The sequence below is a fragment of the Emydura macquarii genome, unplaced genomic scaffold (genome assembly GCF_026122565.2).
Source record: "Emydura macquarii macquarii isolate MOO-44397 ecotype Brisbane River unplaced genomic scaffold, CSIRO-AGI_Emac_v2 contig_2594, whole genome shotgun sequence".
NCBI classification, from domain to species: domain Eukaryota; kingdom Metazoa; phylum Chordata; order Testudines; family Chelidae; genus Emydura; species Emydura macquarii.
Genome location: NW_027132731.1, coordinates 318,420 through 453,250, shown reverse-complemented (window position 1 = coordinate 453,250; position 134,831 = coordinate 318,420). Strand labels below are relative to the sequence as shown.

Sequence of the window (134,831 nt, the reverse complement as noted above, 5' to 3'; positions counted from 1 at the left end):
GCCCCGGCTGAGCTGTGGGACTCTCTGTGACAACTGATTCCTGGGCATTAAATCCGGGGGTAGGGAAGGGCCACAGAAGGGCTGCAGGAAATGCCTTGCAGGAGCGACCGGCAGAGACTGGACGTGTGCGGCGTGTCAGAGCCGGGGGTGGCTGAGAACAGCGCAGCAGCGCCTGCGTGGGGAGAACGCACCAGGCGCGGGAGAGCTCCCGTCTAGCGCACAAAGGCCGGACACGGGACGGCTGGACGTCGAAGGCAGACATGGCCCAGCTGGGAAAGGCCCAGACTGGTCCCAGCGAGGGCCACTGGCCACTGGGCTGAGCTCCCGAGGGCTGGGCTGGACTCTCCAGCGCGGATCCAGGCTGGGGCCTCTCTGGAAGATGCTTCCCCCAGTGCAAGTTGCGGGGTCGTCCCCGGGGTAACTGGGGAGTCTCTGGCCTGGCCCGTGCAGGAAGCCAGACTAGCCGGTGGAATGGCCCCTGCCGGCTCAAACACAGAGTCTGTTAATGATTTACTGACTGGTCACAGCCTGCCTGTTACCGCCAAACCAGATCCGCTTTGTCCGCAGGTTCCTGGCAAATGGCGTGTGCGGGGAGGGGTGATTAGCAGACGGGCTCAGGGGAACAGGCACACGCAGGGTGCAAAGAGCGGCCCAGGAGCTGTTCTAGGGGTTATAAGCCACCCGCTGCCCTGCCCGGCTCTCCAGGCCCCTCCACCCACCAGGGCATTATCAGGTAGCTATCCTGGGCACGAACGGGTCACACACACACACCCCACATCAGGCCAGCCTCTCCCAAGGAAACCGGGCATTCACAGTATCCCAGCCACGGCCCAGCTGCAGGGCTCTGTGCTATGGGGCCAGGGGTTGGGCTGGGGGCTCTGGGAAGGGCTGTCAGCTCCAGCCAGAGGCCCGTGGGTTGGGTTCCCGGTTGGGCTGCATGGCCTGGGCCTGGGAACCATCTGGGGCAGACGCTAGAGCCAGGGGTCGAGCTGCCCTACGCCAGGGTGGATTTGCCCCATTGCACGGCACAGACCCCAACCAGAGCCGGGCCCGTTGCGCCAGGTGCTGCACAGACACGCTGAGATGGTCCCTGCCCTGAAGAGCTCCCAGTGCAAACAGCCGAAGGCAGGATCAGTCTCCACGTTACCTGCGAACCGGGCTAGGAGAGGGGCAGGGACTGGCCCAGGGCACCCAGGGAGCCAGCAGCAGAGTTGGGAATTGAACCCAGGAGTCCGGGCTCCCACAGCACAAGAAGATGAAGCCCCAGTTTCTCGGCAGGTTCCCAGCCAGGCAGGGCCCAGGGGCGATGGATGGGCAGAGATAAGAAGGGGGCAGTCGAGGGGCAGAGGGCGCAGAGCGGTTCCCCCAGGCAGGCGGCGCGGAGAGATGGCCGGGGTCACACAGAAGAAAGCAGACCCGGCCGGAGGAGGCTGGAGCCCAGAGGCCCCGGTGAGGGGCTGACAGAGCAGGGAGCCGGGAGGCGGAGGCGCAGGCGGGGATACTCACAGAGCAGGTGCAGGAAGGCGAGGCGGCTGGTGCTGGTGCTGACCCGGCTGGAGGCGTCGCACGACCAGGCCCGGTGTCACTGCGGGCGACGCTGGCTGGGGGAGGGGCGGTTATCCCGGCTCAGCGCCAGGCACTCGCCCAGCCAAGGGGCTGCCCGGCCTCAGCCAGCGGAGGGCGCCGGTGCCGGGGTCACGCAGACGAGAGCTACGGGGTCAGTGACCTCCCCCGGGCAGGGGCTGCGCACCCCACCTCGGGCAGGGCCAGCTCCTCTGCGGGCACACGGGGGGGTAGCGGGGGCAGGGCCCTCCCCCCTCCGGCAGCTGGCACGAGGAGTCCAGCCACCCTCGCACCATCTCAGGATCTGCACAGGGACGTGCTAGAGCCTTCACCCCCTTTGCCCCCCAAAGGCGGCTGGGCCAGGTGCAGAGACTCAACTTCCTCCTGCGGCCACTGCCTCAGGAACAGGCCCCATGGGCTGAGTCAGGGATGGGGCGGCCTGGCCCCCCCAGAGCTCCCAGGGTCCCCGTCAGCCCCAGCAGCAGGGCTCCCTCTGCCCCCAGTTACCGGGGGGGGGAGAAAATACAAACAGCCCCGCGCGCCCCTGGAAATCGAGACACAAACTGATCCCAGCCCCTGGCTTCCCACCAGCGACGGGCACCGGCTCCATGGGGCACTGGGGGGGCTGCCCCCAGATCCCTGCCCCACAACCCCCATCCATCTCCTGATCCCAAACGCACCCCACTGGGGACCGGGGAGCAGCACTAGGGCGTGCGAGGGTCTTTGCACCGATCGCACTGCAAGATGGACACTGGTGTGGGGTGGGGCAGGGTGTGCTAGAGAGAAACCGCCCCCCCAGAGGGGACATCGGCCGATAGAGACCTGGGGGCCCAGAGTCTGTGGGGAGGGGGGGACCCCGCAGCCAAATACAGAACCTTGATCTCAACCTCGGTGGTCCCGATCCTGACCCCAGGCTAGGACGCACGGATGGGGCTGTGGGAGTGTCCCAGAGAGGGAGAAGGGGAGAATCTGCCCCCCCCCCCCGCCCCATATCCCAGCATCCCCGAGCAACTGTCACAGACGCACGGACTGCACACAAGGGGGGAGGGGCTGTGGTTCAAACCCGGCTCAGACAACCACCTAGCCCCCTTCTCACCCCCCCCCCCCCCAACATGGACCCTTCTCCCCTGCCCTGAGCAACCCTCCCCCCACTGCTCCCCAACACCAGAAGTTTCCCTCCCCCAGCAACAGGGGCAAACCCCCCCCCCCCCCCGCAGCCCGTCCCACCCCAGGCAGAGCCGCCAGTGCCAGCTCCCCGGGGGCAGCACGTCCCAGCCCTGCCATGGAGACGCCTCCCCAGGCAGGTTAATCTCACTGGGGATGGCAGGGCAGGGACAGGGGGCAGAGATGCCGGGATGGGGGGAGGCACCAAGGGGGCCTGGTGAGGCTAGGGGGGAAGGGGGCGCTGGGGTGGGAGGTCACTGAGACACCAGGATGGGGTGGGGGCACCAGGGACACTGGGGGCACCGGGAACGTGGGGGGAACTGGGCCCCACAGCCTGACTCCTGTGAGCCCAGAGTGGGGTCGATGCAGGGAGCAGGAGGGGGAGCTCCCCCCACATCACACACAGCCCCTCCCCAGCGTGTGCCCCTAGCCCCAGGGAATCTCAGGGTCTCTGGCCCAGCCCTGGGCGCTTTGCTGCGGCTGCTAGTGAGGGGCCGGGTCGCACTCAGGGGCCAGGAACTGAGCTGAGACCCGGCAAATTCATTTCACCCAGGGCCCCTGAATGGGCATCGGCAGGAACGACAGGTTCTGGTGGGTGCTGGGAAGCCCAGGGATCCCCCCACGCCCAGAGTGGCTCAACCCAACCCGCTGGCACAGATGGCACTGCCAGGGAGAGCCGGGGCCAGGAAGGGCAGTGGCAGGATGGGGGGGGCAGAGCCCCACATCTCTGGGGGGCACCATCTCCCAGGGAGCCAGGAGTGCCAGGACACCCTGTACTGGGCAGTGTCTGTGTTTGGGGGCAGGTTCCCCCCATGTCCTAGGTGGGCTCATCCCCCAGGGGAGACGCCCAGAGCCCCATCGCTGAGGCAGAGATAGGGTGTGGGGGGGGGGGGGCTGGCCCAGGGTCAGCGCAGCTCCCGGGGTGACACTTACCGTAGACGCGCAGACCCACTGTGATGATGCTGGAAGAACCATCGTTCAGATCCACCTGCACCGTGTAGTTCCCGGTGTCGCTGAGCGTTAACCCCGCGATGTTCAGGGCGCAGCCGGGCCCCGCTGTCTCCCGCCCCGTGTGGGCCGGGCCGTTCTGTGCGGGGGTGGTTGGGATGTAAGTGAAAATCCGTCTGTTCTCATCAGTTATGATCGCGGATCGGAACCACTTGCAGAGCAACACGTTCTGTGCAGGCGGCTGCAGGACAGGCTGACGTCCCCGCCCACCGCGGCGCTCTGCGGGGTGATGAGGATGGGCTGGGCCGGCGCCGGCTGGAGGCAGGAGCTCAGGACGGAGGCTGCGGGGGAAGCAGAGGCCGGAGCCTGGGGGGTCAGTGGGTCTGGGGGGACACGACCAGCGACCGCCCTGCCAGGGGAGACCCACCAGCCGTGGGGCACGGAGCAGACCTGGGCTGGTCCAGACCCGGCCCCCCAGAGCTCAGCACCGACTGGGGGGACCTGCCCGGCCCTGGAAACGGGACCCCCAGGCTGGGTCTGCGCCAGGGACACGGAGGCAGCGACGCCGCGATGGCGACAGCATCGTCCTGCAAGGGAGCCCAGCAGGTGCGTGCAGCGGGTCTGGGCGCGTCCGTGCCGGGTGCGGGTCTCGGGGCCCAGCTCCGGCTGTCGCTGCCCCATCGCAGAGCGGGGCGGGGGGAGGGGGCAGGTGCTGCCGATGGCTCCGTGGAGATGGGGGCCAGGCAGACGGGGCACCCCTGGGGGCGGGGCAGGCTCCCTGGGGGCGCAGGGGACCCACCCTGGAGCTAACACCCCGAGGGGTGACCCCGCTCTCTGCCCCACAGCTGCCGGGCCCCCCGCCCCACCCGACTCTCACCTGCCAGCACCAGCCCCACCCAGGGGCCGCCCCACGCGGGGGGGTCCCAGCTCCCGGGCAGGCGCCCCATGGCCCTTCCCCGCCCGGGGGTCGCTATGCGGTGCCTTGCACAAAGACCGGCGGGGGGCCGGCCGGACGCCTGGGTTCTCTCGGGAGCGACTGTGCCAGCGGCCGGGTCTGAGCCGCGGGGCGGGCGGGGCGGGGACTAGACAGCTCCGGTCCCGCCCCCTCCCTCCCCGCCCGGGGCTGGGCTAACTCCGAGCCGGCCGCCCTCGGGCTGGGATCCCTCCCCCGGCCCCTGGGAGCGACCTAGCACCTAAGGGGGGGGGGGCGTTCGAGCAGGGGCAGCTGGGAGCCGGGGGGCCGGGCCCGGGGTACGTGGAGGTCTCGGGGTCCCCTGGGCTGTGGCTGGGCCGGGCACCGGCAGCAGCGCCAACACGCCGGTCCGGCCGGCAGCTCGGCACACTCAGCCCGGCCGTGCCGGCACCGGGGCAGCGCGCAGGGACACACTGGCGGACTGGGGGCGGACAGATTTGGTGCCCGTCTCTGTTTCTGGCACTTCCGATGCCAGATGAGGAAACCTGCGACCCCGCAGCACCGCCGCAAAACTCTCCCTGCTTCTGAATGACTTTGTCATTTGTGCTTTGTTCTCTGTTTAGTTAGTTGACCTGTTCTTCACAATCCTGCTTCTCTTTCCCAATTCTGTTTTTACAGCCACTTGCCACCATTTCAACTCCTTTCGATTTTCCTCAACACAGTTCATGCACACACACGTCACTTGCAGTAATCTGCCTTTAACTCGGGGTCACACTGTTTTCATTCCCACATGGGAGTTTCATTTTACACACACATTCACCTCCTGCACCACATCCCTGCTCCACTTACCGCTACAGCAAAGATTTCACTCTGCTCTTCTCTGCCCCAGGACTAGCTGCCCCAAGACGCTCACAGTTCAGTTCCTGGAAATGTTCTCTCTGCCTCCCGCCCTGAGATGACACCCTGACACACACTCACACATACTGACACACACTGACACATATTGACACATTCACGCATATTCACATACACACACTGACACACACTGACATACTGACACACACTCACACACACTGACACATACTTACACACACTCACACATACTGACACACACACACACTCACACATACTGACTCAATCTGGGGCTAGCTGAAATCCACCATTTCTATTCTGTTCTCTATTTTGACAGTCTCTGTAATCTCCCACACCATTTCACTGTCCAATCACCCTCCTGGCCAGGCGGGCGGAGTACTGCCCTGCTGCTGTATTGCTGTTCATGAAGCGTGGAGTACGATCCCCAGACAGGCCATTTTATATTTCCTTCGTTTGCAAGTTTTCCGTCACTGGGTGATATGCTCCCGTTCATGTATCGCGCCCGTCCCCAGCAGGCCGACCTAGTCTGTTCTTACCATGAGTGTGTTCCCTGGTATTACTTTATCCCATTCGTTAGCCTCCTTCGTCCAAGTTTCAGTTTTGCTACTACACCAAGAACGAGGTTTTCTTCTATTTTCAAACCTTTATAATTGTATCCAAATACACAACCGAGAACCAAGATCGATCAGACGTGTCTTCAAAACCAGCTGTGTAAAGCTATGATCCAGCGTTATCAACATCTTCTTTCCTCTAATGACCTGTACAGTGATAGCAAACTTCCCTGTTTCCACTGATATGCCAGATACGTTACGCCAAGAACACCCAGACATTTATCTAAATACAACAATGACACAACTAGAACTTCTCAAGAACCACAGCAAGTACACTGTGAAGCAGACAGATCTCCGTCCGAGCAGTAACTCCACTTCTTGCCTGACACACACCTAGGGTGAGTGTTTGCAGTGTAAATAACTAACCTACGGCGCAGTGACATGCAGCGCACAGTGAGCAGACAGGGAAAGGAGGACGTGCTGAGACTAATCAGAACGACATCCTAAACGGAGCAAACTTCAAAGGTGTGACACTGGTCCATGGACTCAGCTCCCCTGGAGCACCCAGAACGTTGGAGCAGGAGCTGCTGGTTTAGCCGTTGGGATGCCGCTGCCTTTAAGAACCAGCCCTGGGAAGCCGGTGCTGAGTCTCCCTGAGACACAGACACATGAGAGCAGAAATAAAACAGCCCCTCAGCCCCCCACCCCACCCCATGTTTGCAAAGGGGGCAGGTCACAGGAAGCTCATCCCAGCGGGTCACTGTGACCCCCTCTCTGGGCTGGGGTTTTGCCTCTGCCATGGGCTGGCAGCGCCTTGCCCTGGGCTAACCCCGGCTCATTACCCCCCCTCCCTGATTTTGGTCCTCAGCCCCTCCCCTACTCCCGCCTCCATCGGCTTCACCCCCCAGGCCAGTAAAATTCTGTCCCTGGATTAGATCCTGCCCGTCCCCGCCTCCAGTGTGCGCCCTTTGCCCCTTTGAGCCCCTCTAAACAGCGGGAAACGGAGTCTGACTCCCTATGCGCACGCTCAGCACAGCCCGAATCACCACATCTGTCTGCCCACACTTTGTGGTGCAACACCGGCAGCTCGGCACACTCAGCCCGGCTGTGCTGGCACCGGGGGCAGCTCGCAGGGACACACTCGCCCGGCCGGGTCTGTGCAGCGCCGGGCACAGCGGCCCCGATCCGGGCTGGGGTCTCTCGGTCTCCGTGACACGCGTGTCCGGGCTGGGAACTGGCACTCCCGGGCCCAGGCAATGCCAGAGGCTGCCCCGGCCCAGACTGGCTGGGATGGTTCACAGGCGGGCACGGAGCTGTCAGGGGGGAGAGGTCCTGTGCGGGGGTGGGGGAGGGGGTTCAGTATCTCCCCTCCCCCGCCAGCTGTGGGCCCTGGGGTTTGTTTCCAGGGAAACAGGGGGGGTTTCCTCCCATTATGATTCCCTGCGCTGCCCCCCACCCCCACGTGTGTCATCACTGCCCAGATCTCACCTCTCCGAACAGAATCCAGCCCAACCCCGGGTGCCCCCAGTTCCCTCCACCCCCAGCCCCTTGGTGCCCCCTGCCCGCTCCCGCGCCCCTTGCCCTCTGTCCCCCCAAGCCACACAGCCGGCGCCATCAAGGGCAGGTCCCAGCCTGGGATCCCTCGGGAGGTTATCCCAGCTGCTCTTCTGCCCCGGGGAGGGGGGACAGGGAAGGCCCTGGGCAGGGCGAGGGACTCAGATCCACCCCCCAGAGAGCACAGCTGAGCCCTGGCCTGGGAACCCCCGAACCTGCTGCTGCTATGGGGCACAAGGAGCTCACAGCCCCACAGCGCCACCCAGGGGCCAGCGGGGGATGAGCATGAAGGGGGGTAGCAGCACCCAGGGCCTGGGAGTCCTGCTGTGCCCCTCCTGCCTCATCCGGAGGGGGGGACCCCGACTCCTGGGGTCAGGGTCCCCACCTCACCCCAGAGCTGGCCCTGTGTCCCCCAGCGCAGCTCCTGGGGAACTGGGTCTCCTGGGACTCCTGTATCTCTCCTGGCCCTGGGAGGGGAGAAGGGTCTAGCGGTTAGAGCAGTGGCAGGTGAAAAAGTTAAGAATCTAAAAGAAATAAAATAGTTGTAGGTATAGAAAAGTAATATTTTTGCTATATGCATATATTAACTTAGAAAGTTACTTAATCAGCTTCAAGCCTAAGAGATGCTTTAAAAAGAAAAGAACAGGGGGGGCTAATAGATAAAGAAGAAGTTGAAGGCCAAACAGACATCAAGTGCCTGGATACAGATAAAGGGCAAACCACAAGATCTAGAAACCAGCGTCTACCCCCTTCCTGCTTTTGCTAAGGCTATGTGCCAACCTAAGTTAATTAACGGGCCCAGTAGTCGGGAGTTGTCTTCCTTGAAAGGAAAAACCCCTGATTAAACAATCCCGTTAGAAAAAGGTCAAAAAGGCACCTGAAACGACGCATGCGTAATGAGGTGTTAGAATATTATCGCACACCCTGCATAGAAAATTGGTTCATTAGCATGAACATGGAATGACGTTTGTATGAAAAAGGCAATGTATGTAGTAGGCGGTCGTGAAAGGTGTAAACCTTTTAGTACCCAGCCAATGGGGAACGAAGGGAGGGATTCTTTCGGCCGGGATAGGAAATATATACTGCTGAATAAGAAAGGAGGGGCGCGCTCCTTTCGGAATAGATTTTTGTTCTGGAGTTGTGCCCAGCTTTGCAAACCTGTTAAAGAAATAAAAGTAGTTTGTTTTTACTCTTTACCCGCTTATATCCGATGTTCTTTATTAAACCTTTTTAGTCAAAGGTATTTTTTACATAGGTCTGGGGCCAGGACTCCTGGGTTCTATCCCGGCTCTCGGTGTCAGTTCCCCTCGCTGGGGGTGCCCGGCTGGCAGGACGGCTCTGGAATGGGGAAGCCCTGGGGCACTGCAGGCTCTGGGCGTCGGCCCAGCAGTAACCGCTCTGCACTAATCCTTCCTGCTCGGTTCCCGGCAGAGCCGTCAGGGTGACAGGACGATGGGTGCCCCCCGCTGGGCCCAACCGCAGCCAATGGGCACCGGGCTGGCACCGGGATGGCAGCCGCTGGGGTATAAAGGCTGCGGCAGCCCCCAGACAGCGCTGCCCAAATGGAGCAACTCCCGCGTCTCTTCCTGCTGCTGCTGTCTGTAGGCATGGCCGCCAGCTGGCCCCACGTGCCAGGTGAGAAGGGATGGGGGGCCCTGTATAGCCAACCTCCAGGCCGCGCCCCACCCCAGAGCCAGCTGCATCTCAGCACCGGCGAGGGATCCTTGTGTGAGCAGCCCCTGTGCCCAGCCCAGAGGGGCCGCGTCTCAGCGCTGGTAGCGTTTAGCTTCCTTTCTCCTGTGGGTGCAGGTGGGGGACCCGGCGCGGAGGGGGAGCCGAGCCCAGCCCGCGGGCAGGGGACCGGAGCAGGCATCTGCGAGTGCCCAGGTCAGTGTCCCGGCCAGCCGGGGTGAAGGGGCGGGAGGTGCCGTACACCCCCCGCACCCGGTGACGTCTCCTGTCATTTCAGGCCGGTCGGGGTCACGGCGCCAGCTCGGAGGAGACCTCGGGGCCGGGGCCAGACACAATGGGCTGTGCCCCTGCAACGGTGTCGCCCCCCACGGGCAGAGCAGGGGTGAAAGCAGCTCCCAGCATCTGGGGGGCAGGGCCGGGGGCGGGGCCAGAGATTCGGGGCTAGGGGTGACAGGGGCAGAGAACCGGCTTCAGGGAACGGGGGGAGGGGACAGAGGCTGGGGTCTGGTCACAGGGTGCAAGGATGGGGTTGGGACAGGGGCTGGTCAGGGACTGGGGCTGGGGCTGAGGGAGAGACGGGGCCTGGTAGCGGGGTGCAGAGAAGAGGGTGGGGACGGGTGCAGGGATCAGGGGCTGGCACAGAGGGGGAGGGGGCAGGGATGGGGTCTGGCACTGAGGGGGTCTGGGCTCTAGCGGGGGGTACGAGACACTCCTGCTAACACCCCCCGTCTCTCCCGCAGGGCGTCACCCCCAGGGCAGGGGCCGAGGGCACCAGCAGCACAGGCGCAGACAGCAGCGGTGCCGTGAGTTCCCGACCCGGTGCCGGCAGCAGGGCCTGCCGAAGGGGCTGCTGCTGCCCCTCTAGCTGCCCTGCCCAGGGCCCGTGGGCTGCTGAGCGGAGCCAGCGGGGGCGTCTCGCCGTCGCCCCCTCAATAAAACGCCGGTCGAGGGGATGTTCCCATCTTGTGTCCGTGTGCGGCTCCTTCAACATCACCTCTGACCACACTGGCAGGGGCAAAACCGCCCACTGACGCCTCCCTCTGGGGGCTGCCCTAAACCCCCACCCCTGCTTCCAACAGCACGTGGGGGGCGGGGGAACAGCTGTCACTCACCCCTGGGAGCGTTAACCCTGAAGCCTAGTGATGCCAGCAGATGGGCCTTCCCCACCCACAGGTACCCAGACCTGGCCAGTGGTGGCTGGGGGAAGGGCTGCCCCCATGCGGGTGGGGGAGGAGGGCTGGGAGCACAGCTCCGAGACACCCCAGCTGGTCGCTGCTGTAACTGCTAATTAGCTGCTCACAAAGTCTCTCCGCGCTGGGATCTTGAGAACTAATAAACCCTCTGACCCCCCCGCGGGCTGGGAATCGCCTCTGCCTGCAAGGCGGGTGCCTGGCCCCACTGGGGGCATGGACGAGCTTCCCAGGGGCCCATCCAGCGGGACCCACAGGGGGGTTCAGGCAGAGCAGGGCCCCCGAGGTGGCAGACTGACGCACTAGAGTCCTGGCGGCTGTGCCCCGAGTTGCTCCAGACCCTGTGCCCGGGGCCCGTCACATGTGGCAGCAGAGGGGGGCTGGAGGCACCCGTGGGCGAGCGCATCGGGCAGGCAGTGCTGCGGGAGCAGTGGGGGGCGTTAGCGGGAATGGCGGGAGATGCGGTGCCAGCGTCTCCGTAGGAAGCACATTGTGCAGCTGAGCAGAGGTTTGCGCATGGGGAGCTCACCGGGCGCAGCTGATTGCCCAGCTGGAGGAGAGCGACCGGGCTCGGGCCGGACCCCACCCAGACGGGGCTTCCAGGGGCTGGGAGCAGCGAGCGGCCGGCAGGGTCCTCAGGACGCACGTCCCCAGCCAGGAGGGGAGCTCAGCCAAGCTGTCCCGGGCGTGCGAGGGCTGCAGATGGACCCAGCAATGACAGAGCGAGAGCCGCAGAGACGCAAAGGCAGCGTGGGAGGAAGGAGAAGGAGAAGCAGAGGCGGCAGGACCTGGAGCTGGCTGAGAGCAGAGGCGGGGCCGTGGGCAGCGGGAGAGACCCCGGGGGCAGCTCCGCAGGGCACAGAGACGCTAACTTGCTGCCCCGTTGGAGGGGGAGGGACACAGGTGCTACCTCACGGCCTGCCAGAAGGTTGTAACCTGCCCCAGGGGCCCTGCAGATCGGCTGCGGCACCTGACCCCCTCCTGGGGCAAGAGCCATCGGGCTGTTCAGACAGACAGACGGACGGACGGGTGGGCCGCGGCTAGGAGCGGGTCGAGGAGGCTCTGCTGCTCCGGTCTGAGCTGACCCCCGAGGCCTCCCGGGAGAGATTCCGGGCCGGGCGAAAGCCCCCGGGGGTGACCTGCCTGGGCCCCGCCCCTGCTAGGAGATCCCAGCCGCCAATGGGGCACTGGAGCCGGGCTGTTCGCGGGGAGGGCGGAATCGAACCGGTGGGGCTGGAGCAGCTGTTCGACACCTGCCCCGGCCTGGAGCTGTGGCTGGGGACAAGAAGCTCAGGCTGTGCGGAGCAGGGCAGCTGGCAGGGGAGTTCGTGGGCAGCCGGGCGGGACGTGGCCTGGGCCAAAGGGGAACGGCCCAAACTGGGGATGACAAAGGGGAGCCTCCAAGGTGGCCCCCAGACGGGAGATGGGCCCTAGGAAACCTTCCCCCAGATGGACAGCGAGTGCTGGGACAGACGGACTGGCCCCCAGAGACCAACGAGACGGATGGTGCCATTGCTGGTGCAGGGGAACAAGTGGGCGCGATGCCCAAAGCTCTGGGAGAAGAGAGGGGTTCATTGGGGGGGGCTTCCCTGGAGGAGGAGCCGGCTGCCCAGGGGGGCGGTGGCAGCATCACAGGGACCCAGGGGGGAGGAGGCGCCAGACCCGATGAAGGGGGGACAGGCCGCACCCTCATCCCCAGCAGCCGAATTCCAGGCTGATCGGCAGAGGGGCCCCTCCTGAGAGAAGCTGCGGGAACTTGCTGTCACGGGGCTGGAAACCCCTGGGCACACTGCAGGGAAAGATCCCTGGGGAGAAGGGCTCCTGTCCGGGAATGGGCTCCCCCGGGAGGTAGAACCGTGTGGGATCAGGATACAGCTGGGACCCCCAGAAGTGCCACCGCAGGCTATTGTACCTGGCCCCCGATGTCCCTCTCTGGGGGCACCAGGGGACCCAGCGCCCCAGGCAGAGGCTGCAGATCTGTTACTGGCCGGGATCTCTGATGCGGGCCGGCTGCACGGCCGCTCCTGTGACCTGCTGGGGGGGGGGGCAGGCCCAGGACAAGGGTAAAGCAGCCCTGGGGACCCAGCACAGAGGAACTTTTCCAGAAGCTGGCGATGGACATGGTGGGGCCTGTCAGCAAAGGCCCCGGTGGGGAAGAAATACATCCCGGTGGGGGTAGATTTTGCTACTCGCTACCCCGGGCCGTGGCTCTGTCCCCTACAGAGGCCGACACCGGGGCAGGTCCCTGCTGAGCATTTCCCAGGAGCTCCTCACAGACCAGGCTCCAATTCCATGCCAGCCCTGCTCAGTGCCGGGGGGAGACGTGTGGGTCCGGCCCACCTGAGCTTCGGCCTGTCATCCTCATCCTGTGGGTGGGTGAGGAGGTTTAACGGACCCTGAAGTTGATGCTGAAGGACTTTTATGGCCAGCGCCCCAGGACTGGGACAAGTACCTGCCCCCCTGCTGGTCACATACCGGGAGGTGCCCCAGGAATGCACGGGGCTCTGCCCCTTCCAGTCGCTGTGCGGGAGGAGTGTAGCCTGATTTTGGGTGTTTAGTGATTTGAATGGGGTTATCGGCTTGCCAATTGCTCTGATCAGAAGATAATGAAGTTCTTGTCCCGGAACCAGGGCCCAGGAGAGTTTTATAGGGACCCCGGGTGCAGGACAGGACGGTTCATGGTGCTGGCCAAATTTGGATAATTTTATCAGCTTTTATTAAGCTAACGTAAAATGATAGAGAAATGCCTGGTTAAAAGGAAATGAATAATCAGCTGGGTAATGGATCAATTCCAGTCTAAGTGCAGTGACTCATGGGATATATATAGAGCTATAGGGTGCTTTGGGTGAATGCACTCACACCCTCCCTGCTGTGCGGGTGAGAGAGATGTCAAGTTCCTCCACTCCTGAGTCGAGGGTGCAGAGCCGGGCACTGCTCGTGGGCTACGTGCTGTAAGGCTGGACTAACACAGCACCTAATGCTGAGTGTAAACGGAAGATTCAGGGTCCGGGTCCCAGCTGGGCGGTGGGGGCACGGACCCAGTACTGGCAGACAGGAGGTGCTGGGCTGGTCTCTCCCCGCCCGGCTCCGTGGGGCTGTGTGTGGCAGAGCTCGCCAGGGCAGCTATTTGCACCCGGAGCCAGGCCTAGCAACGTCTGCACGAGCACCGGGGCAGAAACCGAGGGGGAAAAGCCCCAGTGTGGGGTGTCGTGTTTGTGAGTGTGGGCACAGGAGGGGGATATATCTCAGGGCACCTGGCATCCCTCTCCGAGGAGAGCAGCTGCCAGCGTGTTTGTCTGCTGAAGGGAGCGTCAGAGCCAGGCCGGCCGTGGGTCGGGCAGACAGGCTGTGGGGCGCTGAGCCTGCAGGAGCTGCCAGGGCCTTGTTTGGGGCGGCCGGGCTCTGGGAGGCGCGTGCCCATTTTATTCTCCATGTAACCCATCGTCCCATGAACTGCAGCGGCTCCTTCTCCCCGCACTGGTCTCTGTGCAATGAACGCAGCCTGTTTGCTCTGATCGAATGGCCGGGGAGGGGGGAAGGGGAGGAGTGAGCAATGCTTGTCAGGGGGGGCACTGTTAAGCTGGGGGTCCCGGACCTTGGGGGGCAGCGGAACTGAGGATTCAGCCTGGAGTTGAGGGGCAGGTTGTGCCACCCGTGGGGGGCGCCAGGTGCTGACCCGTGGCAGGGGCAGACAAGGCTCCCTCACGCCAAGCAGCTGGTCTGCGCCCCCTCAGCCCAGGTGAGTTTGAACCTGGCCCGGGCAGGGTCACCCCCACCCCAGGGGTCAGGCCGCCCTGCAGGCTGCGCCGTGGCTGCACAGCAGGGGCTCCGGGGGTGCTCTGGGGGGCGGTGCGAAGCGGCCGGACCACGGGAGACCCCAGCGTGATGCCAGGGCCAGCAGGGCCCATGGGACCCGGGTGCAAGTGTCTGCCTTGGGACCGTGTCAAGCTGGGCACTCGCTGCCGCCCCCTCCTGGTGAGCTGGGGACGGCCCAGCTGAGCCCAGCCTGATTCACATCCCTGTCCTGGGGCTGCAGCAGGACCCGTCTCCATCCGGGGGGCGTGGAGTGTGTGCCGTGAGCCTGGACCCACAGGTAGGGCAGCCCCACAGGGCCCCTCCTGTCAGAGACCGTCTCCCCCCGCCCCCCACCGCACCCGCCCACTTCCCCTTCAGCTGCTAGAGAACAGGGTGTGCGTGTGCCCGCGTGTGCGCAGCCTGTGGTTCTGTGTGTGTGACTCTGCCGTGTCCTGGGGGGTGTCAGGCCGCTGGGGCTCACACTCCTGCCCAGCCCCCACCCTCCACCCCTCCCATCGCTGCTGGGCACCGTCAGCGCCTTCCCCCGGTTATTGCTGAACCGATTGCAGCATTTCCTGCCCGTTCTCTGCACCATCCGCAGCTGGGAACGGGGGTGGGGAAGGGGGGCAGAGCTGGGGGTTGAGCCATTGGTTGGATGTTCCCAAGTCACCAGAAGCCAAAGTGTTCCTGGCGTGGCGCGGTTGTCAGTAGGGGCCAGAATTAGCAGCCAGCGCCAAGGACAGGGCAGCTCTGGGCTCTCCCACACAAGCGGCTTGGGCTCTCTGCAGACTCAGGCTGCGTTGGTCACACCTGGGTCACGGTTTCAGGGGTTACTGTGAGGCTTCCCAGCATGCACCAGGCTCCTCCTAGCGCGCCACTGGCTCTGCACCTGGGACCTTCCCAGCATGCACCGGGCTGTCCTGGGCCTGACTTGGCTTGCTGTTCACTCCCCCACAGCTCCTGGCACAGCCTGGGGGACTTAAACCCTGCTGAGTGCGAGCTCCCGGCACAGACGGGCAGACACAGGCTCTGGCATGTTCCGAGCGGCCCAGCTGAGTTTCATTGCTGGCAGGAAACACAGCTCGGGGGGACCCAACCCACCTGGTTTCTCATGCCTCCTCCTGGGGCCAGCCTTAGTCAGTGGCACAGAGCGCAGGAGCGTGTGCATGGAATTCGCAGATGATAGAGAGTTGGCTGGATGGGGGCAGCATCACTGTGTGAGCCACGCCCAGGAGCTGTGCAAACGAATCCGATGTAGACGCCTTCGTTTATTGCATTAGTGAGATAGATGAGAGCTAGAGAGAGATTTCCCCTTTGCTGTTCTGACAACAGGCAGGGCTGGGCAGGCGGCAGACGTGGGCTCCAGCCTGGTAGTTTCTTGAAGTGAGTGAAACTCGGTCCTGAAACTGGTGCTATTGAAGCTAACCATGCCTTGATGAATTCTGTGTGTGCGAGTGAGGAATGGATGCGCAGGGCATAAAAAGACACCAACCGAAACTGCTCTGACAACCGGAAGGGGAGTGAAGACCCCGCCTGGCACCCTGCCCTGCCAGCCGAAGAACGCCTGTCAACGCCCCTGCCGTGCAGCACAGACAGCAGAGAACAGGCCGGCTTGCAATTCGCTGGGGATTCACAGCGATGCTGACCCCAGGGCAGCAAGACACAGCCAGGCCCAGAGACTCCCACGAGAGCCAGCGGCAAGTGTCACAGCTGGGAAAAACATGGACACTTCGGGTCTCGTTCTGCAATTGTCATATCGGAGCATCAGATCCGCCACCGACCGAGCCCGGCTCCCTCCTCGTGCCCGGCCCAGTTGGCCACTGGCTGCTGGAGCAGGGCAGAGAAAGACTGGGCATGCACGGCAGCTGGCAGAACTGTCTGCGTGTGTGTGGGAATGTGTCGGCTCTGGGCTGTGCTGACACCTACAATGAAGGCGGCGTGTTGCCTTGGCCCCTGAATAAGATCCGGCTGGGCTTTTCCTTTTCCAAGTGTAACAAGTGCCGAGGGGGATGGGCCCATTCGCCAGGAGGGTCTGGCTGCCCTGCCAGGCGGGAGGGAGGGACCCGGGATGCAGTCGATAGTGCAGGTACCAGGCCGTGCGCGGAGGGGCTACACATGAGAATTTCCCTGCAGGCTGGGGGCTCGGCCACGGGCAGCGACAGGGGGACAGTGACGGAGTGAGCAGCGCCATCGCAGGATAACTGAGCCCCCGTGGGACGCGGCTGTGAACACAGCAGCCCGAGGAGGCGTCAGGCCAGGAATTTCTGCACCGCGGGGAGGATTGATGCCACGTGACCCGGCCTGGTCAGCCGCGGTTGGATGCCTGCCGCCGTCGGCTGCCCTTGCTCCAGAAGGAGGAATTCAGTGGGGTGGTGCAGAGGGGATGCCGGGATGGCCGGGGATGGCGGGTCTGTCCTGTGACAGCAGCCTGGGGGCTGGCCCGTTTGGCGAGCAGGGCGCAGATCAGTCGCTGTAACGCCACGCGGGTAACTCAGGGAGGGACGAGCTATCCCAGCGAGAGGCTGATGATGGCACAAAGCCAGGCTAGACATTAGTGGGTCCCTGACCATCCGCAGGTGAGGTTCTGGGGCAGGTTCCCGGCAGATGTTTGGGGGGGTGGAGGGGGAGAAGGGACAGGATTTAACTAGTGTTAAGAGTGAGCTGGACACACTGCCGGGGCCGCTTGTGACGGGGCTGGCCTGGGGTCTGCGCTGGCACCACATGGGGTCTCCCCAGGAGCCCGGCTGGCTGGTTCCTGTTCACATGCCCAGGGTCTAGCTGGTCGCCACGTATGGGGCGGAATCCTTCCCCCCGTCAGACTGGCTGGGACCGTGGGGGATTTTCCCTCCCTCCAGCGTGGGGCGCGGGGCACGGGCAGGGTTATCTGGTGTCTCTCACTTACGCATCCCCCGGCCATCGCAGGGCCTGGGCACTGGTGCCCCTGGGTCCCTCCGTTCTCTGCCCGGGGCAGGCTGGGCTCCTGGGGCCGCTGCGCTTTGCTCTGAGTTCGGGGCTGGCTGGGCCGGGGGACACGGTTCTCACACTAACGAGCTGCTCCCGCCCGGCCCGGCTGGCTCTGAATGCAGGAGATCCCGGCTCGCCCCATCTCCTGCGTCCCGAGGCCCCGCGGCTGCGCTGCCCCCCCAGGTCGGGCACACGGCCCGGCTGTGCTGCCTCCTGCGCACACGCTGCAGCCGCTCTGGGTTCAGCCAGGAGCCACCTGGGGAGAGACCGCGGGGGGGTCGCGGCACCACCCTCCCCCCCGCGGGATCCCGGCACAAGGGGGCTGGATATTGAGGGGCTGATTCTGCCCTAACCCCTCCCCCACCCCGCTCGGGGCGCCGCTGTCACTGGCCCGCGCGTTCACCCTGGAGCCTAGTGACGGCAGCGGGGTCACGGCGCGGGGGGCCAGGCGAGCTCAGTGGGGGCGGGGCCAAGCTCGCACGTGGCCGCTCCGTCCGTGGGGGGGGAAGGGCGGGGGCGGGCCCAGAGGAGGCGGGGCCGGGTGCAGCGCGGGGGCAGGGTTCGACGCGGTTACCCCGGTAACGGGCGTGGCGCCACCAGCGCCGCCGCTGATAGGCTGGCGCGCGTCACGTGCCCGCCCGGTCTGGGGCCGGTGAGAGGCGGAAGCGGGAGGCCGGTTCGGGTCCGGAGCCGGAGCCACAGGTGGGAGCGCGGGGGGCGGGGATGGGCCGGGAAGGACCCCGCGTGCCGGGGGTGGGGGCGGGGCGTCCCGGCCTGGTGCGATAGGTGCCCCCCCCGCGCGTGTCCCCCCCGATACAGAGACACACACACACACACACAGTGATACATACACACAGACACCCAGAGATACACAACACACAGACATACAGACACTAGAGACACACACACAGTGATACACACACACTCAGACAGAGACACAGACACACACAAATACACACAGACAGACAGACAGACAGAGACACAGACAGACACACACACACAGAATGACACACACACACAGATAGACACTAGAGACACACACACAGTGATACACACACACAGACACCCAGAGATACACAGACACACACACACACAGATACACACACACACACAGACACTGAGATACACAGACACACACACACAGTGATACACACACACTCAGACAGAGACACAGACACACACAGACAGACACACACAAATACACACAGACAGACACACAGAGACACAGACAGACACACACACAGAGTGACACACAGACGTGAGGTGCCGGTCCCCTGGGCGGTGGCTGTGGACGGGGGGTGGAGGTCAGATCCCGCCAGATCCGGAGCTGGCCGGGAACCGGGGTCCTTCCCAAGATGTCCCCGGCCCCTGCAACCGTCCGTCAGGAGATCCCCACCCCACGCTGGGCCGGGGGTCAGCAGCATCTCCCCATGCTGCCCATGGGCAAACTGAGGCACGGGGGGAGCGACTTGCCCCAGGTCAGCCGGCAGCATGGCGGGGATAGAACCCAGGCGTCTGGGCTGATTCAGGTCTATGGTGGTCCCGTTCCACACTTACCCGCGTTCGGGGCCAGGCGGGGCCAGCTGTGGCGCTAGGTCTCGCTGATCCGGATCCGTCCCCAGCGGGATTCTAGGAGTGCCCGTCTGCACCGCCGGCGGCTAACGCTGGAATTCAGACGCGTGGACGAGTCACTTCGTGGTCACCGGACGGCAGCTGGCCTTGCCTGGGTGATGCTCAGCGTCAAGCTTTGCCGTGTCTGCCTGCCCGAGACTGTCCCCCAAAAGTCGCAGGGAGGTTGCGACTTTGAAACTATGCTGCGCCCTCCGGCGTTTCCCGCAGAGTGTGCGCTCTGGTGTCACGGTGAGCAAAGGTGGCAGCTTGGCACCGTTTGTAGCTCACACGGGACTCAGAGCTCCTTCCTCTTTTGTCTGAGAAGCTCAGTCCAACCCCAGAATCCGGCTGGCATCTCGCTGAGCCCAAAGCACTCGCGTTTCTCACAGCCTCCCTCGCCCTTCGGGAGGCAGGATGGTCCAATGAACAGGGCCCTAGTCCAGGACATGGGAGACCCAGGTTCAGTAGCCTGCTGCCACAGACTTCCTGCCCTACCTGATCACAGGGCCCCGTCCGGCCTTACCATCTGTGAGCGACTTAGTGGAGTCAGAGAGCTGAGATTGTCAGTCACGTCCATGTCCTGCATCTCGGCCCTGCTGAGGGTTCAACTCAGGTGCGTCCTGTCGGAGACGGGTTTAGCTCAGTGTAACCCAGCTGTCGTCGGGTAAATGAAACACGTCTCAAAGGCTTTTCCACAGATCACTTAATCTGGTGTTGTCATTTACCCGCCGGGGTGCTGTCACGGGCCAGGTGATGACAGCCTCATTCAATCTCACCTGTGCGGATGAAGAAGGGGGAGGGGGATGGGGGTGTTATATCACAACAATCGTATCAGGCCATGAAGTTCACGAATGAATTTGGCGTCTCTTACAGGGACCTTTGAAAGGGCTTGATCCAAACGTTAGAGCATCACTTCCCTTACGTTGTTGCATTCAGAAGCGTGGGTGGGTGTTAAAACCACCCATGACATCTTGCAGCGTGGACAGTCTTGTTGATTTTCATTCCTGCAGAAGGCCCTGTCTATGCTGTCATGACAGTGGATGCTATTTTCCGAGGTGCTTTGACATCAGTCAGAGGATCTTTCATCTTCCAGCCAGTTATTTCAGCTAACATTTGCCTTGGGAGGGCGTCAGTGTCCTCGACTCCAGATGTTCCCACCTGAGTTTCCGACCTTCCAACTTTGGCCAGATTATCAGCTCCCTCACTCTCACATAGACCAGTGTGTGAAGGAATCCACTGAAAAGTCCGTTTATCACCTCGCTTTCCCAGCCTCTCAGCTGCCTTACTGTTGACAGCATTCCGGTTCTTTCTAAAGGAACCGAGTGTCACCACCTGCGAGTAAACAGACAAAACAACATCAGTGTCTGTTTCTGCGCTGTTCGATTTTGTTTCAGGGCCTTGGGAATTCCCGTCTGCCTTACAATTGGTGCGGAGAGATCCCCAATGAATGCTCTTTCTGGTGTTCTCTCTGTTAGACCACTGGATGAGGACACCGTGATGAGGACACCATGTCCCATGAGCCATCCGTGTCCACGTGTATCTATTTGCCTTGTGACTGATGCTGCTGGATGGTCTTTTCTGCGATTTTCCTTAGCGTGGCCAAGTCCACGTGTTCCTTTGAGCTCAGTTCCAAAAGAGAGAAAGATTTACTCAAGTAAATCAGTTGAGGTGGAAAAATAACTGGGCACATGCACTGTCCCCTCCTAACGTCACCAGATGCTCCTGTTTTCTTGGTAGGCTTTACATGCCTTTAAAATAAGATGATCATTTCAGCCTTCACTTGGGTTTCCCATTCCTGAGCAGACCTGAGCACTGATGACGCTCAGGTAGGGAGTGAGACGATTTCCAGAGTGAATTAGCTGTTCTTTTCTACGATTCTCGAGAGGTTGAACATCAGAGTCTTGTTCACAAATTGCCGTTGAAGAGGATCTTACAGCCTCCGCTATCATGTGAACTATGGATGACTGCACAAATTCCATCTTGGCAGGGTTACTGGAGCCGCCTGTGACCAGAGCAGAGAGGCATATTCAAGTATTGGGCAAACTGTCCTGCAGTATGTTGAACCCCAACTGGTGTCAGCGATACTTTGGAGAAGATTTGGTCTCGTCTTTGATTTGGCTGTCATCTTTCTGACCAAACCTTAGTTCTGGGTCCAAGCTCATTCCAAGATATACTGGGTTCCTCCCAACACCAACATGTTCTCCATCCAGTGTCCATTTCAATCTGCCATTGGACCTCTTACGGTTTTGCTGGATTCAGCTGAAATGTATGTTCCTTTGCTCATCTGGTTACAATTTCCAAGTCCTCGTTCAGTTCGTTCTCCAGTACGTCTATTTCCGACCCACAGCACAAAGCGTGACCCTGCCTGCACACATGCACACGTTTCAAGAAGCCTGGTGGTCCAAAGGAGTACAGCAGGAAAAGAGGATTTAAAATTGAACCCGAAGGAACTCCTGCGCTGAGGGCCCTCGTCTTTGGAAAAGTGCCATTTCGTCGTATCGTAATTTTCCTATGCTGTAGGAAATCCCTTATCCCGAGGGGCGTTTGCCACAGAGCCCGTCTCCCTGAGCTTCTCTAAGACTCTGTCATGTGCCGCACTGGGATCCAGAAAACCTCCTGTTGGTGATGGTGGTGGCTGGTATTGAAATCCATCAACAATGGGTGGCTGAAGGCCTGTAATGGAGCGCGAGGCCTGTCTGCCATTTGCGCAGCTTCCAGCTGCCCTCCTCTGGAAGCTGCCTGGATTGCTCCATGTTCCCACTATCCAGAGAGGCGGCTGGCTGAGGATACAGGCTGGTAGCTGCTTGGGGAAGAGGGATCCACACCAGCCTTAAGAAGAACAAGAGTCACTGATTAGGGACCTTCCCTTTTATCCGCGGTTCGTTTATGAAGTCCAACAACCTGGCCATAGCCTTCTTCCCAAAGTGCTTTACCGTATCGCCAGAGGTGGGGTCCAGCCCACGGATTTGCTTGCTTTGAGCTTCTCTAGTCCATCTTCCAGCTCACGTGTGAGAAAAGTCTTTCTAAAGCCAAGGTGCTCGGTGAAATCTGTGTGCATGTTTTTAAATTCTCTTTGTCTTTCTTCCTGGAGGCTCCGTCTTGTGTGATTTGCAGCGGCTCTGTCCTTGTCTTCGTTAGCCCGCTAGTCTGGGTACGATATTGGCAGCAGATTCACAGACTGTGTGTCGCCTCTTGCCTTGAAACTTCCATTTGTCTGGATATTGGTGTTCTTCAGATTGCAAGCTTTGGTCTGTTTCTCAATTCACTGCAGTGTCATCCATAAATCTTTTCCCAAGTCTCTTCCCAATGCCTCAGGCCTTCAGTCAGCTGTTTTCGTGGCAACCTCTTTTGAAACTTTGTTCCATTTCCATCAGGTCTCTTCGTCTCTAAGGGTCCGCTCAACGTCCAGTCGAACCGGATTGTTTTCTTTATTAAGATTTTTCCATGCCAGTATCATTCCACTGTGGGATCTTCCTCTTGCGTTGCTCCTTTTCGCTGATTTCTGCACAGCAGATTCAAAAACCTTCATAGGTGTTTAAGAAATAATATTCTCGTGTGTCTGTGAATGGGACCAGGCAGCTTTATGAAAACTGATGAAGCAAGAGCTCACTATCTCCCTGTTCTAACAAGTGCATCCAATGTTGCATGTGCAGCTCCTGGGTGTGGTGCTGCTCCGCAGTGGGACCATGTGACACGTAAGTCATGCGGCCATCATTCAAGGCCACAAAAGCGTTGTCCTCTTGCAGCGGTCCAGCTGAATCAGTTGTTCTGTTCCCTCAAACTTCATTTGGCGTTGAAATCTCCACAAGAGAATCTTTTTGACTGCAGTTCCCCAGTGCTCTGACACAAGATTCTCTTGGCCAGTTAGCCTGTCCTCCGGATGACAGATGTTCACCTCCTGGACATCCACCTCTCTTTTGTATTTGAGTGTCTCCCTACCAACAAACATCAAACCTCCACCAGCTCTCCCCTTGCTGTCGTTTCTCCAGCAGCTAAAACCTGCCAGAGCTATGAGTTGTTTCTTGACTAGCAGCAACATGGGTGTTTGTCTTCCTGCAAAAACTTTTCCAGCTTCCCTGACGTGGCTCCGGATGCCCACTGAATTCAAAGGCGCAATGCTGAAGGTGTCAGCAGCATATTTGTTGACCCCTCCCTGCCCCAGAGACCTCACGAGGTGACACGTCGGTTTCTCTGTATGCAGTAGCACCACGTTTCCGAACGCTCTTCTGCAGCTTCCCGGTGGGTAGAGCAGGGTGTGCTCTCCCTTACTGCTCAGCAGCATGGTCCCTTCCACTCCCCGTCTGCGCTGGCATGGGCCGGTCAAAGCCACCCACGCGCCTGGCAAAGAAGGTGCCGTGTTCCTTGAAATCAGCTGCCCAGGACACGAGGTTTCTTCTTCCCAGCTTCTTGCAACACTGTCTCCCTGCACAGGTCTCGTGCCACCCCCGTCCGTGTAAGACACGCTGGGCAACAGCGTTTGTGTAAGACTCGCTCGGCCACTGGTGGCTTATCTTGGCTCAGCGACTGAATTCCACAGGCTGTTCCCACCAGCCCCGCTGCAGCGTGCTGCTCCGCCAGCCGTGCCAACCCCACGTGCCGTCCATCAGCACGCTCAGCTGTCAGCAGACATGATTGTGTTGCCCTCTCGGAGGGCTCTGTCCTTGTCCGTCATGCTGCCATAGAGTCGTTTGACTCGTCCGCGTGCTCTTTGGCCAGTGGGAGATAACAGTTAATGGAATCACACAAGAGCTGCACATGGCTGTCTCAGGGCTGGATCACCCCCTGCGCTGCTGCGGGAAGGTCGGGAGGAGCTTTGTATGCAGAAATCTCTGTGCAGGTGCCGGTCGCGCAGCTAATGTAGCAGTGTGTGTAAGAGCGATGGCTGTGTCTGTGCTGGAGGTTGATTGGATCTGCCTCTTGGCTGTTGTGTTTAGTGTAAGGACAAATACCTTGAGTCCTGTGCAGGAGGAGTCAGATCACTTCTAGTCAGCACGGACGGCATGGGCTGAACCATGTGCAATACCTTCCACTTCCAGCTACTCGGGCAACAAAACTTCCTCCCTTCGAAGGGCCTGTGGCAGAGCTTCGCAGAGCTTCATTTCCTGTCGCTTTCTTCATTTTAGATTCTTTTTATCTAGCACTAAAATTCTTCTTTCTGGGGCTGCGTGGGGTGGTTCTGCCACGTGTCTCCTGTCCCTCGAGGTGCTCTGGTGTTGTGTGGGGCGGTACAGCCAGGTCTGGTGGGTGTCTTGTGAACGTCTAGGATCAGGCGCAGGAACGGAAAGGGAGAGGTAAAGCGGCGGCTGGGTGAGTCCCCCGGGCTGGCTGGCTCTCCGGTGTGTCTCTCTCTCGTGGCTCAGGCCTGGGGGAGCAGGATGGACACTGCGCTGGTGTGGACAGGAGAGTCCATGTGTGCGCAGATGCTGCATTTAACAATGGTGTGCGCACAGGGGTGTGTACCAGCTGGTAACCCGGGATAATGTACGGGCATAGAGGGGAAAGGGGCATGACATGCTGGGTGATGTCATGGGGGAGTGGGGCAGAGATGTGGGGCATGGGCCTCTCTTGATGATGGACTGGGGGATAGGGTTCTACCTTCTCTGGTTGGTGCGTTGCTGGGGGGTGACCCCTTCCTGCCTCCCCAGGGGGAGCAGGGTCCCTTTGTTGCCCCAATGATCTTTGCTCCATGGTCACAGATGGCCACGCTGGGCACAAATGCACCTGGCCATGCGATGTTTCTCTGCCCCTGGGTCTGGGATCCTGGGGTGGCGGGCAGGACAAAACCCCCCAGCCAGGACTCGTCCAAGGTCCCATCCTCCTCCCCCCCCCGAGCTGGGTTGTGGGGTGGGGGCTGCCCTGCGGGCGAGCGGCACAATGAGCGCTGTGTGCACTGAGCCGTCCTGGTACCGACGGCTCCTGGCTCCCCGCGCGGGCCTCTGTCCCGGGAATCACAAGGCCGACAGCCGTTCATGGGGCCCCCCCGCCCCCGTGGGCAGCCTTGGGGAACGCAGCAGCCGTCAACAACACGCGCTGGTATCTCGGCCCTGTGGGGGGCAGGCTGTGGGGCTGGCCAAGGTAGTGTGTGGGGCGCAGGCACCGATTGCTGGAAACATCTAGGAACCCTGCCCCTTTGACACCCCCCTTCCTGGGGGACTGGCCGTTAGATAGAAAGACTTGAGCCCCAGTCCCCCCTGCCCCAGTCCCTGCTCCCAGCTGTTTGTGCACATTCCTGCCCCCAGAGCACAGCCCCGGGCACCCGTCCAGCCCCCCAGCTCATCAACCCTGTCAGCGCTGGCATCAGAGCAGCCCAGAGGGGGGACCCCTTCCCACCCGGGCAACGCATCCCGTGTACCGGATGGGATGTGCCCATGGCTCTGACCCACAGGTGGGGGCTGATCCTGGGCTGGCCGGGCTGGCCGTGGGGCTGTGTCCAGAGGTCAGTGCCCTGCAGTAGCCCCGGCTGTTGTTTGCTCTGACTAGGCCCCAGGGACCCTTGGGCGAGGCGCAGTTTGGCAGACACCCCAGCCCCTCCTGGAGGGGGGGTCCGGGGAGCCGCGCTGACGGAGGCTCCCAGCCGTGGGGACGCCGGCTGTGGGTGAAAGGGCCCAGGGCTGGGGCGGTGAGATGGGGGCCTGGCTGTGAGTCTTCCCTAGATGGGGAAAGGGTGGGAGCAGCCCCCACACTAACCACCAGACCCCACCCCTCTCCCAGAGCCGAGAGAACCCAGGAGTCCAGGCTCCCAGCTCCCCCCCTCCCCCCCCAGTGACTAGATGCCCCTCCCCAGGGTGGAGCCTGCTGGGCTATAAACAGCTGCAGGGAGCCGGCTCTGCGTGGCCCAGCCAGGGGAGCAGGTAGCCCAGGGCAGGGCTGAAGGGGCATCCAGCAAGGGGTGAGTAGAGGGGCGGCTGTGGTGGGGCGCTGGGACCCCAGCTGCGGTGCTGGGGTGAGTATGGGGGGCACCTTTGATGGGGTTCTTGGGGGATCAGTATAGGGGGAGACCTGGTGGGGGGTGAATACCTGGGGGGTTAAGGACAGGGGGCACTGGGAGGGGTGATGGGGGTGTCCTTACTGCCCCCAGCTAACCCCGTCTCCCCGCAGGCCCCGCGCCATGGACTCCCGGCCCCTGTTCCAGGCCCTGCACGCGCTGGCCGAGGACAACGCGGCCTTCTTCCGGCAGAGCGCCACGGAGACGGGGCACCGGTTCGTGGCAGCCTTCACGGCCATCCGGGAGCATGCCCGCTGCCTGGAGCCGGTGCTGCGCCACTTCGCCAGCGTCTGCCACATCTTCGACCTGGACGAGGCCACGCCGGCCAATGGCTACCGCAGCCTGGCGCAGACGGCGCGCTGCTGCCTGGCCCACGTGCTGCACAAGAGCCGCTACGTGGCCGCCAACCGCCGCAGCATCTTCTTCCGCACGGGCCACAACGTGGCGGAGCTGGAGGCCTACTGCGCCGCCCTGGCCCAGCTACGCGCCCTGCTCTACCTGGCGCAGCGCCTGCTCACCCACAACCGGCCCGGCTGCCTCTTCCACCACGAGGAGCGCGGCCTGACGGAGCAGGTGCTGCACGAGTACTGCACCCTGCACAAGGGCTGCTTCTACGGCCGCTGCCTGGGCTTCCAGGTCAGGGGCAGGGCCGGGGGCTGGGGTTGGGGGCAGCAGGGGGCAGAAAGGGTGGGGCTGGGGGGTCCAGGGGAGGGACGGGATTGGGGGCAGCAGAGGGTGGAAGGGGGAGCTAGGGGAGGGACGAGGGGGTTGGGGGCAGCAGGGGGCAGAAAGGGTGGGGCTGGAGGGCCCAGGGGAGGGATATGGGGAGCAGGGGGTAGCAGGGGGGCTGGGGGAGGGACGAGGGGGTTGGGGGCAGCAGGGAGCAGAAGAAAACGCATCCAAGTATGTGGCAGCCACTCAGGATTTCTGCCCTGCCCCCCTGACTTGTGCCCCTCACTCTGGCCCCCCATGCGGGGGCTGGGCCGGGCAGACCCAGGCAGGGGCGTCCCTCTGAGCCTCCCACCCTGGCTGGGTGCAGAGCGGTGACCGCTGCCCTTTGCCCTGCAGTTCGCCCCATCCATCCGGCCCTTCCTGCAGACCATCGCCATCGGCCTGGTCTCCTTCGGGGAGAACTACCGACGCCACGTCTCCAGCCTCAGTGAGTGGGGGCTCCCAGCATGCTCTGCTGCAGGGGGGAGGGGGCTGCTCCCAGCATGCACTGCTTGGGGGGGGGCCTGCTACCCACAATGCACTGCTTTGCCTGCTGGGGGCTTATGGTGCCCGACTGGGCCCCTTGCTGGCTGCCCATGGTGCCTTTCTGTGGGGGGAAGGCCGTGGGAGCACTGCCAGGGGGCCAGGTGGGGCGGTGGGACACCCACAGGTGGCCCAACCCCTGCCCTCCCGTCTCCCCAGGCATGGCGGCCGGCTCACTGTTCACCTCGGGGAAATTCGCCATCGACCCGGAGCTGCGGGGAGCCGAGTTCGAGAGAATCACGCAGAACCTGGACGTGCATTTCTGGAAGAGCTTCTGGAACCTCACAGAGACAGAGCTGCTGGCTGTGAGTGCGGGGAGGGGCAGTGCCCGGCATGGGGCGCCGTGGGGCTGGGGTGGTGCCCAGCCCAGGAAGCCGTGGGGCTGGAGTGGTGCTTGGCACGGGGCGCTGTGGGGCTGAAGCAGTGCCCGGCACGGGGAGCTGTGGGGCTGGGGCAGGGGTGGGGCGCGGGATAGGAGCCGCTTGGGGCCCCACTCACCTTCTGCCCCCCGCGCAGTCCGTGGCCAGCATGGCGTCCACGCCGGTGCGGGTGAGCCGGGCGCTGACCGTGCCCCCCGAGCCCTTCGAGCTGCCGCTGGCTGCTGACCCCTCGCTGACCATCACCATCACCCCCCCCGTGGCGCACACGGGGCCCGGGCCCATCCACATGCGCCTCATCTCCCACGAGCTGCGTGAGGGGCAGGTGAGGGGCTGGGCGAGGGGGTGGGGGCTGGCAGGTGGGGGGTAACAGGCTCTGGGCAAAGGGGAGCGTGAGCAGAGCCAGGTGGGGCTGGGGCTGGGGGAGGGTCCTGGGGGCTCCAGGCAGGGTTCCAAGAACTGGGTGGGGGAGGGAACTGAGCGTATGTGGGGTGGGGTCCGGGGCAGGGCGTGCATGGGGGGATGGACAAGGGGTGCTAGGTGGGGGGGGGGAACCGAGTGGGGCAGGGTGAGCGCGGGGGGATGTGCTAGGGGCGCTGGCAGGGCAGGGCGCCGAGGGGGGCTGGCGGGGAGCACAGGTGGGGCAGGGCAGGGCGCTGGGAGGGGCCGGGGGGGGCGCCGGCACTCACCCCCCGCTCTGCACAGGACAGCGAGGCGCTGAGCGCGCTGACCCGGGCCGAGGGCTCGCTGGGGCTGGAGCTGTGGCGTAAAGCCGCGCCCGCGCCGCCCTCGCCCCTGCTGCTGGTTCACTTCCACGGCGGCGGCTTCGTGGCGCAGACGTCCAAGTCCCACGAGCCCTACCTGCGGGGCTGGGCGCAGGAGCTGGGCGCCCCCCTGCTCTCCGTCGACTACGCCCTGGCGCCCGAGGCCCCCTTCCCCCGCGCCCTGGAGGAGTGCTTCTTCGCCTACTGCTGGGCCCTGCGCAACTGCCGCCTGCTGGGTGAGACGGGCCGGGGGGGCCCAACACCCCCCCGCTGGGTGGGACGGGATGGGGGGCCGCCCCCCCACTGGGTGGGACGAAGAGGCTGGGCTGGGCTCCGTGGGGCAATGGTCTCACGTCACAGGGAGGCAGGTCTCGGTTCGAAGCTGGGGGCGAGCAGGGGACTGGTGACGTTGGGGGGGGGAATCTCCGTCCGTGGGGGTGTCGAGGCCCGGCTGGGATGGTTTGGTCGGGCAGGTCCTGCTCCGAGCAGGGGTTGGCCTGGGTGACCCCCGGGCCCCTCTCGCAGTCTGTGCCCCGCACGCGCTGGAGGGTGAGGGTCGTGCGCAGGGCTCCCGGCCCTGCATTCCCTGGTGCCTGGCCAGAGCCCCCCTCACCCTCCCGCTCCCCCCGTCTCCCCGGCAGGCTCCACGGCGCAGCGGGTCTGCCTGGCGGGGGACAGCGCCGGCGGGAATCTCTGCCTCACCGTGTCCATGCGGGCGGCCGCCTTCGGCATCCGGCTCCCCGACGGCGTCATGGCGGCGTATCCCGTCACCCTGGTGCGGGCCGCGGCCTCGCCCTCCCGCCTGCTGACCCTGCTGGACCCCCTGCTGCCCCTCAGCGTCCTCTGCAAGTGCCTCAGCGCCTACGCAGGTACGGCTGGGGAGATGGGGGCAGGCGTGGGAGGTAGGCTCCTCAGGGGGGCCAGGATGCGAGATGGGGCCAAGAGCAGGGAGCTGGTGAGTGTGGGGGCAGGAGTGAGCAGGGACCCCGGCGATGTAACCCCTGCCCCCCGGCACAGAGCCGGCAGAGGGTGAGAAGGGAGGGGGCCGGGTATGGGGGGGACCCCGGTGCTCTGTAACCCCTGCCCCCCAGGCACGGAGCCGGCGGAGGACGAGCCCCTGGGGCTGGAGAAGCTGAGCCCCGTCAACATGATGCGGCGGGACACAGCACTGCTCTTGCGGGAGCTGCGGCACAGCGCCTCGGCCTGGCTGGGGGCACTGCTGGACAGCGCAGGGCGCAGCAACGGGGCCGGCGCAGGTAGGAGCCAGGCGGGACCCCCCACCCCTGCCCCCCACTGATCCCTCTCACCTGCCCCTTCTCTCGGCAGGGCGTGCCTGCTGCTACTGCCCCCCGCCCTCACTAACCCGCCCCCAGTTGGGCTGCCCCACCACCCCTAACCGCATGGGTAACCCGGGGCTTGGGGGAGCTTCCTGGGAGTTCTCGCCCATGGCGCCACCCCTCGGCATCGGGGGAGCCAGACAGAGCCTGGCACCGCCTGGCACCTCGGTGTGCGGTGACCCAGCCACGGAGCACAACCCTGCACCAGCTGCAGGAGTCCCAGCAGGGGAAGGGTGAGGGCGGTTGGGGGTCCCGCAGGCTCTCACGTCCGCCCTGGCTCACAGAGGCCGTGCGGAAGAGCGTCTCGGAGGCAGCGCTGGACAACAACTCACCTGTCGAATCCAGGAGCTCCCGCAAGAGCCAGACCTGCCAGGACCTGTTGTGTGGGGTGTCGGCCCCCCTGGCCCCAGCGCCCGGCCCCAGCCCCTCGGGCAGCCCCCAGGCCAGCTTCTTCCTGAGCGGGGAGCCGCCAGAGGCGGCGCCCTCCGGGGACGAGGGACTGGAGTATCCTGATGGCTTTGAGCCGCTGCGCTCAGACCAGCCGCCCGCCAACCTCATCCTGGAGGCCTCGCCTGTCGTCAAGAATCCCTTCATGTCGCCCCTGCTGGCCCCGGACAGCATGCTGCGCGGGCTGCCGCCGGTCCATATCGTGGTGAGAGCCCGGGCCACATTGGTCCGTATTGCTGGGAGAGCCCCCAGGGGCATGGGCCATAGACTCTGAGATCCCGGGGGAGGGGACATTGGTCTGTATAGCTGGGAGAGCCCCAGAGGTCTGGGTGCTGTGGAAGCCCCCCCTGACCCCATCCCCCTTGCAGGCCTGCGCTCTGGACCCCATGCTGGACGATGCGGTGATGTTCGCCCGGCGGCTGCGGGAGCTGGGCCAGCCGGTGACGCTGCGGATCGTGCAGGACCTGCCACACGGCTTCCTGAGCCTGTCCGGGCTGTGCCGCGAGACCCGCCAGGCCACCGCTCTCTGCACCCGCATCATCCGTGAGATCCTGCTGCCCTCAGCGCCCGCGCCGCCCGCCGCACCAGCCTCGCCCCGCAAGCACCGCAAGCTGGAGAGGAGGCCGGCCCCCGGGGCCGCCTCGGGCCGGGAGAGCATGGCCACGGGCCAGCAGAGCGGGGTTTTGGGCCTAGCCCCAACCACAGCTACCTTGGAGCCTAGCCCCACACCCAGCCAGGAGCGTGGGGCCCCCCTCGACAGCCCCCGCAGGCAGGAAGCCGGGCCCCGGGCCAGCCCAACGGGCAGGGAGGTGGGGGCCTGAGCCCCCTGGCTGGGTGGGGAGTTGCTGAGAGACCTTTGGTGCTTTTCTCTCTGGCTCTGTCACCAGGGGAAGGGGAGGGGCCCAATCCTGAGAGCCTGGGGGTGCCCCTATAGCAGGCTGGGGGCACCCCCCCCCGACACCTGTGTACTGGTTTGTAGTGGTTTACACAAGGGGGGGACGTTTGCTGCTGTCTGTGCCCCCAGCTCTTCACCTTCAGGGGGTCCAGCCTCACTCCATAGCCCAGCCCCTCCTGCTGGGCGCCCACACACCAGCGGTGCTCTGGAGGGGAGCCCCTCTCGCAGCCCCCCCACATAACTCCAGGGGCTGGGCAGAGGAACAGCTGCCAGCCCATAGTGCCACTCCAAACCACTGCCCCCACTGCTGTGAACCAAATGTAGGGTTTGGGGGCTCCCCCTTCCTGGGGGGCTCCAGGGCCCCCCCCCACGTTCAGTTTTGTAAATAAAAGGCGGTTTGATACGGAGCCAGTGGCAGAGTCTGTCCCCCTGCCCCAGTGCGTGGCCAGTGCCCCTGCCCCATTCCCTGCCCCCCGAGCCAGCCAGCCAGCCCCCCGCCCCAGCACTGGATGGGGGAGGTGCCCCCTTTCCTTTGCCCTGGAGTCACCTGGGGCAGGTACAGGGGGGCTGAGCAGCTGGCCTCCCCCGGTCCCCTACCTCTGGCTCCCCCCGCACCAGGAGGGGGAAGGGCCATTTCTGCCCCCCAAGCCCACGGGGGTGAGGGCGAAGGGGCTCAAGGGGGGTTGCGGGGCTCAAGTGGCTGTTGGGGTACAGGCGGGTGAGAGCGGGGGGGTAGCTGGGGTTGGGGGATGGGGAGCCATGGGCTGGGGTAAAGGGGGGGCTGGTACAGGGGCACAGTCTGGCCCTGGGGGGTGGGGGGGGCTCTATGAGGCGCACAGCGCGGGCTAGGGAGGGGGGGTGAGGAGTATTATGGGATGGGGTTTATTTCCGGGCAGGCGGTGGGACTATTTCCCCTCCCTGCGGAGGGATACTCTCCCCTCTCAGCCCTCGCGCGAAGCCCCCTGTCCCAGCGGCGGCGGGTCGCTCCGCGGAGGGATCCCGCGGGAAGACGCCCCGGCCAGCCGCAGACGGGCCAAGATGGCGGTGGTAGCGCGGCGCGGGGCGGCCGGGCGGGGCTGGTGAGCGGCGCGCGGAGCCCGCAGCCCCCGGGCGGGGCGAGGCCAAGGCAGCACCGGAGCCGGCCCAGGTGAGGGCGGGCCCGTGGACGGGGGAGCGGTGTTTACGCAAAGTGCGTAGCGTCGCCAGGGGAGAAGCGTCCTACGCTATGTCAAGCGCGTAAATCTCATTCGAGAATAGCTCGCTAGGACAGGCGCTACGCAGATAGCGCATGTGAGCGATGGTTGTACGCAAACGGCGTAAGGGCGGTAGGGCCGCGGCCGCCAGGCGGCGCCACGTGACCACCTGACAGGCGCGTAAAGCGTCCAGGCTCGCTGCGCAAACGGTGGAGCAGAGCGCGCAGGGCTGGAAGAGTGGCCGCCTCCGAGCGTGGTCAGGTGACTACGCACATGGCGTAAAGAGGGGTCGGGAATAGGCTGGGGGCTCAGAGTGATACCAGAGCTTCGAACGCAGAACCTGCTCCTCTGCCCCCCCCCACCTAGCCCCATCCCCCACCCCCACCCCCACAATTACCCGGCCCCTCCCCCGCATAGCCCCCTAACACTCCCTCCCCATCCCCATCATTACCCGGCCCCTCCCCCACCTAACCCCATAACACCCCATCCTCTCTTCACCCTCCCAGCCCCATACCAGCCCTCCCCCACCCCTACTCCCCAGGCCAGCCCTACACGTGCCCAGCTGTGCCCACCCCCGCCTGACCCCTGGTCTCTGCCCAGGATGGCCCCGGCCTGCGAGCGCCTGCACTTCCGCTTCCCCAGCTACGGGGACGGGGTGCTGCAGCGCATGGACCAGCTGCGGGAGCAGCGGCGCTTCTGCGACGTGACGGTGCAGGTGAACGAGCTGCGGGTGCCCGGGCACCGCGTGGTCTTCGCCGCCTGCTCCCCCTTCCTGCGCGACCAGTTCCTGCTCAGCGACTCGCCGGAGGTGTCCGTCTCGCTCTTCCAGAGCCCCGAGATCGGCCGCCAGCTGCTGCTCTCCTGCTACACCGGCTGCCTCGAGGTGCCCGTGCCCGAGCTGGTCAACTACCTGACGGCCGCCTCCTTCCTGCAGATGGGCCACGTGGTGGAGCGCTGCACCCAGGCCGTCTCCCGCTACCTGGTGCCCAAGGCTGAGGGGACGCGGGATGTGGGGGAGCAGGCGGGCTGCACAGAGCAGGAGAAGGGGGCCCCCCTGAGTCCCGCGCCCCCAGGGAAGCAGGCCGTGGCAGAGGCAGCCGGGGATTTCCTGGCGTGTGGCTCCCGTGGCCCCTCGTCCCCTGAGATCTCCCTGCCCCTCATCAACTCGGCCGTGGAGATCACCCGCAGCTATCTGCAGGGCTACTATGATGATGAGGTGGCGCCGGGGGGGCCCTTTCCCTGCCCCCCACCCATTGCCCAGCCAGGGGGGCTGTGGCGGGGCTTCCCCCTGCGCCGGCGCCACGGCCTGGAGCCTGCGCGGAAGGACAGGCCGGCGCTGGCGGGGCCAGGGAGGAAGGCGGTGGAGCTGGAGCGGCCGTACCGCTGCCCGCGCTGCGACTGCCTTTTTCACCAGCTGGGCGGCTTCGTCAGCCACGTGCGCGAGCACAAGCTCTTCCTCTGCCTGCGCTGCGGCAAGGTCTTCTCCCAGAAGAGCAACCTGACGCGCCACCTCCGCGTGCACACCGGCTTCAAGCCCTTCCAATGCCACGTGTGCCGGAAGTGCTTCACGCAGAACGCCACGCTGCAGGACCACCTCAACCTGCACAGCGGCCTCAAGCCGCACAAGTGCAACTACTGCGAGGTGCACTTCACGCACAAGCCGGGCCTGCGGCGCCACCTCAAGGAGATGCACGGCAAGAGCACGGTGGAGAACAGCCACGAGGAGATCGAGGCCGTCACCGTGGACTTCGACTGAGCGGGGGCGCCGCGGGCCGAGCCTCCCCCTCCCCCCAGGGGCTGTGGGGGCTGTGGTGACCTCTGGAAGGGTCATGGACCCACAGACTGGACCACGGCTTCCCATGCAAGGGGCATCAGCCCTGGGGAGCCCATGAACTGGGCCACAGCTTCCCCTGGGAGGAGTCACGGACTGAGCCATGGCCTTCCCCCAGGAGTAGGTGCACCACGGACTAAGCCATTCACTCCTGGAGAGGGGAGCAGACATAATGAGCCAAACCATTCCCTCATGAAGGGGAAGGTGGGTTCCTTAGGGGAGGAGAGGACTGGACCATTCTCTGCTGAGGGGTGACCCCCTCACCCCAGCCCCTCTGTCTTGGGGAAGTTAGTGTTAGGACCCCTAAATTCTCTGGGATTCAAAAGACAGGTTAGGGGTGCAGACTCCAGGGACCCCAGATCATAACTAGAGAGCAATGCTGGGGGAGGGGGGACTAGGGAGTTAGAGTAGGGGGCTGGGAGCCAGGACGCCTGGGTTCGCTGCTGGTTGTGAGGGGGGAGGGAGCAGCCCCATGCTGAATCCCTCTTGTAACCGTGTTGTGTTTATTCACCCCCGTGGGAGCAGAGCTGGGGACTCCCGGGCCTGGCTGACCCAGCACTGGGGCCGCAGCCCCTGCAGGAGGGTCACGACTCCTCGTGGTGCTGCAAACTTTCCTATAAAGTTTTGCCTTTTCACAGCAGCTCCTTGTGTTTGTGTTGGGGGGGTTGCTCGGGCGGGGGGGGGGAGGTGCTAGGACCTGTCCTCAATGTGGGGCAGGCTTGAGGGGCACTGGTAGAGCTGGGGAGAGGGGGAAACCAAGGCCTGACCCCTCTTGGTGCTGCTGCCTCAGGGCCAGCTGGCCTGGGAACTGCCCCCACAGGCTGCTGCGGCCTCTCCCCTGGGTACAGAGCCAGCTTCTTCCTCACCAGGACACCCCCAGCCACAGACTAACCCCCCCCCCCACACACACACACACAGCCCCGGGGGGGCAGGAAGAGAAAATCCTCATCTCGGCCATTTCACGGGCAGCGCTGTGGGGACCCCTCACCCGGCGCTGAGACACAGCCCCTCTGTTATAAATCATCACTGCCCCCCGAACACACAGACGAGGGACAGACCTCTGGCTGTTCTCTTTATTCACCACCCCGGGGAGTGGGAACGTGGGGGGGGTCATCCCCCTTAAATACAGGAGTTAACTGAACACACGCAGGAACCCAGCATCAAACATGCCCCTTTCGACTCCCAGGCACCATCAGCGCCTTAGAGCTGGGGGGTCCCTGATCCCCTCAGTGCTCTGGGGCAGCCCCCAGGTGGGGCTGCTGTGGAAGGGGTTCAGACGAACACAGACACAGGCCCTGGTTCATGGGAGGCGGGTCTGGCTGCCCCATCCAAGGGCGAATCCTCGCCCTGCCAATCCAGCTCCATGTAGCTGCTGCGACCCTGTCCACTGGAATCAGCCCATGTTGTCCAAGTCGCAGGTCTCGTGGCCCGTCCTGGTGATGCCCGCGCTGGCCGGGTCGCAGATCCCATGGCCCAGCCCCACGGTGCCCACGCTGGCTCACAGCGACATGCTGGTCAGGTTGTCGTGGCTCAGCAGGCCTTTACGGGAGCTGCTGGCACCGTGGCTGTTGCTGCAATAGTCCTGGAGGTTGTGGCGCAGGGTGACGAGGGCCGAGCCCAGGCAGGCGCGATTGGGGGCCTGGGTGCCGCCAGGCAGCTGGAAGAGCAGGGTGGCGACGCCCGCCATGCCATCGTCAGTGGGCTCCAGCGTGATGGGCCCCACCCGGAAGCTGGAGTAGGAGTAGCCCAGCAGGTGGGAGAGGAAGGGCTCTGAGCGCCGGAAGTGGGCTGAGTAGGGTGCCTCGTGGTAGGGCTTGAGGCGGCTGGGCATGGCCTGGGGGGTTGCTAGCGGGGGGTGCTTGTGGGGGCGGGCGGGCAGGAAGACCAGCTCGGCGGTGTGGGGCCCGGCCTCCGGCTCGAAGTGGACCGTGACCTTGGCGAAGGGGCGGCTGGCCATCTTGGTCATCTCCTGCAGCTGGCGGTGCTGCTCGTGCCGCAGGTCCAGGAACTGCTTCACCTTCCAGAGCAGCACGCAGACGGAGAGGAAGAGGAAGAAGCAGGAGAAGAAGACGGAGAAGAAGACGAAGAGGTCGATGTGGGCCTGGTCCTGCCGGAAGAAGAGCAGCCCCTGCGACTCGCTGCCGTTGGGCCCGGCCCCCAGCAGCAGCAGGTAGAAGCGGCTGGACTTGAGGGCGTGCAGCTCGTGCGGGTAGGTCACCACCACGCGGTCCCGCACGCCCCGCACCGCCAGCACGGCTTGCGGCGCCCGCACTGTGATGTAGGTGATGAGGCCGCGCGGGCGCTCCTCCCGCAGCCGGGGCAGGGCCGTGCCATTGGCCCGCGGGCCAGCGCCCCCCTCCTCGGCCCCGCCCTGTGCCGGCGGCAGCACCCGCACGGCGTGCACGCCCGTGGCCCGGTCCACGTCCACGGCGAAGGTGTCGTAGGCGGTGGAGATGAAGAGGTCGACGGCGCCGAAGGTGACGTCCACGGTGATGCGGATGTCGACGTTGGTGAACTTGGGCTGCACGGCGAAGAGCACGGTGCGGCCGTGCGGCAGGTGCCGCAGGGTGGGCTGGTGGAAGCAGTTGTTCTGGGAGGTGGGGTCGAAGCAGAACTCATGCTCCACCGAGATCAGCCGGTAGCACTGGTGGCCCCCCACCGGCATCCCGTGGAACGAGTCCTGGCACTTAGCGCACTGGGGGGAGGGGATAGGGTCAGTGAGAGCAGCGCCCCCAGGCAGCTCAGCCCCTCACCCAATAGCCCCGCCCCCACCTGGTACTTGCAGCACCCCTGACTGGCCCCACCCACACCTGGTATTTGTAGCAGTGCTGGCTGGCCCCGCCCCCGCCCCGGCCCCGCCCCCACCTGGAGCTTGTAGCAGTCCTTCTTGTCCGCCTGGGCACTGTTCTGACAGGGCCCCGTCTCCGTGTTGTTCTGGCAGGGGCAGCCCGTCCCGTCCAGCTCGTTACACGTGTCTGCATGGCCGTTACACTGGCACCTGGGGGGAGGGGGCGGGGAGGTCAGGGGGGCAGGAACGACTGGCCCAAGCGGGGCGCGATGTCCAGCTCCGGGCGCCCCAGGCTGGCGGGGAGGGGGACAAACCGGAGGCCCAGCGGAGCGAAGGACGGCTGCGGAGCCGAGGGGCCGGGCGCAGTGGGAGGTGGGCAGGGCCGTGGGGCGGAGGGGAGCCAGGGAGCGCAGCGCCGTACCGGGTGCACCTGCCGTCCAGCAGGAAGTAGCCGTGCAGGCAGCTCTCGCACTTCTCCCCAAAGCTGTTGTTCTGGCAGCTCACGCAGACGGCCACGTCCTCGGCCGGCCCCTCCGCCGCCCAGCCGGGGATCTGCAGAGACAGGGGTGAGACGGGGAGACCCGGACCCCTCCCCCAGCTCACTCCCCCCCCGCCCAGCTGGGGATCTGCATTGACGGAGACCCGACCCCCTCCCGCAGCCCAGCCGGGGATCTGCGGAGATGGGGGTGAGACCCCCCTCCCCCAGCTCAGCCCAGCTGGGGATCTGCGGGGAGATGGGGGGGATGAGACAGGGGTGAGACAAGGGAGTGGGGCGGGCTCACCAGGGCGGGCTCCAGCGGGAAGCGGGCCGGGTCGCGCCGCGCGGCCTCGAGCTGCTCGCGGGAGATGCAGACGTCGCTGTTCCCGTGGCAGAAGGCGCGGCAGGGCCGGCAGGGCCCCCCGTTCAGCGCCGAGCCCACGAAGAGTGGCTGGCACTTCTCGCAGTGCGCCCCCTGCAGGGAGGGGGCAGCTGAGCCTGGGGCACCAGAGACCCCCCCCCCAATACCCCTGACCCCCAGAACCCCACCCCTCACAGGGAGACCCCAGGGCACCCGAAGCCCCCCCGCCTCCCACGATCTAATGCCAGACACCCCCGCTGCCAGCTGGGACCCCCACCCCACTCCCCCCGGCGTGGGTGTTGGCGAAGGCTGCGGCCCGGCCCCTCACCATGGTGTTGTTGAAGCAGCGCAGGCAGCGGTCGGGCGCCCCCACGCCGGCGCAGTTGCTGTGCCTGTTGCAGAGACACTCGGCCGAGCAGTTCTCGCCCACGTAGCCGAAGTGGCAGCGGCAGAGGTTGGGCTCCACGCACGTCCCGTTCACGCAGCCCTGCTCGCACACCGGCCGGCACAGCCCCGTGGCGCTGCGGGGGGCGGGAGACGGTCACGCGCCCGGGGCATCCTCAGCCCTGGCCTCACGGGCCGCGGTGCCAGCAGGCCCTGCAGGTGCAACCCCTCACCCCCCATCGCGCTGGGGCAAGGGCTGCTGGTGCCCCCGGCTCTGAACCCCCCCCCACCCCAGGTAGGGTCTGAGCCATGCCCCCTGCCCCCCCGCTCACTTGTGCAGGGTGTAGCCGCTCTTGCAGGCGCACTCGAAGCCGCGCGGCCGGTCGTGGCAGGTCTGCGTCTCGTTGCAGTCGTGGTGCCCGTTCAGACACTCGTTCTCCGGGGGGCACGACAGGAAGGACCAGGTGGCCCCTGCCCCACACGACTGCGCCAGCCCTGGGGACAGCGGCATTGTGGGTAACCCCACCCACACCCCACCCCTGGGGACAGCGGCATTGTGGGTAAATCCCCCACCCCACTCCTGGGGACAGCAGCATTGTGGGTAAATCCCTGCATGCCAGCACCAGGGACCCCCCCCAGCCCTGGGGACCCATCCCTCCACACCACCTCGGAGACACCAGTACTGCAGGTCCAGCCCCCGGCCCCCCACATGGAGCAAAGCACCCTGGGTAAGGGGAGGCAAGGCTCTTGCAGGGAGATAGGAATTGTGGGAAGGGCCCTAGGAGCTACTGCACCATGGGTAACAGTCCTGACCCCCTGGAGCAAGGCATCATGGGTAAATCCCCCCAGGGCAGCACAGCATCATGGGTAAGAGCCCCCTGGTACCTACCGTGCCGGGGCCCGTCCAGCCCCCCCTCCAGGCAGCGCCCATCGCCGTTCTCGCCGGGGCGGCCGCACCAGCCACAGCGGGGCAGGCGGGTGCAGAGGGCGCATTGCTGGGCACGGGCGCAGGGCGGGGTGCAGCTCTCGGCCCCGCTCAGCACCCGCCCACACAGCCCCGCCAGGCACCGCATGGGCAGGTAGGTGGGGCTCATACACTGCAGGGGAGAGGGGAGGGTTACTGCTGCCCTTCCCCTGGGGGGCCCCCCACTCCCCACAGGGCCCCCCTCACCGCCAGCACAGCCCCTCCTCCCCCGGGGGCCCCCCTCCTCCACAGGGCCCCCCCTCACCACCAGCACAGCCCCCTGCCCCCCTCACATGGGGATATCCCCCCAGCCCCCAGTACCTGGTGCAGGCTGAGGCTCCAGACGCAATGCTGCCAGCCCCCATCGGCCCCCTTGGAGCCCAGGCAGTCGTGGCAGGAGCTGTGGTTGTGGCAGGGCGTGGGGCAGGCCAGGGGGGGCGAGGACTCCACAGGCATGGGCGAGACGTTGAGCAGCGAGTGGCTGAAGCACGTCCAGTCGTAGGTGGGCTGCACGCTCAGGATGCGCCGCGTCTCGCCTGGGGGGCGGTGGGGCACTCAGATCCCGGGTGATCCCCGGCATCTCCCCACCCCGTACCCGCCCCGTGCCCACCCCAGTCCCCCGCCCCGCTGGCCCGTACCGGTGCGTTTGAACTGGCGCGTCCACATGCACTTGCCGGAGGCGGTGCAGGCGGGGCAGTCGGACGCCTCGCAGGAGATCTCGGAGCAGTTGCTGGCCACGAAGATCTCGCGCTGGTTGATGCGGCAGTCGTTCTCCGACGTGCAGCTCCCGGCGCTGCCGATGCAGGCGCCCTCGGGGCAGTTGGTGCACCATTTGCACTGCGGGGGTGCCTGGGGGCGGGGGTGTGTCAGGGGTTGGCCTGCAGTGCCCCACTGAACCCCCACAGCCTTCCCCACAGCACCTGCCCCACTGCGCCCCCTCAGCCGGAACCCTGTCCCCCTCCCCACAGCACCCGGCCCACCTGGCGCCCCACACCCGCCCCGCGTCACTCACCGCGGTGCCCAGCCCGTGGGCCATGGCGCGGGGATGCTGGGCCAGACACTCGCTGCAGGTCCGCAGGCGCCGGCACTCGTCCGCCGAGCGGGGCGTGGGGAAGCAGGCGGCCGCCCCGGGTGGGCAGCCCAGCCTACGGAGAAGACCAAGACATGGGTACCGCAGCCCTGCCCCCACTGCTGGCTAGCACCCCCTGGACCCGTCTCGGCCACGCCCCTGGCCAGCAGAGCCCACCTCCCTCCCTGCCTGGTGCCTCGTGTGACGGGGGATTTTCTGTAATATTCTTAGGACCCCCGTGTGTGCCTCAGTTTCCCTCACTGCAGAGAGCAGGGACCGGGCTGGCGGGACGGGTGCAAGGGGCTGCCAAGGGAGCCGCGCTGTCAGCCGCAGACGGACGCTGAGCAGGGGCGCTGCAGCCTGGCCGACCCGAACGGACACAGCTGGTGCTGCTGGGACCTGCCCCCAGACTCGGCTCTCGCAGGGGCTGATCTGACTCCGGCGGCACCCTCGGGGGCAGAGGGGCTCTGGTGCTGCCAGCCCAGGCCTGGGGGCTGTGGGCTGCCCCTTCGCCAACCGGGATCGCATAGAGACCTCACCTGTAACCCTGCCCGTCCTCTGCCAAGGGCCACACCCCCTCCAGCACAGCCACGCCCCTACCACCCACGGTACTAATGGCCACGCCCCCTTCTGGTTTGGCCACACCCCTGCTTCCTACCATACTAGTGGCCACGCTCCCTCCTCTTCCACCCACAACAGCCACGCCCTCAATCCCCTGTAGCCACGCCCCCACCGATGGCCACGCCCCCAACTCCCTGCCCCGCCCTGCTACCTGGCAGCAGCATCACTGGAGAGGCAGCTGCCGTGGCACCAGGTGCAGCTGGCGCTGGCGCGGGAGTGGTTGCAGGCGTCGGGCTCAGGGAAGATGAGGCAGGGGTCGGAGGGCACCGTCAGCGCGGCCATGCGCCCCAGCGCCACCCCGCTGAACCCCCCCGAGACGTAGATCCGGCCCCCGACCGCGGCCACCGCGTGGGCCACCGACTCGTTCATGGGCCCGCCCACCACTGCCGGGTCTGGAGGAAAGGGAGGGGGTTGGCAAAGGATCATGGGTAATTCTGCTAACCCTGGCTGGGGCGGGGGGGGGGGAGGGGAATCAGCAAAGGATCCTGGGTAACCCTGGCTGGGGGGTAGGCACGGGGAAGGAATTTCCGGGGAGCAACTGGAAGTGCGAAAATCTCCCCCCCTGCCCGTGCAAAGGGGGTCCCCATCCCCCCATACCCGTGCAGTGGGGGTCCCTCCCCACAGCCCCCCATACCCATGCGAAGCAGGTCCCCAGCACCCCCCAGCCCCCCGTACCCATGCAGTGGGGGTCCCTGCCCCCAGCCCCCCGTACCCGTGAGGTTGGGCAGGATCCAGGTGTTGCAGCTGAGCTGGTAGAAGAGCAGCTGGTTGCTGAAGTCGTGAGTCTCGGTGCGGCCCCCCAGCACCACCATGGTGTCGCGCAGCACGGCCGCCGCGTGGAAGAAGTGAGCCAGCGGCTGGGGGACGACACGGGCTCAGAGCGACGAAGGGTCAAACCCCCCAAACCCATCCCATTGCCAATGCACACCCAAGCCCCCCACCTCCCCGCTGCCCCCCCCGGCCCCCCACCTTGCGGCCCTGGGTGGGGGCCAGCAGGCTCCAGGTCAGGTTGGGGCAGTAGAGGCTGTAGAGCTCGGGGGAGGCCGACACCGTCTCCACGTGGAATCGCTGCCCCCCGAAGACGTAGATGGCGTCTGTGCCCTCGTGGTAGACGGCCGAGTGCCCGTACAGACCTGCGGGAGGGCAGCAGTGAGGGGGGACGGCCCCCAAACAACAGACCTGGGGACAGTGAGGGGGGGCAGCTACTGAACCCCTCACCCCCAGCCTGTCCCCTCCCCTGCCCTGCCTGCCAGCTCCTGGGGTCCACGCTGGGGCATGATGGAGGGCAGATGGAGGAGGAAACTGGAAGGGTCGTACCTGGGGGGGTCATACTTGCAGGGGGGGTCCTGGCCGACTGCTCCCCCAACAGTGCTTGCTCTCCAGGCTGGGGGCCCCGGGGGGGATCGTACCTGTGGGGGGGGTCCCGGCCGGCTGCCCCACCCGCCAGCGCTCGCTCTCCACGTCGTACTCCAGCAGCTGCTTGTTGAAGCCGCTCTCCGGGGAGTAGCCGCCGATGAGCAGCAGGGAGGCGCCGCGCCGGGGGGTCAGCGTGTGCCCCGCCACGGCCGGGAGCAGGGCGTCCTGGGGGGCAGAGCAGAGCTCAGAGCGGGTGGGGCCGAGGTCACAGGTAGCCCAGCCGCGGCGAGCAGGGGCCGAGGGTCCCGGGGCCGAGCTGGGGATCGGGGTTACCTGCTCCTGTCTCCACTGCAGCGTGGTGAGATTGAGCACCCAGCAGTCGCTGGCGACGCCGCCGGCCGCCAGCCCCCCCAACACCACCATGGCCTGGCGGGACGGCACGTAGGCTGCCGCGTGGAAATAGCGGGGGCTGGGCCCCGGCCCCCCGTCCTCCGTCCCCGCCAGCATCTGGGTCCAGCGGCGCTCAGGGATGGAGTACCTGGGCAGAGAGCCCCCCAGTGAGAGAGCGCCCCCTGGGAGCCAAGGCCCAGAGACCCCGGCCCCACTCCCGGCCCGGATCCAGGAGCCCAGAGACCCACGGCCCCACCCCTGTGGAAGGGGGTCCCAGCGAGGGCGGAGGCTCCCTGCTCACCTGTAGACATTGCCCAGCAGCCCCTGGCGCAGCGAGAGGCCCCCGAACATCCAGAGCGTCGCCTCCGGCCCCTCCACCAGCGTGTGGCCCAGGCGGTGCAGGAACCGGCTGGCCGTGTCCTGGGACAGACACACAGACACGGGGTCAGGGCCCAGGGGGTAGCGCCTGTGGGCAGTGCAGGGGGTGAGGGCCCGTGCCGGGCGGGGGGTGACGAAGTGGGCATGTCCGCAATGAATACTGTGCGTGCCTCAGTCTCCCCTGGTCGTTATCCCCGTGTGTGGGTGTCCGGTCGGGCTGTGAGCTTTGCCAGGGGCGGCTGGGGGGGGGTGGTCTGTCCCCGGTGGAGGAGCCCAGGGAGCAGGGCCCAGGAATGGTTCCTGGGCTGTGAACCGCTGCTGACTGTCGGGAGGGGCGGGGGGGGGGCTGCCCACGGGGCCGGACACGCCCAGGCCACATTCGGGAAGCAGCTGCCCTGGTGCGAGGGGCCCGGGGGACTCAGCCCTGGAGCCTGGTTGACTGCACCCCGAGTGGTTCCAGGGGTCAGACTGTGGGTCTCCGGCACAGGTGCCCAGCAGGGTGGGGGGCAGACTCACGGGGGTCAGCTGGCTGTCGATCAGCGTCTCCCAGACGACCTTCCCCGGGTCCAGCGGCACCGAGCAATCCGCACCCCCAAACCCCTCGCCACAGACGCAGAGACCCAGGCTCTGGGGGCGGGAGGGGGAGGGTAAGAGCAGGCACAGCACCCATCCCGCCCCCCCTCGGCCCCTGCCCCCCACGAGCCTCGGGAGAGATCCTGGGCCCAGCCCCCCTGTGGGCCCCCCGGACTCACCCTGCCCAGTCCCCCAGCCCTCCCCCCCATTGGAACCCGCGGCCCCCCCACCCCGCTGCCCCATGGCTCACCCCGTTGCAGACTCCCTGGCCGGCGTGGGCCGAGCAGTTCCCAGGGCAGAGCCGCAGCTGGCAGTGGGGCCCGGCGTAGCCCCCCCGGCAGACGCAGCGCCCGCCCCGGCACTCCTGGGGGGGGCGGCAGCCGGGCCGGCAGCGATGCACCGCGTAGCTGGCGTTGAAGCCCGAGGCCGCGCTGGAGTTCGCCTCGTAGTATAGGACCAGCAGCCCTGGGGGGGCAGGGGGTTAGTGGGGTCTGGGCGCCCTGGGAATGGCCAGGGGATGGGGGGGTCTGTGCCCCCCCGGGCACAGCCAGGAGCCGGGGACGACCCCTCCCTGCGCAGACAGCACCCACCTGAGGCGGCCTCCAGGGTGAGGGGCTGGGCGCGGCCCTGCCCGCAGACGGCGCCGGCGAGGGTCCGGTCGGCCAGGAGCGCCCCGCTGCCCAGGAAGGCCGGCAACCCGTCGAAGGCGTACACGTAACTGTGCTGGGGGGCAGGCGGCGGTGAGACCCCTGGCCTGGCTCCGCCCCCGCCCCCCTGCTCACCCCACAGCCCCTGCCCCCCCGTTCCCGCCCCAGCCCCCGCCCCCTGGGTCAGACCCTGCTCCGCCCCATGACCTCCACAGCCCCTGCCCCAGACCCCCCCCCCATCATCCCCTATTTGCCCCACACACCGCACAGCCCCCGCCCCAGATCGCCCTCCATCCCCACAGCACCGACCCCTCCCCCACACCACCCAGCGTGCACCCAGCTGCCCCCCCTCACCATGCAGGGAGTGCGCAGGTCGGGCTGCAGGCTCAGGCTGATGGTGGGGCAGGGCTGGGCCGGGGGGCAGGGCTCCAGGCCGGACGAGACCGACAGCACCCACAGGCAGTAGGCCAGGTCCTCGGGCGCCCCCCCCGCCCGCCGCGAGCCCAGGGACCCCGAGGCCGAGAGATTGGCCAGCAGCGAGCGCCCCTCGCACGCCCGGTAGCAGGTGCCCACGTTCCTGGGGGAGAGAGAGCGGGTGAGCGGGGGAGGGGCTCTGGGGCTGCGACCGGCAAGTGCAAAGGAGGGGGGGTCCCTTCTCGATCGCCCCCCTCCCCAATTTCCCCATCACCCCCCCAGAGGGCAGCTAGTGACACACAGCGCTGCATGGAAACATGAACAGGCTTCACCAGCACGGACAGGGCCCGCGAAACCGCCTGGGCCTGGGGGCGGGGCCCCGGCACCTCTCGGGGGAAGTCGGGGGGCAGGGGGCTCACCTGGGGTCCCCGTAGTAGACAGTGGTGCAGCGCTGGCAGTGCGGCCCCTCGGGGGGGGTGTCTGGCAGATCTCTGGGGGCAGGGGGGTGTCTGGGGGTGTCTGGGAGCAGGGGGGTCTCACCTGGGGTCCCCATAGTAGCCGGCAGCGCAGCGCTCGCAGTGCGGCCCCTCGGTGGGGGGGGCGCAGTAGCAGGCCCCCGTGGCCCCGTGGCAGTAGCCCAGCTGGGGCAGGCCGTGCCCGTTGCAGTCACACGCCCGGCACCCGCCCGGGCTCGTGGCGTTGCCGAAGCTGCCGGGCCGGCAGAGGTGGCAGCGCTCGCCGTGGGTCCAGTCTGAGGAGAGGGGGAGAGTCAGAGCAGCGGGGAGGAGGGGGGGGACAAGGGTGCAGGGGAGCAGGGGGGTCGTGGGGGGGACTCACTCTGGCACTGGTCGCACACTCCGGGCCCCCCGCCTGGCAGTGGCTGTGGAAGTGGCAGCCGCAGTCCACGCTGCACCGGGGCCCCCCTCGCTGCTGTTGGCGCCGGCCCCCGGCTCCGAGGTCCAGCCCAGCTCACAGACGCACGTGTAGTCGGGGGGGCCGCTGCACCAGCCGTGCCCGCAGTCCTCGTAGCACCTGGGGAGACGCCAGGGGTGGGGGGCGGAGCCGGGACGGCCAACGCCCCCCTGAGCACCAGCCCCCCAGCCCTGCATGGCCCTCCCCCATCCCGGCCCCCCAGCCACCCGTGCCAGCCCCGCCCCTACGTCTGGTTGCAGTGCGTGAGGCCGTCGCCGGCGTAGCCGCGCGGGCACCGACACTCGTAGGCCTCGGGCGTGTTGCGGCAGCTGGCGAAGGGGTGGCAGCGCGCCATGCCCAGCCGGCACTCGTCCACGTCGGGGCACTGCCCGTACGACCACTGGGCGGGCTCGGCGGGGGGCAGCCCGTGGGTCTCCCACAGCGCCACCGAGCAGTTGGCGAAGCTGCCCACGCCGGAGAAATCGCCCTGGAGGCACCTGAGGGGTGGGGGGAAGAGATGGGGGTCAGGAACCAGAGGCGACCACACCCCCCAAGCCAGCCAGCCCCTGCCGTGCCCCACGTCCCACCCCGGCCCGTTACCTGCCCAGCGTGGGGTTGTCCGTGTTCCCGCACCAGCCGCACTCGAAGTGCTGCAGACAGTCCCGGCAGGTGTTGAACCGGGCGCAGTCCAGGCACTGGGGCACCGAATGGACGCTGGGGGCAGGAGACAGACAAGTCAGGCCCCTGCTCTGCCCGCTAGCCCCCCTCCCCTCCCAGGGCCGGGGGAGAACCCAGGCGTCCTGGCTCCCGCTCACCTGTCGTACCAGCCGCGGCAGTCGCCGTAGGGGTACTTGGCCAGGTAGGCGGCGAAGAAGAAGCAGCTGAGTGTGGACTGGCACCAGGCACACTGGCTGGAGTTGGACAGGCACTCGGCACACGTGCTGCGCCTGCGGACGGGGGGGTTAGCTCCCCGGCAGCTCAGAGCCCCCCCATTTCCTAGGGCACCCGGCCCACACGCTGACCCCCCCACGGCCCCGCCGCCCCCCCAGGTCCCGCCCCGTCACCCACACACTCGCCCAGGGGGACTCACTGGTGGCACAGCGCCGGGCAGTCGTGAGGGGCCCGGATGGCCTGGGGCTGCCGGCCCCGGCGGCTACACAGCAGGTCGCCCTTCTTGCTGCTGTTCACCTGCCACTCGCAGAATGGGTCCTAGGGGGCAGCGAGGGGGGGGTCAGAGACCCTCCAGCGCCCCGAGCGCCCCCCAACACCAGAGCCCCCTGCCACACCCCATCCCCCAACTTCACCGGGTGGTTTAGGCCATGCGAGGCTGCCCACCGCCTGCCCTGTGAGCTGTCGTCTGGAAACTCAGTCTGCTGATCCCGGCCTGGCATCGGCACCACCCACCGAGCAGCCCCAACGACGGCCCCACGGGGGCCCAACAGCCACCCCGAATCTCCCGCCCCCAGGGGCTCCTCCGGCTGCACTCTGACGGGGGGGCAGGACTCCTCAGGGGGGAGTCTGGGGGGGAAAGGTCCCGGCAGCAGGGCCGGCGGACGTTTCGGGGGCAGAGACCCCTTTCCGGGCCGGGTGACGTGCGAATCAGCTGGCGGTTTTACCGCGACCCCCTGGCCCCAATCGCCGGCCACATCTCTGGTTGCTAGCCCGGGGCAGCACGTCCGCGCCGTGGGGCAGGCCTGGGGCTCCCCGCTCAGGGCAGCGAAGGCTGGGCAGGCCACATTCCCGGACGCGCTGGGCTAGCAGGGAGCTGGCTCCGGGCAGTGGGGCGGGGCGGGGCGGGGCAGGGCGCACGTTTGGGGCTGAGAGTTCGCGGGTGCTGCCGTGTGCGGGGGGAGCGCGGGGGCACGCCCTGGCTGGGACGGGACAGCCTGGAGGGGGCTGATCCCACCTGGGAAAGGCACCCCCGGCTGGGGCACTGAAGGGGCCCCGCAGTTCAGTGGCCATGTTGCAGCCCCCCGCTCCCCAAAACACCTGCCATCTCCCCCCACCCCCAGCCCAGGCGCAGCCCCAGCTGCTCCCCCCGTCCCCGGCTCACCGCGCTGCAGGCGTGGCAGTCCCGGTACTCCTCGCACAGGAAGCAGTTGCTGGGCGAGAGGACGAGGCGCACGGAGCCCCCGGCGCACGGCCCCCCGCCCCCCGGCCCCTCCAGCCGCCCGTGGCAGCTGGTGCTCAGCGGGCACCAGCCGCAGCCCTGGTCGGCCAGGCAGGCCAGGCAGGAGGGGTAGGAGGGGCAGTGCCCCGAGCGGAACGGCTCCAGGAAGAAGTACGAGATCTCCTGGGGAGAGGGGGCAGTGAGACCCATGGGCACCCCGACGGCCACCCAACGCCCCGGACAGCCCCTCCCCCAGCGCGACAGCCGGGCCCCTGCGGCACCTGCATACAGATCACACAAGGGCGGGGGGGCACGGGACAGGGGGTGGGGTGGGGAGGGGCAGGGGGACACACAGGGGGTCACACACCTTGTCCCCAGTGGGGTGGGGAGAGGCAGGGGGACACACGGGGGGGGGGGGGTCACACACCCTGCCCCCGGCGGGGTGGGGAGAGGCAGGGGGGCACATGGGGGGGGTCACACACCCTGCCCCCGGCGGGGTGGGGAGAGGCAGGGGGGCACACGGGGGGTCACACGCGGGGTGGGCAAGGGCGGGGGGTCACTCACGCTGCCGCCGGGCACGCCGGTGCGGTTCCAGACCAGGGTCAGCTCGCTGCTCTGCCCGTTGCCCGAGCTGTTGAGGTGGCCCTCGACCTGCACCGCGTACTTGTTGCCCCGCTCGGGGCTGGGGAAGAGGCGCTCGGCCCCCGGGCGCTGCAGGAGGCGCGTCTCCTTGTCCTGCTGCACGGCCCAGCGCCCCACCTCCTCCTGCCATGGGGGGGCGGGGGTCAGAGGGGGAGGCACGGAGCCGGCACCCCCCAGCGCTGCCCTGCGGCCGGCCTTGTCGGCCGGGGAGGGCGCCCCACGCTGACCCCCGCCCCGCTCCCTGTGGGCCCGGGGAGGGCGCCCGAGACCCCCCTTACCAGCTCGGGGCTGTTGGGGGCGCGGCCCAGCTTGGCGACCACGTGGAGGCGCTGGACGCGGGCCCAGACGGAGACGTGGGGGGCGGGCGCGGGGCCGCCCAGCAGCGGGTAGATGAAGCCCTTGTAGACCAGGGAAACGTCCATCTCGGTGCTGGGGCTCAGCGTGATGGTCGTGCTGCGGACGATGGTCACCTGGGGGGGCACCGGGGTCAGTCCGGCCCCTGGCGGGGGCACCCGCTGCTGTCAGCTGCCCGAGCCCCCACAGCTGCCCGCTGGTGCCGGTGCCCGAGCTGCCCCTCCCCCCGCCGGCGCTGCGAGCTGCCCCAGCAGTGCCCCCAAGCCCCATCCCGGCAGGGGCACCCCATTGCTGTCACCCCCGGGGAGCCTCCCCCACCGTGCCCCTCCCCCCCATGGGCCATGCGGGTGCCCGAGCTGCCGGCAGTGCCCGGCCATGCCACCTTGTCGGGCTGGGAGTCGTTGCGGGGCTGCTGGTAGGTGAGCAGGTGCAGGCCCGGCAGGAAGTTCTGGCGCTGGCAGCTCTCCAGGGAGGTGATGAACACGGGCCGCGGCCCCCACCAGCCGTAGGTGCCCGAGATCTGCCCCACGCGGCAGCGGCTCTGCTCTGGTGGGGCGGAGAGGAAAGGGGGCAGAGGCTGAGTCCTCGCGGGCCCCTGAAAACACAGTCCCCCACCCCCATCTCTCACCCCAGGAACGAGCCCCCCCACAACACGCCCCCCCCCCGCTACCCCCCATCTCTCACCCCAGGAACACAGCGACCTGCCACGCCCCCACCACCCGCCAAGAAAGCAGCCCCACCCCCATCCTGCCCTGCCCCATCCCCCCAGCAAATACACTCCTGCACCCCTACTCCACAAAACCCACCTGCCCCCAGGGCTTCCGCCCCCAGGCAACACACCCCTCCCACACCACAGCCCAGGTGGGGCAGAGAGGGGCGCCCCCCGGACAGGCAGGTGGGGGAGGGGCTGGAGAGCTGGGGACGCAGGGGACTGGAGAGCTGGGGGGCGGGGGACGCAGGGGGCAAGTGAGGCAGGTGGGGTAGGGGCTGGGGAGGTGGGGGCGGGGGGCACTCACCGGCGAGGGGCATGCACGTCTCGTTCTGCACGCACCATCCAAAGGGCCCTGGTGCGCGGGGCGGGGGGGGGCCGGGGCCCCCGAAGGCCAGGCAGGACTCGCAGTCCACCAGGAGCCGGGCCAGGCCCAGACAGCCGGTGCCGGGGCACTGCGAGAGAGACACGGCGATGGGGGAGGGGAGCTAGCAGCAGGGAGAACCCAGGAGTCCTGCCCCAGCCCCCCCCGGCGCCGCGGGTGACTCACGTTGCTATGGGGCGCGGGGCTCTGGCAGGCGTCCATGCACCAGGCGCACTCGGGGTCCTTGCCGCATGTGCTGCTCTCCGTGTACATGGAGCAGTAATCCAGGTGGTACTGGGGGGGCAGGGTAGTGAGGGGGCTGCCCCCCAGACAGCCCCCAGCCAGAGACCCCTCCCCCTCCCCCAGCCAGCCGGAGAAACCCCCCCAACCCTACCGACCCTGAGATCCCCTCCCCCAGCCAGCCAGACACCTCCCCCGGCCCCCCAGCCACAGAGACCCCCCAGCTGCCTCCCCGCAGACAGGAAGCAATAACCCAGGTGGGGGTGAGGGGAGGGAAGTCCCCCCAGACAGCCCCCCCCCATGGGTCCGACCCGGGAAGGGGCAGGGGGTGCGGAGGGGAAGGTGGGGTGCCGGGGGGTCACTCACGTTCTGGGCGGGCACCTGGAAGACGAAGGTGGGCACCTTGTAGGCCACGAGATCCCCGCGGGGCGTCCCGCTGAAGCCCCCCGCCACCAGCAGCACGTTGTCCCGCAGCACAGCCGCCACGTGGGAATAGCGGCCCCCGGCCGGCCGCCCCGCCTGCTCTGCGCGGGGGGGCATCAGAGACAGCACTGAGACACTCTTGTCCCCCCCAGGGGCATCCCCGTCTGCTAGGGCACCCCCCGGGACACCCCCTCTTTCCCCCATCCACTGGGGCACCTCCTCGCCCTCCACAGGGGGGCGCCCCCCGTCCCCGTGTCAATTCTGACACCTCAACCGCGCTGCATGCTCCACATCCCCCCCACTGCCAGCCCCCCAAAGCCTGTCCCGACACATGGGCCATGGCCCCAGCACTGCCCCCGACCCCCACTCACCATGGGGCAGGCGCTGGGCCAGCGCCTGGCCGGGCACCCACTGGTGGCAGCCCAGGTGGTAGAAGAAGACGCCGTCCTCGTAGCACTTCTCCTCGTGGAAGTGGGTGTGCACGTTGCCCCCTGCGTGGGAGGGGGGGTCAGATCAGGGGGGGGGTCAGATCGGGGGCAGGATCACCAACACCCCCACACAAGCCAACGATGGGCAGGATAAGGGGGTGTCAGTCAGTGCACAGGGCCCAGGGACACTGGGGGGGGGGCCCGGATGGGGGGCCAGTAGGGGGTTTCCAGCGGGGGGGTCTCCATGGGGCTGAGTGAGCCCCGCAGGGACTACAGTTCGCAGGGGTCGCTCACCGTACACCACCATGTAGTCGCCCACGAGGCTGGCGCTGTGGAAGACGCGCTCGCGGGGCCCACGCTGGGGGTCGCGCCCGCGCAGGGGGCTCCAGTGGCGCAGGCCGACGTGGAACAGGTCCGTGCTGTTCACCCGCATGCTGAACCTGGGGGGGGGCGAGGTCAGCCAGGAAGCACCAGACCCCCCCCTCAGCCCAGCCCGGCCACCCCCTGCTGATCGCTCACCGGGCCGTGGAGGGCCGGTGCCCCCCGTACACCAGCAGGGTGCGGGACGGGGGGTGGAAGAGCATGGAGTGCCCGGCGGCTGCGGGCGCCTTCCCCCCCGCAGGCACCACAGGCTCCCAGCGCCACGTCTCCAGGTGGAAGCGGAACATCTGCGAGGAGAAGACGTCCACGGCGGTGCGGCCTGCGGGAGGGGCCAGTTAGTGGGGGATGGAGCCCAGGAGTCCCGGTTCTCAGCCTCTTGCTCTGACCCATGGGACCCCCGTCCCCTCCCTGAGCTGGAGAGAAAACCCAGGCGTCCCGGCTCCCAGCCCCCCCCCCCCCGCTGTGACCCACGGCACCCCACTCCCCTCCCGGAGCCAGGCGTCCCGGCTCCCAGCCACCTCTCACCTCCAAAGACATACAGCCACGTATCCACCACGGCGGCAGCGTGGCTGGCCAGGCCAGGGGGTGGGGGGCCTGTGGAGTTGGTGGGGGCCAGCTCCAGCCAGTGCCCCTCGTGGGGCAGGTACCTCCAGACGTCGCTGGCCAAGGAGCCGTTGGCCAGCTCCCCGCCGCAGACCACCAGCGAGCCCTGCCAGGCCACAGCCACATGGGAGTGCCGGGCCGACTGCGGAGAGAGACAGGGGTTAGCGCCCAGGGGCCAGGGCCGCCACGGGCTGGGGCTGCCGTGGGGTGGGTGATGCCCGTCTGTTGCCGACCGCCCTGTGCCCACAGCTTGATGCACTCACCGCACCCCACGCTAGGCCGGGGGACACAGGACGTGGTTTGAAACTAGCCCCTCACTGCCAGCAGCATCCCGGGGAGACAGCCAGGACCAAGCGGGAAAGCCGAGGCGGTTGCAGCTGCTCTGTCCTGCCGCCCCTAGATCAGCTGGGGGGCAGCCCTCCTGCCGTGTAAGGGGACCCTGCGCCCCACTGCACCCCTTATTCACACCCCACACTACCATAATACCCTGGCCCACGACGCCACGGGAGGTACCATTGGAAACCCCCCACCCCGCTGGTCATTTCTGCTCCGGCTGAGAGCACAGGCGGCAGGAACCACCAGCTACGGATGTTTGCTGGAATTATGATAGCGTGTCTACACCTGGCGGAAGGGGGGGGGGAATAGGGTCCGGCCTAGACCAAGGAGCCAGTGTTTGCGTCTCTGCCCCACCCAGTGGGCAGGGAACAGAGCGACCATCAGCCAGCGGGGAGAGACTGGGCTGGCTTGGCAAAGGATCCCCACAGAGGGTCGTCATGCTGCCCCACGGTGACTGCCGTGGGGTCCCTGCGGAGAGCTGACGGCACCGGCACGGATGTTAGGCTATGAAGCATGGCCGAACAAGAAGCCGGGACGCACAGCAGCTCTTCACCCGTCTCCCACGAGGTCAGCAAGGTGCGACCAGCCACAGCGGGGGAACCCCCACGGCAAGGGGACACCAGGCTGCGCTCACCCCGCCTCGTGACCCAAGCCACTGAACCGTGGGAGACGCCACCTTTGGCGCCATCGCCAGAGCCGTGGGGCCGGAGCTCTCGCAAGCCGAGCGGGGAGTCTGTCCGCCAAGGGGCCTGACGTCTTGGAAACCCACGACAGACAGGGACCTGCTTCCCGCGGAAGACCAGCTGCCCACAGCTAAGAGGAAGACCGACGCCAAGCGAACCCAGCTGGCACAGAGGCCGCAGACGTGTTTTCACTTGGATTCGCCCCGTACAGCTGCAGTCACATCAACCCCGGCTGCTCCGCTTTCCCCGCGGCGCTCAGCCCCGGGCACTGGTGCTGGGAAGGGCGGAGCCGCCCAGCACAGTAAGTAGCTGCGTGGGGTGGGCCGGACAGCGGCAGGGTGCTGGGGTCACTGCCCGGAGTCATCAAGGCTGGGGAGCCAGAGTGGGGCTCGCGGGCACAGAGCCACAGGACGGGGCTGCTAGCCCAGACACGCAGGGCGGCCTGCAGGCTGGCCGGGAGCATGGCAGACTGCAGGGCGTGAGGCAACAGCCCCCCCAAACCGGCTCGCTGGGGACCCGCCACGCAGGCATCCAGGGCCGCACCGGCACCAGGAGAAGCAGGCAGAGCAGGTCGGGAACGCTCGGGTCCGAGGACGCTCACAGGCGGGGCAGAGGGAGACGGCTTTCGGGGCGCAGCTGGGGGACCGTCCTGGCCGCATGAGACAGCCCCCGAGACCGGGATCCACGGAGCCTCGTCCGCGCCAGGCCGGCCTCGGCTCAGCGCAACAAGCTGGCAGACGCTGGTTAGCTGGGGGGCTACGCGCGCAGCGGGGGGGCTGAGGGGCACTTACACATGGGGGGGACTGATGGGGGCTACGCACCAGGGGAGGGGCTACACACGGGGGAGGGGCTGGTGGGGGGGCTACGCACCGGGGGAGGGGCTATGCATGGGGGGGCTGATGGGGGGCTACGCACCGGGGAAGGGCTCAGCACCCAGCGCTGCCATAGGTTGGTGGTGAAGTCGTAGCTGACGAGGTCGCCCAGCGCCATGTTCAGATCCAGCCCTTGGGGACAGAGCGGCTGTGAGGGAGGGACCCTCAAATGCCCCCACCCTGCCCCCCGGCCCCACTGCCCCCATCCCTGCACCCCCCATTACCCCAACTCCCTCTGCACCAACCCCCTGCCCCCCACTTCCCCATATCCCCACCCCCGCGGCAGCCATGGTCTCTGACCCCCAAAGATGTAGAGCGCCCCAGTGGGGGGCAGGACGGCGCCGGCAGCAGCTGTGCGGGGCCGGAAGTGGGGGTCACCGGCGCTCACGTTGTACCATCGCCCGGCGCCCTGGTTCTCGCCCAGTGCCAGGTCACAGGCCTCACCCACAAAGCCCGGCTGGCACCGGCACCGATCAGACTCCTGCAGGAACAGACATACAGATGGAGGGTCCCAGCTCACAGACACCTCACCCCATCCCCGGGGCTCCCCTCAGCTCACAGGGGAGGGGGAGCAGTGGGATGGGGGCAGCATCTGTCTCACGGGGTGGCAGGCCCTGTGCCCCAGGCAGCAGCCATGGGGGTGGGACAAAGGGGGGATTTTCTTAGTGGTTGGCATGAACACAGTGCGCGTGCCTCAGTTTCCCCACGTGCAGCACAGCAAATGGGAGGGAGGGGTTTGCTGCCGCCGAGGACGAGGTGTGACCTCGCGTAGCAGCCAGGACCCCTGACGATGGCCTAGAGTTGGGGACCCCAGCACCCGGTGCCTGGGAGGCCACCCCCTCATGGCAACCAGCTGGGTGACCTGGCTGGCGGGTTTCAGCCAGGGGAAGAACGGATGGAAGAGAGGGGCCCTGGGGACCGAAGACACAGGCGGGGCCGGGGGGGAAGGTGATCCAGGGGGATAGACGGCACGAAGGGGGCGTCGGGCGGGGACGAGACGCCTGAGCCCCCTGGCTGGGGACAGACCCAGCCGGACGGGCTGTGAGTTCGAGGCCCCGAGAGCTGCCGGTGTGCTGTCAGACGCAGCGACCTGCCGTGCAGAGGTTGGGGTTGCACTGCACTCCCTGGGCGTGGGGGGCCCGGGGACCCACGGTGAGCCAAAGGCTCAGAGGTGCGGTGTCGGGAGGCGGCGGGGCCAGGGTGCCTAGCCCCAGACAGAGACAGTGACCCTTCGAGCAGGGCCCCCCGGGACCGTTACAGTACCAAGCAGCATGAGGCTGGGAATCTGTGATGGGGGACAGTGGGGGGCCAAGGGGGGGACTCACCTGGTCGCAGGTCCCGTGGCCCAGGCAGTAGCTGTGGCAGCGGGGCACGGCGCAGTCCTTGCCCCCCCAGCCGGGCTGGCACTGGCAGTCACCGTGGGGGTCGCAGGTGCCGTGCCCGGAGCAGCCGCGGGGGCAGAGTGAGACCCGGTAGCTGGCGTTGAAGCCCAGCAGGTTGTAGTTGGCGTCACTGAACAGGTGCAGCAGCATCTGGGGGGCGGGAGAGGGTCAAATCACCCCACGGACCCCATAACCCCTCCCAGCCCCCCCACTGCTCCTCCCAGCATTTCACAGCCCAACCTGCCCCCTACCCTCCATCCACCCCCCACTCCCATCCCTTCCCAGCCCCCCCCATACGCTCCATCCCCTGCCCCCTCCCCACCCAGCCCTGCCCGCAGCCGCCCCCCTGGGGTACCTTGCCAGAGGTGGCCTCGAGGGGGGGGGGCAGGGTGCTGCCGCTCAGGCTGGCCAGCAGTGGGCAGCGCGGGGAGTCGCCGTCGTAGACGAAGAGGTAGTCGTAGGTGCACTCCGTGTCCATGAAGAGGAAGGTCAGGAGCACGCGGTGCCGGCTGCTGGGGGCTGGGGAGATGGGGGGGGGTCAGACACGGCCGAGCCCCCACACCTCCCTGAACCCCAATCCCTGCCCCACAGGCAGCACAGCTCCCAGCATGCACCGCGCTGCCCCCAGGGCTCTGAGCCCCCACCCGTCAGAGGGCTAGCTGTGGGAGCCCTGTGGTCCTGGCTGGCTGAGGGGGACTCTGCCTGGGGGGCTGTTCCTGGAGGAGGAGGGGGCCTATGGCCCCCCTGCCTGGGGGCTATCCTAGATTTCACAACCACAAGGCAGCACGTGATCATCCACCCTGCATGTCACAGGCCAGAGCCCTGCCCGCATCCCCAGCGGGGCTGCAGCAGCCTCAGGGACGGGAACCCGCACCCGGGTAACTGCCCGTGCTGGGAAATCAGCACTGGCGCAGAAAGGGAGCCGGGCTTACAGGGGACGAGAAGCTGGAGATGAGTCAGCAGCGTACCCTGCAGTGTGCCCGGCGTGCCAGGAAGGCCAGCGGCGTATTGGGCTGCATCAGTGAGAGCACTGCCAGCAGATGGAGGGCAGTGATTATTCCCCTCTATTCGGTATTGGTGAGGCCGCATTTGGAGTATTGTGTCCAGTTTTGGGCCCCCCACTACGGGAAGGATGTGGAGAAGTTGGAGCGAGTCCAGCAGAGGGCAACACAAATGATGAGGGGGCTGGAGCACAGGACTTATGGGGAGAGGCTGAGGGAACTGGGCTTGTTCAGTCTGCAGAAGAGAAGAGTAAGGGGGATTTGATAGCAGCCTGCGACTACCTGAAAGGGGGTCACAGGGAGGATGGGGCTAGGCTGTTCTCATGGTGGCAGGTGACAGAACAAGGAGCAGGTCTCAAGCTGCAGTGGGGCAGGTCTAGGGTGGATTGGGGGGGGGGGGTGAAGCACGGGGATGGGTTACTAGGGAGCTGGGGGAATCTCCATCCTTGGGGTTTAAGGCCCGGCTGGGATGGGTTAGCCGGTTGGTCCTGCCTGGAGCAGGGTGGGACTAGACCAGACACCTCCTGGGTCCCTTCCACCCCAGCTGCCATGATTCTGTCATTTACACCCCGGCCCCGCTCCCAGCCGTGGGTCGATCCGGGGCACCGAGGACGGGATCGAGTCGCCCCGACCCTTCCCCGGGCCCCTGGACGGCAGGAGCTCCTGGCCCCCCTGCCCCGCCCGCCGGATCGCGCCCGGCCCGGCCCGGCCCGGCTCACCTTCGATCAGCCACTCGCAGTTGCCGTTCACCGAGTAGTTGCCGGCCCCGTCGCTCACGAAGCCGGCGCCGCCCCGCAGCACCTGCCGCTGCCCCTTGCAGTCCCCGGCCCCGGCCCCGCGGGCCCCGCTCAGCGCCACGAGCAGCGCCAGCAGCAGGCCGGGCCGGCGGGGGCCCGCGGGGCGCCGGGCAGCTCCCATGGCGGGGGGGGTCAACCGGGGGTGGGGGGCCCCATGCCCCGTCCTGTGCAGGGGAGCAGCGGGGCGGGGGGTCTGCAGGGGCCTAGCGCGGGAATCCCGGGGGGGCCGGGCCGTGGACCCTGCAGCGATGGGGGGGGGCCGCGATGGGGACACGGAGGGACCCTGTAGGAGGACCTATAGGGCGGGGGGGTCCGCGGGGGGACAGGGTCTAGAGGGCGGGGCACTTCGGGGGGATCCTGCGGGGGCCGGGCCGCTATGGGGGGCGGGGGGGTCTATAGGGGCTGGGTCGCTATGGGGGTTGGGGGGCGGCGGGTCTATAGGGGCCGGGCCGGGCCGGTCTCTCACCCGCTCGCTCTACCCGTGGCGGACCCGGGCCGGGAGCAGCGAGATGAGAGGCCAGAGCGACCACGGCAGAAGGGGGCGAGGGACGGGAGGGCGCGCAAGGAACCATAGAGCGGGGCGGGGCGGGGCTGCGGGAAAGGCCCCGGTCCGGCCGCTCTGGCTTCCCGCCTCGTTGGTTCCTGCCCGGAGCCTGGCTGGGGGCGGGGCGGGCTGTTCCGCGGGAGGAGCCTGAACCGCAGGGCCCCGCCCCCCGCCGCGAGCCTCCGGGAGCCCCGCCCCCACCGAACGTCTCGAGCTGCTCGCCCCGCCCCCCATTCATAAAATATTACCCAAAAATTCCCATTTCCCGCCAGCTCCGGGGCGTTAACTCTGGGCCCTACTGATGGCCCCGGGTCACCTGTGCCAGGCCCCCCCAGGGATCGGGCCCTTGAATCCTGGGGCGCGGCCAGGCCGGACTCCAGTGCGTGGGGTCTGCCCACCCCGCGTCTCCCCACACCCGCGCAGCCGCCTCCTGACTCGGGCTCCGCAGGGCTCAGCCCCCCTGCTCCGCCTGGACTCCCCGTGCGGGACCCCCCTGGACGGGTCCCAGGGACCCCTCCCCGCCCACCAGGGCCGGGCACCCGCCTGCCGTCAGCTGCAATTCCCGCCCGCGGGGGCGTCGGGGGGGTCGTTAGTTCTCAGGGTCCCAGCGCAGAGTCTTTGCTAACTGCTGAACGAGGAGTTACAGCAGCGACCCCCTGGAGAGCCCCATTCTCGGGGCTCCCTCCTCGCCGGGCCCCATGGGGGGCTGGCCCCCCAGCCACCCCCACACCTGTCCCCTCGCCCCTCCCCATCCTTTATCTCCTTCCCGGGCTAGGTGGCCACTCCTCTTGGTCACAGCCTGTCACAGCTGGTTGTCCCAGGGCAGGGGGTCCTGGCCAGGTCTGGAGGTGTGGCTGGGGAAAGCTCATCCACCCCAGACTGGTCTCTGCAAGGATCACACTCGCGTCCCCTCACCAACACATGAGTTACACATGGGGGAAACCGAGGCACACACCCAGCACTCAAGAGAAAACCCCAAGAATATCCCCACTTCATCACATCACCACTGGCGTTAACTCTGGGCCCCACTGAGAGCAATGTGGATGTTAACTCTGGAGCCTACCGCTGACGCCACCCATCGGCCTCACTAACAGTTTCCCTGCCTCTCACGTGAGGCGCCACAGCCTGGTTCCTCTCACGGCGCCAGAGGCCAGGCCCAGGAATGGAAAATCCAGCCCCCAATTCTCACCCAGCCCCTGATTTGCTGGGATGAGCAGACACCTCCACCCCCGCCCAAACCACAACAGCCCTTGCTTGCGCCTCCCCAGATGATGTGCAGTAGTGGGGAAAGGGGCTGAACATGGACAAATGGGTGTTGTGGGGGGAACTCCCAGACCCGCACGCTATGGGCCCCTGCCCCACACACACTCCACAGTCCCATAGAAACCACGAGAATCCTCTTTATTTTGGCAAAAACAACTCCAGAAATTCTCCAGCGTCGGGCACCAGAATCTGTGGCACCATGGAGGGGGGAGGCCCTGGGGGGCAGAAGAGCCTGGGCTGGGGGGGAAATGATGCTGGTGGGGGGACCAGGGAGGCTGGTGATGGGGTCGAAATGACCATGGCAGGGAGGGGTAATAAGAACACTGTCCCCTCCCGGTGAATAGGAGCCAAGGGGGGTGTGGTCGGGGGTTGGGGAAGGGTCTCCTAGCCCTGCCAGGGGGGTCACTCCCCATGTTCATTCAGTCCCAAGACCCCACTCCCGCATTGGGGGGTGAAAGGGAGCTGGGACGCTCCCATGGGGGCCATGCACCACCCTCGCTCCCCCCAGTCAGTGCAGGCCAGGGGCAGCCGTGCTGAGGGGTTCCAGGGGGTCAGTGGGGCAGGAGCGAAGCACGACGGGGTTACAGGGACAGGGCGAGAGGCTGGGGCCTGTAGAGGTCTGGCCCCTTCTGTCTGCACGGGGTGGTGAGCTGGGGCAGACTATGGGGGTGGGAGGCAGAGGACCAGGCTCTGGGCCCCTAGACGGGCCGTGCGCCCCCTGTGTGCATGCTGAAATATTCGGCGTAGCCGTTGGGAGGGTGTATCTGGGGGGCATGTAGCTGGTATGGGGGGGCTGGCTCTCCCCCCCAGGGGGGGTTTCAGCAACACGTGAGGCCTGCTCAGCTCCGAGGTGGTCACCACGCAGCTTGGGGTCCTGCTCCGCTCGGCCGGCGTCTCTTCCACCTGCTTCCGCACCTGGGGGCAGAGCCGGGGGGTTAGTCGACTAGGTATATGGGGACCCCTCACCAGGACACAGCCCCTCTGGGTTGTGGGAGGGGGCTGGTTATACAAGGACCTCTCGCCCAGCACTGGGATGCAGCCCCTCTGCAGTGGGGTGTGGGGCTGAGTATATGGGAACCCATTGCCTGGCACCAGAATGCGGCTCCTCTGGGGTGGGATGGGGCTGGTTATACAGGGACCCCTCACTGGGACACGGCCCCTGTGGGGTGGGCACAGGGGCTGGTTATAAGGGGACCCCTTGCCCAGCACCAGGATGCAGCCCCTCTGGGGTGGAACGGGGCTGGTTATACAGGGACCCCTTGCCCAGGACCAGGCACCCTCTGGAGTGGAGCGCAGGGGCTGTGCATAGGGCCCTCCCGTTCTCACGCTGGCAGGTGCCCCCGCCGGGCCCTGCGGGATGGAGAAGAGTTCGGTGAAGTTGGGCACGGAGTCGCTGATGAAGGTCACGTTGCCGTAGACGTGGTGGGGGAACTTGGCACCGGGCGCCCCCTCCTCCACGATGCCAATCTGCGAGGTGCGCACGTGGTAAGGGAAGTTCTTGTTGGCCGCCGAGGGGCGCGTCATGATCTGTGGGGGGAGGAGGGGTCAGTGCTGGGGGGAGCAGGGAAGAGCCTCCCCCCCCAGGCAACTCGGGTCCCCCTGTAATGCAGTGGAGATATTCTTGGGGTTTTCTCTGAGTGCTCTGTGTGTGCCTCAGTTTCCCCACGTGTCATTCATGTGTCGGTGATGGGACCCAGGCGTGTGATCCGTGCAGAGGCCACTGGAGGGCGGACGGGCCTCCCCAGCCACAGTCCGCAGACCCGGCCAGGTTACCTCTGCCCTGGGCCAACCAGCTGACAGGTTGCGGCAGGTGGAGAGCGGGAGGGGTGGCCACCTTGCCCAAGCAGGAGACAAAGGACTGGGGAGGGGCGAGGGGTCGGGTCTGGGGGTGGCTGGCTGGAAAAGGCAAGTCCCCCGTGGGGGGCCTGGGGATCCTGAGAACTAAAAAAGCCCCCGACTCCCCCGTGGGCTGGGAATTGCCTCTGACTGCAAGCGGGTGCCTGGCCCTTTGGGGGTGTGTAGGGCTCCCCAGAGTCCAGTCCAGGGGGCCCCACAGGGGGGCTCAGGCAGAGTGGGGGGGCTGGACCCTCCGTGGGCAGAGTCAGGAGGCAGCTGGGCTGGTGAGGGGAGACCCAGGGGGTCAGAGTCCGAGCCCTGAGTCCTGCCTGGCTGCATCCCGAGTGGGTCCCGAGGCTCCCAGGGTCCTGAAGGCTCACCAGGCGTGGGTGTACAGGAGGCCGGGTGGGGGGCAGGCAGGGGGCAGGCGGGGGGGATGGGGAGATGGGGGGCAGGCGGGGGCTCACCAGGAAGACGGCGTGGGCGTACAGGTGGATGCCCAGCTGCATCCCGTTGACGATCTTCTCACGGGCCCACTTGGGGATGCCGAAGTTGGCGATGAGCGCCGTGACTGGCACCGCGAAGAACCTGGGGGGAGGGGAGATGAGCAGACAGAACTGCCCCCCCCACTGTCCCCCTACCCCCAACGCTGTGCCTGCCCCCACCCTCAACCCAGTTCATCACCCCCCCAGAGCCTGAAGACACCCCCCCCGCATCTGACCCCCCCCTTCCCTTTTAACGCCCCTGCAGCGACCCCGACAAGTCCCTGGAGTGCCCCAGCCTGGGTCCCAGCAGGGGGGGCTCCGTGGTTGGGGGGGCTCACCAGAGGGTGTAGGCGGCGAAGAAGGGCACGTAGAAGGGCTGTTTCTCAGGGCACTGCTTCAGCGTGGTGAGCACCGCGTAGCAGAACCACACGTAGGCCAGGAACTGCAGCGCGATCAGCCCGTAGCCGGCCGGCGACTCGTACGTGTACAGCACCTGCGCCGGGTCGAAGAGCTGCCCCCGCCCCGCCCCCGCACGGGTGAGCAGCCCCCAGCACTCAGAGCTGCTCTCCCTCCCGCCGAAACCCGCCACGGGAGTGGGGATCCGTCCTGCAGCCCCAAACCGGTGGGGCCGAGCTCTGGTGGGGCTATGGGAGACATGCGGGTGGGGGGGCCAAGCCGCCCCTCCCCCCGTCCTGAGTTAACGCCCAAGCTGGGGGTTTGGGGGGAGCAGAAGTTCCTGTGGGGGAGGGTGCCGGGCTCTCACCTCGGCCTCGTAGATGAAGAGCACCACGTGGGTGATGGTGTACAGCGTCATGTAGACGGCCAGCTTGACCGAGCCCGTGTGGCTGATGCGGCCCCTGGGGGGGAACCGTGAGCTGGGACTCCCTGCTCCTCGCCGCCCCCCACTGGCCTCCCACCAAACCCCCACTGCCTCCACCCCTCACTGCTCCCACCGCCCCCCACCAATGCCCCTCACTGCCCCCCACTCCTCACTGCCCCCCACCCCCCACCAACCACCTCACTGCCCCCCACCAATCCCCCACTGCCCCCACCCCTTATTACCCTCACAGCAACCCCCCTCATTGCCCCTCACCACCCCCCACCCTGAAACCCCCGGGCCATCCCCCAGTGACAGCCCCACCAGAGAACCAGCAGGGGTGATGCGGGGGGACCCCACCCCACCCCAGAGGCCCCGGAGCAGCGCCAGCCGCAGCCGGGCGCGAGTGTGGCCGGTACCTGGTGACGGTGAAACCCTTGCCCAGCAGGATCAGCATGAGCAGGAAGATGAGGAAGCTGACGGAGAAGAGCAGCTTGGCTGGGGAGAGATGAGAGGTGAGCGGGGGGGGCCGTGCTCAGGGGTCCCCCCAGCCCAGCGCTCGCCACACTCTCAGCAACCCGCAGCATGGCCAGTGACCAGCCCCGAATCCTCCCCGGAGCAGATTCCCCGTGCGACAGCAACCGAGTCACACCCTCCGGGACAGAGCCTCTGCACCGCGGGAACCGGGTCCCCTCCACTCCCAGCCCCACTGTGCGGGCTCCATTCCCAGCCGTGGGTCGCATTCGACCTGGCGCTGCTGGAGCACAGAGCCCCCAATCCAGGGCACTGAGGAAAGGGTTCGAGTCGCCCCGACCCTTCCCTGGGCCCCTGGACGGCAGGAGTTCCTGGCTCCACCCCCCCATGGCATCCGCAGGGCTCTTCTCTGACCCCCCCAGCACAGCACCAGCCTACGAATCCGCGCCCTGCCCCTACTCAAGACCCCCAGTAAGTACAGCCTGGGACAGCGTTACCCCGGTCACTGGGGGCTCGTGTGCAGCTGATCACCCCCACGGCCCCAACCGCTTCGAGTCTGTGCAAGCTCCAGCAGGTGTGGAATTTGCCCCCCTCATGCAGCCCCTTGGCCGGGCTGGATCTGCCCCCACGTCCAGACCCAAACCAGGCCTGTGCCCAGCACCCACCCAGGATTTTGAGGCTGCCGTTGCCGACACCGTCGCAGGCGTATTGACCCCAGTAAATGCAGAAGAACAGCAGGCTCAGCACTGGGGAGAGAGACAGTGAGTGACGAGCCCCTCCCGCCCCACCTCTAACACAGCATCAACCCCAGCTCTGCCAGTGCCCCCAATCCCAACCCACAGCCCCCTGCTATCCCAGCCCTGGGCTCCCCTCCCCCAGCTCTGCCAATGCCCCCCAATCCCAACCCGCAGCCCCCTGCTATCCCAGCCCTGGGCTCCCTCCCCCAGCTCTGCCAGTGCCCCCAATCCCAACCCGCAGCCCCCTGCTATCCCAACCCTGGCCTCCCTCCCCCAGCTCTGCCAATGCCCCCCAATCCCAACCCGCAGCCCCCTGCTATCCCAGCCCTGGGCTCCCTCCCCCAGCTCTGCTAGTGCCCCCAATCCCAACCCGCAGCCCAGTCCAGACTCACCCTCCACGCCAGCCGCCGTCATGAACATTTTGTAGGTGGTGTGGAGCAGCTGGCGTCCCTTGAGCAGATCTGAGATGGGGGGACTGTTAGCAAGGGGATGAGGGCCCCAGAACCCTGCACCCCAAGACAAGGCTCCCCCCACAATATGCTTCCCTTTCCCTGCCCCCCACTTTCTCCCGCCCCCCTGCTTCCACCTAGAGAAGGGGGTCTTCCGAGATCACAAGGATCCACCAGGGATGAGGGCCACCTCCAGCTCCCTCAGACTCGGCCCCCCCAGGAACAGAGCCCCCCCCCCCCGTGCACTCTACACCTCAAAGCAGCACCCGGAAGCTCATTTTCACCACTGTCATAGCACTGTGACAGGCTCAGTAGACAGGCGGCCTCACGAGGCTCTGTTAACCCTTAGCACGCTGGATTGCGTCTGCCATCACGGCATGGGCTGGCATGACGTACTGCTCTAGCCGTCACTGAAATGTGCTGGGAGGTGGGACACGCCCACAGCCAGCCTTTCAGGTAGAGCAATGGAGCAGCCAGACAGTGTAAATGGCTCCCCAGCACCCAACAGGGAAAGAACCCACCCTCAGGGACTGGTTACAATGAAGCCTGCCCACAGAGAGCACGTCCACAGAGGATGCTGCTTGACCCAGGGGGCGGCCCCACATCGTAGCCACAGATCTTTCCTGCAAGCTGGAAAAGCTATAAAAGAGGGGAAGTGACCTCATCCTTCACTCCCCCCCCCCCCTCAACACCTGGATTTCACACCCGCCCCCAAACAACACCTGCGAACACATCTGGAAGACAAAGGCTTTGGCTTAGGGAGGGGGCCCGGGCTGAAGCCACGTTCCAGCCTGTGTATTAAGAAGCAGAAACCTGTTGGCACCCCATCTGTTAGGGTGAGACGTTGCTTGATTTAAATCCTGTTTCATTTGTAGAACTTGGACTGCGGAAATTCTTTTGTTTTTCAAGTAACCAGCTGTGATGCTTTATGCCTACCACTGGTCATCACTTCAAACCCATCTCTCTGGTGCTAATGAAGCTGCTTTATATTTTACCGAAAACAGTGTGCCTAGGTTGAAGAGCTTGGGAATCTGCTGGGGTTACAAAGGCTGGTGCGTGTCCTCTCCACACTGAGGGAGGGCTGGGCTGGGCTGGGCAATGTGCTTACACTGACACTGACCAGGCTACTGACTAGCGCAAAGCAGCACAGTTCTGGGCCGCAAAGCTGGGGCATTGGGGGGATTGGCTGGGGCCTCCCTGTTGACGCTCTGTGAGCAACGGGGAGTCATTCATGCAGCTCAGCTGGGTGCGGCCCGCCTGTGGATGTCGTATCGCTGCAGAGCCTGCCAGAGGTTTGTAGCTTGCTGTCAGCATCACAGCGTCAGAGTCGGCCCATGTAAACGTTCTGCGATCTAGCTGACGTGTTGTGCTAGGTGGTAACAGCAGCCGGAGGGGGGCACGACGTTGAGAGACAGCCAGGCAGGAGAGTTAAGGGGGCACAGCCGTTTCACAGTTCCAAGTTGCACCCCAGGGGAACCCATCACAACCCCCACACAGGACTAGATCCCTCCTTCCCATCCCCAGTTACGGCCCTCCACTCACCCCTCCTGGGACAAAGACTGATCCTCCCCAGCCCTTCTCCCCAAGCAACCTTCCCCCTGGACACGGCCGCCCATGGTCTCCGCCGGTACTCACAGCCAAAGTAGCAAGAGATGATGAGGATGAGGAGGAAGATGAGGAGGAAGGTGATGTCTGTCTCCAGGATGCCTGGGGGTGAGGAGGGGTTAATGCTGGAGATGCTTCCCCCTCCCACAGGCCCCCTGGGCAGCAGAGGTGGACATCAGAGGGTGCTAGAGCTTGTTAAAGGCCAATGGCAAAGGGTCTCACCCCAAAGCGGGGCAGACCTGGGGGAAACACAGTCCACACACCCCTGAATTTCACCAGGACAGGAGTAAAGAGCCCCCGTTGCCCCCAGTCCCTCCCTCCTTCCCTCCCCCACGCAGCCCCCTACAGCTCCCTTCCCCCACTCCCCAGCAGAGGACTTACCAAACTCGTCAGCAGAAAAGTGCCGGGTCCAAAAGGATTTGCCATTGGTCAGGATCATCTCATACTCCAGCTCCAGCCCGTCGCCCTGCAGGGAGAGGTCAGAGGTCACGGCCCGGGGGCACAGCCTGGGATGAGAGGGGCAGGTACGGCCAGACTCACCCCACACTTGCTGAGGGCCATGTACCACCAGCGCTCACGGACGGAGCGGAAACTCCGGCCACTAGCACAGCTCAGGTATCGCGCAGAATCGTCGCTCAGCACCTGGGGGCGAGACAGGGGCATGGGGCAGAGGCAGAACCAGGGGGAGTTGGAAAGGGAGGGGCAGAGAGATGAGATCTGTGGGGCATCAGAGTCAGCGTGTCGTTGTCCATGCATCCATCAGTTCCCCCCGGGTCCATCAGGCCAGACTGCATGCAGGGTAATGGCCCAGCTACTGCTGGCAGCCGGTGGGGTTCCTCCTTTTGTACAGGGGGCCAGACCCTGGACTGAGCCTCTCCAGCTCCTGGGGTCAAACCCTGCAGCTGAGCCACTGGGGGAGGGAGAGTCGGGGTCAGGCCCAGGGTTGGGTTAGGCCCAAGTCTGGGGTTCAGGGTTGGGAAGCTTCTTTCCCCATCGCTCAGGTTGTGGGGGGTACCCTGGGGTGTTACGGGGCCCTTACCTGGTCCCATGACCAGGTGTACTGTGGGGGGACTGTGGGAGGCACCCTGGGGGGTTATGGGGCCCTTACCTGGCCCCACGACCAGGTGTAGTGTGGGGGGGCTGTGGGAGGCACCCTGGGGAGTTACGGGGCCCTTACCTGGTCCCACGACCAGGCGTACTGTGGGGGGGCTGTGGGAGGCACCTAGGGGGTTATGGGGCCCTTACCTGGTCCCACGACCAGGCGTACTGTGGGGGGGCTGTGGGAGGCACCTGGGAGTCACGAGGCCCTTACCTGGCATCCCGACCAGGCGTACTGTGTGGTGAGGTTAATAACCTGGTTGTTTTCCGGCCGGATCACAGACTCTTTCATCAGGCAGTCCTTGGGGTGGGGGGAATAAAGGGATTAGCACAGGAGACCCCCAGCCCCCTGCAAACCTGCTGCAGTGGAGAAAATCGCTAACGAGTGCCTCCTCATTAATGAACACATGGGGTGGGGGGGTCTAGATTCCAAGACCAGCAGGGACAACTGTGACCAGCTACTCTGATCTGTCTGATCCAGGCCAGAGAACTGCCCCAAAACATTCCTGGAGCAGATCACCCAGAGAAACAGCCTGGCTTGATTGATAACTTGCCACCAACAGAGGATTCCCCACAGCCCTGCTCAATTGTTCCAATGGGTGTTAATTAATCTCGATGTTAAAAATTTACACCTTATTTCCAGTCTGAATTTGTCTAGCTTCAACGTTTTCTTTTCCTAGATGGAGACATTTACATTTAGCTGTGTTAAAACACTTGAACCCAGCTCACTGAGCGATCCAGACCGCTCTGAGTCAGACGTGTCCTCTTCATTGTTTTCCACTCCCCCAATTTTTATGTCCTCTGCAACTTTATCGGTGACGAGTTTGTTTTCTTCCAGGTCTCTGATAAAAATGCTAACCAACGCAGGGCCCAGAACTGACCCCTGCAGGACTCCACGGGGAATACACTGGCTCGAGGAGCAATCCCCATTTACAATCGTACCAGGAGGCCTGCGCCGGGAGACCAATCAATTAGCCACTTTTTAATCCATTTAATATGTACCAGGTTACTTTTATATCATTCTAATTTTTTAATCAAACCATTGTGCTGGACCAAGTGAAACATCTCACAGACGTCTATCACGTCAACACTATTAACCTTTATCAACCAAACTTGGATATCTGATAAAAAATAGATACTGAGTTAGTGTGACAAGATCTATTTTCCATAAAATCTTGTTGATTTGCATTATATTACGCTCCTTTATTAGAGAATCCTAGAAGATGAGGGTTGGAAGGGACCTCAGGAGGTGTCTAGTCCACCCCTGCTCAAAGCAGAACCAACCCTAACCAAATCATCCCAGCCAGGGCTTTGTCAAGCTGGGCTTTAAAAACCTCCAAGGATGGAGATTCCACCACCTCCCTAGTAACCCATCCCAGTGCTTCACCACCCTCCTAGTGAAAAAGTTTTTCCTAATATCCAACCCAGACCTCCCCCAACTGCAACTTGAGACCATTGCTCTTGGATGCAAGTTATCTGGATGTGCTGATTTTAAAATGTCTAACTTCAGTAGCTTCTGATTAACTTCATAAGAACATAAGAGATGCCATACTGCCTCTGACCATGGCCCCTCCTAGAATTTCAGGAGGAGTGTAAAGAACAGGGCAATTATCGGGTGATCCACCCATCTTCCACTCACACTCCTGGCAGTTAGAGGTTCAGGGAAATCCAGAGCAGGGGGTTGCATTCCCGACCATCTTGGCTAATTGATGACCAGTTGATGATCCTCCGTGAACTCATCTAATTCTAATTCTTTTTTTAACCCAGTTATACTTTTGGCCTCCACAACATCCCCTGGCAATGGGTTCCGCAGGTTAATTGTGCATTTGCTGAAAAAGTGCTTCCTCTTGTTTGTATTAAACCTGCTGCCTAGTACTTTCATTGTGTGACCCCTGGTTTTTGCATAGTGTGATGGGGGAGTCCTCCACCACCGTCAGGGCCCTGGGCTGGGATCTGATGGAGTAGGACAGGTCCGGGTCCCCCTACCTCCTGCCACTCCACCCCTGGGCTGGCAGACTCCCCCCTCTAGGCCAGGAGGCCTGTAGTTTGGTGCTCACTACCTGCCTGACGGCTTGGGCCCTTACTCCTTACTGCTCTATCCTGCCTGAGGACCAGGGGCCATAGACTGCGTATGTGCCCTGCCCTGCCTGAGGACCAGGGCCACAGAGACAGCTGGAGCCTGCCTGCACAGGTGTGACTGCAAGGGGCATGGCCTCCCTCACAGACTGACGAGGAGGGATGGCCACATATCCCTGCACGCGGACAGCACTCACCCCTGAGACAAAGGGAGACTGAACTTGTGTCAGGCCCACAACCAGCAGAGACATCACAGCCCTCGAGAAGCTGGTGAAATGGGGGCCAGGAGCCGCCAGCAGCAGCAGCAGCTGCTCCAGCAACTGGGGCCCTGCAGCAGCAGCTCCTTTGAGAGCTGGGGACCCACCAGCAAGAGCAAGAGCAGCAGTACATGCAGCACCTGGCGCACTGCTGCCCAGACCCTCCAGCCCTACCCTGCAGTACATGCAGCACCTGGCGCACTGCTGCCCAGACCCTCCAGCCCTACCCTGGAGTACATGCAGCACCTGGCGCTCTGCTGCCCAGACCCTCCAGCCCGACCCTGCAGTACATGCAGCACCTGGCACACTGCTGCCCAGACCCTCCAGCCCTACCCTGGAGGCACAACAACCCTGAGGACCTCCATGACGCCGTTCCGCCTCACCAAGATGGAGCCTGAGGACAATCCAGAGGCATTCTGGATCAGAGCATGTCATCTCAGCCACAGGATCACTCTCCTGGCCCTCTACCTCATGGGGGCATCCCAGGTTGTCTATTGGGGCCTCCTGCAGAAGAAGGCCCATGACTACCAGGCCGTGAAGCCACACCGGATGTGCACAGTGTCACCCCCACAACTTCCCAGCACCACTTCTGCAGGAAGACGTCTCCGCTGGGGGCTCATTCTCGGCTGAGGCCCAAGAACTTTAGCACGCCTGCTGCCATGGCTGCTGCCGGAGCAACACTCTGCCATCGAGACCGCCAGGCAGGTGGCTACTGAGCAGTTCCTACACATCCTTCCACCTTGGGACCAGACCTGGGTCACGTGACATCGCCCCACCACTGTGAGCCCAGCAGTCTGACTGACGGAGGACAACCTTCCAGCTCACAAGTGATTTCCAGGCCTGGCCCCACTCGTGCTGATGGCCGCAGTGGTGGCCCTCAACCATGAGCCGCCCCTACACTCCATGGACACCCCTGCACTGCTCATGGTGGAGGAGGGAAAGACACAAAGCCAGACCTTTTGGAGCCCCCACGAAGCCCCAAGGTCTGGGTTGACCCTGCAGAGATTCAGCCCTGCTTCCCATGCAGACACTTCAGCATCTGCAGTGCCAATGCCTGGCCTTGGACTGTTTGTCCCGGCCAGGAATATACCGGGGAGACCCGCACCCATCGGTGCCTAGCCACTACGCTGACAGACCCAGGGCACCTCGTAGAAAGATGCCTGCATGCTCTGCTGGATGCCGGGTGTGGACAAGCCCTGGGACAGGTCCGCCTCCAGTGTATCCACTGGAACGTAAAGACTTACTCTATACCCATATAGCCCTAACCATAGACGGTGTGACCTAGATAATGCCTGTGGCCGTGGATGTCACCAGAAGCTTCCTTACCCTGTTATCCTTGGTTGGAAATGATGGCCTGAATTCTCGCAGCTTCTGTGAACCGTGAGCCCCCAGAACCCTCTGTCCCAGATAGCCCTGGAGGGGGATTCCCCCAACAGCATGGTATGGGATAAGGGGACACAGTCCCAAGTGACCCACCGCATCTGGCATCTGGCCTGTGTAGATGGTGTAGTAAGAAGTGAGAGCTTAAGGCCTGTAAAACAGGCTAAGGCCTAAATGGAAAAAGCCAAGTGAACAGAAGTATAAGGGGTCACTCAAGTTAACTGAAACTGGTACAGGAAAGTGCTGATACTGCAAGATTATAAGCCTGCCAAAGTATTACTAAAATATGTAGCAGGTATAGGAGGTACCAAGATACTAACTCTCTGAAATGACACTTCTATGGATAGAAATGATACATGGAGTGGCGGTGCCCAAATCAGCCAATCAACAGAAAAACGTGGTATTAGACTACGTCAAGAGGGTAGCAACTACCTACGTCAAAGGAAGCAGAACGAAAGTGTATGTAACAATGTATAAAAGAGGGTGTCAGAGGGAATACCGGCGTCCGGTCTAGGGGATAATGGAAAGTCCCGCCATTGGGCCGAGATCATTGTAACGCCGCCTATGCGAAACTGACCCAGATATACTCTCTAAGTCATTTCTCATTGTGCCGCACGCAATAAACCTGGCCTGGGCACCTTCGTTGCTCAGCTAATCCGTGGTCATGTCGACTCATTCGATCGTGAGAGCCGTCTCAGTTTCCTGATCAGAACTGGGACAGCATCTACACAGGGACACACACACGCAGCCTACACTGATAAACGTCGGTAACCGACACACTGATTACCACAGATGGCAAGGCGACACACCCACAGTGGGCCATCCGATGGCCCCGGTTTGAACTCAAACAGGATCAACTGTATCAGATCAGCCGGGACGCCCAGACCCACAAGCCCCAGTTCCAACTAGTGGTCCCCCTGTGTCATCAGTGGGCCATGTTAAGGTTAATCCAGGACATCCTGCCCCTGGCCAATTTGGTCTATAGAAGACCCTGACCTGTTTCTTTTGGCCAGGTGTACACTGGGACATCGGCCAGGAAGCACAAGTCCCTGGAGTGCCAGTTGGTGGTGCCATTAGGAGTGCTGAAGGGTCTACTTGACCCCCTCCCAGTGGTGGGAATGCCCTTCGAGAGGATATCCACGGACCTAGTGGGACCCCTGGAGAGAAGCACCATGGGATTCCGCTATATCCTGGTAGTAATGGACTATGCAACTCATTTCCCTGAGGCTGTTCCCCTGAAGAGTGCCACTGCCCATACCATTGCAGCAGAGCTCCTAAAAATTTTTACCCGGGTGAGCTTACCCCGGGAGATTCGCACGAACTAGGGGGCGAATTTCACCTCTCAACTGCTCCATGAAGTGTGTGGTCTCCTGGAAATCAAAGAGCTGCGGAGCTCAGTGTACCACCGCCAGACGGACAGGCTGGCTGAGCAATTTAACAGCACTTGGGAAGGAATGCTCAGAAAGTCCCCCCAGAGGAATTGCACCACTGGGACCAGCTGCTCCCACCCCTGCTACTCACCCTCAGGGAGGTAACACAGGCCTCCACCAAATTTTCACCCTTCGACCTGTTGTATGGACAACAGCCTCAAGGGGTGCTAGACCTCATGTGGGAGGTGTGGGAACAGACCCCATCTCAATCCCAGGGACTCCTCCAATACGTGCTGCAATTGCAGGAATGGCTGGACCAGGCTGGGGCCCTCGCAAAGGAGAACTTCAGACCACGCAAGGGACCCAAACCAGAGTTTACAACCAGGGAATGCACGTTCGGACCTTCGAGACAGGGGATTGGGTGCTCATCCTGCTTCCCTCCGAGGAATCAAAGCTGTTAGCGTGATGGCAGGGCCCATATGAGGTACTCTGCCAGGTTGGCCCCATTACCCATGAGGGCCGCCAACTGGATCGGTGGAAGAGGAGACAGATCTATCAAATCAACCTCCTGACACCATGGCATGAGCAGGAGGGGCTGCTAATTACACCATACCCCCCCCCAAACCTGAGCTGGGACCCCAGGGGCCCCGTGGTGACCAAGCCTTCAGAGCCCCTGCTCGGGGATACCCTCACCAAGGAACAAAAGAGGCAGGCCAAGCACCTTCTCGAGGCGTTCCCAAGGACTGTCAGCGCTATGCCCAGACAGACCACACTGGTCCAGCACACCATCCGGATCAACCCCAGAGAAGTGGTTTGTGGGGTTACCCAACCTCTCTCATGCCACATGCAGGAAGCAACAGAACTGGAAGTCCAGGTTATGTTGGACCTTGGGGTCACTGAGAAATCCACAAGTGAGTGGTGCAGCCCCATTGTGCTCATCCCCAAGCCAGACGGGACCATTGATTCTGCATAGACTTCCGGAGGATAAATGCCATCTCGAAGTTTGATGCATACTCAGTGCCCCAGGTAAATGAGCTACTCATCTGTCTTGGGGAAGCATGGTACATTACAACCCTCGATCTGACCAAGGGCTACTGGAAGATCCCACTGGAACCTGAGTCGAAGGAAAAAACTGTCTTTGCCACTCCCAGTGGGCTCTACCAATTCACTAGGATGCCCTTTGGCCTCATGGGGCCCCTGCAACCTTCCAATAGCTGACGGACTGGCTCTTGCAGTTCCACGTTGAGTACACTGCAACCTAACTAAACAACGTGGTCATCTATAGTCCCCGTTGGGAGGGCCACCTGAACCAAGTGGTGGCCATACTCAGGACCATACGAGGAGCTGGCCTAACCACGAACCCCAGGAACTGCCAAATCGAGTGGCAAAAAACTTCCTATCTGGGTACACACTGGGGTGAGGTACAGTGTCCACCCCAAGTCAGGAAAGTCCAAGCCATCCAGGATCACCTGACCCCAACCACCAAAGAACAGGTCAGGCAATTCCTAAGACTGGTGGGCTATTATCCACGTTTCACCCCCGGCTATGATTGCAGCTCCCTTAACAGGGTTACTCACAAAGGACTGACTGCAAGGGGTACTGTAGTCCCCTGAATGCGAAGAGGCATTCCAGACACTGAAGGGCGAGCTATGCCATGAACCTGTACTGTACAGTCCCCACTTCACCCACAGTTTTGTCAGACAAACCGACACCTCCGCAGTTGGGCTTAGGGCGGTCTCTCGCAGGACACTGACGGCGAGGAATACTCGGTTCTGTACATCAGCCAGAAGCTGTTGCCCTGGAGCGCAATTATCCAGTTATCGAACAAGAAGCCCTAGCAGTTAGGTGGGTGGAAGCTCTCCGCTACTATCTCCTGGGAGGCCCCTTCATAGTGGTAACGGACCACGCTCCCCTGAAAGGGCTCCAACAGATGAAGAATACCAATGCCCAGCTGATGCACTGGTAGCTGGTTCTCCAGCTGTTTGCCTTCACTGTACAGCGCTGAAGGGGTAAGGAGCACGCCAATTCAGACGTGTTGTCACGGCTAAACGAAGGGGACTTGGCCAGCCCCGGAGAGCAGGAGCTGGACATGGGGGAGGTTGTAGAAAGGGGTGTGGCCTCCCTCAGAGACTGACAAGGAGGGACCACCATCCACCCTCTGGTGGGTGGAGCAAAGAAGCCATACCCACCACACCAAAAGCAGAGGGGCGGGACAGGAACTGGAAGTATAAAGGTGGGCAGGCCCTCTAGCTCAGCTGAGCCAGAGCCACCAGTGGAGAAGGACATGGGAACCTGAAGAGGACTCCAGCTGCACCGAGGACTCGCCTGACCAACCAGAGCCGCCAGACAATCCAGACACCAAGGACCTACTGGGACTACCACTGGCAGTGTACCCTGGGGAGACGGAGGATGACCCCTGGATGCAGGGACACCCCGAGGGGAAGCAGCAGCCCAGGGACAGTCGACTTCAGCCGGCTGCATTGTTGTCTGCACATGTCAGTGTGCTTTGGCTGGGACTGCACTGACCCAGCGGCTAGGACCCTGGGCTAGGACCCGGTGGAATAGGGTGGGTCCAGGTCTCCCTACCCCCCTGCCACCCCACCCTGGGGGTAGCAGAGTCCTCCAACTAGCCAGGAAGCCTGTAGCTTGGTGCTCACTCCCTGCCTGAGTGTTTGAGCCCCTGACTATTCACTGCTCCACCCTGCCTGAGGGCCTGGGGCCATAGACTGCCTATGTACCCTGCTGGCCCAGGGCTCCAGAGACAGCTAGTTTGCTTTGAACTTGCCTGCACTGGTGTGTCAGCACGAGAGCGTGGTCTCCCTCACAGACTGACAAGGAGGGACGGCCATGCACCCCTGCAATGGTATTATGACATTTTGTCTCATTTTCTGTCCTTTTCCCAACAGTTAGCCTTTTCGACTCCTACTGCATGTTGAGTGGAGGTTTTCAGAGAACTGTCCACAATGACTCCAAAGATCCCTTGTGTGAGTGGTAACCGCTAATTTAGACCCCATTATTTTGTACGTATAGTTGGGATGATGTTTTCCAATGTGCATTACTTGGCATTTATCAACATTTAATTTCATCTGCCATTTTGTTGCCCCGTCACCCAGTTTTGTGAGATCCTTTTGGAACTCTTCGCAGTCTGCTTCAGACTTAAATAGCTTGAGTCACTTTGTATCATCTGCAAACTTTGCCACCTCACGGTTTGCCCCTTACTCCAAATCACTTACGAAATATTGAACCGCACCGGCCCCAGTACAGATCCTTGGGCAACCCCACTATTTTCTTCTCTCCACTGTGAAAACTATCCATTTATTCCTACACTTTATTTCCTGTCTTTTAACCAGTTATTGATTCACAAAAGGACCTTCCCTATTGTCCCACATCTGTTTACTTTAAGAGTCTTTGGTGAGGGAACTTGTCAAAGGCTTTCTGAAAATCTAAGTCCACTATATCCACTGGCTCACCCTTGTCCACATGTTTGTTGACTCCCTCAAAGAATTCTAGTAGATTGGTGAGGCATGATTTCCCTTTACAAAGACTTGTTGACTCTTCCCCCACTAAATGGTGCTCATCTATGTGTCCGATAATTCTGTTCTTTACTATACGTTCTACCAAATTTGCCTGGTACTGAAGTTAGGCTTCCCAGCCTATAATTGTCAGGATCGCCTCTGGAGCCTTTTTTTAAAAAAAAAATCAGTGTTACATTAGCTATCTGCCAGTCATCTGGTAAAGAGGCTGATCTAAGCAATAGGTTACATAACACGGTTAGTAGCTCTGCAATTTCACATTTGAGTTCCTTCAGAACCATTGGGTGATACCATCTGGTCCTGGTGACTTATTACTGTTTAATGTATCAGTTTGTTCCAAAACCTCCTACTGACCCCTCGATCTGGGACAGTTCCTCAGATTTGTGGGACTCTCCCTCATATCTTCTGCAGTGAAGACCAATGCAAAGAGTTCATTTAGCTTCTTCACAACGGCCTTGTCTGCCTTGAGTGCTCCTTTAGCACCTCAACCCTCCAGTGGCCCCACGGGCTTTTTGCCAGGCTTCCTGCTTCTGATGCCCTTAACAAAAATTTAGTTCGTTTTTTTTATCTTTTGCAAGTTGCTTCTCAAATTCTTTCTTGGCCTGCCTCATTCGGCTTTTACTTGTCAGAGTCTGTTCTCCTTCCTATTCTCATTAGGATCTGAATTCCAAATGTTAAAGGCTGCCTGTTTTGCTGGTAACAGCCTCTGTTACTCTGCTGTTCTGGCCCTCTGACTGTCTTTTCTGCTTTGGGGTATACATTTGGCCTGAGCCTTTCTTACGATGTTTTTAAATAGTCTCCATGCTGCTTTCAGGCATTTTATCCTTGTAACTGCTCTGAAATATCTGTCTAACTAGCATCCTCATTTTTGTGTAGTTCCCCTTTTTAAAGTTAAATGCTTCCAGGGGGTTTCTTTGGTATTTTCCCACTGTACAGGAATGCTCAATTTAATAACATCATGTTCTCTGTTACTGAACAGTTCAGCTCTAATTGCCTCTTGGACCAGAACCTGGGCTCCACTTCGGACTGAATCAAGAATTGCCTCTCCACTGGTGAACTGCAGGACTAGCCGCTCCGATAAACAGCCATGAATGGTGTCTAGAAACTATCTCTGCATTCTGCCCTCAGGTGATATTTACTCAGTCAATAGGAGGTTACTAGTGGAAAGGTCACCACATGAAACTATATCATCTGGTTTTCCCCCCCAATACAGAACAGAAACATTTATCAAACTCACTTTTCTGCATTATTATTGATAATTCTGCAATTACTACCTAGTAACGGATTAATACCATTGCCAGGGTTTTTGTTCCTAATACATATTTTTAAAACTCCTTATTGTCCTTAACTCTGCTGGCCATAGATTTCTCCTGGTCTCCCTTGGCTTCCCTTATCAATTTTATACAATTCCTAACTTCAGATTTATATTCATTACTATTAACTTTCTCCTTACTTCTATTTGTTATATATTATTTGTATAGCTGCCTTCACTTCCTCTCAACCAGGCTGGTTTTCTAACTAGCTTAACTTTACCTCCTCCACTGTAGGTTCCTCCACTGTGGCTTTTTATGATTCCCAATTATTGCTCACATTTTTTGGTTAAATACTTCTCTCAGCTGATTTGGCTCATAATGGTTTTCAGCTTTGTGAAAGTGGTGCTACTAAAGTATCAAAGTATATATATTGCTGGTCTGGACTTTATTCTGCTTGCACATTATAAATGTGATCAAGTCAAGATCATTAGTACCTAAGCTACCATTAAAGTTTTAGTTCTGTGATCAGTTCCCTCTTTATCTGTCACAAGGTCTAACATGGAATTCCCCCTTGTTGGCTGCAACACTTTAAGTGCGGAAATTGTGTCTGTAATGTTTAGAAATTCCAAGGATGTTTCAATGGGGACAGAACGAGACCTCCAGCGCAGGTCACTCAGACTGACGTCCCTCAGGATCATGCAGTTTCCCTACACACGGTAGATAAGTGTGAAAGGAGCTGGTCATTGTGTTCCCTCGTGCGGCTTGGTGATCTGTCGCAGAGGTCAACCAATACCCATCATGTGCTTCGTCAGTTGGGATGTAGATCTGTAACCATCCCAGATCATCGTCTTCCAAGTTAGCAGTGACTGAGAAATGGATTAGGCCATTTTTTAATGCTTTTCCCTGCCCTTTTGCCTACTCGCCCCTTCCTGAGTAGGTGATAACATTTGATTTTAACATCCCAGTCTCCTTCTGGTCTCAGTAATACCAACTCGATCTAACTTATGCTCATAAATGAGCAGTTCCAGTTCCTCTTTGTTACCCAGCTGCCTACCATTGATGTACAGGCAATTGAATATTTCTTCTCTTCGTGTCCTTCGCTTCCTGAATTAGTTCTGTTCTCAACCTCTCGATTTTTTCAGACCTTTCCTCTTTTCACCCTGCCCGTTTTGCTGTTAGCTTAACCCCATCCTGACTACTCTAGCCAGCCAGTCCCGAGGAGATTGGTTCCCCTTCAACTGAGGTGAAGCCGTGGAGGCCATCCCAACTATACATCCCCCTTGCCCCATAGAAGGTAGACCAAGGCTCCACAAAACCAAACCCCTCCACCACGATTCACTTCCACCATCTTCTGTCTTCCTTTACGTGTGGAACAGGGAGGCTCTCCAAGAAGATGGCTTGGACATTCTTCTTCTGCAGTACATTTCCACGTTTGCTGAAGTTATCCTACTCCCTGCGAGATATCTTGTGATGCAGCATCTTTTATGCTGATATGAACCATTGACAATGGATCCTTGCCTGTCAACTTCAGAAGCTTATCCATCCTTAGAGGGAGGGCTCATGTCCTACCTCCGGGAAGGCAGCACCCCGCCCTGTTGTCTGCCTGTCCCCAGCAGAATGTTCTTTTGATTCTCCGGAGCGCTGAAGCCCCAGCAAGGATCATCTACCTGCGCTGGACGGCTGAGAACTCTTTGTGGGCAAGTCTGATTTCCTTATAAGTTGGGCCAAGCTGCCATCCACACATGTCCCACACAGCTCTCCGTTCCCGGGGACCTGCTGGATCTTGAGAGGCATCTTCCACAGTTTCCACATTCAAGAGCTGGCATTCATTTGAAACGTCTAGCTCTATGGAATTCCTCCTGGTCCTCTCATGAGCGGCCAGTCTGCCCAGCCTCGTCTGTCTCCAGCTGAGTTAAATGCTGCCATGACCCCTTGCCTCTGGTGGCTATGAACCACCAGGCCTTTCTCTGATGTCCTCTCTCTCCCTGACTCCTTGGTGGCCAGCTCCTTTCTTCCTTGAACCAGGGGAACTGGTGTTTCCCAAACCTGGCTATCTAGGATCTCTTCAGCTTCTCTGATTGTCATCAATGTCTCTGCTCACCCCTCAGCTTCTCCTCCAGCACAACCAGCGATGTGCATGTCAGGGAATCCCTTTGGGCATCAGGCAGGAAAAGGAACGTGGCCTGTCCGGTGCATGAGGCTGTACATGTAGGGCTGAAGCTGCCTCTCACACTCCCTCCAACACTCCCATTAGCTGCCTCTGTTCACGGCTCTCATGTTCACCTAGCAAATGACCAAGTATCCCAGCTCAGCGCAGCTCCATCCCGCCTCTTCACCACTCAGAGATTTCAAACAGCTGAGCTGTCTAAGCTCCAAGGACTAGAGCCAGGCTCCCTGCTAACTCCGGAGCACACAGGTCAGCTACGCAGCCCGGACCCAGAGAAGAACAAACAGGGAACCAAAAACCCCCCAACAGACCAAACACACCACTCGCCACGTCCCACTACCTCCAAGCACAGACTGCAGCTATGCCCTTGTTCCTAGATGTACGGCTGTGACACACGTGTGTTAAAATGCATATTGTCTGCTGGAGTCCAGCTGACCAAGCGCTCCAGATCGTTCTGAATGAGTGACCCACTTGCTTCATTTGTGTCTTCTGCAAACTTTATCATGGGTGAGTTTTTCAGGTCACTGATAAAGATGTTAAATAGTGCAGGGCCAAGACCTGATTCCTGCAGGACCCCATTGGAAATGCACCTCCTGGACTCGTACAATTACATGTTGAGACCTACCAATAGCCAGCTTTTAGTCCATTTAATGTGTGCCTGCCACGGATCCACAGATCAGGGCTACGGGCCCAGCTTTGAAACAATCTCTGGGAGGGGCCATCCAGTGGGACAGACCCCTGAGGGGAGCCACACGGCTTCACCACCTCCTTAGATGGGACCTCTGGTCCTGCAGACCCCCTGCTTCTCCCATGAGCACTGCCCAGCAACTCCCACTGAGACAGACCCCGAGGGAGACCTGTACAATCTCACGAGCAATGCACCGCTCCGCCAGCGCCTACAGGGACGCCCAGCCAGCGCGGGCAGAGAATCAGGTTTGTCAGCCACCTGGAACCCAGCCCAGGAAGGGCCTGGTTAGCAGAGAACAGCGAGGGTTCCAGTAGAACCCATCTTGGTTAGCCAGAGCCCAAAGCTCTGTCGCTCACTCTGATCTCCTCAGTCCGACTTCCTGATCTGCCCCCCGACTGCTTCCTGCAGCCAAAGCTAAGCTCCCACCTCAGCCCTCGCCCCCGAGCTGGGGAGAAGTGGCCCAGCCCTCTGCAGAGAGCTGGGGAAGTCCATCTCTAGACTCTCCAGGTCTTTGGCTGCTGGGTGTCGATGTCCTGGTGATCGGATTTGCCATTGTCGGCTCAGATGCTCTACTGATATGGGGATTAAAGCCCAGACAGCTGGAGCTGGGCAGAAGGCTGAAAGGTACCCCCAGAAAACTCCTATGGTAAATACCCCCCCAAACACCCAAGGCACCCTGACCCTCTCCCCTCTGACCTTGTTCCCCTTCTTGTAGACAGCTGGCCACTGCGATGGGTCATCAAAATACAGCAGGATATTCTCACAGCACTTGGCCTGCAGCGGGGAAGCAGAGAAAGGGCCTGGTTAATAGGGGAGCTGGGCTCAGCAGGGACCGAGGCATCTGGGCGACTGGCCCAGCACTCACCTCTGGGTATCGGAACCGGAAATCCAGGCGCCCGTAGTCAGATAGGAAGCAGAATCGGGTCAGGAACACCCAGTCCTGGGAAGACAGTGAGAAGCCTGGTGAAGGAGGGGGAAGAAGGGTCGACACCCCACCCTCAATGAATAAAGAAGGGAAGGGACTCACCCAAGTCATAGAGTGAGGATAGAACCCAGGAGTCCGAGCTCTCAGCCCCTCCTGCTGTAACCCACTACACCCCAGTCCCTCTGTCCTAGTGCTAGGACAGAACCCAGGAATCCGGGCTCCCTGTCCCCTCCCCCACCCAATCTGTTACCTGACACCCAGTACAGGATCATGTCACTAAGGTGCTGCTTAGTGGAACAATGCCATCCCCATGACGACCCGCAGTTCCCCACCACCACCAGTGCAGGGCCTGGACCAAGGCCATCCTAGGCCTTGGGGGCAGGCAGCCTGGGGGTGCGGGGAATGACGGGGGGGGGTGTCCTAGCAGGATGGGGTGAATGGGGTGATCGGGGGTCAGGGAGTGCCAGGCTGGGGGCAATGGGGAGTTGTTTTCGACCCAGCTACATGGCCCCCCCATCCACAACCCCTCTGTTCTCATGCTCCAGGTTTCCACAGCAACCGCGCCCGAGGCTGAAGAAGGCAGAGAAAATAAGAATGAGCCGGGAACTGGGGGTGGGGTTCCCATTCACACACCCTAGCCTCAGCCCCCCATAACCTCCCCACCCCCACCTCACACACCCCATAGCTCCCCATGCCAGCCTCAGCCCCCATAACCTTCCATCTTGCATCTCCATAACCCCCTTCTGGCCCTGCTCCCCCCTCCCTAACCCTCACCTAGCCCCTGCCCACAGCCCCTCTCTGGCCCAGCTACTCCCCAAGATCCCATCCCCCCTTGTGGCCCGGTTCCCCCCTGAGCCCAGACACAGCAGCAGCAAAACCCTGTTTCATGCAGTGTAAATAGTGATGTCCCCCGGATCCGAGCCATGGGGAGCCCTGAGCCCCCTGTCCAGGGACTGGGAGGGCAGGATTTGGGGGCAGCTCTGCCCCAGGCACAGAGACATGGGGGGCCTGAGTTTGGAGGCCGATGGAGAGCGCCCCCGGAGAGCACAGCTGGCCCCTCTATTACTGCACCCAGACCCCCCCCCCCCCGTTACTGATGCAGTGATCGGGTCGGGGGGAGTTGAATGAAGCCCCCCCACGGCACCAGCCCCCCGGCGCTGCATGTCGGCCCCGCCATACTCCCTCGGGGTGGGGGCCCCCGGCCCGGGGCCGCCTCGGGAGGGTGCAAAGGCCCCGGGGGCAGGCAGGACCGATCTCCCGGCCGGCACCACCGGGCCCGGGCCCCGCCGGATCAGAGCGGGTTGCAGAGGGGGTCGGGTCCCGCAGGTACCGGAGTGCGGGCCCGGCTCGGGAGCCCGTGGCGGCGGCAGGATCCGGGCCCCGGGGGTGCACTGCAAAGCGCGGAGGGGGCGGGGGCTGGGCCCGGTTCGGTTCGGTTCGGCACCCACCTCCTTGGTGCTGATGTTCCCTGTCACGTACTTGGCCCCGCAGCCCCCGGGCAGCAGCAGCAGCAGCAGCGGCGGCGGGAGGGCGGCCAGCAGCCCCAGAGCCCGCCCGGACCCGAACCGGGACCGGCACCGCTCCATGCTCAGCCCCTCGGCCGGCTCCAGCAGCCGGGCTCGCACCGTGCGCGCTCCCGATTAAAGACACAGCTCCCCCCCCCCCCCACCCCATACCGGGCTGCTGAATGAGCCTGTCTGCAAATACGGGGCCCCCTCCCTAGCCAGGGACTGTCCCCCATGCACCCAGCCCCCAGCCACGGACTGCCCCCCAGACCCCATCCATGCAGCCCCCTCCGGCCAGGGACTGCCCCCCGGACCCCATCCATGTAGCCGCCTCCGGCCAGGGACTGCCCCCCAGACCCCATCCATGTAGCCGCCTCCGGCCAGGGACTGACCCCCAGACCCCATCCATGCAGCCCCCTCCGGCCAGGGACTGACCCCCCGACCCCATCCATGCAGCCCCCCCCCGGCCACGGACTGCCCCCCAGATCCCATCCATGCACCCCCAGCCAGGGACTGTCCCTCGTACAACCAGCACCCTGACTGGACTGTCACTCATTCATCCAGGCATCCCCAACTGCCTCCCTCCAGAGACTGCTGCCCATGCACCAAACCCCGGCAGTCAAGGACTGCCCCTGACCCCGCCCCACACTGCCCCCACAGTCAGGGAATGCCCCCCTTCACCCATCCAAGGACTGTCCCCCCAGCATCCAGCCCCCTTCCAATACTGGAGTGGCACACATACCCGCTCTGCAGAGACACCGTGTCCTGTCTTGAGCAGATTACCCCCTAAGGACTGCCACTCGGCCCCCCCCCCCCATACACTCAGCCCCCCCACAGACTGCCCCTGGCACCCAACCCCCCAGCACCCCCAAGGGACTGCCCCCCAGGACCCAACACCAGCCACCCAGGGACCATGCCCAGCCACCAGACCCCCCACCAGGATCTGGCCCATGCACCCATCTCTCCCATACATCTGCAGCTCCCCCCATTCTTACCCAAAGATCTGCCCCCCTCCCTGCACACCCAGTCCACGCTGCCCTGGCATGGAGCCACAGGCCCTATGCTGCCCCCCCCCCCCCCGGTCCAGAACAGTCCCTCGGGGGACCCCTTCAACATGCCAGACTCCCGGGGATCCCCCTCTTCCTTCAGGGTTAGCCACACACCCCTTGCCTCTGAGATGGAGCCTCTGGGCTCCAGCCCCTGCATCACCCCCGGAGTTCTTCCCGGTGAGTCCAGCGGAGCCAGGCTCCGGGGAGCCTCATGCCCACCGCAGGGATCGACGCCCTCGGCCCGGGCTGGCAGGGACGCTGGGCAGCGTTGGCACAGCAGTCAGGTGTGTCGGTCCCTGGCTGCGGCCTGGAGAGCCCAGCGCTCTGTGCGGAGACCGGAAAGTCAGCGCAGAGTCTGGCCCGGTCAGCCAGAGCCCGTCCAAGCTGCCGGCCCACCGGCCAGGCTCTGTCTGTCTGACCTCAATGGTCAGATCCCAGGATCCCCCCCTCACCTTTCTCAGCTCTTGGTCTCCAGCTTTTCTGCTGGAGGGGGGGAATCCAGGGCTCATTCGAACTAGTGTTGTCTCTTGATCTGGGTCAGGTCCAGTCAGGTCCTTAGGGACCCTTCATTCCCCCCGACCCACCCCTATGTCTGCGAGTCTGCCCTGAGAGCAGACTGAATCCCCTCCCCGGCTGGACAGCCATGCACCGTGTAGGGGAAACTGAGGCACACCCAGGACTCAAGAATACGCCCAGAAAATTCCCACTTTGTTACTCCCCACCCCCGCAGCAGCTGCTGTGGGCCCAGGTGATCCCTGCACACCAGCTGCGGTTTTTCCTATTGCAGCATTTTGGGTTCTGTCAGCGGAATTGCAAACTGTTGCGGGGAGGCAGGGCCCCGTAAAGAAGAAGTGAAAGGGCCATGTGCAGCTGCATCCCACGCCACAGGATCCCCCTACATGCACCCTTTGGGGTGTCTCAGCCTGTTCCCAGGCACCCGTCACCCCTCCTGACAGGCGCTACCCGACCCCCAGCTGAGATGCCAAGAGAGGAGGGGCAAGGAGTGGTTGGGGGGCGTTGTTCTGCCCTGGGCAAATCCACACGCCTGTCCCCAGCCACTGCTCTATGTAGTGGTTCCTCTCTCCAGATTTTCATCCCGCATTCATGGTCATAGCAACACAGCATCTCTCTAGGCTTGCCCAGGAGTCCTGGCCCAGCCCCCTGCTCTAACCACTAGACCCCACTCCCCACCCAGAGCCAGGATGGAACCCAGGAGACCTGCCTCTCATGTTGGCCTTTCTGCAACCGTGGTCCCTAGCTCTGTGCAGCTGTAACCTACGAGCCTCGGCCCAAAACGTGACTGAAAATGATACTCCAAGGCACTTCCTCATTCAAAGCCTCAGACGCCTCCTGAGCAAATATCCCAGCACCCCTCACTGCTAACCCTGGCAAGGAAGAGAGATAGACAGTGCCTGGCACTCAGCTCAGAGCTGCCACAGTCCTGAACCAGGGAGACGGGGGGCAAAGGCGTGGGACACACCAGGTAAGAACCATTCCCCAGTGGGGCCACTAATAACCTGGGGGCTGATAGGAATGAGGCAGGAATTTGGAATAGGAGTTACATAGGCCAGGATAGAACCCAGGAGTCCTGGCCCCCAGTTCCCCCTCTGCTCTAACCCACTAGACCGCACTATCCTCCCAGAGCCAGGATAGAACCCAGGAGTCCTGGCCCCCGGCCCCCCCTCTGCTCTAACCCATTAGACCCCGCTCCCCTCCCAGAGCCAGGATAGAACCCAGGAGTCCTGGCCCCTGGCCCCCAGCTCCCCCTCTGCTCTAACCCACTAGACCCCGCTCCCCACCCAGAGCTGAGACAGAAGCCAGGATCCTGCACCCCCAAGGGCGTCCTCGTTCAGGCTCTAGGGCCCCCTGTGCCAGCTCTGCCCCTCTGTCCCAGGCAGTTCAGAGCAGAGGCTTATAATGGCTGTTTGGGTCTAGGTTTCCGTGCTGGTGTGGAGAGCTCTCGGCCCCGGGAAGGCAGGATGGGCCCCTTTCTTCCCCTCCTGGCCGCACTGCTGCTGTTCATGCCCGGGACGTCTGCCTATGGCTTCAAGAACTGTATCCAGTCCATGAAGAACCCAGGCAGCTTCCTGTGCATCCAGCGCTTCCTGAAGGACATATCCAGTGCCGTGCATGACCTGCCTGATAATGCTACGTCCGTCAATGTCTCCCACAACTCCATCCGCAGCCTGCCTAAAGCCAGCTTTGGCCACCTCTCCCAGCTGCAGCAGCTGCAGCTGATGTACAACCACCTGGAGGAGATAGAGGATGGGGCTTTTGAGAACCTCGGGGCCTTGGTCACACTCAACTTGTCCAACAATCGTCTGGCCAACCTGTCTGAAGGGGCCTTCCGAGGCCTGCACAACCTCACCGACCTCTCCCTGCGCAATAACTCACTCAGCACGATGCACCTCCGCGCCCTGCAGCCCCTGGGCCACCTCCATACCTTGGACCTGTACTCCAACCGCCTGGTGAGCTTCGCGGATGTGGCCCGCAGCCTGCAGGGGTTGAAGAGGCTGCAGATACTGAATCTGTGCCACAATAGCCTGAGTTCTCTCAACTCCAGCTTGCCGCTGCCCCCATCCCTCTCCATCCTGTATTTGTGCAGTAATTCACTCCGCGCCGTGGACGGTGGCGGCCCGCATCTCCTGCGCGATGTCAGCAGCCTGGACCTTTCCTATAACAACATCTCTGATGTCACTTCCTTTGCTGGTGCCAGGCTCCAGAACCTCACATACCTGCTGCTGAAGGGGAATCCCTTGGATGTCTTCCATCTGCTCAGTGTATCTGACCTGCAGCCTCGCAACCTGGACTACTCCGGCCTGCACTTAGGCAATGAAGGCGTGAGAAAGGTGTGCCAATGCCTGGGGAAAGGCAACCAGAGCCTCCTGCTGGTCAAGCGCCTCGTGCTGCAGAGCAACAACATCAAGGAGCTGACAAAGATGTCCTTCTCCCTGTGTCCGCCGATCCGGGCCCTGGACCTCTCGTGGAACAAGCTCAGGTCGCTGGGCTGTGTGGGGGAGCTGCTGGAAACGGGGCAGCAGAGCCAGCTGGAGAGACTGGTGGTGGAACACAACCTGCTGAACGGGCTTCGGCACTGCAACAACCACAACTTGAGCGCGCTGCGGAACATCAGCTTCCGGTACAACCGCATCCTCTCGGTCGACTACTGGGCATTCAGTTATGCCCCCAACCTACACGTCCTGCACCTCAACATCAACACCATCGCCTACCTGCAGAAGTGGGCCCTGAAGGGGCTGCGCAGTCTCATCGAGCTGCGGCTGGATAACAACCTGCTGACCGACCTCTACGAGCCCAACTTTGCCGACCTGGTCAGCCTCCACACCCTCAACCTCCGCAATAACCGCGTCTCTGTCCTCTTCCCCCGGGTCTTCAGGCACCTCAGCCAGCTCCACATCCTGGACCTGGGGGGGAACAACATCCGCCACCTGACCAGCAGGTCGTTCCAGGGGCTAAGCAGCCTCTCCAAACTCTACCTAGATGGCAACCGCATCAGAGAGATCAGCAGCGACATTTTCCTCCCGGTGCAGAAGAGGCTGGAGGTGCTGGACTTGAAGGGCAACAGACTGCAGTACATCACCAAGAAGCAGCACAAGGGCCCACCCTTCAGGAACCTTCACAAACTCTATGATCTCAAGCTACAAGCTCAGCAGCCGTATGGCATGAAAATAATCCCCCCCCGGTTCTTCCAGGGCCTGGTTGCCCTGCACTTCCTCTATCTGTCAGAGAACAAGCTGCTTTCCATCTCCCCTGACGCCTTTGACGACCTTGGCCAGCTGCAATACTTGGGCTTGGCTGACAGCAGCAATGGCATGCAAGATCTGCCAGCTGGTATCTTCAGAAACCTCAGCTGCCTGCAGACTCTGAACCTGGAGAATGTGGGGCTCCACTCGCTGACACTGGAGGTCTTCGGGAACCTCAGCAGCTTGACCTCGCTGCTCCTGGCCAAGAACCAGCTGCAGACCGTCAATGTGAGCGTGGCCACCACACTGGGCTCGCTCAGATACCTGGACTTGCGCAAATGCCCCCTGAGCTGCACCTGCGAGAATCTGTGGTTCCAGGACTGGCTGAACAACAGCCAGGTGCAGGTGGTCTATCTCTACAATTACTCCTGTGACTCCCGCCAGCAGCTGGACTACGTGTACAGCTTTGACACACACGTCTGCTTCCTGGACATAGGGCTGTACTTGTTCTCCGTCACCTCCCCGGTGCTGCTGCTCCTCATGCTGCTGCCTCTGGTCTACCACCGGGCTTACTGGCGGCTCAAGTACCACTACTACATCCTGCGCTCCTGGGTGAACGACCGCTGGCAGAGACAGGATGGGGAGTGCTTCAAGTATGACGCCTTCGTCTCCTACAACTCCGCCGACGAGGAGTGGGTGTTAGAGCAGCTGGTGCCGACCCTGGAGAGCAGCCAGGGCACCTTCCGCCTCTGCCTGCACCACCGGGATTTCGAGCTGGGGAAGAGCATTGTTGACAATATCGTGGATAGCATCTACAACAGCCGCAAGACCATCTGCGTCATCAGCCGCAACTACCTGCAAAGCGAGTGGTGCTCTCTGGAGATCCAGCTGGCCAGCTACCGGCTCTTCGAGGAGCTCAAGGAAGTCTTGGTGATGGTTTTCCTGGAGGCCATCCCCGACAGGGAGCTGTCCGCCTACCACCGGATGAGGAAGGTCATGCTCAAGAAGACCTACATCAGCTGGCCCCCGGAGCCTGAGGCCCAGAGGCTGTTCTGGACCAAGCTGCGAAAGGCTCTGAAAGGCAGCTACACGGAGGAGTTGTACCCAGCTGATGAGGAAGATAAGCCACTCCTAGAGTCCACATCCCATCTGGGCTAAGGAAATGGGAGTTTCCATGGGTTCTATACCACTGCCAGTCCCCTTCCCGACTCCACACAACTTCCTCTACCGCTAGCAACTTTGCTGCCTCACAACTTCTATCACCACAGCAAGCAGCCCTCTTACTGCTTTCCCAGAGGCTCGTCCCAGTCCGATCACAAGAGTTTTGCTACTGGCTTCCATCCATTTGAGCCTGCAATCCCCATCTGGCCTCATGGTCGAATGAGGAATGGGTGCCAGGACTGGAAAGCCCTGGAGCCTCCGTGCCTGACAGAACTGGGCAATGGGACCCAAGCCCAGTTTGAGCTGATGGAAGCAACAGCACAGGAGGAGCTTGTAGGTAAATTCTGACATTGGCACGTGGCAGCTGCTCATTGGAGACAGCAAAAACATGCAGAGAGGAAGGGAACAGAATTCCCTCTGACGACGCTGAACTAAGAGCTAGCTAGCAGGAATTGTTATCATACAGTGCTTTACAACATCAGTGTCCTTCAGACATTAACTAATTAACCTTCACCATCCCTGCTCTGAGGAGGCATCATTATCCCTGTTCTACAGAGGGGAAGGGACTTCTACAAGGTCATGCACCAATCTTGGGCAGAGAACCCAGGAGTCCTGGACCCTCTTGTTCTAACCCCCTAGACCCCACTCCCCTCCCAGAGCCAGGAGAGAACCCAGAAATCCTGGCTCCCAGTCCCCTGCTCTAACCCATTAGACCCACTCCCCTCCCAGAGCCGGGGAGAAAACCCAGGAGTCCTGACTCCTTCCGTTCCAACTCACTAGACTCCACTCCTCTCCAGAAGTAGGAACTGAACTCAGGAGTCCGGACTTCCATTCCTGCTCTCACAACAACCTGCTTCCTGTTCCTTCCCTCTGGGAATTCATTCTCCCTCAACAGAGCCCTCTAAGATGCTGCTGAATCCTCACCCTGCCCTCGCTGCTTGGAGGGAGCCGGCAGTGACTGCACCTTGCAGGGGCGAGTGACATGAAATGGACCCTGAAGAGGAGCTCGGTGGCTCGAAAGCTCGTCTCTCTCCCCAGCAGAAGTTGGTCCAATAAAAGATATCACCTCTGCCAGCCTGTCTCACTGATACCCCGGCACCCACACGGCCATAGCTGCACTGCAACACTAAATGGAACCTGCAGGGGAAATACGAGACACTCTCCAGGATGAGCGGGTGGGCCAGGACCAGGGCCAGGGCCAGGGCCAGATCACAGGGCCCAGGCAGCTGCTGGCCTGGGGCTGGACTCACACTGCAAGACCTTCTCTCTCCTTGGGTCTGTCGGACCAATGTCCCCACCCGAAACCCTGAGGACAGGCTGGAGAAATCCCGGGAGGGGGTTCCAGGCAGTGGGGCTATGTATGGCAGTACTGAGATGGGGGTGGATCCACGCAGAGAGGGAGGGGCCGAGGTGAAGCAGAAGAACTGAAAACAACAGCTCCCAGATGCCCAGAGGGAGGCTGGGCAGACACAGAGCAGTCCTGACCCCCAGCTTCTTACCGCTGCCTCATGCCCTCCAGGAGGCACGGAGCGGGGGAAGCAGCTACCACAAAAGCCCCTGATCAGGCGAGGGACTCCTGCAGGGGGATAAGCAAATGAGGGATCTGCAAAGGGCAGTAACAGAGCATTCAGCCTGGAGGGAGATCTGTCTGTCTGTCCATCCGCATATCCACCCCCGCGCCATCTGGGTCCCCGGGTTAGTTTATGCAGGTTTGGAGGCATCTGGCCTCGAAGAGGGGCCTAGCAAACGAGAAAACCCGAAAGGGAAGCAGGGTGTGATGTGCTCAGCCCGGAGCAGTGGGCAGCCATCTCCCCGTGCGTGCGTGGGGGGTACAGGTCGGGCCACCTATGACAGCAAAGTGTCGGGGGTGGAAATGTCACTGCCTGATGCTTCTGCTGAGACTGCGGGGGGCGTCTCGGGGATGGTTTTATTAACGGGAGTACTCCAGGCTTCTCCGCAAGAGGGGCTCCCAAAGGGGGCTGACAGGGTTCCTGGCCCCCAGGCCTTTGCTCTGCCCTCTAGGCGAGGCTGAAGGACAGTGCATGCATGCTACCACGGCTGTCTTGGCCTCACAGAGCCCCTGGGAATGGGCAGCGTTCATGGGGCTGGAGGAGAAGCGATGCTAATCGCTGGCTGGGGGGAGCGGAACCTGCCCCCAGCCTGGTGTGGCTGTGAATCCAAGGAAGACCCAAACTGCCCGGCCTTCAAGGAAACCCCCAGTGCCGCTTGTTGAGAACTGGCCTTTATTGAGGAGCACATGCTGGCCTGTGCCTCTCTAAACATCGGCTCGGCGATGGGGGAGCCCCCTCCTCGGGAGGTGGCCTGGGGGGACCCCAGTAGGGCAGACACCCTGGATCCTGGCAGTGTGCACAGGCCCCTAACGCTGCTGACGCCCACAGCTCCAGGGCATTTGAAGTCCCAGGACTAAAGAAAGCCACCCAGAGCATATAGGAAAGGCGGCTGTGAGCTGGAGGGAGCAGCGAGTGCCCCAACAAAGCGATAGTGCCTGAGATCCCTGGGCTCTGACACACTTCAATCCCCATCAGGCTCTCAGTACAGCTTCATGCGAGGGAAGACCCAGGCCTCAGGGCTGTACTGCTCCAGCAGGCGTCCGTGCAGAGTGGGCAGAGGCGAGTGGCGGTGCTCCAGCGCCTCCGAGGGGGGGAAGAAGGACATGGGCAGCTGCTGGAGTGCTCGGAGCTGCTGGGCCCCCTGCATGGGGAACCTGCTCTCCCATCCCCCAGCACAGGGGCAGCCTTCCCCACTGGCTTCTGGCAAATCCCAGGTTCTTGCGGTGGCGGCTCTGGTGTCCCATGGCTGCGAACAGTCTGGGGCTCTCACCTGATCCATGGATGCCCTTGGCACTGGCTTCTGGCAGTGGTCTCTGGGCTTCAGCAGCACCGACAGCAGCCCGCTCACCTGTCTGGGCTTCCGAGCCTCTCGGGGGGCATTGCCAGGTGCAGGTGAGGCCCCTGCCTGTGCAGGCGGCTGGTCTGTGGGAGCAGCTCTGGTTCTGAGCCCAGCTCCCCGGAGGCTGCCCTGTGCCCCAGACAAGGCCACGCCAGCGCTCGGGGGTCCAGGACCTCAGCTGCTTGGCTGGACTGGTTGGGGCTCCAGATGCTTTTCAGGACGTCAAAAGGGGTCTGTGTCTCCGAGGCGGCTCTCTCCATGGTTCTCAGCCCCGAGTCCAGCGGCTGGGAAGTGTGTCGTTCCAGCGGGGGACGCTGTGTCCGGGTCTGCAGCATCTGCCACAGCTCTGGGCTCAGCCTGTGGGCACAGGGGTACTGCGGGGGCTCAGCCAAGGGGCGCTCTGCAATGCTCCTGCTGCCCAGACCTAGATCCAACGTACGCACCGAATCCCCAGCTGTAAATGGCATCCAGCACCCCTGGCCATGTCTCTCCAGGGCACTCCCCTTTTGGGCCGGCCTCAAGGCCACTGGGGCTCTCTCTAGCCTGGTCCTGGGCTCCCAGATGGCTTCCCAGGATCCCCCGCAGCACTGAGCCGCTCTGGGCTGCGGGCCTGGCGCTTGGGGGGCGAAGGTGGCTATTTTGCATGCGTGTAGAGTGGATCCAGACAGGAGCTTGTAGTGGGACGGGACTGCTGTGGGGCGGAGGCTGTGCTGGCCAAACGGCTCGCATGCACCAAGGGATTCCAGGTCCGCCCTTCGGGTAGGTCTCCCCTCTCCCTGCATGGAAAGAGAAGGGGTGCTGGATTGTCAGGGAGGAAGAGGAGGGCATGCCAGCTAGCAGGGGACATGCTGGGGCTATTTCTGTCGACTACGCCCCTCGTGTGGCCAGCATGCTCCTGTGTGCCTGGATACGATGGCGCATTCTCCCCTGGCCTGTGGGGCTAGTCTGGGGCACTTCACCTGGGGCTCTCTGCAATGGGACTGGCTTAGCGAGGCTGTGACGGATTGCAGCTGGGAATCTGCACTCTCCTTTGCCCCAGCCAGACTGCTCCTGAGGGCAGGGCCCGCATCCCTGCGAGGTAAGGCCAGCTCTGCCTGAGCAGACTCTCCCCCTCCCCATGGCCAGAGGACCTGGGAGGCAAATGAGGGAGCTCATCCTACCTAGCTAATCTCCATCCGTCTGTCTGTCCATCACCAGTGCCACATGCATGCTGTGGTGCACAGAGTCAGACAGGCAGCCCCCTGCCCCCCACCCTTGGAAGGCTCACTGGGTTCCTTCCCTGCCCCCCGGCGGTCCCACTGGAAATGGCCTAGCTGACAGGCCCTTGGTTTATCAGGCCAGCAGTTGGGAGGGAGTGGGGTTTAATGCCCCAGTGATGGAGGGAGGTGCTTATGCCCCTCCGGCAGGGGAAGACGGCTTTCCAGGGACCGCAGGGCACTCACCATTTTAATGACAGTATGCACAGGGCTGGGGTTCCTGAAGGAGAGCAGGTCCTGTCCCCTTCTCCTCTTCCCCGAAGTGCCCCGTTCAGAGCTCCTGCTGCCACTCGATTCAGTATCCAACAGCACCTCCTGCTGCCTGGCACTTGGGCTGCTGAGACCTGAGGGCGGCAGGATTCAAACAGTCTGAGGCAGGAGCCTCTTCAGAGTGAACAGGGGCAAAATATGAATCTGCCCCCCCCCAGCCTCAGAACCCCAGAGGGTTGGTATAGGAGAGTCGCTTCACACGCCTCTGGGGAGTAATTCAGGCCAGCAAAAAGTATGTGGGTGGGGGGGTGTCCTGTGACGCTGTGGGGGGGAGACGAGGCAGAATGGAACTGCATGAGCCAGACAGGGCCAGGGCAGCAGGGCTACTGCCCTAACGCCAGGGCGAAGACTCCAGGGAGCTTGAGTTGAAGTACAGGGGCTGGGACGTGCACCTGACTCAACAGCAGCACGGCCCCTAGCGCTGCATTGAGTCAGCCCCTTTTGAAGCCCACACCTCCCTTCCTGGGACAATTGGGCGTCTCCCCTCCAAGAACTGAGCAGGCTTCTCCCTGCCTAGCTTGTGACAGCCGTGGCAGTGATGTGAGCTCACTGACTCCTCCTGCAAACCTTTGGCCCCAGGAAATGCCCTTACCTCCCTGGGCAGTGTTACTGCCCCTCTTGCTATGCACTATTAGGGCAGAGAGATCAGGCAAGGTTTGGTGCCGGTCCAGCAGGGTGCTGAGTATTGTCTGGCGCCTTTCGCTGATCAGGTTGCGCCCAGGGAATATCGACATCAGGTCGAGATGTGTGTGGAGTTCCTGAGCCAACTCTCTCATGGCGGCGTTTGCACTGTCTGGCTCAGCTCCCTTCGGGGGGACGTTCTCCTTCTCGTCCAAGGGAGCTGGGACCTCGGCCTGGGAATCTCCTGTCTCCTCCACCATGGTTTCAGACTGATTTGGCCCCTGCTCCCTGGCAGTGGGCGCAGATGTAGGTGGGGGCCCTTCGCCCGTTGTGTGGGGTGCAGGCGTGCTAGTCCCATGCTGCCTGTCTGGAGCGGATGTCTGGCCAGGGTGGCAAGGGTCCCAAGCCTGGCTGATTACACCAGGGATCGCATCTCTTGTCTCGGTCTCTGTCTCTCGCTCGCTTCGGGGATCCAACAGCCTCTCGATGTCAGCCGATTTCACCTCCCGATTAAACATGCCCAGGTGCTGGCTGAGCCTCTGCTGGGTTATGATGACGGGCATGGAGCCGGAGGCCCTTTTGATGGCTGGTAGAGGGGTGAATTTGGCAAAGCTGGCACAGTGCGAGCCCCAGACCGGGGGTGGCACCCTGCAGCCAGGCCTCTGCTCCGGACCTCCAGCAGCAGCATTCCTGCCGAACTTAGCGGAGTTGCGTTCCCGTTTGGTTTTGCGGCGCTTGACTCGGCCCGGTCTCTGCCCAGTACTGTGGTGCCCCGGCTGCGATGCATTCAGCTGGTGGGCAGAGGGGGCTAAGCCAGGGTCATCGCCTGCCCCTCTTCTGCTGCAGGGATTCATGTTGGCTGCTGCTTCTGCTGCAAAGAGCAAAGGCAATGTTAAAGAGCTTCCAGTACCCCCACAGCCAGCCACCCCAGCCCTGCCCCCCCATCCCCACCCCACTGCCTTCCCCAACACCAAGTGGCTAACAGAGAATGGAGCTACAGCAGCCTCGAGTGGCTGTTTGGGGGAATGCATCTGATTACTATAGCTACTTGTCTAGATCTGGGTCCCCCGCGCCAGGCGCTGTACAAACACAGCAAAAAGCACTAGAGCGAAATTAGCTCATTCATGGCCCCAGCCTTCATCTAATTCAAATCCCCAGTTCTTCTTCTCCTTTAACTGCTGCATTGGCTTTAACACAGCTGGACAAGCATGGCTTACATGCTGCTGGGTCTGCCCAGACGGGAACAGTCCAGGCAGCAGCAGGGCAACACTCCCATTGCCACCTGGTCACGTCGGACTGCCCTGCCGGGAAACCCCTGGCAGGAGGGCAGGCCCCACGGCCCTTTCAGCCCTCAGCCTCTCTGCTGGTTAGGGGGCCAGGTAGCGCCACTGGGGAAGGGGAAGGAAAGGGGGCTTCCACCCAAGGGTGCCCGGCATTAGACTGTGCTGAGAACCCAGCAACTCGGTTCATGGAGTGTGTGTGAGGGGAGGGGTGGAGGGAATGGGGGGGAGGTCAATGAACTCCCTCCCCACTTCTCTGAACTGAATCTCTGGGCCTTTCAGGGGTGGGGGGTCTGTGCCTGGACCCCTATGGGATCCTTAACCAGAACCCTCTTCTCAGCCCCTCACTCTCTCCTGAGTGACACACCCAGATTCCCCCCCTCCCCCATGATCCCCTCCCCCCAGTGCCCCTAGAGACCCCTCCCCTCACACCCCCTCCCCCCAGGCACACTCCCCCAATGCCCCACCCCGACCTCCACGCCCCCTGCCTCCAACTGCCTGAGCGGGGCCGTCCCTCCTTCCCCCGCCCCTCGCGGAGTGGGCGTGGCCACTCGGGGCGGGGCTGCTCCCTCCTGCTCCCCTTGCCTCGCGCCTCCAGGCTGTTAGCTGTTTGCTGCCAGGCGCGAGACCAGCGGCTCTCTTTCCCGCGCTGCCCGCTGATTGGCGGGCGTCCTCTCCTCGCCCCACGCTGATTGGCCACAATATGCTAATGCCCCTCGTTGATTGGCTAGGGCTTTTGGCGCCGGGCTGTGGCCAGAGCAGTCCGTGAGGGGGAGCGGGGCTGAGCCGCGGGCTGAGGGGAGCGGCCCCGATCCCGGCCGGCGATGGGGCTTCGCCCCTAACTCGGTTAAGCCTGTGCGGCGGGAGGCCCCGATTCCGGCTGAACTCCAGGAAGGGCCGCGCGCCATGAGTGACCGAGCCGGCGGGGGGAGCGGGCGGCGGAGCGGGGGGGCGGGGGGCAGGTCCAAGGTGAGGAGCCCGGGCAGCAGCTGCGGGGAGCGGGTGACCCCGGGGGGGGGGGGCGCCGGGGGCCGGTCGGTTGACGCAGAGCCGGCTGGAATTGCAGCCAGGGCAGGCGCACGTGTCCCGGGGGGAGGAGGCTCACTCCCGGCCGGAGAGAGCCAGGCCCCGGGGGTTTATGTCAGTTGGAGCCGCACGTTCCCGTGCCAGACGGTCCGTCGGGGAGGAAGGTCGGCGCGGAGATGCAGCTCCCGCCTCCCGCCGCCCAGCAGCTTCTCCGTTGTTCTCGGCGGGGGGAGGGGCGGGAAATCCAGGCTCTGCGGTGCCCCTGTGGCCGAAGGGCAGGGGTGGCAGAAGGCGCCTGTCAGCCTGTTCTCCCCCGGCTAGGTGGAAGACGCATTCGAGGAGCTGTCCGTCTACTTCCCCAAGGAGCAATGGGCAGAGATGGGCGAGTGGGAGAAAACCCGCTACAGGAACGTGAAGCGGAACTACGAGTTTATGGTTGGACTAGGTGAGGGGGCCAGTTGGGGGTGAGAAGGGAGACTCCGCGTGGCACCCGCAGCTGGAGAGTTGAAGGTGTTGTATTTTGTCCCTTTAGTCTCCTCACTCCTTTCCGAGTAGGGGCAGACATTTTTTAAAAGGGAGAGTTTGTATCTTAGGGGCAGAGAGCAGCCAGAGTATAAATCTGGTATGGGAAACACTGTAACACTCTGCACACCGTTTCAGACCTTAAGTGACTGTGCTGGCTTCTCCGTTTGCTGTTTCTGTGATGAACCTGGCCATCACTGCTGCTGCAAGCCCTCTGGCCTGGACAGTAAGGCCTTGTCTATACTTAAGAAATAAGTCAGCCTAATGTAGGTGGACTTACACACTGCCCTCTTTGGGTGGGTGGAGTGCGTTCTCACCGGGAGCACTTCCATTGGCCTAAGGGGCAATGTGGGGAGCTGAGAGCCCCAGCGTGGAGACTGCTCCCCCCCACCCTTTCCCTACCAGGAGCCAGGGAAACCCACACTCTCCTCCAGAACCAGCAGCCATGTCAATTTCACAGCTCAGCCCTGTAATTGACAAGCAGGTGGAGAAGCACCTAGACTTCTGGCCCCCACTCCAAGCTGAGAGCAGGTCCCAGAGGCCTGGGCTTGGGCTTTAGTGGTGAAATCGACAAGAATGACAGCCCCACAGCCAATGTAAGGGGATGCAGCGTCTACACTGACATTGTCACCCTAGCTATGCCGACAAAAGCCATTCATCTCTCATCGAGGTGGTTTTATTTTGTCGACAAAATTCTAGCGTAGACCAGGCTTAAGTGTCTGGAGGTATCATATAAGCCTCACAAATCTTCCAGATTGGAACACGTGGCATTGCTACCGGATTCCTGTGACTGTTTTCCCAGCCAGAGGTGTTGAGAAGATGTCTCACTGAATGAGCAAGACTCAGATCACACCAGCTGTTATTGCTTATAATGGATTTCTTTGTTAGGTCTTCCTACACCGAAACCCGCATTTATGTGTCGTGGTCGACGGCCCCAAAAGTCCATTGTATATGATTCTGAGTCTGATGAAGACTGGACACCAAAACCTTTAGGTAACAGCAAAGAAGTGATTCTTCTCTTTAATGAGATACCATCCACTCAGCAGCTGCACTGATTAAAATATCCTTGTGGGAATCTTCTCCTTGACACATATTCTACAACCTCAGAGGTCTCATGTTGCACATTTCACCCTTCCAGCCTGGAGAACTGGAGAAGATTCACTGCGGAGCTCCTTAACATGACACTTTAATTCACCACAAGGGTTGGAACATGAGGCTTTCCTGGCTCTAATCAGGGGCATTCTGAGTAAAAAGGGAACAGTTTATTTTTTACACACAAACTTCCTGTATTAGCAGTGAGGCAGCACAAAATGTGGAACATGTACAGGAAAGTTCAAGGGCTTTGAACCACTCTATGACACCTGTTTTACCCCGGGGCTTATGGTTTCAGATAGATTCAAACTGCTGCTAAGTCAAAGGCAGCTTCCAAGCCCTCACTCTGTATATTTTAAACATTAAGTAATTTGATGATGAGTGAAGAGCAGTTTCTTACATAACAAAGCATTAGCCTAAGATCCGGTCCCCTGCACCTTGCTTTATTAAATAGTTACACTGCACAGTGAAACCAGTTACACTGTAACAGCTACATAGTGGTTGGGGAGGCTGAGACAACTTTCTTTTAGGTCTTCTCTGATTTCTGTGACAGTAAGTCAGAACATGAAGTGGCTGGCAGCTTCCTGCCCTTTAACACTTACAATTTCAGTAATGTTTGTCTTGCAGCATTTGGGGACATGTTTGGTTGGTTTTTTTTTTTTTTTTTACACTTACAGTTAAAACCTTCAGGCCATCATGTAAATCTGGCAGTTTGAAAAAGGAAAAAAAGAAAAGGCAGAACGTCAGTCAAGTAAGCTTAGTAAATATTTTTTGCCAATGAATCTTATAGATGAGGTGAATCCTGTTATTAATTAACAAACACCTCTGCAGGGACTTGAGCATGAAAAATGCTATTTATATGCTAGTTTTGGGGCTGGTGCAACTAATAATTAAATAATTATTGTGACACTTCCATGGGGTATCCAGGGCTGTGGAGCACTATCACCTACCCTTAGCATGAGGCAGTCTTGTCTGTGCTTGCTGTGGGCCAGCTCCCTGATTCCACCAGCCCCAGGCATCACAAGCACTGCCCTCTCAGCCTACACAGGCTTCACTGTTCTTCTACAAGGCAATGATAGGCATTTTCCAACCCCCAAGCCTCTGTGCATCCTCCTGGAGAACCAGCCCCTGTTCCACTGGACACTCACAATATTCACAGATTCGCTGCTCACAAAGTAGAGGACACCCCAGCTTACCAGTTCCATCTTGGATCACTGCTCTGCTTAACACACAGCAGAGTTTATAGTGAACACCAGTAAAAGTTTAGTCAAATGATAGCAAGTAGAAATTTTGGAAACAAATGGTTAAGTATAAAATAAAATCATAACACGCTTTTTAGAGCAGAGACTTAATTAACAAGATACTTTCAACTTTAATAAAGTATTGATCACCAGCACTTTTCAAGCAGTTCAGCTGCGATCCCCTTTTCATGAGGCAGACCACTCCATCAGCTTGCCCCCTAGGTGCAGGATATGTAACCTCAGATATAGCAAAACAGTTCTTTAATCTTTATTCATAAGACAGACACTCTCCCGCTGTGTGTTCCTTCTGGTAGATTTCAGGATCCCTTGTCTTCCACAATTTTGATTAGCTGGTGGCTCTGTATGCAAGATGTACCTTGTGTGACACATGATTGGCCAGAGAGATTAGCGCCTATTACCCCTGCCTGATCAGAACCTGTTTGAGGCCTGTCACCGCATGGTGACCTGCCTTTAACTTCAATTTCAAGGCATTAAGAACATAATTTCGAGTATAGATACATAACTTCTTAAATATTGTCCTTACATACCTTTCACAATGATTATGATGAGTTATGTATGGGCACCTGATAGAGACCTTGCATGCTACTGTTTGTGAGCTATTCTGCATATATTTGGCCAAGGGATCCCTGTAAAACTCTACGCTCCCTGTGCCTCTGCCAGTTGACACAAAGAGGTTCCTGGGCCACAATTATCAATTAAATAACTTTAATATTAACTGTAATAATCAAAACACAGAACCTCAATCATATGATCGCAAAACATATTTTGTTACCAATATGATGCATATAAAAGACAGGGGGGAAGAGAAAAGCATTTATATAAAAGGCCAAGAAAAGTTTTAAGATTGAGGATAATTTTTCAGAATATCCTGGTGGAATTGTTCAGTTTCTGCCATTGTACTCAATTACATTGTAGAAAAAAACAAATTTGCTTCAAGACTCCTTGCTGACATGGTAAATTTCAGAGGGGAGATGTCTAATATAGGCAAGCCACAAACTCTCTGCCCAAATGGGAGCCAAGAGCAACCTCAACAGTTACATGATTGTAACACGGTAACAAATGCTTCCTGGTGTGATTGATACGTCTCCTACTGGCTGGCAGAGCCTCTTATGGTGGCAGAGCACAGAATTTTTTATTCCAGAGTAGATCTGGCTGAAAAATGGAAACATTTCAGTAACTATTTGGGTAACAATTACAAAACATTTCCAAAAAATATTAAAATATTATGAAAAAATTAGGAAAAACTGAAAAAGTCAACTTTTTTGGTGAAACAATTTGGGTTTTTTATATAAAGGCCATTTTTCAGTGATAAAACTTTTCATGTAAAAGCTTTTGACTGGCTTTATATAGAAGATGCAGTATCAGATTAGGCAAATATCTAATCACCTCAGTGAAGACCAGTAAGTAAATGACTGTATTTTAAGCCTTGTAGATGATATGTTCCTTGCCTCTGACCCTCTGTATATCCTCTTTGCATTATTAAAGGCCACCAAAGAGAATATTCAAGTCAAGTTGTAGGAGGTCCTGTGACGGGCTGTGTACCCCACACTGGCCCTGAATGGGTTAATGTGGGCCTGAGAGGCCAGTTATGTTACCTTGGTGCACCTGGAGGGGGAGCCAGGTGTGGATGATCATGAAGCCCAGCTGGGCAAGAGCAGGCTGGTTAGGAGAAGAGAGGAAGTTTGTGGTGGAAGGAGGCTGCAGAGAGAATGTCCGTAGTCACTCTGGGGGACTAGAGAGGTGGTGAGGCGGAAGCCCGGGGTGAGAATAAGTCCTGGCATCCTAGCAGGAGTTCCTTCTAGTCTTTTGTATTAGATTTCCCACATTACAGGTTCTGGGTAGGGAGAACCAGAGCAGCAAACTTAGATTTTAATGGAAAACAACTTTTTGTGCAGAATAAGGAGACAGTGCTGGAGAAGCCCTCTGAGAAGGAAACCTCAGAGAATCTAACAGACACTGAGAAATTGGACAAAAATTCAAATGCAGGCACCAGAATCCCTGCCACTAATGTTGTTGAACTGAAAACTGGTAAGCCCAGAATGTGGGGAAAACTCTGCTGTATGGTAGTTTTGAGGACCTTTAGGTCTGCAGCCTATGAGATTCAGTGGCAGGTGCTCTCTCAACTCCAGAGGTTAAAGAGTGACATGTAAATAACGTTCCCTTTATCTATAGAAACATGGAAATATTTCATTATATTGAAGTCCAGTTTAATACCACAGCTATTCTTCCTGCTTCTTTTCCCTTTGAGCTCTCAGTCCCGGAGAGTCTATCTATTCTCCCACTTGACATTTCATCCCTCAGGTCACAGCCACTTACCTTCTGGCCAAAGAGGAGCAGATGGGATTCCCTTCAAATCCCTGTCATGCTGCTCTTTAACTGATTGCTTGGGCTACTCTTGGGTGACGCAAGGCAAAACCTCCTTTATGCTGCCTCCATGGCAGTCCCATTACTGCCACAGAAAACCAGCAAAAGATGTCTAATCTGTCTTGAATCCAGCTTGGCAATGCAAAGCATGATCACCAGGACTCAGACTGGCCTTTTATTGCTGTTTTACTTGTGTCTGAATTCTCATATACCAGCCCATCTAAGGCTGTTGGCACTGAGAGCAGAGAACAGTGAGTTAGACACAAATTTAAGGAGACAATGTCATTACTTAGTCAATTATAATCAGAAAGTGTCAGTATCAGGAGTGGTTTCAGTCCAGCTCCTAGAAACTGTGGACTGGCTTATATTTATGTATATTTTCACACGCAAAGGGCCTGATTCTTATGTACTCTGTAGCCACTATGCAGTGTAAAGCAGCCTCAATATAAATGACATTTAGGCCTGAAAATGCTGTTGCCTATTTATTTCTATTGGTTCTGGTATTGCACAGACTAACCTACCCAGTATAATTCCCTCTTTAGATCTACCCAGGGTAGCAGTTTCTAAAACCAAAGGGCAGAGCACCCAAGTTAACACATACAGTTTACGAAAGAGAGAGAAAAAAGTATATGTTGAAATAAATGAACCGCAAGATGATGATTACTTATGTAAGTGACACAATTTCTTTCAGTATTCCTCTTTGAGCCCCAAATGTCTTTCCTTATATGGCCCCCCCACACTGTAGTACCTGAGCACCTCAAAAGTATTTAAGTATAGGAATAATAGTCTGTATCTCTTTATTCCTTTTAACAATGTGGAGGGGAGGGGTGGTTGGCGAAATAAGTTTTGTATTTAATTCTGAAAGTCATCCTTATCTCTTGAGCAAAGAGTTCCATAGTCTTGGCCCAGCTCCTGGACAGTTCTGCCTCCTGCACATTGTTCTGATGGACTGTAACTCTCCCATGGAGGGCTTTTAATATAAGGAGAGACCTGGACTAAGGAGCCAGTGCAGAGAGCTAAGCATTGGCTGACATGTTCACAGCGACCTACATAGCTAAACAGATAGGCAGCTGTGTCTGTGTTCCACTGAGTGCTACATAGAGCAATAGCACCCGACAGAAATTCTCTGAAAATGTGCCTCTGATTTGAGGAAAAACTTCAGACTCTCTTCAGCTCAGGCCATGTGCAACAGCGGGAGAGCAGCTATCCCTGTATGTAACCCAATCATCTGTTTGCACTAGTGCCTGTGGGATAAGGTTCATGGTCTGGTATGCAGACTATGGGAGATAAGGCAGAGAACATAAGAATGGTCTGACCCAGTCTGGCTGATGGTCCATCCAGCCCAGCATCCGGTCTTCCGACAGTGGTCAATGCCAAGTACTTCAGAGGAAATGAGTAGAACAGGCAATCGAATGATCCATCCCCTGTCAGAAATGAATGGATGGAGTCACAGCTCTGTTTCTCTTCCTGTTCTAGTTTGCTAGGATTGCCTGACGTTCTTCATTGGCGAGTGTGCAGTTCATGGTCCTCCAGTTTTCATCAAAGACCCAATAGTGGAAACAGGCCAGGAAAGGAGAGCAGCTCTCACTTTGCCCCCGGGGATGAGAATTGGGCTTTCGAGTATCCCACAGGCTGGGCTTGGAGTCTGGAATGAGGCAGACACTCTGCCTGTGGGAGTTCATTTTGGCCCATATGACGGAAGGATAACAGAGGAGGAGGAAGCAGCCCACAATGGCTATTCTTGGCTGGTATGAATTGCCCAGGACACTTTTTCTCTGTTATAACACTGCCATGTTCTAGCTCCTCGAAGGACGGAAGGAAGGAGAGGAAGTATCATGCTCCTTGGCCCTGAACTCTCTCTTACTCTGTTTTATTAATTCATGTTTTATTAATATGGCCCCTACATCAGTATTTCTGAATGTGTGTATTGGGGAGGTGGCACAAAGTGGGCCTGGAAAATGTATCGATGTATCAATTCAGATGTTTAGGCCTTTAACTACCCCTCTCGTAGGGGGGTGCAGTTGGTTTAATTTTCCTGATGACAGTGGTGGGCTCAGCTTTCAACATTTGTTGGGAGACACTGTTTGAAGCTCCAGGTTCTGTTCTTAGTTACACCATGCAGCCTCCGTGAGTTCACTGGCATTGCTGCTTTGAGAGCAATTTGGTCTTGTCTGTTCTGTGTGTAGTCACACTTGCAGGATTTCTTCCAAACTGCATTCAGGACTCAATAAACCCAAAGCATAACACATTTCACTTATTTATCATATTCTCTGTATGAAGAGTGCCCTATTGATTCCTGTGTATTTTGTTTGGTTCAACTTCAGATCACCAAGGGAAAGAACTGGTATGTATACATTGATGGAAAGGATGAAACTAATGCCAACTGGATGAGGTAAGTCCCTGTATACCTATCCTAACCAGTATGATCATAGAATCCTAGCTCTGGGATAGTCAGTGTTTCAGGTGTATGAAGACACAGGATTCATTTTTATAGGCTGCAGCACCCAGAATCCAGCACTGAGCAGACAGTTATTTACACAGCCCTATTAGCATTCACAACATGATATTCTCAGCATTAAGGTTGCAACACAAACCTCAAAACCAAAAAGTGCCCAGTTGGGAAGAGACACAATATTAGCCCTCCAATACCTAGGCACAGAGAAGCATATCAAGGAAGTTTCAGTCATCAGAATTTCCTTTCTGAAAGAGTTGTGCCTCTCTAAGTCATTGCGCTTTCCTAGTTTTATTGGGAGCGGATGAGCTCCACAAACACCTGATGGAGCCTTCAAATGTTACAAGCTAGCCTCTGAAATCTCCAGGAATGGACCAATAATCTATTAACCCATTAAGGAAAATAAAGATGTACTGTGGTCATTTCTCTGTTCTATTGCCTAGTTTTCAGGCTGGCACTTCCTTGACCAAATAACGTGATATTTAACCAATCACTTTCCTAACTGTGACTGTCCAGGTATGTTAACTGTGCTAGGGATGAGGAAGAGCAGAACCTTGTCGCTTTCCAGTATCACGGGAAAATCTACTATAGAGTGTGCAGAGCAATCCTTCCGCACTGTGAGCTTCTGGTCTGGTACGGTGATGAATATGGCAAGGAGCTGGGCATCAAATGGGGCACGAGATGGAAAAGCACAGCACCACCAAAAGGTACCAAACTTCAGATTGTATCTTGCTAGAAGCTTCCCTTGGCTTATTTTGAGATGACACAATTTCTAATAACTAGGAACTTTCATTCCTTATCCTGACATCTGTTTGTCATGAATGCCCATGGATAAATCCTTATGCTTCATTGATGTGGAGCTAGAGAGCCTCTCTAGAGAGCTGATGTGATGAGGGAAGCTGGTGAAGGGAGATTCTGCCCACCACTGCCACTAGTGGCTGGAATGAGCCTAATTATAGAAGCTTCCCTGCTATCCCTAGAAGATGATCAGATTTGGTGCCCCTGCTGGCCTGAACTTGATCCTCTAAGACAGGGGTTCCCAAACTCTACCACGTTGCATACCACCAACATAAAACGCCACCACCTGTAGTACCACCACCAAAAGGGGTGGGGGTGGCTGCTTGGGACTGGAGTGGCTCCTGGCCAGGGCGCTGGGCCCACGTGGGAGAGGGGTGGAAAGGAGGGGCGGGGCCGGGAGGAGGGAGAGATTGCCACACTGCTTGGTGGTGGGGGCCAGTGCTGGAGTGGCACCTGGCCAGCCGCTGTGTGTCAGGTTGGAGGGGGGCAGAATGGCTGGGCCACCACGCAGTTTGGGGGCCGAGCAGGTGTTGGAATGGCTCATGGCCAGCCACTGTGGCTCCTGGCCAGCTGCAGTGGGGGGGGGGAGGGGCCAGAACGTCCGGGCTGTGCTGGGGGCCGCTGTGCTCTGCCCCTGCGCTCTGCCCCTGCATTGCCAAACACCACTGGAGGCTCCACGGCTGGACATGGATCATTGGGAGATGGCCTGCGTACCACTGGTGGTACGCATACCACAGCTTGGGAACCGCTGCTCTAAAAATCTCCCTCTTCAGTTGGCTTCTGCTCATCTGCTGACATGGACTCCAACAATCACACAGGTACAGGGGGATGCTCTAGCTCAGTATTTCTCATGGATGGGTCTATGGACTGACACGGGTACCGGAGATCTCCCTGACACAGTTTAGGAAGTCAGCAAGCCAGTCCCTGGTCTCAGAAAAGTTGAGAAACACTGGTCTTCACAGAGGAGACACAAGCACTGACTTACTGAGCAGTTCCCAGCCTAACAGCTGAAACACTGTCAGCTGCCCCTCCTGCTCTGCCAGTGCTTTACTGCCCAGCCCTCTCTGCCCGAGAACCTGCTTGATGTTAGGAGGTGAAGGCTGGGAGTGAAAACAGGAAAAATGGTATTTCTAGTTAAGCTAAGCAACCAGGCTAGAGTTTCTCTGACTGGCTATCAGATGAGCTGTACAGGGTGTCTAGAAGCAGCTTCAATATTACCATGGGTGCAAAGCCAGCTGTCACCCTCCCTGGACAGAATCCTAAAGTTCAGAAACAAAACCGATACAAGTGCTTTTTGGTATCTTCAAAACAAGCTTAAAGGCAGGAGAAGGCTTTGGAGAACGGGGTGTAGCAAGGGGCGGGTCATATCCTGTAGGTCTCCAGGGCCACTGAAATCCCCAGCAGAGACTCTGCTCACATCAGGCATCTCAGACCAGGCAGAGCTAGCAGAGTGCTGATCAGTGCACGGTTTGTGCCCACAGCCTCTCCCACACAGTGAGCGGGAAAGGAGGCTCTGGGTTTCGCCAGTCTGAGGAGAAGGTCTCTGACCTTAGCTTTTAAGTACTACAGTGACAGGCAATTTAGAAATGCTTGTAGATACAATCTTTGCCCTGGCTTATTCCGCTGGCCTTCGATGAGAGGAAGCTGCAGGGACCCAAACCCCTACCAGCTGGGAGAGGAGAGAAAGAAAATGACAGTCATAGCAGGGACCCAGAACAACCAGACACAGTTGTTCAGGTTTAGGTCTGAATCTGGCTGAGTGTCAGGGAGATAGAACTGAAGTCTGAGGAGGAGTCACCCATTAGATCCAGTACCATAGGGCAGCATTTCCCAGCTAGTGTGCCGCGGTGACACACTGGGGTGCTGTCAGGCCTGAGCAGATGTGCCATGGAATTTTTTGAAAAACTACTTGAAGAGTTCTGAATTGGCTCATGAATATTCATGAGTGCATTTGGAGACTATATGATGGTGTGCCTCAAAATAATTAAAGGTATCAAGGTGTGCCACGGCCGAGAAATTTTTGGGACCCCCTCCTATAGGAACGGTTCATTTTGTACCCGAAAACTGAGTCTCAATGTCACGGTTTGGGATTAATCGTCTGGTGCTCGTGGCCCTTCCCATGTGGCACGACAGTAGCATGAAGCCTCTGGAAGGGCCAGCACGTTGGAACAATCGCCATTTCTATCTGATTTCTAGTTTGTTTTCTTGACACAGTGCGTGGGCAGGACCCACACTGCCATCCATGCCCTCACTGCAGCCTGGCTTTCAGCAGCAAAGATCACCTCAGCCAACACTTGAAGCATAAGCACCTGCCTACTGGATTGCAGACTGGAGAAGGAGAAGGAGCTCTGGGAGGGGAATCTTGGCTTAAAACCAGAGGTCTTGCCTTCCTGGGGGATCCACCAGCACAGCAGCTACACGGCACATGGAGAAAGAAACCATGTTTGCAAGGGCAGAGGGAAGGTGTGGGAGGTAGAGGGACTGTTGGCTTATTGTCAAACCTGCCCCTGCAGCAGGGGAGGAACCCAAGAGGGGAGCCACATGCACAGAGCAACGCAGGGGAGGAGCGAGGTAGCAGTTGCAGTCAGAAGTGGTATCCCTGCAGTGAGCATGGGGAGAACTTCCACAGGTCATCACAGATGGTTAGACACCATCAGAGCCACACAAGAGAGAAGTCCTGTTCTTGTGGTGAGTGTGGGAAGAGGTTCAGCAATTCATCCCACCTCGCCAGACACTGCCTCATCCACACTGGAGAGAGGCCCTTTCAGTGCCCAGAGTGTGGGAGGAGGTACAGCCATTCATTCAGCCTCACCAGACACTGCCTCATCCACACTGGAGAGAGGCCCTTTCAGTGCCCAGAGTGTGGGAGGAGGTTCAGCCAATCATCCAACCTCGCCAGACACTGCCTCATCCACACTGGAGAGAGGCCCTTTCAGTGCCCAGAGTGTGGGAGGAGGTTCAGCCATTCATTCAGCCTCACCTCCCACCGCCGCATCCACACTGGAGAGAGGCCCTTTCAGTGCCCAGAGTGTGGGAGAAGGTTCAGCCAATCATCCAGCCTCACCTCCCACCGCCGCATCCACACTGGAGAGAGGCCCTTTCAGTGCCCAGAGTGTGGGAGAAGGTTCAGCTGTTCATCCAACCTCACCTCCCACCGCCGCATCCACACTGGAGAGAGGCCCTTTCAGTGCCCAGAGTGTGGGAGAAGGTTCAGCCGTTCATCCAGCCTCACCTCCCACCGCCGCATCCACACAAGAGAGAGGCCCTTTCAGCGCTCGGAGCATGAGAGGAGGTTCAGGCAGCCATCAAACCTGACCTGCCACCGACGGACTCATGCCTAGAAGAGAAACACCCTGCAGACAGAACTGTTAGAGCTGGCAGCTAACTGAGGTGAGGACTCCATGTCAATCATGCAGGATTCTGGGTAAAGCAGGAAGCTGTAGTGACCTATTCCTCAACCTTGGGGGCTTTTGGTTTGCTCCTCTGCTTCATACTGACTGCAGCGCTCAGTGTAACCCACTTCATCTCTGCTCCTGAGCTGAGTGGAGAGAAGCTTCCTTCTACTCACTGAGCATTTTTAGTTATTCAGTAAAGCTGAGCTACTGCCCCAACCCCTCTCTGCTCTCCAGAGCGACCTGCTGCACCCACCTCTCCAGAAGAGATTTGATCTGTGACCAGCGGGAGGAGCCCAGGAGATGGGTGGGCCAGGAGCAGCAGAAAGCAGTTACCGTAGGTTCTGGGCTTGAGTATACAGTAACCACCTCCTGCTCCTCTCCATGCTTTGCTGCAGCCTTGCAACTGTCTGGAGGTGGGGTCTGGCTGTAGTTAGTGTAGTGGGAGCCACACACCTGGCATGGGTTTCAGTCAGACTTTAGTGATGGGAGGTCCTTACCGCTCAAGAGAGCAAGCCAAGGATGCGGTGGTGACTAACTCTGAATGGGTACCAGAGGGGCAACGCCTACAGCTCTGTTCAGTCTCCCTGATGGGGTTGACTCTTACCAACGCACTTATAAGGCTGGAAACAATTCACCCACCTTATTAATACTCTGTTGTTAAGGTTTTGTTCCTATTAGTTCATTCTCTTCATCTTGGGGAGATGATGTTAATGGAGCTGAAAACATAGTTTCCCTCCACATTTCTTCTGTATAGAATTTCTTTAAAACTGTGCTAATAAAATGAGCTTCTCGCAGAGAGACTGAGCTTGTTATCTTGCACAGTGATTCCTGGAGGGTGCAAGGACTGAACCCAAAACAGCTGGCTCTCAAAGCACAATCCTCGATGCCCGATCTAAAGGACATGCTCCCGCAGATGCGGCAGCAGACTCCTAAACCTCTGTTAACTGCCCCAAAACATTATTAATGCAGAGTTCAGCTTGCCCAGCCCTGTCTCGTTCCCTTCCAGAATGCAGAGGGTAAGGCCTGGTCTACACTAGAAAGTTTTGTTGACAGTCACCTCCCCACCGACAAAGGTGCCCTGTTTTTCCGGCAAAATAAAACCCTCTCTACGAGAGGTGTAGGACTTTTATTGGCAGAGCTAGGGCAAGACAATGTCAGCGTAAACTCTGTGTTCCCTTAGAGCGGTGGAGGGGCTGTCATACTTGTCAAGTAGAGGGGTGATAGCCCACTCCCAGCTGTGAGTCGGGACGGGTAAGCTGCCCGACTCCCAGCAGAGAGCTGGGACCTGGAGGGACAAGGGTGGCTGCTCCAAGCTGGGGTGCGGAAGGTTGCCCCACACAGCCGGGGCATGGGCAGCTGCCGCCCTGCTGGGAGCCTGGGATGCTGGGCTCCCATCTGCGAGCCAGGGTGCAGGCAAGCTGCAGGAGGCTTCCCTCCAGCTGCAAGCCCGAGATGCGTGGCGGTGGCTGCCCCCAGCTCCGAGCCCGGGACTCAGGCAGGCCGCAGGTGCCCGTTGCCCAATGAGCCCAGAAATGGGCTGCTGGAGCCCACTCCTGGCTCAGATCTGTGACTGGGCAAGACACGGGGCAGCAGCCAGCTCCTGGGAGTCGGGGTGGGGGCGCAGAGAAATCCCAGTGCACTGCCCTGGCTCCCGGCTGGGATGCGGGGGGCAGCACACAGGGAGCCTAGGGGCTCCCAGCAGGGATCTGAGAGATGGGTGTCTCAGCTCGCCACACACTGCCCCTTAGGTCGGTGGAAGCACTGCCAGTGAGGACGCACTCCACTGACCCAGGAGGGCAGTGTGGACATATAGCGGTGGCTGAAAGTCGACATAAATATGTCGACTTCTTTTTCAAATGTAGACAAGGCCTAAGTTTAAACCTCTGCAAACCAGGAAATCCAGAATTAAGGTAGCCGCCCCTCCCACAATGTATACCAGGAACCCCTTCCTCGAATGACTGCAACTTTGGACCACTAGCCCTGCCCCCCACTCCCATGAGGCAGCCAAGACAGTCCAAGTAAGCATGTGGATTGCAGAGCGTTTAGAAGAGTCCTCTGTTAAATAACAAGTGAGTCTCACCCTTAACTGTAGCTATTAGAGGGGAGAGAGTCCCGTAGTCGGGGGGGGGGACTGGTTTTGTTCTGTTTGTACAACCTCTAACACTATAGGTCCTGCTCCTGGGCACAGCCTCCTAGCTGTTACCGCGAGAGGCAAGGGTGTCCCGTGGCACTGAAACTTTTATTACAATCTAAAGTAACGAAGATCAGATGACTTCGGGCAGGCCAGAACCTTCCGAGTGCGTGTCGTCAAATGTAGTAGCTGTGCTTGTCGCAGCTATTGGCACACACACGTCTTGTACTATGACAGTAAGGAGCAGGGCACAAAAATGTTTGGCTTTGAGCTGACATGGTGGAGACTCCCTGGGCTCAGTCACCGTTGTAATGTAATGATTGGGGGAAAGGAGCCAAGCTGGAGAGGGGAAAATGTTAGTGGAAGCCGAGAACAGACACCGATCTATTCCCAGTCACCCTCCGCCCTCTGCCTTACACAGCGGGAGCCTGTGTTGCTCAACAGCAAATGCTCCAACTGGAAAATAAACGGCTCGTTATTTTATTGAACATTAACTATTCCAGTTAGCGAAACTCAGTGGCGTAATGGATGTTACCCCACCCTGCAGGGAGAGGCCTGTGATTCAGACAGCCTATCCAGGGGCAGCCAGAGCAGACCCCAGTGGGTGAGTCCTATAACTGGGCAGAGAAATGGCCCGTGTGGCTAGCCGGACTGGCAGGAGGCTGAGGGCGATGGCCCTGCATCTGAGCCAGACAGAGTTCTAAAAACTAACTCCCCCATGCTCTGCAGCTCCCGTCCTGTCCTCTCCTCCCCAGGAACCCGGCTGTGTTTGACTACTCTGGGGAGGGAGGCACAAACCCCTCCGTGCCAAACGCCCCAAGAAACTGAACCCAGAGAAACCGCTGGGGCTGGAGTGAGGCCAAGCCAAGAGAAACTCAAGGGGAGCATCAAGAAGCCCCCATAGTGTGTGAGGTGCTAGGGAACAGACCATGGGGAGTAACCTGTCTTAGACCGAGTTGGGGCATGAGGGAGCCTTTCCACCTGCCAATCCCCTGTGAGAAACCCCAATGGGAGAGAGAGATCTTGGCAGCAAAGCCCATAGGGAAGCCCCTGCCCTTTGCCGCCACTCAACGGATGGTTTAGCTGAGGTTGGTCCTGCTTTGAGCAGGGGGTTGGACTAGACACCTCTCGAGGTCCCTTCCAACTCTAATCTGTGATTCTATGATTCAACCTCCAGGCCGGCCATTCCTTTAGAGAGAAAACAAGAGTATGTTTATTTAACAGAGATTCGGGTAATAGTAAGTTGGCCAAAGTATTGGAAAAAGTTGGTTACATGTAAAATAAAATCGTGACACGCTTTCTGGAGCCTAGACTTAACTGCCAAGACACTCTGCTGCTCTAATGAAGTTCAGCTCACCCAAAGCCTTCCTCCCGGCAACTAACAACCCGCCTGGCTGTGACCTCGGTCCATGAGACAAGCACGCTGGCAGCTTGGCCCCGAGGTGAAGGCTACCCGAGTGTATCTCTGCACCCTCAGACGTAGCTCCATTGTCTTCCCTCGCCAGCAGGGTGCCCACCACTGCTGGCTTTTCTTGCAGAGAATCTCCCCCGCAGGCTTTGCGATCTCCGGGCGAGCGTTTTGCTCAGAGTGGAAGCAGGCAGACGCTGCCAACTACACAACATTCAATTTACATTTAGCCCGACAGGTAAATAAGCGGTTCCTGCCTGAAAGAAACTCGGCTCTCACCTTCTGGTGACCAGCCCAGCTCCCAGACGCTTGGGCCCTGTCTACACTGGCACTTATGCTGGCAAAACGTTTGTCGCTCAGGGCTGTGAAAAAAACACCCCGAGTGACATAAGTTTTGCCGGCGTAAGTGCTCGTGTGGAGAGCACTTTGTTGGTGGGAGACACTCTCCTGCTGACACAGCTACCGCCGCTCATTTAGGGGGTTTATTATGTCGGCGGGAGAGTTCTCGCGCTGATCCAACGCAGCTACAAAGCGCTCTCCCAGCGGCCCAGCCGGAGCGATACAGCTGTGCATGGTAAGGTTAAGTGTAGACTAGCCCTAAGCGTAACGTTCAGTATGTACACACCGCTCCCGACACGATACACAACTGTGACGGCGATCAGCGTGACACAGGCTTTCAGCAGAGGCCTCACGTGACACCTTGGACCAACTATTGTGTAAGGACCAGAGAACCCTTGTGCCTCCCTCCCCCCCACCCCAGCTAGTTGGCACCAAAAGGTCCCTGGTCACAGCCGGGTGCCCCCCTCACGGCTTCTCCAGCTGCATATCGAACACACGGATGTTGGCCACGTCCTGGTAGGTGGACTGCAGGCCCCGCGAGATGTCCTCGTACATGGAGCACTCGTCCAGGTTCAGGCCCTAGAGTGGCAAAGCAGAGGGGGCTCGCTCGTCTGGAGGCGGAGGGAGGGGCTCAGCCCTCGTCCCCAACCCCATAGGGGCCACGAGGAGAGGGCGGGGTCCCAGCCGCAACGGCTGATGCTTCCCCAGCCCCTCCAGCCCCAAAGCTCTTCACACAGCAGTGTTGGGGTGTCCATAACCAAGTTGTGACCCCCTAGTGCCGGCATTGACTGCCAGGAGACAGCGTCCGCCACTGAGCCCCTCCCCCCGCTGCTCCCTGCGGCCCAGCATCCCCTAGCACCGCACTAGGGCAGACTCCGAGTTAGCCCCTGCATGCACAGATCCAGGCTGGCCCTGCTTAGCATGGGGACCCAGCTGTGCTGGGAAGGGACCAAAGGCTGGACCCCCCCGTTCCCATGAGCTCCCTGCCACAGCCCTGCCACTTGTGCCCCTGCCCGGCACGGGCGTCCCCGGCTCACCTCGTACAGATTCTCCTCTTCGTACGCGCTCTGCTTGGCCTGCAGCAGCCGCTCGTTCTCCCACCTCTTCTGCAATAGCCAAGGGAGGCAGACGTGAGGCGGGGCAAAGTGGGGTTTGCCCCCACCCCACCCCCAACCTGAGCCAGCCCGCCCACCGCCCCCCCGTGCAGACAGCCCCTGACACTGGGCGGACCCTGGCTTAGGCTCCCCAGATGGGGGCCAGGCTCAGGCTCACGGTCGGGCTTGAGGGTCCCGGGGGGTCTCACCCTGAAGAGCAGGAAAAGGCCGGGCCCCATGGCGCAGAGGAGGAGAAGGACACCCTCAGCAGTGATGATCTGGTTCTTGGTGGATTCCCTCATGTTCAGGAAGGGAACTGGGATGGGTTCTGAAACGCCGGGGGGAGGAGGGGTCAGCTCCAATCCAAACCCTCCGGAGCTCCCCTCCCCCCCACTGCTGCCACACAGCCCCCTCTGGAGTGGGGCGAGGTTCCCCACCACCACCATGCAGCCCCCTCTGACATAGGGCATGAGAGCTGTACAGCCACCCCGTCCTCCGCCCCCTCCCCCTAGGGGTAACTGTTCAACAGCAGACAGGCCCCGGGGTGCTGAGGGAGGCAAAGGGAACTGCCCCACCAGGGGTTTGGCTGGGGACGCCGTGGGGTGAGCTCCGCCCCCCAGGCCTGCACTCACTCCGGATCCGCAGGTAGGTGCCGCAGGACTGGTCCGAGGCCTCGCTGGTGTGCACCTGGCAGAAGTAGAGGCCGGTGTCGTTCTGCCTGATGCTGTGGAAGACGAGGTGGGAGACGTCGGCGCCCCCGGTGATGGTCACGGGGTGCAGGGGGTCGCTGCTGTTGGTGACGAGCATGGGCTCGCTGAAGTTGCGGGAGCAGGCCCGGCGCCAGGTGACCTCGGCCCCGGCCGGGGCTTCGAACCGGCACTTCAGGGTCGCCTTGCCCCCCTGGGTGACGGTCACAGAGGTGGGGACGGCCTCCACTTTCACGGCACCACGCCCCTTCACGGCGAGCATGGAGCCCGGGCTGGTCTGCACCGTGACGATGGGGAACTTAGACCGAGGGGGGCTGGTGGTTGGGGGGGGCAAGGTCCTGTTGTGTGTCTGGCACGTCGTCGGCATTGTCGTGTTTGCGGTGGTCTGGCAACGGAGGCCTGTGGGGCAGGGGACACAGCACAGCTCACCAGGCAGGGCAGGGGGCACCGCACACGGTGCGCCAGGGGCATGGGCCGGGGCGGAGATGCCGAGGGCGGAATGGGCTCCCGGGCTGATCTGGGCAATAGGGAGTGGGCAGATGCTGGGTTGGATGGGACCAGTGGCCTGACCTGGGGGAACACTGGGCTACCCCTGCCCCCCCGGCCCTCGCTGGCTCCAGGCCCCTTGCCGCAAACACAGCAATTTGCATGAAGCTGCCAGGAACGAAGCGGCCTCTCCCTGCCCTGTGAGCCAGGCCCCTGACCTCAGCCACAAACCGGAGCAAGGAGTCTGCAGGAACCAGGTGAGCTGGGCTCGCCTCTAGCACTGAGAGCGGGAGGGCTGGGACCCAGGTCTCCTGGGTTCTCCCCCCACCTCTAGGATAGGAGTAGGGTCTAGCGGTGAGAGCAGGAGGGTAACATCTGCCATTGCAGAGCACCCTGCAGCTCTGCCATCCACGGATCAGTGCATTGCACCTTCTCTGAATCGCCCCCACGCCCCAGTTCTCTGTCTATCCTTCCGTCTGTCACAAAGCACAAATTTGCATCCAACCCCAGCCAACGTTTAAAAAGAGGAACTAACCCTCCGCCCCCAAAACCACCGGCAACAATCAGCTGAGCCGGCCGGGCCAGCACCGCAGACAGGCCATGGTGCGCAGAGGGGTCAGGGGCTCAGAGACACCCCCCACCTGGCACCCCAGGGCCTGGGGCAGCTCCCCCCGGGCCTTTTACCACCCCACGGAGATCACTGAGCTTCAGGCCATGATGTCGCAGCCATCCCACCCCAGCTGCTTTCAGTTCCTCCTTTCGGTGTGTTGACAGGAAACGAAACGTAGCAAAGAAAGGGCCGGATTCTAAACCTGACACTGTTACGGGGGCTTAGGAGATCGGCTGGCTCGGGGTGGGGGATGGGACCTTTCCCCTCTAGGGAGCGCTGGCTCCGATCCAGCCCCAGAGCAGGGGCTTGAGGGGTGGGGGCTGGGAAATGGGGACTTTCCCTCATTGGGGGGTGCCGGCTCCCATCTGGCCCCGGGCTCCCAGCCAGTCCGTCACCCCCGGCCCGGTGCTGCTGGCCCCAGCCCCAGGCTCTTCCGTGTTGCCAAGGGCTCCCCAGCCCCGCTGCCCCACTGGGTCATTGGCTGGAACCTACCAGGCAAGAGGCAGAGGGGGAGCAAGACACAGACCCACGGCGCTGCCGTCTCCATGTTTGTCGGGGCTCCTGTCTCGTACTGCTGGGGCGCGGAGGAGAGGGCTGCTGCGCTGCGACCTGTGCGCCACAGCCGGCTCGGCGTTTGCAGAGCATCCGTCCGGGTCCTAACTTTTCTCCCCGGTGCCCGTCAGCAGGAGATGCGCCCCAATGCATGCCCACACCCGCCCCCAGAGGGTCCTGCACGGCACAGCTCAGCGGCCTTCCGGCCTCAGATGCAGGCTCGTCTCCAGCATGCGCTAAGCAGCTGCTGGCGGGGATCATGCTTGGGTGAGGGACGTCTGTGGGGGGCTGGGGCAGGGGGCAGCAGGCACTCTCCCCTGCAGGCAGGGCTGACCCCGATGGCACAGCACAGCTCTGAGTGGGGTGGGAATTCACCGATGTCCAGGCTAGACGGGATCGTGCGACCCCTGCCCAGCACAGGCTGCAGATCAGCCCCGTCATTCCCAGAGCAGAGCTCAGCGGAACGGCCAGGTGGGACTGAAAAGTGTCAGGGAGAATCCAATGAGCCATTCCCCCCCCCACCCCCCAGGGCAACATTTCCACCTTATTTCCTATCTGAAATTGTACAGCTCCGCTCCCAGCCATGGGTCGTGTTCGACCTGGCGCTGCTGGAGCGAAGAGCCCCCGATCCAGGGCACCGAGGATGGGGATCGAGTCGCCCCAATCCTTCCCTGGGCCCCTGGACGCCAGGATCTCCTGGCTCCCCCCCCCCCAACAGCATCTGCGGGGCTCTTCTCCGACCCCCCCGCCAGCACAGCACCAGCCTGCTGGGATCCCCGCCCTGCCCTTCCTCGAGGCCCCCGTTAGTACAGCCCGGGCCAGCGTTACCCCGCTGGGACCCAACGTTGCTGGGGGCTCCTGTGCGGCTGCTCGTCCCCCCCCATTATTCAGCAGAGGGCGCTCTCCCCCGGCGTGACATTAGGGGCCTGCGCCGCAGGGTGGGGCACAGGAGGGGCAGGATGTTAAACTGCAGCCCTTGGCAAAATGCCACTTCGCTGACTGCGTCTGCCTGGCTGCGTCAGTGGGACACACGGTTTCCTTCTCAGCTTCTTGCGCTGCTGCAGGGAGCGATTTTTAACCAGCCCCCGTGCCCACCGAAGGGGCTCTGTCCTGGCAACGGGTCCCCGTATAACCAGCCCCCTGCCCCACCCCAGAGGGGCTGCATCTCAGTGCCAGGTGAAGGGTCCCCATATAACCAGTCCCCTGTCCCACCCCAGAGGGGCTGCATCTCAGTGATGGGTCCCCATATAATCAGATGCTGAGCCCCACCCCAGAGGGGCCACGTCCCAGTGCCAGGAAAGGGGTCCCTGTATAAACAGTCCCCGTCAGCCGTTCTGGGCGCAGGGTTAGTTCCCAGCGCGGTATTTCCAGTCTGGCTGAGGGAGGCGCAGCACGCGGGGTTCGCCGCCAGAGGGCGCTCCCGCAGCAGGTTGGGGGGGGGGGCTCAACCACCCCCCTCACTGTCCAGGTCCTGTGGGGGAATCATCGGATCGGGGCGGGCCTGGCACTGGAGGACTTAGAGTGCTGGGTTGTGATCGCTAGGTGCTCACACTGGAAAGATTGTACCCCAAACTTATGGGCCTGGCTGGTGACCATGGAGTGGGGGTGCAGGGGGTTCGGGGAGATGTAGGAGGGGCTGCAGGGGGAGGAGCAGGGGGGTGTACAAGGGGCGGTACAGTGGGGGAGCTGGGCGAGGTGCAGGGGGCGGTTGTAGTCAGTAGCGGGCTGGGGGGCCAGTGGGGGACGCGGGGGCGATTCAAGGGGGGCCAACGGAGGATGCAGGGAGGGCTTGGCGGGGTGCAAGGGGCGGTGCCGTGGGGGTGCAGGATGGGCTGGGACGGTGCCGTGGGGGGTGCAGGGGGCAATGCAGTGGGAGGACTGAGCGGGGTGCAGGGGCGGGGTAGTCTGGGGGAGCAGAAGGCTGGGGGACCAGTGGAGGGGGCGGCGCAGTGGGGGGTGTAGGAGGCTGGGCGGGGGGGGCAGTGGCGGTGTAGTCAGTGGGAGCTGGGGGATGCAGTGGGGATGTGGGGGGGCTGGGGCGGTACAATGGGGAGTGCACGGGACTGGGCGGGGGACAGGAAGCGGTGCAGTGTGGGGGGCTGGGGGGCGAGTGGAGGGTAGGGTACGGTGCGTTGGGGGGGGGTCTCGTGTCCCGGGCTGCCGGGCAGGAAGCGCTGCGGGGGGGGCCGGAAAAGGCAGCGCCGCGGCTTCCTGCTCCCTCCCCCCGGGCCCGGCCTGGTCCCGCCAGCTACCGCCGGAGCCGAGCGCAGTGCAGCGGCCTGGCCGGTACCGGTACCGGGGCGGAACGAGCGGCCGGTGAGACCCGACCCCCTCCCCCACCCCGAACGGGCCCGGGCGGCGGCGGAGCGGAAGTGGTATTTCCGGTGGGATTTCGCCGGGCCCGCGCCGCGCCGCGCCGCGCCGCCCCACCCCCCCGGAAGGTCCCCGGCTGGGGGGGGGTCCCTGCCGGTTCGGGCCGAGGACAATGGGGGATGCGGGGCGGGGGGTGCTGTGTGGGGGGAGTTGCCTGTAAAGCTGATTTCTGGGCTGGGCTGATGTGGGGCGTGTCTGGCGGACTGTGGGGCAGCGGGGGTTCTCGGGGGGCCGTGCAATGGGGACTGTGGAGCCCCCCCCGCTCTGTATATTGGGGGCTGTAACGACACTGGGGGTCTGGGGAGTATTTGGGGGCCGGATCTGAGCTGGTGCCCCTTGGAGGGGAAGACCCTCCCGCCCCCTGCCCCAGAGCTGTCTCCCCTAGCGGGGAACCCCCCCCAAGTTGCCCTCTAGCGACCCCGCTGTTGCCCGATGCTCCGAATTCCGGAGGCGGGGCTGTGGACCCTGCCGTGGGGGGTGGGGTGGGGAGGGTTGCTATGGGGATACTGAGGGGGCCATGCCCAGATCCCCCCCTTCACTCCCAGCATCTCTGCTCTTCGTGCTCCTAGCCCGGCCCCACCCGCGCCAGGCAGACGAGACGGGGCGGGGCAGGGCAGGGCGCCCCCTGTGGGGGGCAGGCGGGTACCGGGGTCAGGGCCGGGTCACACGTTAATGCCCAGTCTCTGCCCCCTCCCTTCCCCCCTCGGATTCCCAGATTGTCTGGGATTCGTGAAATATTTCAATGGACTTTACCCGCGTCTCTGCCCCTCCCGGGACACTGGGCAAAGGGTCCCCCCCCACCTGGCACGAGCAGCTGGGGGTCACCAGCAGAGCCCGCAGCCCAGCAACTGCAACAATGCCCAGAAGGGGGAGATGAAAGCAGCCAGCAGGGGCTGTGGGTCGGCGTTGGGGGGCGGGGGGGCTGTGGGTCGGCGTTGGGGGGCAGGGGGGCTGCGGGTCGGCGTTGGGGGGAAGGGGGGCTGCGGGTCGGCGTTGGGGGGCAGGGGGGCTGCGGGTCGGCGTTGGGGGGAAGGGGGGTGGGTCGGCGTTGGGGGGCAGGGGGGCTGCGGGTCGGCGTTGGGGGGCACTGGCAGAGCTCTCGGTGTCCCTGCACCACATGCAGAGGTAACAGGCACCAGGGGATTGTGGGTCGGGCGGGCCCTGGGGTGCGGGGGGCTGGGGGGGATGTGGCCGCGCTCATCACTTCCTGCAGGAAGCTGTGTCTCTTGCTGTAAATAACCTGGGGCCTTCGCTTTGTTTTACAGCCCGGCGGAGCCGCCTTTCCGGTTGGAGGAGGGGGGGGCGCGCGGAGGAACCCAGGTGTCCGGATCCCACTGATCTTGCTGTTGGGGCGTCCCTGCAGCCCCCGGGAGCGGGGCGAGATTTGCTGTTTGTAGCCTCGTCTCCGCGTCACTTGGAGGCGGGTGCTGGCTGGCGAGGCCTTTGTGTGTGTGGGGGGGGGAGGGCTGCCAAACAGACCCCCCCAGTCTGGGGCCAGGACTACTGGGGGGATGAATCGGCTCCGAACCTCCAGGGCTGCAAGGCCGGCTTTGGCTGGTCCCTGCCCCCACATGCACCCTCCCAAACTGCTGCCATCCCCCCTACAATGGCTGCCCCCTGTTCCCCACCCCCACACCTGCTGCCCCCTGAGCCACCCCCTCCCCCCCCGCTGACATTTTCTAGCAGCTTTAGGAGCTCGGAGGTGTCCAATTTCCTCCACACACACACACACACACACCCCCAGCCAGGCCTGTGGAACTGACAGCTGCAGGATCCGGCTGACTCTGGGGGCACTATTCCAAAACTGGCCACCGGGGGGCCTGGAGCAATATAGGTGTGAGACAGACACACGGTCCCCCCCCACCTCTCCCTGGCATCCCACCCTGTCCCGTGGTGTCTGGGGGCGGGTGGGTGAGTCAAGCCGGCAGCTGGGAGTCGTCCCCCCCCCCCGCCCAGCCTGGGATCTGAGGCTCTTTGTGCCACACAGACCCTGCATTCATCACGCGCTCACCTCCACCTCGCGCAGGAATGTCGGAGCAGCCAAGGCGGGTGTGGTGTGCAGGAGATGCAGGGAGAGTCCCCCCCACTGCTTCCCACAGTCCTCCACACCCCCAGCCCCTCAGCATCCGCTACACACATGCAGCCCCTTCCAACCCCATTTTCCTGGGGCTGGGGAGGATGGTTTATCCCAAAGGGGGGCCTTTCCTGTGGGGGGCTGAGACAGGCTCAGCTGGAGCAGGGGGGTCAGGAGACGGTTGGGGCTGGGGGGCTCTGCTGTGCCCCCCGTGACCTACTCTGGTGTCCTTGGCAGGTGGGTCCCCTCAGAGCCGGCAGCTGGGACCCCCCAAGGGCAGCATGGAGCCTGATGAGCTGCACAGCGGGGTGAGTGGCAGGGAGAGGGAAGGGGCCCCCAATACCCCATCGCTGAAGGGTCTTCGTGGCCCCCGGCCCCCACCTCTCTGGTGCAGGAGAAGGTTGGAAGTGGGGGTGGGGCTGTCCCAGGGGAATCAGTGCCGGCCCGTCCCCCGGCCCCTCAATCCCACCCCTTCCTGTTCCCCCGGAATCCCCCAGCCAGGATCCCCCTCCCCCGGCCCCCCCAATCCAACCTTCCCTTCTCTGGGTCCCACCCTCTCTCTGCCCCAGGGCCCGGCGCCGGGCGCCCGCAGCGGGTCGGTCGTGGCCATCATCGGGGCCGAGGACGAGGACTTCGAGAACGACATTGAGCCGGTGAGGGGGTGGGGAGTGGGGGGTGTTTTGGGGGCTCAGTCTGGGGGTGGGGGCCATGCACGGGAAGGGAGGGGGATTGTCTCGGGGGCTCTGTCTGGGGTGTGATTCTCAGGTGCCCCCCCAGAACCCGGACGACCAGACCAGCCTGTTCCAGAGCCTGGAGCTGCTGAAGACGCACCCGGCCTATCTCATGGCTTTTCTGCAGCACGTCGTCCTGCAGTTCGACTCCAGCCCCGTGGTGAGTGGGGAGGGGCAGGGGGGGTTGCTGGCTCCCTGTGGGGGGGATGCGAGGGGGCGGGGACAGTGTGGGGAGTGCAGGTGGGGGGATCCCAGCAGCGGGGGAGGGGAGCGGTGTGGGGGGTCCCAGCAGTGGGGGAAGGGCAAGGATTTGCCTTCCCAGCTCCCCCTCTCCTGACACCCCCTTGCCCCCCAGCTCTGCTACCTGCACGTGGATCTGATCTGCAATCTGAGCGCCAAGGAGGGCAAGAAACACATCCTGGATTTCTGCCACATGTTCCTGGACAAGGCAGGGGTGAGAGACCCCCAGAACGAGCCCCCTTCCCTGCAAAACGGTCCCAGCCCCGTAGCCCCCCGGAGCTGCTCCTCCTGCCCCGAGACCCTCCTCCCAGGGAGTTTGAGCCATTGGGACCTCCCCCTCCAGCCCCCAGGAGCCCCCTCTGGGGGTGTCTGACATACGAGCCCCCCTGGGAATCAGAGCAATGCGCTCTCCCCCCCCGGATTCCATTCACCGCCCCCAGCCGTAGCCCGCAGGCCCAGGTCCCCCTGGCTCCCCCCTCGTTTTAACCCCTCCCCCCCATCTCTCTCTCCAGCTGCTGCGGGTCCCGGTCCCGGCCCAGGTGCAGTTTGATCTGGGTGAGCATCGCACTCGGAGCGTGGGATGAATGGCGATAACCTGCCTTCCCGCCCCAGGGGCTAGTCGGGGCAGAGGAGGTCCTGGGCCCTATAGCTTCCTGTCCCTCAGGGCCACCTGCTGGGCTTGCAAACTGTCCCCTAGCTGCAGCTGCCTCTGGGGTGGGATGCGGCAGCCGTGCAGCAGCTTAGAACAGGGGGAGGAGGATCCTGGGGCTGGGTGAGCAGCAGCTGCCGGGTGGGAGTGACGTGCACAGGGAGCCACCTGCTGGCCGTCCCGCAGCACTGCAGCTGGCTGGGCTGGGCCGTCTCTGCACCCGATGCCTGGGACACCCCTCTCCCAGTTCCCTTCCCCCCCAGTGCTGCCCCTTGGTCCCGGGGTCCTGTCCCCTCATCCCCCCTCCCCGGTCTCCGAGGAAACCTCGCCCCAGATTTTACTGGGCTGAAGCTGCTGCTTCATCTTCACTTAATGGCCGCCCAGCCCCAGCGCCCCACCCCACAGCCCAGCTCAGTGCATGGAGATTGTGAGGTCATTTAGGATCCGGAGTGGGGGGGAGGCAACTGGGAGCGGGTCCTGTGGGTTTATCCCATGTGAGGCCATAGCCAGGAGAAGTGGGGAAACAGCTGGGTCAAGGGGGGCCTCTTCCAAATATGCACCCAGGATCCTTCACTGGGCACCGGAAAACAGTCTGGGTCCCCAGCTGGGGGCACTGCTCCGGGGAAGCTCGCAGCGTGGGCAGGGTCCCCGGCTGGGGGCACTGCTCCGGGGAAGCTCGCAGCGTGGGCCCCCGGCTGGGGGCACTCTCCGGGGAAGCTCGCAGCGTGCAGATCGGAATCGGAACCGCCTGGAGTTGCTCCCGGACGAAGTCCAGCACCAGTACCTGTGCGAGATCCGAAACTGCCAGGAGCCCGAGATCTCGCGGCAGCTGGAGGATTTCAGGTGGGTCCTGCCAGGGACCCCGGGAGGCCAGGGATGGAGGGGGCCTGGCTATCTGGGGCAGGAGTGAAATGGGGACACGGTGGGGGGCTGTGTCATCAGGCCCCCCCACTCCCTGCCCCCCAGGTCGAAGCGCATGATGGGGATGACACCAGGGTTACGGGAGCTGAAGGAGCTGGAGTCCTACCGCACGCGGGATCGCAGCATCCGCGAGGCCAAGGAGAAGCAGGTGGCTGAGCTGCTGCTGGCCCAGCTGGACGAGATGCAGTGAGTAACCCCACCCCCGGGTCTCCCTAGGACCCCCCACGCCCAGGATCCCCAGCCTGCCCGGGCCCCTCCTCCCCCCACAGCTTCCGGGCTTGGAGCCAGAAGCAGAACATCTGGCGCGGCCGCTTCGCCTCCAGCCTCCACGCCCGGTTCCCACGTGGGTCGCTGGACGTGGCTGTCGGGGACGCCCCCTCCCCGCTATTACTGCCTCTTGCATCATCCCTGGCGCCGGATAAAGCCCCCGGCCCGGCCCAGATGAGGCCATTCAGCTGAGCAACTCTCATGGCCCTGCCACCATCCCGCTGCAGGAACATGCTTCACAGCCCCACGGCCAGCCCCACAGCCAGCGCCCCGACACGCCGCCATGGGGGGGGTCAGCCGGTGAGTGCGGGGCCCACTGTGGCGTGGAGCGCGGGGGCTGGTTATACGGGGGCCCCTCATCCAGCCTGGAAATGCAGCCACCTCTGGGGTGAGGGCCAGTTATATCAGGGGAGGGGGGTACAGGGGCTGCCCTGCACAAAAGACAGGACTGGAGGGGGAATCATACCAGGCTGGGGTCTCTGGAGCTGGTAATTTACCCGGACGCCTGGGTTCACATTTTCCTGGCTCTTTTCCAGCATGACGATCTCCCCCGACGAGGAGAAAAGGTGAGAAGAAAATATCTGTATATTGGGTGGGAGGGTTGTGGGGGGGGCATCATGCACTGAGTCCCTGGATGGGGGGGTTAATGCGTTCCCCCCCTCCCCCCCACAGGATGCGGCTATGGAGCAGAAGGGAGGGGTGCAGGTTCCTCTTAACCCTTTGGTGCCTGTGCGGGGATGGCAGGATCTGCAGCTCAGCCCGCCTGGCCCCAGCCCTGCTGCAGCAAACGGGGGGACCCCCATGCCCCATTGGAAACCTGGGGGGGAGATGGGGACGCAGCTAAGATGTGTGGGATGGAGTGTCCCCGCCCCCCACGGCACGGCGCCCTCTGCCTCCCACGCCCACTGATGTGCCCCACTCCCCCTAGCTCAGCGATCTACACCGCCATCGTGACCTACATGAAGTACCTGGGGGTTAAAACCAAACTGGCCGACAAGAAATCGAAAGGGAACTTTTTCCGCAAGAAGGTGAGATGTTCCGGGAGCCAGGACTCCTGGGTTCTCTGCCCTGCTGTGGGGCAGTGCGGGGTCCGAGCCCCAGCTCCATTCTCTGGCTCGTTGACTCACCTTCCCCCGACTCTCGGTGCAGATCTCGGGGAGCCGGAAGCCGGAGGAGCCCCCCAAGCCGAGGAAAGGATTCAGCCTGTTGGATGCCACCCGCTGGAACCGCGGGGAGTCGCACAGTACGTTGGGGGTGCTGGGGTCCCTGCACCCCCAGAGCCCCTACCTTGACCCCTCCCGATTCCCCCAAAATCCCTCTTCGCTCCTCAGCCCCCTGTGTCCTCCGACCTCCCCAGCCTCCCTCGCCCCCCAGAATCTCCCCTGTGCCTGCACCCTGAGAGCTGCCGAAATACCCTGCTTCTGGGATGGTTGGGGGGCAGTTGACCCCCCACTTCTGCTCCCACCTACCTGCCCCCTGCCCCTCTGCTGTGCACCCATGCTCTGAACCGCCCTGCCCTGGGCCCTGCCCAGCTCCCTGGGGGGCCAGGTCCCTGCTGGGGGTCTATTCCCAGGGGCGCAGGGGGTCTCTGCGGGTGCCCCCCCATTTCTCTGCCCCTCAGCCAGTCGCTCTCTGCCTCGTTCTTCTCTTTTGCAGATTTCGATTTCAGACAAAGCAAAGGCCCCGAGGGTGAAGGTACCAGCCCCATGCATGGCCCCCCAGGGCCCCTCAGCCCGGCAGGGGGGCCCCGCCCCCCATAACCTCATTAACCCTCATTTACCATACGCTGGCATTGTTCTGACCTGGGGGGCATGTGTCTGGCTGCCCCCCCCATAATGCACTAACCCCATCCATCGATCACCGACCCCCCGCACGCAGCCACCCCCCATGTGTCTGTGCCCATCGCCACTCAGCTGGGTGCTGATTTCAGCTGCCTAGTGGTTAGAGCAGGGGGCTGGGAGCCAGGACTCCTGGGTTCTCTCCCCAGCTCTGGGAGGGAGTGGGTGTAGTGGTTAGAGCAGCGGCTCATGATGATTCGGGGGGGGGGGGAGGAGTGTCTCTGAGAGCTGACCCCCAGCAGTGACTGACCTGCTCCCAATGTCTCCCCCCCACAGCCCCAGACCGCAGGGTTCTGAAGTTGTTGGAGGGAACCGTGAACCGGACCAAGGGGACCATGTCCGTGACCCCGGGGCTGGACCCCCCCGCAGTGTCTGTGACTGTCAACCCCCCTGTCGGGGAGGGGACCGACGGGGAGCTGGGTAAGAGATGGGGGAGGGCTGGGGGAGAGAAGGGACTGGACATATGGGGGGAGGAGGGCAGGGGTCATGGGAGAAGGGCCAAGGTGGCCCAGTGGGGGCACAGACATGGGGGGAGGGAACAGGGGAAGGGGGGCTGCAGGGTTGGAGGGAGCTATTGGGGCCCCCCACAGCACCCCCTACTGCTCTCCCCCCACAGGGTCGGAGCCCCAGGGTCTTGTGGAGCCGGGCGACGCTGCCCCCCCTGACCAGCCTCCCTCCGGTGACCAGCCCCCCGAGGACAGCACTGAAAACGAGAGGTGAGTCCCTGGGTGGGACTGACCCGAGGGGCTCCCCCCTCCCCTGCGATGCAGCCACCTTGTTTCTGCTTGGGAAGCAGGTGACCCCCCATTTCTCCCCATCTGTCTGTCTGCTTTCTGGGGTGCATGAGGGGTCCCCCCGCTCTCAGCTCACACCCTGCAAGACTCTCCCTCGAGGCAGCTCATGGGAGTGATTCCCACACCCCCACAAGTGGCAAGTGGGGCTCATGCCCCAGGTTATGGGGAGGGGAGGGGCCGTTTTCCCTTAGGCAGTGGAGTCGGACCTTGCTTCTGCTGCCCCGGGCCCCTTGTGCCCCCAGTAGTGCCCCAGATATTGCCCTGCCTCATTTGTAGCCTCTTCTCACCCTCCTTCCCCTGGCTCTGGGAAGGGGCTGGGGGTCTAGTGGTTAGAGCAGGGGCTGGGCACCAGGACGCCTGGGTTCTAGACCTGGCTTGGGGAGCAGTGAGGGGCCAGACTGGCCATGTAGGGGGGCGCTCTCCACCCCTGCTCTGGCTTTGAACCCCAGTTCTGGGAATCGCCCCCCCCAGGGGCTCCATCTATAGCAGGGTGCGGGTCCCACTGGGCCAGGCGGCCCCTGCCCCCCACTCCCCGCCGGTTAACGCTCCTGCTCTTTCTTCCTAGAAAATGGAAAAGGTCGGTGACCCCCCCGGTCCCCCAATTGCATGTTTGTGGGGACGGGCTGGTTCTGCGGGAGAATAATTTAGAGACGCCCACGGGCTGAGCTAAGTACCTGGTTCTCATGCTGCCCAGGGCACCCCCTGCCAAGCCCCCTCCCCACACCCCCTAGCGCTGCATCGGGGCCAGCCCTGACTGCCGGGGAGAGCGCCCCCCACGGTGCCCCCCTAGCACCGCATCGGGGCCAGCCCCGACTGCTGTGCCCCCCACGGTGCCCCCCTAGCGCCGCATCGGGGCCAGCCCTGACTGCCGTGCCCCCCACGGTGCCCCCTAGCACCGCACTGGGGCAATGGGGCCAGCCCTGACTGCCGGGGGAGGGTGCCATCTACCAAGCCCTTCTCCTCCTTTCCCGCCCCCCCCCACAGCATGACCCCTTGCTGGGTTTCTGGGCTGGCACGTGGCTGCATGGCCCTGATCTGATGCCTTCACCCCCCAATCTTCACCTTGTGCCTGGCCTTCTCTTCCTCCCCATTGGCTGTTCCACCCCCCCTCGCTTCTCCAATTGGTCCATTTGTACCCTCTGTGGCTTCTCCTCCTCTGTGATTGGACGATTCTGCTTCCCGTGGCTTGTTTCATGGTTCCCCCTCACGTCCCATCCCCCCTCCTCCCTGGCCCATGGCCGGCCAATCCGTGGCTCCCCTGTCTGTGCCCCATCTGATGTGGGGCTCCTATGGGCATACCTGGCTGGTTCTGTGGCCCCCATCTGTGGCCGGTCCGGTCCGGTTTGTGGCCCCCCCATCTGTGGCTGGTCTGGTCCGTGGCTCCCCTGCTTTATTTGTGGCCCCCCCATCTGTGGCTGGTCCGGTCCGGTTTGTGGCCCCCCCGTCTGTGGCTGGTCCGGTCCGGTTTGTGGCCCCCCCGTCTGTGGCTGGTCCGGTCCGGTTTGTGGCCCCCCCGTCTGTGGCTGGTCTGGTCTGGTCCGATTTGTGGCCCCCCCGTCTGTGGCTGGTCTGGTCCGGTTTGTGGTCCCCGTCCGTGGCTGGTGTGTCGCGCCCCCCCCCGCCCCGCAGGCTGCCGGGGAGGCTGGGCCGGTCGGAGAGCCTGCGTGTGGCCGAGCGGAAGCGCTCCCAGCGCGGCTCGGCCAAGGGGAAGCAGCCGCGTTCCCGCAGCGACGTGGACCTGGAGGCAGCCGCCCGCGCTGGGGAGCTGCAGGAGAGACCCCCCCTGGGGCCGGGGCGCCCGAGGCTCAGCGGCGTCACGTAGGTGTCGGAGCAGCCCCCAGCCCCGTTGGCCCAGGGCAGGGGCGGGCGGGGGGGGTCTGGGGGTGTCCCTGGGGCGCGGCCCGCCCTGCTCTCACCTCCCCTCTGCCCACAGCCTGGAGCCCGGGGGGGGGGGGGGGGGGGGCAGCCCCCGCCGTCCTTTCTGCCTCCCCAGTCTGAGGAGACTGAGCCGCGCGTTGTGGAGCTGGAGCCGGAGCCGCCCACCTGGCGCCAGCGCGCCCCCCCCGACGCCCTCCTCAGGCTGAAGAAAGGCGAGGTCAAGCGGCAGGAGGTCATCAACGGTAGGTGGGGAGACACCCCGGCCCCCCCGGCTCCCCCCCCCAGCCCCAAACCCCCAACTCCCCCCCAGCAACCTCCCCCCGACTCCCCACACAGCCCCCCAGACCACCGTCAACCGTAGGTGGGGAGAGACCCTCTGCTCCCCCCAACAACCTCCCATGGCCCCCCAACCCCCCATGGCCCCCCAAACCTCTGACCCCCCCCCCGTGCCCCCCAGAGCTGTTCCTGACCGAACACGCCCACGTGCGGATGCTGCGGGTGCTGCTGGAGCTGTTCTACCAGCCGCTGCTCAGCGAAGGTTTCTTCCTGGAGGCCGAACTCACCAACATCTTCCCCGGCCTGGACGACCTGCTGGAGGCGCACAGTGAGAGGGGGGGTGGGGGGGGTCGCAGGCGGGGGGGGTTGGGGGTTTGGCCCCCTGGTTTGCTGGGGGGGGGCAGGGGGGGGGTTGGGGGCTTGGCGTGGGGGGGCTGGGGGGAGGCAGGTGGGTGGGGGAGGGGCGGGGAGGGGCGGGGGTGTCTGGCCATGGGCTGGGGGGGTGATGCTTGGTTCTGACCCCCCCGGGCCCCCCCCCAGCTCTGTTCCTCGAGAACCTGAAGAAGCTTCGTGATGAGAGCGACTGCATCATCGCTGAGATCGGGGACGTGCTGCTGGCCAGGGTGAGGGGGGGGGGGAGCCCTGGGGTGGGGGGTTGGTGTGGGTGGGGGGCCCAGGGGGCTGAGCGGGTGTGAGGGCCCAGGGTGGCTGGGGGGCCTGGGATGGGGGGCGGGGGGCCCCGGGATGGGGTCTGGTGTGGGTGGGGGGCCTAGGAGGCTGAGGGGGTGTGAGGGCCCCAGGATGGGCGGGGGGTTCGGTAGGCCCAGGGGGTCGCTGGGGGTGCAGGGCCCAGGACGGATGGGCAGGGGGCAGCAGGTGGGGGGCAGAGCCGCGGGCAGGGTTAACAGCGACCCCCCCCCCCCCAGTTCGAGGGCCCGGAGGGCGGCTGGTTCCAGAAGATCTCGGCTCGGTTCTGCAGCCGGCAGTCCTTCGCGCTGGAGCAACTCAAGGCCAAGCAGAGGAAGGAGACGCGCTTCAGCCAATTCATCCAGGTAACGGGGGGGCCAGCCCCCCGACTCCCAGCCCCCCGACTCCCAGCCTGCTCTGCTCTTCCCCAACCCCCCTGACTTTCCAAGGGCCCCAGCTGCCAAGTCGAGCCCGGCTCGCCCTGCTTCCAGCTGCCCCATGGTCCCTGGGCTCTCCCCTACCCCATAGCCAGCGCACCCTGGCCATGCCCACCCCAGCAGCGTGTCCCCGCAGGAGGCGGAGAGTCGGCCGCGCTGCCGGCGCCTGCAGCTGAAGGACATTATCCCCATCGAGATGCAGCGGCTCACCAAGTACCCACTGCTCCTGGAGAACATCGCCAAGTACACGGGTGAGGGGCCGGCGGGAAGGGACGGGGCCCCACTGGGGGCAGGAGGTGCCATTGGTGGGGGGCAGAGCTGGGGAGGGAGCTGGGGGGCTGTGGCAGGCTGGCTGGGGGCGGGGGGCCTGGCTGGGGGCGGGGGGCCTGGCTGGGGGGCGCTGACCCATCCTCTCCCCCAGAGGAAGCAGAGGAGCAGGCAAAGGTCCAGCGGGCGGCCGAGTGCTGCCGTCAGATCCTCAATCACGTCAATCAGGAGGTGCGACAAATGGAGAACCTCATGGTGAGCCCCCCGCTGTCCGTCCGTCTGTTTATCTGTGCCCCATCCCCCTTTCCACGCCCCCGGCCTTAACGCCCCACGCGTCCTGGCCATCCTTAACGGCGCTGCGAGGGAGTCCCAAGGATCGGGGCTCTGGAAGCACTCGGGGTGCAGCCAGGCAGGGTCTAGTGGTCGGGGTCTCCCCCGGGGCCCCTCTTAATGGTTCAGCCACCTCTTGAATCTGGCCTGGGCGCATCCAGCCCCCCTGCTCTGCCCCAGGGGCCATGACCCCCCTTCTGTCCCCACCCCGGCAGGCAGCAGCGAGTCGCAGCCCGTGGGGAGCAGTGGGGTGCTGGGGCTCCAGGAACAGACCCTGTTAGCAGACGAATCAAGAACTTACAACAAATCCCATCCTGGGGACCCCCCCCCCCGCATCTCTGGGCCCTGCTCCCGGGGCTCCCCCACTGGGGTCTGACTCTGCCCCCTGCGCCCGGCCTCCTCTGGTCCTTCTCCGGGCAGAGCGGGGCCCCTGCTCCGTTCCTCCCACCCCAGCCCGTGTCAGATTCCCAGCCCCTCGGCGCCGTATGGTCCCAGGGGGGCCCTGCTCGAAGGTTCACTGTCTCTGTCTGGGGCTAGGCACCCTGGCCCCGCCGCCTCCCGGCACCACATCTCTGAGCCTTTGGCTCACCGTGGGTCCCCAGGCCCCCCACGCCCAGGGGGTGCAGTGCAACCCCAACCTCTGCACGGCAGGTCGCTGCGTCTGACAGCACACCGGCAGCTCTTGGGGCCTCGAACTCGCAGCCCGTCCGGCTGGGTCTGTCCCCAACCAAGGGACTCGGGCGTCTCGTCCCCGCCCAACGCCCCCTTCGTGCCGTCAATCCCCTAGTTCACCTTCCCCCTCGGCCCCGCCCCCAGCCTGTGTCTTCGGTCCCCGGGGCCCCTCTCTTCCGTCCTTTCTTCCCCTGACTGCTAGGGCAGGTCACCCCTAGACCTCGGCAACAACAAACCCCCCTCATTACACGTGCTGCACATGGGGAAACTGAGGTACACACCGTGTTCATGCCAGCCACGAAGAAAATCCCCCCCTTCGTCACAAGGGGGCGCTATAAAGATAACCCCTTGCCCAGCCCCGCCTCCCAGCCCCACCGTCTGCCAGCGAGTCTGTGGCTCCCGGATCCGACCTCCGTCGCCAGCCTGTGACAAGTCGTCCTGGCCTTGAGGGCTCCCCGACCTGAACCCTGCACAGAGGAAACTGAGGCACACACACCATGTTCATTAAGAACATTCCCACTTCGTCACTGGCCCCCCCCCCCACACACACACCCCATCCATCTGTCCTTAGCCCTCCCCACCCGCCCCCCCCCTCACAGTCTCCCTTCCCTGCAGAAGCTGAAGGACTATCAGAAGCGCCTGGATCTCTCCAGCCTGAAGCAGAGCACGGACCCGCTGCTCAGCGAGTTTAAGGTGGGGCCTCACCTGGCAGAGGGCTGGGGGGAGCTGGGTGGGGCGCTGGCAGGGGGGCTCCTAGCATGGGGTGCTGGGGAGGCAGGGCTTCTGATGGGGGGATGCTGGGAGGTGGGGTGGGGAGGTCTAGCATGGGGGGGTTTCTTCCTGTCTAACCGGGTCCCCCCCCCAGAACACGGATATCACCAAGCGGAACCTGGTGCATGAGGGGCCCCTGACCTGGCGGGTGAGCCGGGAGAAGGCCGTGGGTGAGTGATGGACGCCTGGGGGCTGCAGGGAAGTGGGGAGCTCTGGGCTGGGAGGGTGTTGGGGGGTTGTGGGGGTGTGGGGAGGGGATGGGCGGCCGCCAGGGATCTGTGGGAATGTTGGAGAGGGGCTGGGGGGCTACAAGGGGCCGGAGCCGTGGGGCCGGGGAATCTTGTTGGGGGGCTGGGAGACGTGTAGGGTGGGGTGGGGAGCAGTAGGCACATGGGTGGGGGGGCCGTAGGTAGGTTGGGGAACCAGCGGGGCAGTGGGGCTCGGAGGCCGTAGGTCAGTCGGGGGGCCGGGAGGCGTCTCCCCCACTGATCCCGTCCCGCCCCCCAGACGTGCACGTGCTGCTGCTGGACGACATCCTGGTGCTGCTCCAGCGGCAAGAGGAACGCCTGGTTCTGCGCTGCCACAGCCGCCCGGCCGGCCCCATGCCCGAGCCCCGGCAGGTCCTGAGCCCCATCATCAAGCTCAGCTCGGCCATGACCCGCGAGGTGGCCACAGGTGGGCAGCGGGGAGGCTTGGGGGACCCGGGGAGGGGGCAGCCCGGGGCTCCCTGCCCCCCACTGCGATACCCACGCTGCCTGGCTTTGCAGAGAGCCTGAGCCCATTGCTCCGGGGAGGGCGGGGACTGCCCCAGTGCATTGTGGGAAGTTCATTGGCCTGGATTTCCAGCCCCTCCCCCACACCCTCGACCAGGGAATCCCCCCCAGTAACTGTCCCCCACCCCACACGCAGCATCATTGGGGGCAGGAGTGGTCATTGGGTGGGGCCGAGGAGAGGGGGGCTAATGAGGAACAAGGGGTCTGTGAACCTGGGGGATGCCATTGGGGACCCCCCCTCTGATCAGCTCCTCCCCCTCCCAGACCACAAGGCCTTTTACGTCATCTTCAGCTGGGAGAACGGAGCCCAGATCTACGAGCTGGTGGCCCAGACGGCCTCGGAGAGAAAGAAGTGAGACGGGAAGCGGGTGTGGGAATGGGGTGGAGGGGAGCCAGGGCTGGGCTAGCTGGGGGCTGCAGGTCGGGAGTGAGGGGCACCAGCAGAGCTGGGAGTGGGGCAGGGCTGGGCTAGGTGGGGGCTATGGGTCAGGAGTGAGGGGCACCAGCAGAGCTCTCACCCTCTCCGGTCCTGGTAGCTGGTGCGCCCTGATCAGCGAGACGGCCGGTTCTCTGAAGCTGCCGGGGTTCAATCGCCAGAAACCGCGTCGTGCTGGACACAGTCTGTCGGCCCCACACAGCCCCATCTAGTGAGTACAGCGGGTGTGTGGGGCTGGGACGTGGGGGGAAGCGGTTACATGGGGACCCGTTGCCTGGTGCTGAGATGTGGCTGTCTCTGGGCTGGGGTGGGAGCTGGTTACACGAGGACCCCTCGGCTGGCACTGAGATGCGGCTGTGTCTGGGGTGGGGCGGGAGCCGGTTACATGAGGACCCCTTGGCCGGCGCTGGGATCTGCGGGAATTATGGAGGCAGGACAGAATTGCCTGAGCTGGGATGGGGCCAGACTCTGGAACTCACCCCCAAATCTCTGGGGGGTGTTGGGAGATGGGAATCCATTTTAAGGCACTTGGAGGAGAGGAAGGTGATCAGGAACAGTCAACACGGATTCACCAAGGGAAAGTCATGCCTGACCAACCTGATTGCTTTCTATGATGAGGTGACTGGCTCTGTGGATGTAGGGAAGGCGGTGGACGTGATATACCTTGACTTTAGCAAAGCTTTTGATACTGTCTCTCACAGTATTCTTATCAGCAAGTTAAAGAAGTATGGGTTGGATGAATGGACTATAAAATGGATAGAGAACTGGCTAGAGCATAGGGCTGAACGTGTAGTGATCAATGGCTCCATGTCTAGCTGGCAACCGGTCACAAGCGGAGTGCCCCAGGGGTCTGTCCTGGGGCCGGTTTTGTTCAACATCTTCATCAATGATCTGGAGGATGGGGTAGATTGCACCCTCAGCAAGTTTGCGGACGACACTAAGCTGGGGGGAGTGGTAGATACCCTGGAGGGTAGGGATAGGATACAGAGTGACCTAAACAAACTGGAGGATTGGGCCAAAAGAAATCTAATGAGGTTCAACAAGGACAAGTGCAGAGTCCTGCACTTAGGAAGGAAGAATCCCATGCACAGCTACAGACTGGGGACCGACGAGCTGGGCAGCAGTTCTGCAGAAAAGGACCTGGGGGTAACAGTGGATAAGAAGCTGGATCTGAGTCAGCAGTGTGCTCTGGGTGCCAAGAAGGCTAATGGCATATTGGGCTGCATTAGGAGGGGCATTGCCAGCAGGTCACGGGAAGTGATCATTCCCCTCTATTCGGCATTGGTGAGGCCGCATTTAGAATATTGTGTCCAGTTTTGGGCCCCCCACTACAAAAAGGATGTGGACAAGTTGGAGAGAGTGCAGCGGAGGGCAACCAAAATGATGAGGGGGCTGGAGCACAGGACTTATGAGGAGAGGCTGAGGGAACTGGGCTTGTTTAGTCTGCAAAAGAGAAGAGTGAGGGGGGATTTGATAGCAGCCTTTAACTACCTGAAAGGGGGTTCCAGGGAGGATGGGGCTAGGCTGTTCTCAGTGGTGGCAGATGACAGAACAAGGAGCAATGGTCTCAAGTTGCAGGGAGGTGAGGTCTAGGTTGGACATTAGGAAAATGTTTTTTACTAGGAGGGTGGTGAAGCACTGGAATGGGTTACCTAGGGAGGTGGTGGAATCTCCATCCTTAGAGGTTTTTAAGCTGAGGTTTGACAAAGCCCTGGTTGGGATGATATAGCTGAGGTTAGTCCTGCTCTGAGCAGGGGGTTGGACTAGATGACCTCCTGAGGTCCCTTCCAACTCTATGATTCTATGATTCTATGTGTGTTGGGGGGGGCCTGTTCTTCCGTTCTCTGCTCAGCCCCGCCCTCCATCCTGCAGCTATCGGGAGCCGCTGCTGAGTGCGTCGGAGAACGGGAATTCTCTGAAGGAGACGCTGCCCTCGGATGGTGAGTGGGGGGGTGAGTGGGTCACTGGGGGGGCAGTTGCCTCCAGCCCAGGGAGATGCTGTCATGTGCTAATGCCCTCCCTGCACCCCCAGGCCACGGGGGAGCCAGGGGACTTCTGGGGCTGGGGGCACATGGGCTGGTGGGGGAGGGGGACAACTGTGTGTGGGGGGGTCAGGTTCGGTGGAGGCTCCGAGGGAGCGGGAGGGGGGTCAGGACTCCTGGGATCCGTGGCGGTGTTGAGCCAGGGGGATGCTGGGGTCCCAGAGGGGGCTGACTGCTGCCTGTCCCCCAGAGCGGGAGAAGGACGGGGCGCTGGAGGGAGTGGAGTTCGAGGAGCGCCCGGGGGCGCCGGAGAAGGACTCCGAGCGGATCCTGGCCGAGCTGCTGGCTCTGCACAAGCCCCAGATGGCGGGGGAGGGGGCGCTGGCAGCCGCTGTGCTGGAGAGAGGTGAGACCCCCGACCCCCCAGCCTGCCCCTGCCTGCTGACCCCCCATCCCACTACCTGCGGAGGCGTTTGGGGAAAGCTCCCTGGGGCTGGGAGCATGGCCGGGGTCAGACCCCGAGTTGAACCCGGGGGCATGACCAGCTGGAACTGGGGGGGCTGGGGACCGGGCTGAACCTGGCTGGGGGGCCCTGTGGAGGGAATCCCCCCCAACTAACCCTCCCCCCCAGTGTCTGTGCTGAAGAGGCTGCTGGTCGGGGGGTCCCCCCTGCCAGAGGACAGGGACCCCAGCTCCCCCGAGGACGGCTGGCACCAGGCACCAGAGACCGGGGGGGCCAGAGAGGAGGACGAGGAACGGGAGGCGGGTGAGCGCGCCGAGGGCGAGGGGCCAGGTATGAGAACAGCATGCTGGGAAATGCTGGGGGGGGACAGGAGCATGCTGCTGGGAAATGTTGGGGGGCACAGGGGGACAGGATAGGGGCATGCTGGGAAATGCTGGGGGGGACAGGAGCGGGGCATGCGGGGAAATGCTGGGGGGACAGGAGCGGGGCATGCTGGGAAATGCTAGTGGGGGACAGGTGCGGGGCATGCTGGGAAATACTAGTGGGGGACAGGAGCGGGGCATGCTGGGAAATGCTGGGGGGGGACGGGGCATGCTGGGAAATGCTGGGGGGGGACATGCTGGGAAATGCTGGCGGGGCATGCTGGGAAATGCTGGGGGGACAGGAGCGGGGCATGCTGGGAAATGCTGGGGGGGGACAGGAGCGGGGCATGCTGGGAAATGCTGGGGGGGACAGGAGCGGGGCATGCTGGGAAATGCTGGGGGGGGACAGGAGCGGGGCATGCTGGCAAATGCTGGGGGGGACAGGAGCGGGGCATGCTGGGAAATGCTGGGGGGGACAGGAGCGGGGCATGCTGGGAAATGCTAGGGGGGGACAGGAGCGGGGCATGCTGGGAAATGCTGGGGGGGGACAGGAGCGGGGCATGCTGAGAAATGCTGGGGGGTACAGGAGCGGGGCATGCTGGGAAATGCTGGGGGGACAGGAGCGGGGCATGCTGGGAAATACTAGTGGGGGACAGGAGCGGGGCATGCTGGGAAATACTAGTGGGGGACAGGAGCGGGGCATGCTGGGAAGTGGGGGAGGAAGGGAAATGCTGGAGGGCAGCCAGATTGACCTGTGTCTGCCGGTCTCCCGCAGGGGGGGCCCTGAATGGCCCGGGCTCTCCGGAGTGGGGGTCGCGGCGCCCGGACGGGAAGGGGCTTGGCTCCCCCATCGTGCTGACCCCCCGGCAGTCGGAGGACGTGCGGCTCAGCGTCCAGCGCCTGGAGGAGGATGTCCGCAGGCTGAAGGTGCGGGTGGGAGGCTGCTGGGGGCTCACTGGGGGGGGCTGAGGGGCCATCTGCACTCCCACCGTCTCCCCATAACGGCTCGTTCTCTGCCCCCCAGGACCTGGAAGACGACTATTCCCGGCTGCAGCAGCTCCTGGCCAAGCACAGCTCCGCCGCCCTGCCCCGCTTCACGTGAGGGGCCGCGTCGCCACAGGTGGGGCAGGGGGCGCTGCAGGGGCCGGGCGGGGGCGCGGCATCGATTCTGGGGTTCTGACCCTGCCCCCCCCCGCTGTCTTCTGTCTCTCCAGACCCTGGCGACGGAGGAAGAGGCCGGGCAGGCGTGCCCCCCTCCGGCGCGGGTCTCCCGCGGGGCCGACGTATCACAGAGCAGCGGGGCTGTCCATGGTCTCTAGGCCACGCTGGGCCGCCCCGTCTATAGGAGCCCGGGGCGGACCCGTAGAGCTAGATACATGTGGGGGGGGGGGTAGCGGGTGGGTGCGACTCACCCCCAGGCCTGGACCATGCATTGCCCTGCTCTAAAATCCCCACCGAGGCTGACAGCACCCCCAGATTCCCTGCAGCAAACTCACGTCCCCCTCCCCCGCCCGTCTGGCCGCAGGCCCCATGTCCCATCCCCTGAGCCGGCCACTTGCTGCCCTGGGGCCGGATCGGGGCCGGCCCCCCTAGAGTGCCCCATTCCCAGCCTCCTGCTCTGCCACCCAGCAGGGGGTGCCGCAGCTGCCAACAAACCTCCCCCCCCCCCCCCCCCCGTCTGTTTTCCCACCCTCTGGGATCAGTATTTCAGGGTGGGGGGCTTACATTCCACTGCCCCCCCCCCCCCCCCCGCCATGTGCCTTAGGGGGTGACCCCCGTGAGCGGCTTTTATATATATATATATATTTTTACTTTTGCTGGGATATTTTTATATATATGATTTATAAGGGTGGGACCCCAGAATCTGCAGCTGGGGGGGACTGGGGGGAGGGTTTATCCAGAGCGTTAGAGCTGGACCCCAAAGCCTTCGGTGGTTTGTTCACATTGAGATGGCAGCTGGGCTGGGACGGGGGCCCCTAAATCCATGTACCCCACGGGACCCTTCCCGCAAGGGACAACTTTCTGCCTGGGCTTCCCTTGCTTTTCAAAAGCGAGTAGAAATTCCCCAGAGGACTTTTGGAAAGGGGGGTGCCCCCCATCA

The 134,831-nt window shown here is 62.3% G+C and overlaps 9 protein-coding genes and 1 long non-coding RNA gene across 12 annotated transcripts; 6 read left to right on the top strand and 4 right to left on the bottom strand.

Moving 5' to 3' along the window:
* Positions 1–9,250: 9,250 nt before the first annotated feature.
* Positions 9,251–10,114, top strand: LOC137163493 (uncharacterized). The gene is made up of 3 exons (XR_010922723.1): positions 9,251–9,453; positions 9,536–9,640; positions 9,999–10,114. It is a non-coding gene; the product is annotated as an uncharacterized lncRNA (long non-coding RNA).
* Positions 10,115–17,856: 7,742 nt separating this feature from the next.
* LIPE (lipase E, hormone sensitive type) lies at positions 17,857–31,512 on the top strand. Of its 3 annotated transcripts, none has more exons than XM_067563780.1 (10): positions 17,857–17,909; positions 25,917–26,439; positions 26,872–26,962; positions 27,217–27,362; positions 27,574–27,759; positions 28,140–28,434; positions 28,840–29,067; positions 29,290–29,454; positions 29,820–30,187; positions 30,351–31,512. In XM_067563780.1, the coding sequence occupies exons 2-10, from the start codon at positions 25,927–25,929 to the stop codon at positions 30,801–30,803; spliced, it is 2,445 nt and encodes an 814-aa protein (XP_067419881.1). In that variant the 5' UTR covers positions 17,857–17,909; positions 25,917–25,926; the 3' UTR covers positions 30,804–31,512. The 3 variants fall into 3 exon arrangements, with proteins under 3 accessions (XP_067419881.1, XP_067419879.1, XP_067419882.1); XM_067563778.1 differs by lacking the exon at positions 17,857–17,909 and adding an exon at positions 25,636–25,707; XM_067563781.1 differs by lacking the exons at positions 17,857–17,909; positions 27,574–27,759 and adding an exon at positions 25,636–25,707.
* Positions 31,513–31,738: 226 nt separating this feature from the next.
* On the top strand, positions 31,739–34,541 carry LOC137163512 (zinc finger and BTB domain-containing protein 26-like). The gene is made up of 2 exons (XM_067563776.1): positions 31,739–32,024; positions 32,671–34,541. Exons 1-2 carry the CDS (start codon positions 31,753–31,755, stop codon positions 33,824–33,826), a joined length of 1,428 nt encoding a protein of 475 aa, XP_067419877.1. The 5' UTR covers positions 31,739–31,752; the 3' UTR covers positions 33,827–34,541.
* A 419-nt stretch (positions 34,542–34,960) lies between these two features.
* MEGF8 (multiple EGF like domains 8) lies at positions 34,961–56,639 on the bottom strand. The gene is given in 43 exon segments (XM_067563777.1): positions 34,961–36,596; positions 36,767–36,899; positions 37,111–37,241; positions 37,472–37,642; positions 37,857–38,049; positions 38,245–38,407; positions 38,802–39,009; positions 39,198–39,412; positions 39,515–39,725; positions 39,889–40,021; positions 40,718–40,958; positions 41,279–41,480; positions 41,482–41,699; positions 41,976–42,460; positions 42,614–42,732; positions 43,207–43,317; positions 43,514–43,728; positions 43,854–43,986; positions 44,265–44,487; positions 44,865–45,075; positions 45,162–45,191; positions 45,194–45,251; positions 45,254–45,356; positions 45,485–45,733; positions 45,837–45,950; positions 46,052–46,183; positions 46,327–46,445; positions 47,290–47,529; positions 47,911–48,111; positions 48,267–48,458; positions 48,725–48,888; positions 49,359–49,506; positions 49,602–49,709; positions 50,022–50,179; positions 50,450–50,569; positions 50,801–50,946; positions 51,026–51,206; positions 51,413–51,632; positions 53,425–53,513; positions 53,682–53,862; positions 54,707–54,913; positions 55,119–55,282; positions 56,484–56,639. Coding segments are annotated over 42 exon segments (8,196 nt in total). The 5' UTR covers positions 55,242–55,282; positions 56,484–56,639; the 3' UTR covers positions 34,961–35,399.
* Positions 56,640–58,699: 2,060 nt separating this feature from the next.
* TMEM145 (transmembrane protein 145) lies at positions 58,700–81,157 on the bottom strand. Its single transcript, XM_067563775.1, is given in 16 exon segments — positions 58,700–59,160; positions 59,162–59,283; positions 59,695–59,895; positions 60,672–60,792; positions 61,028–61,200; positions 61,453–61,546; positions 61,926–62,004; positions 62,646–62,726; positions 63,110–63,178; positions 64,802–64,873; positions 65,153–65,237; positions 65,312–65,413; positions 66,084–66,170; positions 79,290–79,367; positions 79,459–79,533; positions 80,967–81,157. Coding segments are annotated over 16 exon segments (1,671 nt in total). The 5' UTR covers positions 81,105–81,157; the 3' UTR covers positions 58,700–59,066.
* Positions 81,158–84,051: 2,894 nt separating this feature from the next.
* Positions 84,052–87,059, top strand: LOC137163492 (toll-like receptor 13). The gene has a single exon (XM_067563744.1). It carries the CDS (start codon positions 84,052–84,054, stop codon positions 86,929–86,931), a length of 2,880 nt encoding a protein of 959 aa, XP_067419845.1. The 3' UTR covers positions 86,932–87,059.
* Positions 87,060–89,163: 2,104 nt separating this feature from the next.
* PRR19 (proline rich 19) lies at positions 89,164–92,554 on the bottom strand. The gene is made up of 2 exons (XM_067563783.1): positions 91,963–92,554; positions 89,164–90,017 (listed from the first exon to the last, which is right to left on the bottom strand). Exons 1-2 carry the CDS (start codon positions 92,552–92,554, stop codon positions 89,485–89,487), a joined length of 1,125 nt encoding a protein of 374 aa, XP_067419884.1. The 3' UTR covers positions 89,164–89,484.
* Positions 92,555–94,029: 1,475 nt separating this feature from the next.
* On the top strand, positions 94,030–106,398 carry PRDM9 (PR/SET domain 9). The gene is given in 10 exon segments (XM_067563774.1): positions 94,030–94,240; positions 94,619–94,742; positions 95,708–95,812; positions 96,589–96,662; positions 99,069–99,201; positions 100,080–100,205; positions 101,014–101,285; positions 101,862–101,929; positions 102,506–102,696; positions 105,002–106,398. Coding segments are annotated over 10 exon segments (2,283 nt in total). The 5' UTR covers positions 94,030–94,177; the 3' UTR covers positions 106,129–106,398.
* Positions 106,399–110,525: 4,127 nt separating this feature from the next.
* CD79A (CD79a molecule) lies at positions 110,526–113,532 on the bottom strand. Its single transcript, XM_067563743.1, has 5 exons — positions 113,450–113,532; positions 111,787–112,260; positions 111,364–111,482; positions 111,098–111,166; positions 110,526–110,639 (listed from the first exon to the last, which is right to left on the bottom strand). The coding sequence occupies exons 1-5, from the start codon at positions 113,502–113,504 to the stop codon at positions 110,526–110,528; spliced, it is 831 nt and encodes a 276-aa protein (XP_067419844.1). The 5' UTR covers positions 113,505–113,532.
* Positions 113,533–117,638: 4,106 nt separating this feature from the next.
* ARHGEF1 (Rho guanine nucleotide exchange factor 1) lies at positions 117,639–134,073 on the top strand. Its single transcript, XM_067563773.1, has 31 exons — positions 117,639–118,264; positions 118,526–118,609; positions 118,734–118,847; positions 119,043–119,141; positions 119,440–119,482; positions 120,314–120,419; positions 120,543–120,683; positions 121,301–121,330; positions 121,693–121,792; positions 121,914–122,007; positions 122,421–122,459; positions 122,879–123,022; positions 123,219–123,318; positions 125,231–125,241; positions 125,337–125,516; positions 125,732–125,878; positions 126,091–126,173; positions 126,477–126,602; positions 126,811–126,925; positions 127,096–127,196; positions 128,559–128,636; positions 128,809–128,884; positions 129,222–129,389; positions 129,752–129,839; positions 130,024–130,134; positions 131,796–131,863; positions 132,156–132,311; positions 132,537–132,698; positions 133,506–133,657; positions 133,755–133,850; positions 133,945–134,073. The coding sequence occupies exons 1-30, from the start codon at positions 118,238–118,240 to the stop codon at positions 133,830–133,832; spliced, it is 3,021 nt and encodes a 1,006-aa protein (XP_067419874.1). The 5' UTR covers positions 117,639–118,237; the 3' UTR covers positions 133,833–133,850; positions 133,945–134,073.
* The last annotated feature ends 758 nt before the right edge of the window (positions 134,074–134,831 follow it).

Excerpts from the sequence above, each read along its gene's own strand:
- PRR19 (XM_067563783.1), bottom strand. The coding sequence starts at position 92,554 with ATGCCCGTCATCATAACCCAGCAGAGGCTCAGCCAGCACCTGGGCATG. Across the intron at positions 90,018-91,962 it reads CAGTAACACTGCCCAGGGAG|GTCCTGGACCCCCGAGCGCT; the intron begins GTAAGGGCATTT and ends CAAGCAGCTGAG.
- LIPE (XM_067563780.1), top strand. The coding sequence starts at position 25,927 with ATGGACTCCCGGCCCCTGTTCCAGGCCCTGCACGCGCTGGCCGAGGAC. Across the intron at positions 28,435-28,839 it reads GCGCAACTGCCGCCTGCTGG|GCTCCACGGCGCAGCGGGTC; the intron begins GTGAGACGGGCC and ends TCTCCCCGGCAG. Across the intron at positions 29,068-29,289 it reads GTGCCTCAGCGCCTACGCAG|GCACGGAGCCGGCGGAGGAC; the intron begins GTACGGCTGGGG and ends CCTGCCCCCCAG.
- CD79A (XM_067563743.1), bottom strand. The coding sequence starts at position 113,504 with ATGGAGACGGCAGCGCCGTGGGTCTGTGTCTTGCTCCCCCTCTGCCTC. Across the intron at positions 111,167-111,363 it reads GCCTTTTCCTGCTCTTCAGG|AAGAGGTGGGAGAACGAGCG; the intron begins GTGAGACCCCCC and ends TGGCTATTGCAG. Across the intron at positions 110,640-111,097 it reads AAGAGGAGAATCTGTACGAG|GGCCTGAACCTGGACGAGTG; the intron begins GTGAGCCGGGGA and ends TTGCCACTCTAG.
- LOC137163492 (XM_067563744.1), top strand. The coding sequence starts at position 84,052 with ATGGGCCCCTTTCTTCCCCTCCTGGCCGCACTGCTGCTGTTCATGCCC.
- ARHGEF1 (XM_067563773.1), top strand. The coding sequence starts at position 118,238 with ATGGAGCCTGATGAGCTGCACAGCGGG. Across the intron at positions 120,684-121,300 it reads GCCCAGCTGGACGAGATGCA|CATGACGATCTCCCCCGACG; the intron begins GTGAGTAACCCC and ends GCTCTTTTCCAG. Across the intron at positions 131,864-132,155 it reads GGAGACGCTGCCCTCGGATG|AGCGGGAGAAGGACGGGGCG; the intron begins GTGAGTGGGGGG and ends CCTGTCCCCCAG.
- LOC137163512 (XM_067563776.1), top strand. The coding sequence starts at position 31,753 with ATGGGGTTTATTTCCGGGCAGGCGGTGGGACTATTTCCCCTCCCTGCG. Across the intron at positions 32,025-32,670 it reads CAGCACCGGAGCCGGCCCAG|GATGGCCCCGGCCTGCGAGC; the intron begins GTGAGGGCGGGC and ends GTCTCTGCCCAG.